Genomic DNA, 105,498 nt, shown 5'->3' on the forward strand with positions numbered 1-105,498 from the left:
TCTAGGGAGTCTGAGTCTGAGCTGCTCTAGGCTGTCTAGGGAGTCTGAGCTGCTCTAGGCTGTCTAGGGAGTCTGAGCTGCTCTAGACTGTCTAGGGAGTCTGAGTCTGAGCTGCTCTAGGCTGTCTAGGGAGTCTGAGATGCTCTAGACTGTCAAGGGAGTCTGAGTCTGAGCTGCTCTAGGCTGTCTAGGGAGTCTGAGCTGCTCTAGACTGTCTAGGCTGTCTGAGTCTGAGCTGCTCTAGGCTGTCTAGGGAGTCTGAGTCTGAGCTGCTCTAGGCTGTCTAGGGAGTCTGAGTCTGAGCTGCTCTAGGCTGTCTAGGGAGTCTGAGTCTGAGCTGTTCTAGACTGTCTAGGGAGTCTGAGCTGCTCTAGACTGTCTAGGGAGTCTGAGTCTGAGCAGCTCTAGACTGTCTAGGGAGTCTGAGTCTGAGCTGCTCTAGACTGTCTAGGTTGTCTGAGTCTGAGCTGTTCTAGGCTGTCTAGGCTGTCTGAGTCTGCTACAGAGGGTAAATAAACCATTTGAGAAGGAATCCATTTTCCTCCTGTTGTTGACCCTGCAGCGTTTGGTTTTCAGGTGTAGTAGGCCTATACAGAGACAGACAACACAAGGCAGAGAGAAAACTATCATTGTTCTAGTTTGTCAAATATGCGCCACAAACTAGCTGCATCGAGAGCGGTACCCACTACCCGCTGAAGAAAAATAACCAATGTGAAAATCCCAATACTAACTGTTTTGGAAATTACAATTGTAATTTGTCCCGGCTCTGATGTGGTTCCATTTCCTCCCCTTGAATTACTGTAACTTAATTAAAAATGGAGTAAGGGCAAAGGGAGGTTGCTAACTGGAAAAGACATTATGGAGGGGAGCAGCTTTGATCTGTTCAGCCACTCGTGTTGGTTTTTGGCTGTACTGCGGTGCCCAAGGACTGTGTCAAGATGGAGAAGTGGAACAAAACATGTGGTCAGCGAGGATAACACCCTGACTGACGGAAACTGGCCTGTCTCTTTCCTTTAAAGCAATATAAAGCAACAACAAACATGGATTATTGGAAACATTCTTCTGGAAGTTCTACCTGAAATATGACAGGCAGCACAGAAGGCTGCTCTATGCAGGAGTGGACAGACACAGTGAGGAGCTACCCTTGGGAAAACAGACTAGTTCAAGGCCTGGGATACGTTTTCTTTAACATGCTCTTACTGTAAGTCTGAGAGAGACAGTTTCAGCAGATTACAGGACAGATTCAGCACTGACAGGATATACAGTGTTTTGTACAGGCCAAAGTTAGGCCTACTATATTTAGGTCAATGAAGAGCAGGCATGCCTTGAAGACCTATAGGATGGAATGGAATGGGTGTGACATGAAACTAAGCAGGACATGGAAAGGACTAAAACTACTAATATCATCTATCCAGGGGTCTATCATCTATAAAGAGACACTAGACAAATCCTCTTGGACTGACAGGATTACATAACAGAACAACATACAGTACAAGGGGATTGTTTCAGTCTAGTGTAGGACGTTGTGAGTCCACTTCTGTTCATACAACTGATACAGAAATATAGAAATACAGAAAATGAACAGACTACAGAAAAGACATTGAGTTCCTCTTCTCTTAATAAGACACTCTGACACAGTATACTCAGTACCAAGAGCTGAAATGGATAAAAACATGGGGCAGAAGTCAAAGCAGTAACCAGCAATTAGTGAGAATCCAAGAAATGCATTTCTCTACACAGAGGTTGTGACACAAAACCTCGGCAAGTCAGGCCAGAGCAGACAGGCCACACTAGTGAAACAAACAAACAAACACACACACCCGATGGATTACAGATCACAGCCTTAGTATCCAGGCCAGAAATGCCTTAGTGATCCACAGTGTCACGCCCTGGCCTTAGTATTCTTTGTTTTCTTTATTATTTTAGTTAGGTCAGGGTGTGACATGGGGAATGTTTGTGTTTTGTTGGTTTTGGGTGTTTTTATGGTAAAGGGGTTGTTGGGTATAGGATATGGGTTTGTGTGGAGTACATGTGTCTAGTGTTGTCTATGTATGGTTAGTTGTCTAGGAGAGTCTATGGTTACCTGAATGAGTTCCCAATTAGAGACAGCTGATTTCGGTTGTCTCTGATTGGGAGCCTTATTTAGGGTAGCCATAGGCTCTCATTGGTTGTGAGTAATTGTCTATGTCAGAACGTTTGTAGCCTGTGTGTGTGTAAGTGCACAACGTTATTTAGCTTCACGGTCGTTTGTTGTTTTTGTTCGTTTTGTTAAAGTGTTTCGTGTCGTGTTTATTTTTCGTCATCTTTAAAAATAAAAGAAGATGGCTTACTTTCCAAAAGCTGCGTTTTGGTCCATCAATCCGCCACACGACCGTGACAGAATTACTCACCATTATAGGACCAAGCGGCATGGAAAGCGGCAACAGGACCTACCTACACAGGATTCATGGACATGGGAGGAGATACTGGATGGTAAGGGGCCGTGGGCTCAACCGGGAGAATATCGCCTTCCTCGTGAAGAGCTGGAGGCAGCTAAAGCCGAGAGGAGGCGATATGAGGAGGCAGCACGGAGACAAGGCTGGAAACCCGTGAGTACAACCCAAAAATTTCTTGGGGGGGGCCTTAAAGGGAGTGTGGCGAAGTCAGGTAGGAAACCTGCGCCTACTCCCTGTACTTACCGTGGAGAGCGAGAGTACGGGCAGACACCGTGTTACGCAGTAGAGCGCACGGTGTCTCCTGTACGCGTGCATAGCCCGGTTCGGTACATTTCAGCTCCACGTATCGGCCGGGCTAGACTGAGCGTTGAGCCGTATGTCATGAAGCCGGCCCAACGCATCTGGTCACCAGTGCGTCTCCTCGGGCCGGCGTACAGGGCACCAGCCTTACGCATGGTGTCCCCGGTTCGCCTACATAGGCCGGTGCGGGTTATTCCACCTCCCCGCACTGGTCAGGCGACGGGGAGCATACAACCAGGTAAGGTTGGGCAGGCTCGGCGTTCAAGGGAGCCAGTACGCCTGCACGGTCCGGTATTTCCGGCGCCACCTCCCCGCCCCAACCCAGTACCACCAGTGCCTCCTCCACGCACTAGCCATATGGTGCGTGTCTCCAGCCCTTTACCACCAGTGCCTAAACCACGCACCAAGCCTCCTGTGTGTCCCCAGAGTCCTGTGCGTCCTGTTGCTGCTCCCCGCACTAGCCCTGAGATGCGTGTCCCCAGCCCGGTGCCACCAGTCCCGGCACCACGCACCAGGCCTACAGTGCGCCTCAGCCGGCAGGAGTCTGCCGTCTGCACAGCGATGACTGAACTGCCCGTCTGCCAAGCGCCATCTGAGCCATCCGTCTCCCCAGCGCCATCTGAGCCATCCGTCTCCCCAGCGCCATCTGAGCCATCCGTCTCCCCAGCGCCATCTGAGCCATCCGTCTCCCCAGCGCCATCTGAGCCATCCGTCTGCAATGAGCCTACAGAGCCGTCAGCCAGACAGGAGCCGCTAGAGCCTTTAGCCTGCCATGAGCGTAGAGAGCCGTCAGAGAGCCATGAGCAGCCAGAGCCGTCAGAGAGCCATGAGCAGCCAGAGCCGCCAGCGAGCCATGAGCAGCCAGAGCCGTCAGAGAGCCATGAGCAGCCAGAGCCGTCAGAGAGCCATGAGCAGCCAGAGCCGTCAGTGAGCCATGAGCAGCCAGAGCCGTCAGTGAGCCATGAGCAGCCAGAGCCGTCAGAGAGCCATGAGCAGCCAGATCCGTCAGCCAGCCATGAGCAGCCAGATCCGTCAGCTAGCCATGAGCAGCCAGATCCGTCAGCTAGCCATGAGCAGCCAGATCCGTCAGCTAGCCATGAGCAGCCAGATCCGTCAGCTAGCCATGAGCAGCCAGATCCGTCAGCTAGCCATGAGCAGCCAGATCCGTCAGCTAGCCATGAGCAGCCAGATCCGTCAGCCAGCCATGAGCAGCCAGATCCGTCAGCCAGCCATGAGCAGCCAGATCCGTTAGCCAGCCATGAGCAGCCAGATCTGTCAGCCAGCCATGGGCCGTCCCTCAGTCCGGAGCTGCAGTCCCTCAGTCCGGAGCTGCCATTCCTCAGTCCGGAGCTGCCATTCCTCAGTCCGGAGCTGCCATTCCTCAGTCCGGAGCTGCCATTCCTCAGTCCGGAGCTGCCCCTTATCCTGGTGCTGCCCCTTATCCTGGTGCTGCCCCTTATCCTGGTGCTGCCCCTTATCCTGGTGCTGCCCCTTACCCTGGTGCTGCCCCTTACCCTGGTGCTGCCCCTGACCCTGGTACTGCCCCTGACCCTGGTACTGCCCCTGACCCTGGTACTGCCCCTTAGTCCGGAACTGCCCCTTCATGCAATGGGGTTAATGTGGAGGGGGGTCGTTTGGAGGAAGCCTAGGAGGTGGTTAGGTACTGTGGTGACGTGGGGACCACAACCAGAGCCGGAGCCGCCACCGTGGATGGAAGCCCACCCAGACCCTCCCCTAGACTGTGTAATGGTGCGCCCGGAGTTCGCGCCTCAAGGGGGGGGTTATGTCACGCCCTGGCCTTAGTATTCTTTGTTTTCTTTATTATTTTAGTTAGGTCAGGGTGTGACATGGGGAATGTTTGTGTTTTGTTGGTTTTGGGTGTTTTTATGGTAAAGGGGTTGTTGGGTATAGGATATGGGTTTGTGTGGAGTACATGTGTCTAGTGTTGTCTATGTATGGTTAGTTGTCTAGGAGAGTCTATGGTTACCTGAATGAGTTCCCAATTAGAGACAGCTGATTTCGGTTGTCTCTGATTGGGAGCCTTATTTAGGGTAGCCATAGGCTCTCATTGGTTGTGAGTAATTGTCTATGTCAGAACGTTTGTAGCCTGTGTGTGTGTAAGTGCACAACGTTATTTAGCTTCACGGTCGTTTGTTGTTTTTGTTCGTTTTGTTAAAGTGTTTTGTGTCGTGTTTATTTTTCGTCATCTTTAAAAATAAAAGAAGATGGCTTACTTTCCAAAAGCTGCGTTTTGGTCCATCAATCCGCCACACGACCGTGACACACAGAAATGGCCCTTAATCCATGAACAGTGCTCATAGATTAACGGCAGTGGCAGGAGATGTGTTGTCCCCTGCCCAGCCCAGGATTTGAACCCGAGCAACAAGGCCCTGTGGTCCCAGAGTCCAGAGAAGTAACCACCAATCCTGCTCACAGTCTCACACTGAGGCCTGTCCTCTCCCTACCACCGCACTGTGGTCCATCGGCCAGAGAGGCAGGCAGTTAGGCAGTGACAGCTAAAAATAAAGAACATACAATTCTCCAATTCAAAATGCAATCTCACCCTCAATTTCTTCCTGCAGCTGCGTTGTTGCGGGCGTAGAGGCTGACAAGGGGAAAAAATACCCCAAGTTTTGGGATTTATAAATAACTCACTTATCAGCGCTGCATGTAAAAAATGTTTAACACTATTTATTTGTGGGGGGAACGAACAATTGGAAACTGTTGTGTGCCCTTTACTTGAGGGTTTCAGTTGGAACCAGTGAACATTTTGATGGCACTGCCTCTACAGTACATCAAGTCTGGGCAGCGTTCCAACCTAATTTCTGTCTACGGTGGATATGTTGTCTGTGGTCTCTTTCCCAAGACAGTGGAATTAACACGCTCTTTAAAATACACTATACACATGAGAGAGACCACAACAGTAATCTTCTGTCGAGCATGCAAGGATGAGCCTGAAGAAGGAGCTACAGGAGCTCTGTGTGAATATAGAACTCTATGCTCCGAAACATAGAGAAACCTGGAGACTGACAGGCCAAACCTCAACTGTACATAACAATGAGTAATACAGTCCACCCACAGAACAAACCTAGATTTTACAGCATTTAGCAGAACTTGTTATTATGAGCCTCTGGAATTTCTCTGGAATAATTAGCAGGAAGACAATCTTCCCAAAAAAGTGAATTTGTTAAAGAGTGTAGATCTTTCAACGACTGACTGTCCTGTATTCCTCTCTGCCCTCGCATAACGTTGAAGTGTGTCAGAGCGGATGCTTTCTGGCATTCCAAATAAATTGACCCTGACCCCTCAGAGTATTTTAGAGGGGCAGGAAAATATCGGAAGATGTGACAAAGAAAAAAGTGACTTAACTATGTTTCTTTGAACTACTGCGTTTGCACAGTATGTACACTGTTGTGAACATTTTCATTGGGCAGTACATCTGTGATGAACTGTGGCATAGGGTGCATCCCAAATGGCACCCTGTTCCCTTTATAGTGCACTTCCTTTGAAGAGAGCTCTGGTACAAAGTAGTGCACTATAGGGAACATGGTGCCATATCAAATCAAATCACATTTGATTGGTCACATACACATATTTAGCAGATGCTATTGCAGGTGTAGTGAAATGTTTGTGTTCCTAGCTCCAACAGTGCAGTAATATCTAATGATACACAACAATACACACAAATCCCAAAAATTAAGAAATTAAGAAATACAGAAATATTAGAAAGAGCAATGTCAGAATCCAGAATATAAAATAAATATGTATATGATGGTGTGTATATGAATAGAAAATGTATGTACAGCAGTAGTTATATAGGATGAGCCTTGACTAGAATACAGTATATACATATGAAATGTGTAAAACAGTATGTTAACATTATTAAAGTGACCAGTGTTCAATGACTATGTACACAGGGCAATAGTGTCTAATGTGCAGGGTTGAGTATCAGGTGGTGGCCAGCTAGTAACAGTGACTAAGTTCAGGGCAGGGTACTGGGCGGAGGCCTGCTGGTGGTGACTATTTAACAGTCTGGTGGCCTGGAGATAGAAGCTGTTTTTCAGTCTCTCGGCCCCAGCTTTGATGCACCTGTACTGCCTCCGGCATTCTAGATGGTAGCGGGGTGAACAGGCCGAAAGCTCGGGTGGCTGAGGTCCTTCATGATCCTCTTGGCCTGACTGTGACACCAGGTGCTGTAGATGTTCTGGAGGGCAGGCAGTGTGCCCCCGGTGATGTGTTGGGCTGATTGTGGGACACAGCCCTAGCATACTGAATGCACTCTGTCTATTCACAGTCTGCCTAGTCGTCCAAAAGCAAAATACATTATGCGATGAAATCCTGAGTCAGGCCATGCCTCGTACGTTCTGTTCTATCTAACTCTGATCAAGTATGTTCAGTGGTATCTACACAAAGAGGATGCTGAGTGCTATTTGAAGGTTAGACTTTGAGTGTAAGTAAAATAACGCAATTAATGCTCGTGCACAAAGAGATTGTAAATCCAACACAAACTGAATATGATACTGATTGTGTGTGAATGCTCACAGGGCGTTGCCTATTTGAGTTGATTGTCAATGTCAGCAATGAGAAAGACCAGGCAGGCAGGTCCCCGTGGCATCATCATCTCTAAGCAGCCGTCTGCACTGCTCCTCCCCAGAGAGACTCCAGTCAGCCAGGTTGGAACTGACAGGAGCACGTCTGGGACAACAGCAGCATCTGCTAGTGTGCTGTCCTGTCTGGCTCCCCTGGTACCATGTGTTAGCACTGGGCTATTAATACCAGTCTGTACACCCACTCTCAGTCATCCCCAGATGTAGCGGGTGGGGAGGCAACCCTGTGAGACACAGGCGGTCAATGGTATGACTGTGCAACTGGGAACTTGCATTTCTGTCTTAATGTGTTTGTATGTGTGTTCACTGGTGTCTATGGTAGTAAATACCAACCAATAACTCACTGAACACAGGTGGATGTGAAAATGTTAAACATAAAGCTGAGAAAACTTTCACGTTTCAACATAGACATAAAGGATAAGGTCTCCCCCTTGATACAGTCCTCTGGTATCTGCCTGGGCTCTAATTGACAACTACAGCTGCTGCTGTCTGGTTAGCCAGTTGAAGCTAACTGCTAGTGCATCAGTTAGTTCACAGGCAGGGCATCACAGAGCCTTTTCGTTGGCACCCTGCGGTCCCATAGGCCTTCTGCTAAACTGCCTTCAGCTTAAACTAAGGCTGGTGCAGCAGGAGATGGAGGACAACCGAGTGTGGAAACCAAACAAGTACAGCCAGCCTTTTTGTCAGCCTCCCTCTCTCCCCTTTGCCTCAGAGCAGGCAGCAGGGAGAGAGTTCCCTTCCCCTCCTGTTGGTCAGAGCAGAGTGGGGTGGAATGGGTTCTGGAATGAAAACCAGGCTCTTGTGGTGTTCCACAGTATCCTGTGGGTTCCGTGACGTATTATCTACCGAGCTCTTTTCAAACCCAGTGAAAAAGACAATTGATCTGACAGAATGAAGAAAGATCCCAAATGAACTTTGTATCAGGGACCTGCGTGACTTTTCAACTGGGGCTGAGATGAACGCTCAACATAAGAGTCAACTCCTCTGTCTCCAAACCCAATGGGCCTCTCCTCCTCTTCACTCTGTTTAAATGTCATGGTTAGAGGAAGAGGCCCTCTGACAATGTGTTTAGATGCAGATAAATCCACCAGGACTGGGAAGTAGGTTTATAGCTCAACTGGAGAGGGAGGGATCCTCTGAATGATCATCAGAGACAAAGAATAGCTAAGCATCTGGTTGACATCATTTGTCACTGTTAGGGATTTTCTAAAAGAACGCTGAACTCCTGTAACCACAAGGTACTGAGAAGGAGAGCCCATTTTCTTTCATCTGGTCCAAACTGGCAATACTATGGTATGGGTTTAGGCCAACTGTTGGCCGAAGCAGACATAACAGTGAATATCTAGGAACATATCGCCTCCTGAAATAAGTGGAGATAAAGGAAGACAGGCATGAGGCATGATTGGCCAAAAAACAATGATAAATCCAGTGAAGATGAGAAATGACATTGGAATGGAAAAGTAGGTTAGCTTTGAGGGCTATGTTGAGGACGATAGGTCAAAATGTCTACTAATCAAAAGAGCCAGCCAATGATTCAGCATAGTTGACACAGAGATGATTAAACAAGGCAAGGATGCTATACCTATGATGTCAGAGTCACAAGAGAGAATTGGTACGGGAAAACATTCTGTGTATAGACTTTCAAAGACTGGTTAATCAAAATTACAAGCAGTGTCTAAATACCATTCTGTATGAACAATAGATCACTGGATGTGGTCTAAAACGACCAAATAGAAGCGGGGAAATCAGAGTTGTAAGTCAAAGTTGTGCAAAGAACCACAAGATGACAAGATGTCAAACATAGTGTAGTGTTAACTGTTACATTTCTTTCTTTCTTTCTTTGTTTGTTTGTCTTTTCACTAAAACCGCACAATAATATTGTCTTTCTCAGCGACCCCGTTAGACACCAAAGGGCACATTAGCCATTGTGTGGTTGTTGCATCAGTCCTCTACGACAGTGGTTCCCAACCTTTTTTTGGTTACTGTACCACCGACTGAATTTAGCTCTGCCCGGAAAACCCCTGAAGTACACCCTCATGTGTATTTTACCAGTAGGCCTATGGTCCCGGTACCCCTGGTTGGGAATCCCTGTTCTACGGTAATAGAGTCATTGTTAGGTTGCAAAGGGAGTGTATATTACGGTAAATGTTCTAGGTTTACCAGAAAACTACAAGAATTTTGCTATCTTTCAAAGATTTGATGTAATCTGTCACAAGGCATCTAGTGGCCCTTTTGGGCACTTCAGGTTATCTCAGGTGTCTAATTATCTCTGGTCCTCTCTCCGACCTTATTACAAGTAAAATATATGAAATGATTGAATAAGATGATTTTAAAACAGAAAATAGAATGACAAAGCTGTAAAACATTCTCCTAAATATAAACCCTCAACTTAGTGAATAGCATTGGTGTTTAACAACTTAGTGAATAGCATTGGTGTTTAACAACTTAGTGAATAGCATTGGTGTTTAACAACTTAGTGAATAGCATTGGTGTTTAACAACTTAGTGAATAGCATTGGTGTTTAACAACTTAGTGAATAGCATTGGTGTTTAACAACTTAGTGAATAGCATTGGTGTTTAACAACTTAGTGAATAGCATTGGTGTTTAACAACTTAGTGAATAGCATTGGTGTTTAACAACTTAGTGAATAGCATTGGTGTTTAACAACTTAGTGAATAGCATTGGTGTTTAACAACTTAGTGAATAGCATTGGTGTTTAACAACTTAGTGAATAGCATTGGTGTTTAACAACTTAGTGAATAGCATTGGTGTTTAACAACTTAGTGAATAGCATTGGTGTTTAACAACTTAGTGAATAGCATTGGTGTTTAACAACTTAGTGAATAGCATTGGTGTTTAACAACTTAGTGAATAGCATTGGTGTTTAACAACTTAGTGAATAGCATTGGTGTTTAACAACTTAGTGAATAGCATTGGTGTTTAACAACTTAGTGAATAGCATTGGTGTTTAACAACTTAGTGAATAGCATTGGTGTTTAACAACTTAGTGAATAGCATTGGTGTTTAACAACTTAGTGAATAGCATTGGTGTTTAACAACTTAGTGAATAGCATTGGTGTTTAACAACTTAGTGAATAGCATTGGTGTTTAACAACTTAGTGAATAGCATTGGTGTTTAATACGAGGGTTTCAGCAGGACATATCCGCTTTAGTTTTTACACACTTGTATTTATTTTACTATGTCCTCAACATGTATTTGTTGTTAATGTTTTGGCGTCAAACTGGTGGCAGATGTGAAAAAAGTCAATAGTTGGAAGAGTTGCAGAGTTAATTGAAAATAATGCCATTGTTGATTAGATGCTTTTTTAAATTAATTAGACCATTTTTATTTAAACCATATGGTATATTTACTAGAAACTCAGGGACAATATGGCCACAGATATAAAAATGAATACTATATATATATATTCATATATATTTAGTTAAGTTATTCAAGTATAAATTACAAAGGTTACATAAGATTGCCATAGATTTTCTGTTAATTACCACATTTACAGAAGATTCCGATAACTTTTGTCAATTACTGGTAGCTTTGCAACCCTAGTTGTGGTGAGGAGATCAGGTCAACTAAACAGAGGTTTACTGTTGTGGTCACCATTTATCTAGTCTCAGAAATGACAGACCTAGGGCAACAGGAACATGGTTAATGTGGGCTAAGCAAGGCAACCCATCTGCCTAGGGAGAATACCATTTAACGGTCACAGCTGCTTGTCCCCCTGACCAAGGCCATGGCATGGCAGTCTAGTTCACACCCGTCCAATCTATAGGTTGTGTCCCAAATGGAAGCCAATCCCCTAGGTATGTAGTACACTTCTTTTGACCTAGTTCCTCTGAGTTATGGAATGCTGAATACCCTATGGGCCGTTGTCAAAAGCAGTGCACTATATAGGGAAGAGGGTGCTCTTTGGAACACAGCCTAGGTCTGTCCATCCATTCCAGCATGGTCCTCATCAGCTGTCCATGCATGCAGCGCTCCACTAGACTCCAGTGAATACCACACTAACACCGCTCCTAAAACTATCCCTCTGGCACAGTATTCATAGGTTGTTTACATTTTGGAAATGGTCTGAATTGACTGTCAAACCAATGATGTCTCGTTCTCCCAGGCCGGTAGCATCAATCAAGAGGATGTTTACTTTACACCCATTAATGGTTTCTCCATCCTGATTAGAGGAAAGTATTAATGCTACTGAGCTGTGGATTACATGCAGTCATTGCTATTGTGGGGAGTCATAGCCATGGATATCCTGTGTAGGCTGACCCAAATCACTGATGGACAGTACAGTACCCATCCTGAAACCTGTTAACACTTGACTGGACTCTTGATTGGTTATGATTGGTTACATTTGGTCCTGAAATAGATCAATATGTCCTCCATTTCAGGAAAAAAATATTATAATCATTAACTTTTGTCATACTGGTGACTCAGTGGTGCCAAAGCCTAAAACTAATTCACATGTGAAAGTGAACACAGTAAAATAACCATGTTGACTAACAATTTTGAGTTAGGGATATGAATTTGCAACAGTTACAATTGCATTATTATGTCATTACCATTGACATCACTGTTCTAGGACGTCAATACTGATGACAAAACAACCCAAATTGGCTCCATTCTCCAATTTCTATGGAGAGAAAAATTGCAAAGCATACCAAAAAATTCTGTTGCCAGAACTAATAAAGACATACAACACTTGACATACCTTGTGTGGGGCTTTGAGAAGCCTGTGGACTCCAGCAATCTGATTAATAAGGGGGATATCTTCCCTGAAAGTGTACTGAGGCGGTCTGGTCGGCTCAGGAAAATTGGTGCTGTTGAATGGATCAGTATCATCTAAGAACTGTACCCTGCATACAAACGTAGCCATGATGTTGTATCCATGCAAGACGGTTTTTTAGAACTCAGGTTTCAAAAAGTAGAAGCGCTCCGTCTGGAGAAATCCTTTGATATGACGCGCAACCCCGCGCCCGACTGCTGGTCCCAGCAACAAATCCAAATCCACCGAGCCGTCAGGTTTTCTGCAGCAGGCAGCAAGTCCTGCTCTGCTCCCTCAATTATCGATGCACCCTCTTCTCCATTCGCCCCATACAGGCTCACAGAAATAAAGATACTGAACGCCGTCACACGGTAATATAAATCCAGTATCCCTCGTCCTGTCCTGAAGTATTTTCCAGCTATTATTCTCTCGTTCAGAATAATGTAAATAGTGTAGCGATGAGAGGGACGGTAGTATCCAAGGGCATTGCAGGCAGCCAGGCAGGCAAGGTGCTGAAGCAGACTGCGCTGAGGACGGTACTGCTAGACTTGTGGCGTCTGACGGTAACGTTAGTGGGATTGGGACTCCCTCCTCTAGCGCAAACTCGGCCAGTAGCAGCAGACAGCGCTGTCAGGGGGATGCAGGACGGGCCCTTCACATTATATGCGTGTTGGTGACCTCCTGTGGCCGTGTGAAGAGAGGCTTGAAATACAATGCATTGTTGCCTGTAGCCTGTGGGGACAGTACAGTAGCTTACTGACAGATACTGAAACTTTGGAAGATTGTTGTTGTATGAATTGATTAAAGGAAAATGATAATATGTTACCTATAGCTATAATTATATTAATAAGGATAGAGGATAATAAGGATAATAAGGATAAAGGAACATGATAATATGTTACCTATAGCTATAATTATATTAATAACGATGATGATTTGTTCTGCTTTTGTGTTGCCATGTTCAAATCAAATCAAAATCACATTGTATTTGTCACATGCCCGAATACAACAGTTTGTATTCTGTTGTATTCTGTTTACAACAGTTTGTTGTATTAATTACAAATGATTCCACTCAGTGGTAGTCAGGTGAGTGAACAGTAGGAGCATTGGGCCAGTAACCGAAAGATCGCTGGATCGAATCCCAGAGCTGACAAGGTAAAAAAAAGATGTCCTTCTGCCCCTGAGCAAGGCAGTTAACCCACTGTTCCCCGGGTGCCGATGATGTGGATGTTGATTAAGGCAGCCCTCCACACCTCTCTGATTCAGAGGGGTTGGGTTAAATGCAGAAGACACATTTCAGTTGAAGGCATTCAGTTTACAACTGACTAGGTTTCCCCCTTTCCCATTCTGCTGAGCAATCAAACCACTGCTTTTCTGTAGATGAGAGATGCAAGGAACATGATTAAGGCCAGGCTTTTTCCTGACCATCAGACATGATCAAATAAACACTCTGGGCCTAAACATGATTACTGATCTAGAATCATAAACCATTTACCTGGCCATACATTTTACTGAGCTTATTTTTTACACCTGAAGTTGATAACCTCTCTGACATTGCATGTTGAGCCATATAGCCTAGAGGTTAAACATCACTATTTGAACCTCGGGTGTCAGTAACATCATTAACAGAAAGAGTGGGTATACAGTAGGATATACAAAGAGATACAGGATGGCTCTGTGCATCCCTGACACCTCCCTCTCAGATAATATAGCAATTATTGTTGAACGTGTTGTTTTGGTTGAGTCACACTTGACAAGATAACTTCACGTGTCACTCTTCAGCTTGGTAAAGCAATCATCTACTAAAACAAGTTCAGTTGAAAGGCTGTTTTGCAAAGTTGGCAACCAGTTTTTCCACACCTCAGCTAGTGTACCAGCTAGCGGTAACCTACAGACCAGCTCTCCCCTGTCACACTGCTGAACCTGGCCATCTACACTGGAGGAACCATGAGACTACAGCTGCCAAACCCAGGCCTGGAAGACAGGATCCTGTCCCACGAGGACCTGGACAAGCTGGAGACGGAAGAGGCTGGGAGTGGAGACAGGCCCAAATGGGACAACAAGACCCAATACATGCTCACCTGCGTGGGGTTCTGTGTGGGGCTGGGGAACGTATGGAGATTCCCTTACCTTTGCCAGAGTCATGGGGGAGGTAGGTGTTGTTGTGCTGTGGTGGGGTTGGATGGGGTGTGGTTGAATGGGGTTGGCTGGGGTGTGCTGTGGTGTGGTGTGGTTGGATGGGGTAGGGTGTGGTTGATGGGCTGTGGTGTGGTTGGATGGAATTGGATGGTATGTGGTGTGGTGTGGTGTGGTTGGATGGGGTATGGTGTGGTTGGATGGGCTGTGGTGTGGTTGGATGGGGTTGGATGGTATGTGGTGTGGTTGGATGGGGTTGGATGGTATGTGGTGTGGTGTGGTTGGATGGGGTATGGTGTGGTTGGATGGGCTGTGGTGTGGTTGGATGGGGTTGGATGGTATGTGGTGTGGTTGGATGGGGTTAGATGTGGTGTGCTGTAGTGTAGAATGGTCTTGTTAGTTGTGGTGTGGTGTGGTGTGGTGTGGTTGGATGGGGTTGAATGGGGTTTGGTGTGGTGTGGTTGGATCGGGTTGGATGGGTTGGATGGGGTGTGAAACATGTTTTTAGAAATGTTTGCAAATATGTTGAAATATACAATTTACGTAAGTATTCACACCCCTGAGTCAATACATGTTAGAATCACCTTTGGCAGCAATTACAGCTGTGAGTCTTTCTGGGTAAGTCTTTTAAAGCTTTGCACAACTGAATTGTGTGCTGTGGTGTGGTTGGATGTGGTGGGATGGGCTGTGGTATTGTGTGGTTGGATGGGGTTGGATTGGATGGGGTGTGGTTTGGTTTGTTTGGATGGGGTTGGAAGGGTTGGATGGGTTGAATGGGTTGTGCTGTGGTGTGGTGTGGTTGGATGGGGTTGGATGGGCTGTAGTGTGGTGTGGTTGGATGGGGTTGGATTGGATGGGGTGTGGTGTGGTTTGGTTTGTTTGGATGGGGTTGGAAGGGTTGGAAGGGTTGGATGGGTTGAATGGGTTGTGCTGTGGTGTGGTTGGATGGGCTGTAGTGTGGTGTGGTTGGATGGGGTTAGATTGGATGGGGTTGGATGGGCTGTAGTGTGGTGTGGTTGGATGGGGTTGGATGGGCTGTAGTGTGGTGTGGTTGGATGGGGTTAGATTGGATGGGGTTGGATGGGCTGTAGTGTGGTGTGGTTGGATGAGGTTGGATGGGTTGAATGGGTTGTGCTGTGGTGTGGTTGGATGGAGTTGGATTGGATGGGGTGTGGTTTGGTGTGGTTGGATGGATCACTTGTATAGGGAAAGCTCATGTTGTTCTCTGATTTGCTTGATGTACAATCTGTATTTGGTGTCCGTGGGAAAATACTGATTTTCTTTACTTTACAGTGTTCTTATTATTGTAGGTGCAGTTTAACACATATTCTAATTACACATTGCACACATTGTTCCACTGTTATCAGGTACATTAAGTGTACTTACAATACAATAAAAACTCAGAACTAATGAGAACAGTGAAAAACATGTCTGGTGTTGATGTCGCTAGTTTATGTGTAGTCTAACCATGGTGATGTGTCTCTATGGAGGCTCCGTGGTGATCTGTCTCTATGGAGGCTCCGTGGTGATCTGTCTCTATGGAGGCTCCGTGGTGATCTGTCTCTATGGAGGCTCCGTGGTGATCTGTCTCTATGGAGGCTCCATTGTGATCTGTCTCTATGGGGGCTCCATGGTGATCTGTCTCTATGGAGGCTCCGTGGTGATCTGTCTCTATGGAGGCTCCGTGGTGATCTGTCTCTATGGAGGCTCCATTGTGATCTGTCTCTATGGGGGCTCCATGGTGATCTGTCTCTATGGAGGCTCCGTGGTGATCTGTCTCTATGGAGGCTCCGTGGTGATCTGTCTCTATGGAGGCTCCATTGTGATCTGTCTCTATGGGGGCTCCATGGTGATCTGTCTCTATGGAGGCTCCATTGTGATCTGTCTCTATGGGAGCTCCGTGGGGATCTTTCTCTATGGAGGCGTCATGGTGATCTGTCTCTATGGAGGCTCCATGTGATCTGTCTCTATGGAGGCTCCATGTTGATCTGTCTCTATGGAGGCTCCTTGGTGATCTGTCTCTATGGAGGCTCCATGGTGATCTGTCTCTATGGAGGCTCCGTGGTGATGTGTCTCTATGGAGGCTCCATGGTGATCTGTCTCTATGGAGGCTCCTTGGTGATCTGTCTCTATGGAGGCTCCATGGTGATCTGTCTCTATGGAGGCTCCATGGTGATCTGTCTCTATGGAGGCTCCTTGGTGATCTGTCTCTATGGAGGCTCCATGGTGATCTGTCTCTATGGAGGCTCCATGGTGATCTGTCTCTATGGAGGCTCCATGGTGATCTGTCTCTATGGGGGCTCCGTGGGGATCTTTCTCTATGGAGGCTCCATGGTGATCTGTCTCTATGGAGGCTCCATGTTGATCTGTCTCTATGGAGGCTCCATGTTGATCTGTCTCTATGGAGGCTCCATGGTGATCTGTCTCTATGGAGGCTCCATGGTGATCTGTCTCTATGGAGGCTCCATGTTGATCTGTCTCTATGGAGGCTCCATGTTGATCTATCTCTATGGAGGCTCCATGGTGATCTGTCTCTATGGAGGCTCCATGGTGATCTGTCTCTATGGAGGCTCCAGCACCACAAACACTGCATTTCATTAGCTAATGTAGTAACCTATTACTGCTACTTATGCTGACAGGCCTTGTATATGTGTTAAAGCTTGATTTACATTACACCTCCAGTCATAATGACTTGTCAATGACTGATGGAGAGGACATGCCTGGGGTCTATAGATAGATCCCAGGAAAAATATCTAACTGATTGTCAGTTAGTATAGCAGAGTTATTAATTTGCACTTTGCCCATGTCGCCAAACACATGATGCTACAGTCCACATTTTGTTGTGTTACAGCCTGAATTCAACTTTTTTTTAAATTCACTATTCACAATCTACACACAATACCCCATAATGACAAAGTGAAAACATGTTTTTAGAAATGTTTGCAAATGTGTTGAAATATACAATTTACATAAGTATTCACACCCCTGAGTCAATGCATGTTAGAATCGCCTTTGGCAGCAATTACAGCTGTGAGTCTTTCTGGGTAAGTTTTTAAAGCTTTGCACACCTGGATTGTACAATATTTGCACATTATTATTTTTAACATTCTTCAAACTCAAGTTGGTTGTTGATCATTGCTAGACAGCCATTTTCAAGTCTTGAAATAGATCTTCAAGCTGATTTAAGTAAAATCTGTAACTAGCCAACTCAGGAACATTGAATGTCGTCTTGGTAAGCAACTCCAGTGTATATTTGGCCTTGTGTTTAAGGTTATTGTCCTGCTGAAAGGTGAACGTCTCCCAGTGTCTGTTGGAAAGCAAACTGAACCAGGTTTTCCTCTAGGATTTGCCTGTGCTTAGTTCTATTAGGTTTCGTTTTATCCTATAAATCTCCCCAGTTGATGACAAGCATACCCATACCATGATGCAGCCACCACCATGCTTGAAAAAATGAAGAGTGGTATTCAGGGATGTGTTGTGTTGGATTTGTATAATAACACTTTGTATACATAAAGTTAATTCACATTTTTTGCATTATTACTTTAGTGCCTTATTTCATACAGGATGCATGTTTTGGAATATTTTTGTTCTATACAGGCTTCCTTTTCACTCTGTAAATTAGTTTAATATTGTGTAATGACTACAATGTTGTTGATCCATTCTCAATTTTCTCCTTTCACAGCCATTAAACTCGGTAACTGTTTTAGTAACCTGTTGAGTTTCATGTTAATTAATTCTGGTTCCTGGTTCAAAATGACCGCCCCATTATAGCTGATTATAAATCCATAATAATACATATATTATCACCTAATGTTGTGTTAGATCTTTTTATCAACTTAAGTTCTTGTGAACATTACAAGTTTTAACTTCTATTTGTTATTGAATGGCCTGTAGGCCTCATTGACCTGAGCTCATACAACTCGTTTTTGAGTAGAAAAAGCATAACGTATGGATTATTTTGACTATAACAAATACTCAGATGAAACGTATTGTGCTATTTATCACAGACTACTTTGTGTCAAAGTTTAACAAGGACTCTCTCCCCCTCACCAGTGTCATGATCAAAGAAATTATCAAGAGCCTCACATACAGTATATCGTTTGGTCATTGTGCTGCCACAGAATGAATTGTGAGCAGCACAAAGCACAAAGCACAGAGCTGCGAGAAAAGTTATATATATTATTAAAACAGTGTTGCGATTGTTTGTGAGAATCCCAACAGGTGTGGTTCCCAACAGGTGTGGGGGAAAGATTCTATTGGGGAAAGGTTCCTGTGGGGTTGCCATGGAAGCCAAGAAGGGGAGTGAGGTGTGTGTGTGTGTGTGTGTGTGTGTGTGTGTGTGTGTGTGTGTGTTTGTGTGTGCGTGTGTGTGTGTGTGTTTGTGTGTGTGTGTGTGTGTGTGTGTGTGTGTGTGTGTGTGTGTGTGTGTGTGTGTGTGTGTGTGTGTGTGTGTGTGTGTGTGTGCTCAAACATACATGCATGTGGGGGTCTGGGAGAGGAAGTGTGTCCATCTGATGAATGGGCATGTGCCTGAATTCAATTTTATACACTAATCGTAGTCTCACCCATTCATTTCTAATGACCGGTCATTTTTGACCGGGACACCACAGGTGTACAAAAGTTAAATAAAACACCCAAAATGTAATGAAAATCATCAAAATGTATTTTGTGTGTTCAAATGCCCTGTGTGGACAAAGTCATGGAGCCTCATGACAATCAGATTAAATGAACTACATTTTCAGAGAGAAACCTTGTAAATCGGTCAAATTCGATCGGAACACGGCAGGAGGGTTAAAGTACATTGGCCTCATGATAAAATCCCTGAGCGGTTTCCTTCCTCTCCGGCAACTGAGTTAGGAAGGACACTTACATCTTTGTAGTGACTGGGTGTACTGATACACCATCCAAAGTGTAATTAATAACTTCACCATGCTCAAAGAGATATTCAATGTCTGCTTTTTTTGCATCCTTCTACCAATAGGTGCCCTTCTTTGTAAGATATTGGAAAAAGTCACTGGTCTATGTAGTTGAATCTGTTTTTGAAATTCACTGCCCGACTGAGGAACCTTACTGTCACGCCCTGGCCTTAGTTATCTTTGTTTTCTTTATTATTTTAGTTAGGTCAGGGTGTGACATGGGGGATGTTTGTGTGTTTTTGTCTCGTCTAGGGTGTTTGTATTGTCTAGGGGGTGTTTGTAGAGTTCATGGGGTTGTGTTCATTGTAGATGTTTATTTAAGTCTATGGTTGCCTAGATTGGTTCTCAATTAGAGACAGCTGTCTATCGTTGTCTCTGATTGGGAGCCATATTTAGGCAGCCATAGTCATTAGGTAGGTTGTGGGTGATTGTCTATGTGTAAGTTGCCAGTGTCTGCACTTATTGTTTGTATAGCTTCAAGTTCGTCTGTTTGTTGTTTTGATTAGTTTGTATAGTGTTCGTTTCGTCTTCATTAAACAAGAAGATGTATTGTTATCACGCTGCGCCTTGGTCCTCCTCTCTTTCACGTAACGACGATCGTGACACTTACAGATAATTGTATGTGTGGGGTACAGAGATGAGATAGTCATTCAAAAATCCTGTTAAACACTATTATTGTAGAGTCCATGCAACTTATTGTGACTTATTAAGCAGATTTTTACTCCTGAACGTATTTAGTCTTGCCATAACAAAGGGGTTGAATACTTACTGACTCAAGATATTTCAGCTTTTCATTTTTTATTCATTTGTAAGAATTTGACAAAACATAATTCCACTTTGACATTATGAGTTATTGTGTGTAGGCCAGGGACACAACATCTCAACTGAATCCATTTTAAATTCAGGCTGGAACACAACAACATGTGGAAAAAGTCAAGGGGTGTGAATACTTTCTGAAGACACTGTATAGCCATCTACTGTATTGTTGGTAAACATTGAGAAGACTATTTCTAATGGTTATACACTGGGATAATGAGGGACGTAACTACAACGTGTTCTCTTGTGCCGACCCAGAGTAGATAGGTGCTTAAGCCCAGTAAAATCCACCCAGTGTGATAAATGGAATGAAACACTTCTGCTCTTATCTTATCAAAATACAGAGACTGCCTAAATGGACTTACGGTAACATCCCATCACGTTCTATGGAAACCGTTTGACTACAAGCGCCTGAATTACACATAAGGACTGTTAAGGCAGATAAAGACTGTTATCTACTGAAGATTGCCAATGGGCAGGAAAGCCTTGAGAAGTGTTTGTTGTGAACTGAGGGATAATCACCTGCACATTGAACCACCAACACCTTCACTATCCCGTGCCAAAGGAAATCCTTTACTTCAGCCATTCCTGCCTGCAACAGGTGTATTGACTTGTCTCCGTAAAAGGACATCAGTGTTATGTGATTCCCAAGTGGTTTTATTGTTCCTCTCCATCTGTTTCTCTCCTTTTTTTGGCAGTATGTTTAGATAGACAGGTATGTGTATCTCTGAGCCCTGTGTGTTTATCCATACCCCAGTACAGCTGTTTCATATTTACATTTCAACCTTTATTTAACTAGTTAAGAACAAATTCTTATTTAGAATGACAGCCTATCGGGGAACAGTGGGTTAACTGCCTTATTCAGGGGCAGATCGACAGATTCTTACCTTATCAGCTTGGGGATTCGATCCAGCAACCTTTCGGTTAATGGCCCAAAGCTCGACCCACTAGGCTACCTGCCACCCCTATATATGATACAGAAGACTTGTAATATACACTCCATTACATCTGCAGGTGTCTGTATGTCATGAGATGTCATTAACAGTCATGGATATTTACCAATGATTTAAGAGCTTTGATTGTGGCCTCTTTGTTCTCAGGTGCATTCATGATTCCTTTCCTGATCCTGCTGGTTCTAGAAGGTGTTCCTCTGCTCCATCTGGAGTTTGCTATTGGTCAACGTCTAAGGAAAGGCAGTTTAGGCGTGTGGTCAACAATTCATCCTTACTTAGCTGGAGTTGGTAAGTAACACTCCCCTAGCTCTGGTCCAGGGCAAATACATAACGTGCAGTTTGTTGCATGTAAGCAGCAGGTAAACGCCCCGGGACCAGAGCTACCCGTGATGCTTCAACAAACCTTAAGTCATCATGGACTCACTGCTCTGTGTTCTTACCAGGCATAGCGTCCATGTTTGTTTCTTTGATGATCAGCCTGTACTACAACACCATCATGGCCTGGGTGATGTGGTACTTGTTTAACTCCTTCCAAGAGACGCTGCCTTGGAGCCAGTGTCCCCTCAACTACAATCTAACAGGTAAGAGTTCAGTACCGACACACGCCATGCAAGACTGGTAAAAATGAGATATTAAATCAAATCAAATTGTATTAGTCACATGTGCTGAATACAACAGGTGTAGACCTTACTGTGAAATGCTTACTTACAAGCCCCTAACCAACAATGCAGTTGAAAAAAATACGTATAAGAATAGGAGATAAAAGTGACAAGTAATTAAAGAGCAGCAGTAAAATAACAATAGCAAGACTATATACAGGGTGGTGCCGCTCCAGAGTCAATGTGCGGGGGCACCGGTTAGTTGCGGTAGTATGTACATGTAGGTAGACTTATTAAAGAGACTATGCATAGATTACAACAGAGAGCAGCAGATGTACTGTATAGTATTTGAGACATTATGGGGGTCAGGGGTCAATTCCATTTATTATTCTGCAAATTCAGAAAGCCAACAGATATTTCATAGAAGAGAACTGAGAAAAATGTTAATTTACTTTCTGAATGAATGAACTGAATTGAAATGGAATTGACCTCAACCCTGATAAACATGCTTCACACTCAGGATGACAGCTATATTACACTGAAGAAGTACATGTATTATGGAATCTGAAGATACTGTACATGTACTAAGGCTGAACATTGGCTGCATCCTAAATGCCACCCTATTCCCTATAGTGCAATACTTTTGACCAGAGCTCTATTGGCCCGGGTCAAACGTTTTGCACTAGGAAATAGAGTACTGTTTGGGATGCAACCTATGCATGAATCATCCAGTCATGTATGTCTAATTATAATAATGTATTATTTGTCAATTCTTTACCTAAATGTCCCAGGCCTGGTGTCAGAGTGTGAGCAGAGCTCCCCAGTGGATTACTTCTGGTACAGAGAGACCCTGAACACCACCCCAGACATTGGTGAGAACGGGGGTCTGCAGTGGTGGATGGTGCTGTGTCTGATCAGTGCCTGGGCCGTGCTCTATATCTGCATTATCCGAGGCATCGAGACCACTGGGAAGGTAGAGCAGCTCAATCTATCTGAGACGAGGACTACATGTTAACGTTCACATTTATATCCAATTATAACCAATAACAATGGATGAAAATTGGAAAATGGAGAAATAAAATAATATAAAGGTAGTTTTATGTTTTCATGTCTCAGTGATTGCGAATATAAATAAAGGTATAGTGAAATCACTGTCTCTCCTCTCCTCATAGGCTGTGTATGTCACCTCAACACTACCCTACGTAGTGTTGAGCATTTTCCTGATCAGAGGTCTGACTTTGAAAGGCTCTTTGAGTGGAGTCGTGTTTCTCTTCACCCCGGACGTAAGTCAAGTGTTTTGGTCCAAATGGCAACCTATTCCCTATATAGTGTACTACTTTTGACTACAGCCATATGGGCCCTGGTTAAAAGTAGTGCACTATATAGGGAATAGGGTGCCATTTGGGACACTGTCACACTTCACAAAAAAACACACACTAAAAGAAATGCAAACCCATCCCTGAAATGATATCAGATAAATAGGTCATATATAAATCAGGTAAATCTGATTCATGTAACAAAACGTTGTGTTGTTGTCCCAGTTGACAGAGCTGACCAACCCAACTACCTGGCTGGATGCAGGTGCCCAGGTGTTTTATTCCTTCTCCATAGCATTTGGTGGACTCATCTCTTTCTCCAGCTACAACTCTGTGCAGTAAGTCACAATCAACCATCTAAACTACTATTGTTCAAATCTATGTAATATATATTTTAGAAAAAAAAGTGGTTTACTATGTTGTATTGGGACACTTTTGAATTGTGTTATAAAGCACGACAACTGTGCTAAAATAGAGCGTTATGGTCCATATTAGGACAGGCTCAGTCTCAGCACCTGGGTCTCGATCTCGCACTGTGAAACTGGGTCCTGGACTTTCTGACGGGAAGCCCCCAGGTGGTGAGGGTAGGAAACAACATCTCCATTCCGCTGATCCTCAACACTGAGGCCCCACAAGGGTGTGTTCTCGGCCCTCTCCTGTACTCCCTGTTCACCCATGACTGCGTGGGCATGCACGCCTCCAACTCAATCATTAAGTTTGCAGACGACACTACAGTGGTAGGCTTGATTACCAACAACGACGAGACAGCCTACAGGGAGGAGGTGAGGGCGGTGTCAGGAAAATAACCTCACACTCAAAATCAAAAAAACAAAGAAGATGATCGTCGACTTCAGGAAACAGCAGAGGGAGCACCCCCTATCCACATCAACGGGACAGTAGTGGAGAAGGTGGAAAGTTTTAAGTTCCTCGGCGTACAAATCACGAACAAACTGAAATGGTCCACCCACACAGACAGCGTTTCTTCAGGAGGCTGAAGAAATTTGGCTTGTCACCGAAAACACTCACAAACTTTTACAGATGCACAATCGAGAGCATCGGGTCGGACTGTATCACCGCCTGGTACGGCAACCGCTGCGCCCACAACCCTAAGGCTCTCCAGAGGGTAGTGAGGTCTGCACAACGCATCACCGGGGGCAAACTACCTGCCCTCCAGTACACCTACACCACCCGATGTCACAGGAAGGACAAAAAGATCATCAAGGACAACAACCACCTGAGCCACTGCCTGTTCACACCGCTATCATCCAGAAGGCGAGGTCAGTACAGGTGCATCAAAGCAGGGACCGAGAGACTGAAAAACAGCTTCTATCTCAAGGCCATCAGACTGTTAAACGGCCATCACAAACATTGAGTTAACATAATGACTCAAATCTCTAGCCACTTTAATAATAAAAAATTGGCTGTAAAAAATGTATCACTAGTCACTTTAAACAATGCCACTTTATATAATGTTTACATACTGTACATTACTCATCTCATATGTATATACTGTACTCTTTAGAATCTACTGCATCTTGCCTATTCCGCACGGCCATCGCTCATCCATATATTTATTTGTACTGTCGTGTCTTTGCTATGCCGGATTAAGTGATATGACATGCTATTTTATAAAATCATTTCTCTGTAATTAATATTACCTGATTAACTAATCATGTAAATGTAATTAACTAGAAAGTTGGGTCACCATGAAAGCATGTTAATAGAGCTGTTGTCTTCCGAATAAACTCTTAAAGACCTGGTAATCTTTTACCTCAATAGCAGTCAATCATTAATCGTCACCTTATTCAGTCTCATCTGAACGTCGGAAATTCTTCGAAGTTGAATCAGCAATACAAAATTTGGTTTAATTACTTATTTACTAAATACCTAAATAATCACACAGAATTACAGATACACAGGATGGATAATACATTGATTACTAATTATGTCATGCAAGAAAACGTCCCTGGTTGACGGAACTGATATGATGGCTGGTTACACAAAGAAAGGAGCTGTCACGATCGTCGTAATGATGAGACCAAGGTGCAGCGTGGTGAGGGTACATTTCACTTTATTTTAAATGTCGCCAACAAAAACAAGAAACAACAAAAACGAACGTGAAGCTTACTAGGGCTATACATGCCACTAACAAAGTCAACTACCCACAACTAAGGTGGTAAAACAGGCTTCCTAAGTATGATTCCCAATCAGGGACAACGATAGACAGCTGTCCCTGATTGAGAACCATACCCGGCCAAAACATAGAAACAGAAAACATAGAAATAAAGAAACTAGAATGCCCCCCCTAGTCACACCCTGGCCTAACCAAAATAGAGAATAAAAGCCTTTCTATGACCAGGGCGTGACAGGAGGTTGGGTTTGAATGAAAGCGCGGGAAGACTGAGGAACAAAAGGTTTGGGTCGCTATCAGACCTTGTGAAGCTATGCTATCGTAAATACAGAATCTTATGCATTCTAAATAACCGCCCATTTAGAAAAGGAAAATGCTAAAAAAAAAAATACTCTGAGCTGCGCTTCGATAGATTGGTCATAGATGGAAGGCTGGGTTGCCCAGCAGAGATCTCTTGTCCTCTGAAGAATGTCTGGTGGTAAAGTGGATACGTTGTAGTACAGTCGTCGTGTGGTAGAACAGGTACTTTGTCCGTCCTTTCCTAGCCCACGTTTACAGCTGATGCTGCTAACTCAACGGCTAGGAGGTATCACTTCTTTAGTGAATAAGAGTTCAAAGTTCATACCAGGTTGCCATACTATATGCGTATGCTATATTCTGGCTGGTATATTCGAAATTCCTCCTTCCGGCATGTCGATCGTCACCTCCACGTTGAAATTCGCTCTTTTTAAGGTATGGACAGCAGTCCTCACGTCACCGGGAACACAATGCTAATTTCGTTAGTTTATTGTCGTTCAACCGTTCGCAACCAGAGCTCACGCTGAGGTTGGCTTAGTTTTGTAGTTGATATTAGCCCTTTTAATGTATGGACAGCAGTCCTCATGTCCTCGGGAACAACAAAGTTACATTTTCGTAAAGGGGCTTATGTAGTGGTGGGAGAGACGGGCGTGTTTCATAGTTTACAACCAATGTCTGTTCACTTGGGCACTGAGTGAGCAGAGTTTTTACTTTATGAAAACCATTTTCTCATTTAGAAGCTAAAATTACATTTAATCTTTTCACAAATAGTTTCATATTTAAACATTTAAATTGCACAACAATTACATGTGAATCTGATAACTATAATGTGTTGACTTTCCAAGATACAGTTTATGTCATCCTATCATCAGTAACAATGTCTCAGACGACAACTGATCTGACATCATATTCTTTAAGTACCAACGCATATTTTCAGCTGGTTGGATAACCGAAATATGGTTCTGTTCCCCACCCTTTTGATGTTACCAGACTCTCTCTATGTTAACAAAGGGCTTTCCAACAGTCACATCTGTAGAGTAGAGAGAGGAAAGGGGGGAAGGTATTTATGGGGATCATAAACCTCAACAACAGTGCAACGTCATGACAGTACACATTCTTATTCATTCCTTTACACTTGGGTACAGTATATAAGGTAGTTGTTGTGAAATTGTTAGATTACTTGTTAGATATTACTGCACGGTCGGAACTAGAAGCACAAGCATTTCGCTACACTCGCATTAACATCTGCTAACCATGTGTATGTGACCGATAGCATTTTATTTTATTTGATTTGAGCAGGACGTTGTTGTTTTTGATCCCCAGTAACAACTGTGAACAGGATGCAGTGATCATCTCTGCCGTCAATGGCTTCACCTCCGTCTACGCTGCAACAGTCATCTACACCATCATTGGCTTCAGAGCCACAGAGAGATTTGACAACTGTCTTGGCGGGTAGGAATCTACCCGTCTCTGTAGATGGCATGTTCCTACTACAGTACTCACTGCATCCGATATGATACGAGTACAGTTGCCAAAATTCGTCACCTTTCCCAAAATTCCCAGGTTTTTCAGAAATCCCAGTTGGAAGAGTCGTGGAATCAGGATGGGATAAGCAGGACATCTGAGAATTCTCCAACCACGATTTCTGTCAAATCGGGGAATTTTGCAACCCTACATGTACCTAACAGTGCCCCCTACCTCCGATATGACAGTATGATAGCCGATGTGACATAGTTAGATGTAATGTTACCACGAAAGAGGCCATGACATCAACTCATTTTCCACAATGATTCTGTAGAAATATCCTGACACTGCTGAATACATTTGATCTCCCCGAGGGCAACGTCACTGAGAACAACTATGATCAGGTTCTCCAGAGTCTCAATGGAACACATCCAGACATCATTCAGGGACTCAACTTGAAGACCTGTGACTTGAACACTTTCCTCAGCGAGGTATGATTTTTAGGGCTGGTTTCCCAGACACAGATTAACCGTAGTCCCGGACTAAATCTGTGAATGGGAAAGCAGAGTTTTAAAGCTAAGCGAAGGTCTCTTACATACATGCTCCACATGCTTTTCATTTCATCGTGTAAATACTGACAATATAAGAATATCATTTTAGCTTGACTATATGGCAATGGCAATCCCAAAGGGAACTATACACTGAACATTCTAGTCCTATACAGTGTAGGAACACAATGTTATTTAAAACAAGCTCTAATTCCACTCCTTCTCTATGTGTCCTGATGCAGGGGGTTGAAGGAACTGGTCTGGCCTTTATCGTGTTCACAGAGGCCATCACTAAGATGCCTGTATCTCCTGTTTGGTCAGTCTTGTTCTTCATTATGCTCTTCTGTCTCGGCCTGTCCTCCATGTTTGGAAATATCGAAGGAGTTCTGGTACCACTTCAGGACCTGGGGGTTTTCCCCAAGAGTTGGCCTAAGGAGGCTACCACAGGTGAGACAAGAGTTGGAACAGACTGAGACCGGACATCAGCTCAGGCAACACACCGGCCCATTAATTTCCTTCGGACCAAAACCCCCCACTGGTCTAAAGATGGACCAGCCTGTCTGTCATTTGCCCGAACTGCCCTATGGCCAGTCTGTTTCTGGACAAGAGCAATCCAGACCTATTTTCTCCAATGTTGAGAGATTGAAACCTCTTTGTTAAATATCTTTAACTCATGTTCTTTATTCTGTTACAGGGACAACATGTGTCCTCTGCTGCATTGCTGGACTGATATTTGTTCAAGGCTCAGGGAACTACTGGCTGTCCCTCTTTGACAGCTTTGCTGGGTCCATACCTCTGCTGATCATTGCATTCTGTGAGATGGTCGGGGTTGTGTACCTCTATGGTATTGATAGGTGAGAAATAAATTAATTCTGTGAGATGGTCGGTGTTCTGTACATCTATGGTATTGATCGGGGTGAGAAATAAATTCATTCTGTGAGATGGTCGGGGTTGTGTACCTCTATGGTATTGATCGGTGAGAAATAAATTCATTCTGTGAGATGGGCGGGGGTGAGTTCGAAACATTAAATCAAATCAAAGTCTATTTGTCACGTGCGCCGAATACAACAGGTGTAGACCTTACAGTGAAATGCTTACTTACAGGCTCTAACCAACAGTGCAAAAAAGGTATTAGGTGAACAATACGTAAGTAAAGAAATAAAAACAACAGTAAAAAGTTGCGAAAAATAACAGCAGCGAGGCTATATACAGTAGCGAGAGGCTATAACAGTAGCGAGGCTATATACAGGCACCGGTTAGTCGGGCTGATTGAGGTATTATGTATATGTAGGTATGGTTAAAGTGACTATGCATATATGATAAACAGAGAGTAGCAGTAGCGTAAAAGAGGGGTTGGCAGATGGTGGGTGGCGGGACACAATGCAGATAGCCTGGTTAGCCAATGTGCAGGGGCATTGCTTGTTCGGGTCAATTGAGGTAGTGTGTACATGAATGTATAGTTAAAGTGACTATGCGTATATGATAAACAGAGAGTAGCAGCAGCGTAAAAGAGGGGTTGGGGGGGCATACAATGCAAATTATCTGGGTAGCCATGTGATTACCTGTTCAGGAGTCTTATGGCTTGGGGGTAAAAACTGTTGAAACTGCCTTTTTGTCCTAGACTTGGCACTCCGGTACCGCTTGCCATGCGGTAGCAGAGAGAACAGTCTACGACTGGAGTGGCTGGGGTCTTTGACAATTTTTATGGCCTTCCTCTGACACCCCCTGGTGTAGAGGTCCTGGATGGCAGGCAGCTCAGCCCCAGTGATGTACTGGGCTGTACGTACTACCCTCTGTAGTGCTGCATCAGATGACCTGGCCTCCACAATCACCTGATCTCAACCCAATTGAGATGGTTTGGGATGAGTTAGACCGCAGAGTGAAGGAAAAGCAGCCAACAAGTGCTCAACATATGTGGGAACTCCTTCAAGACTGTTGGAAAAACATTCCTCTTGAAGCTGGTTGAGAGAATGCCAAGAGTGTACAAAGTTGTCATCAAGGCAAATGGTGGCTACTTTGAAGAATGTAAAATATAAAATACTATATTTAGATTTTTTTAACACTTTTTTGGTTACTACATGATTCCATATGTATTATTTAATGGTTTTGACGTCTTCACTATTATTCTACAATGTAGAAAATAGTAAAAATAAAGAAAAACCCTTGAATGAGTAAGTGTGTCCAGACTTTTGACTGGTACTGTATAATAACAATAGTTTTGTGTCTCTCTCTCTCTGTGCCAGGTTCAACGAGGATATAAAGTTCATGGTCGGCCACAAGCCCAACCTCTTCTGGCAGATCACATGGAGATTTGTCAGCCCCGCCATCATGTTTGTCATCTTTGTGTTCTACTTTATCACAAAAGTCACCGAAACGCTCCTATATAAAACCTGGAATGCTGAATCGGTACGATTTTTGCTCTGTCAAGTCTATAAATCTGTTGAAATCAAAACATCCAAATTGCAACACATAAATGTTGCTGTCATTTGTTTTTAGGCCTCTTAACATACTAGATTTCCCATATGCCTATATTTACATGTATAGCTCCACCATTCACATCATCTCCAAATGGTACAGTACTGTACATAACAGTGACAACACGGACATACTAAAAGCCTCATACCATACATCTTCCATTACAGGAAAACTTCCCTACATTGGAGGAGAAGCCCTATCCAGCCTGGATCTATGTGATAATCTTCATCCTGGCAGGGATACCCAGTCTAGCTGTGCCTGGCACTGCTCTCTACAAATGTTTACGGAGGAAGAGAGATACAAAGGCTGAACAGCAAGAGCTCAAAACAGTCTCTAACCACATTGACGTGAACGACAAGGCTCAGGATGGTAAATCCCATACCTGATTACCCGTAATAACTCCCCACCAATAAAAACAAAATAAATACAAGCCTTTAACGTATGTACTGTTTTTATTTATTAATGATTATTTATTTCATTTCTTTCATTGTGTAAAGTGTGTTGTGACTTTACATTGTGATTTGATGTGAATCTTACTGAGACATGTTTAGCATAGTATTGCTGTATATCTTGTACACTGAAATGTCTATGAATGAAAACTGTAGTATCTGAGGATGCTTTTTAGATCGAGGACTCCGGACACGTAAGTACATTTTAGTATTTCATTGCATCTTAGAATAACATTACAGGAATGTAGCTGGCATAAGCTACCTGAGGCCTCTTGAGGTTATTGCAGACATTAAAGGGCTACGGATAGTGGGAAGCAAACTATATATTGAGTCAATACTGCCATCTATTGGTGAACATAACACCTAACATACACTGAGTGTACAAAACATTAAGAACACCTGCTCTTTCCTTGACATAGACTGACCAGGTGAAAGATATGATCCCTTTTTCATGTCACTTGTTAAATCCACTCCAACTCAGTGTAGATGAAGGCGAGGAGACAGGTTAAAGAAGGATTTTTATGCATTGAGACATGGATTGTGTATGTGTGCCATTCAGAGGGTGAATGGGAAAGACAAAATATTTAAGTGCCTTTGAACAGGGTATGGTAGTAGGTGTCAGGCACACCGGTTTGTGTCAAGAACTGCAACGCTGCTGGGTTTTTCACACTCAACAGTTTCCCCTGTGTATCAAGAATAGTCCACCACCCAAAGGAAATCCAGCCAACTTGACACAACTGTGGGAAGCATTTAAGTTAACATGGGCAAGCATCCCTGTGGAATGCTTTGGACACCTTGTAGGATTCCATGCCCCAGCGAATTGAGGCTGTTCTGAGAGCATACTTTCATTCTGCAGCACTAGAGGGCAGAGTTAGCTATTCAACAGAAGTCATAAATTACTCCTCTTCAAATGTAGTTCTCATTATTTCTTGCTGTAGTTTTTTATGAATCTCCACTGTTTCTGCTACTCTGTATTAGCTTGCTCTTACGAGGGTTTAGGTTCAGGTTGTTACGAGGGTTTAGGTTCAGGTTGTTACGAGGGTTTAGGTTCAGGTTGTTACGAGGGTTTAGGTTCAGGTTGTTACGAGGGTTTAGGTTCAGGTTGTTACAAGGGTTTAGGTTCAGGTTGTTACGAGGGTTTAGGTTCAGGTTGTTACGAGGGTTTAGGTTCAGGTTGTTACGAGGGTTTAGGTTCAGGTTGTTACGAGGGTTTCGGTTCAGGTTGTTACGAGGGTTTCGGTTCAGGTTGTTACGAGGGTTTAGGTTCAGGTTGTTACGAGGGTTTAGGTTCAGGTTGTTACGAGGGTTTAGGTTCAGGTTGTTACGAGGGTTTAGGTTCAGGTTGTTACGAGGGTTTAGGTTCAGGTTGTTACGAGGGTTTAGGTTCAGGTTGTTACGAGGGTTTCGGTTCAGGTTGTTACGAGGGTTTAGGTTCAGGTTGTTACGAGGGTTTAGGTTCAGGTTGTTACGAGGGTTTCGGTTCAGGTTGTTACGAGGGTTTAGGTTCAGGTTGTTACGAGGGTTTAGGTTCAGGTTGTTACGAGGGTTTAGGTTCAGGTTGTTACGAGGGTTTCGGTTCAGGTTGTTGTTTCTAAAAGGGTAGCACGCCCAAACTCTAACTAAATATTTCCTAATACATTTCAACTTATTTGATGGAGTTGATTGCACGATTGAGTCTAATATGAATCAATATGAATGGATACTGTTGTCAGGCCTGAGAGCCAATAGATGGTAGTGACTGGTCTGACCATGGATGTGCTGTACAGAGTCCACATGGGTGAGTTGGGAGGCTGCCCTCTTGAGATAAGTGTGTAGATGGTATATTTAAGCAATAAGGCCCGAGGGGGTGTGGTATTTGGCCAATATTCCCGGGCTAAGGGTTGTTCTTAGGAACCATGCAACGCGATAAAAAGCAATGTTCTGATATACCACGGCTTTGAGCCAATCAGCATTCAGGGCTCGAACCACCCAGTTTATAATAATTCTTATGCCATGATCAAATCAGAACTTAGTGGATACAGAGAATCCCTATGAATAACACAGATAAAAGAGCTAAAATACTGGGTACATTAACCAACAATAACATCATGATCCTCACCATCACAACCACAATCTAATTGGACTTAGTTCTACTCTATAGAGAAGAACCCGACAGTATATTGGATATAAATAACAACGTTGAATGTTGAACCTTCATTGGAATTGATATCACTCATAAAAGAGTCATAGAGATCGTTATCAGAGGCCAATGACTATAGATTACCATGGTGTACTAGCAAGAGGCATACGGAATGGGGTTGTAGGCGTGTGCAATGCGCCTCACATCCATTCCAAGACATTGATTATAATCGGGAACAGTTTGCCCTTATAAATAGCCTCCTTTGAACAGTGGACAGATTACACATACATTGGACTCCATAGAAAGTAGTAATATTTTCCATTTGCATTGAGCCTGTCCATCTGCGTGGAAGGAACCATGAGGTGTTTACAGGTCTCCAACCAAGGCCTGGAAGAAAGGATCCCTTCCTATGAGGAACTGGAAAAGCTGGAGAATGAGGAGGCTGGGGACAGACCCAAATGGGACAACAAGGCCCAGTACATGCTGACTATCGTAGGTTTCTGTGTGGGACTGGGGAACGTCTGGCGCTTCCCGTACCTTTGCCAGAGCCATGGGGGAGGTAGGTGTTGTTGAATGTGTTGTTGAAGAGTAGGGTTGCAGAATACCGGTAACTTTCCTCAAATTCATGGGTTTTCCAGAAATCCCAGTTTGATAATTCCCTTAATACAGAGGTTAATACAGAGGTTAATACAGAGGTTAATACAGAGGTTAATACAGAGATTAATAGAGGTTAATACAGAGGTTAATACAGAGATTAATACAGAGATTAATACAGAGGTTAATACAGAGATTAATACAGAGGTTAATACAGAGATTAATACAGATATTAATACAGAGGTTAATACAGAGATTAATACAGAGGTTAATACAGAGGTTAATACAGAGATTAATACAGAGGTTAATACAGAGGGGAATAAGCAGGAAATACGGACGTTTTGGGAAAGTTACTGTAATTTTGCAACTGTGTTTCTTTATGTACATACAACAGCAACAGATAACCCCTCCTTCACCCTGCTTCTTGGTCTGTTCTCAGGTGCATTCATGATTCCTTTCCTGATCCTGCTGGTTCTAGAAGGTGTTCCTCTGCTCCATCTGGAGTTTGCTATTGGTCAACGTCTAAGGAAAGGCAGTGTAGGTGTCTGGTCTGCCATCCATCCATACTTGACTGGCATTGGTAAGCAAAACACTCCATAGGAATTTAGACATGGGTAAAAATAGACCAAATCTCATTGGGCCACGGTGTTGTGTTATGTTCCATAGGCATTGGATCCATGTGTGTGTCCTTTCTGGTCAGCCTGTACTACAACACCATCATGGCCTGGGTGATGTGGTACTTCTTTAACTCCTTCCAAGATCCGCTGCCTTGGAGCCAATGTCCAGTCAATGCCAACATGACAGGTAAGTCATCCATAGATAGCTGAGCTATAATGATGGAAAATGATTAACTTTATACACACCCCTTATTTCGTTACCTGTAACTCTGTCTTCAATTGCTTCATTCTATTGTATTTTACCATGTGAATGAATTAAATGAACTTTACCCAGGCCTGGTGTCAGAGTGTGAAAGAAGCTCTCCAGTGGATTACTATTGGTACAGAGAGACCCTGAACACCACCCCAGACATAGGTAACACAGGTGGGCTACAGTGGTGGATGGTCCTATGCCATGTGTCTGCCTGGGCGTTGCTGTTTATCTGCATAAGTCGAGGCATTGAGACTACTGGGAAGGTACGGCATAACTTCTGGACAGCAAATCACTTTATAACAGCAGCAGCTGTCAATGTCAAACTGATCACGGTTATGTTTATAGGCACTTGGTTATTGAAGCGCTGAATCAAGGTTTCCTTTTTAGGATATTATAGCCATATACAAAACATGACAGAATGATTTGTTTTACTAAACTGAACAAAAATATAAATGCAGCAAGCAACAATTGCAACAATTTTACTGAGTTATAGTTCATATAAGGAAATCAATTCATTGCAATAAATTCATTAGGCCCTAATCTATGGATTTCACATGACTGGGCAGGGGCGCAGCCATGGCCCGCCCACTTGGGAGCCAGGCACAGGCCCAGCCAATTACACGTATGTTAAGTCGATTGGGCATACTGCCATATTCTCTAAAATGACATAGTGGTTTAATTGAAGATAAATTAACATTAAACTCTCTGGCAACTGCTTTGGTGGCCATTCCTACAGTCAGCATGCCAATTGTACACTCCCTCAAAACTTGAGACATCTGTGGCATTGTGTTGTGTGACAAAACTGCACATTAGCACAAGGTGCACCTGTGTAATGATCATGCTGTTTAATTAGCTTCTTGATATACCACACCTGTCAGGTGGATGGATTATCTTGGGAAAGGAGAAATGCTCACGAACAGGGATGTAAACAAATGTGTGCACAACATTTGAGAGAAATGTTACCAGAGCGCTCAAATGACCCAGATGTTTTTAATAACAGCTTTGTTGACCTTTCTGACACCACTTTGACAGTGTAAACAGTTGTAGACAGTGTTCACGTTCTAATTTGAAAGTATTTTAGATATTTGTATTGCATATTGTATTATATACTGTATATACAGTGTATGTCACCATGGTGCAAACCTGGACAGAAAATTGTTGTAGTTTGTAGTTTATTTGAAAATACCAACTTTTCAAACACTCGAGGTAGACAAATATAGTTTATATAGAGTTTCAGCTCAAAGACAAACAAATGTAGTATTTTGAAAACCTCTCAAAAAACCAAATAATATTTGAAGGTATTTGAATATATGGCTGTCAAATATTTGATGAAGAATCCAAAAAATAAAACAGTTAGTTGAATTAGTCAAATATTTTATTATAAGCAAGTGGTTTGTAGGGCTCTTAGATATGAGTCTTAATTTAGCCTATAACCTAGAATGAAATACACGAGGGACAAGAAATCACCTCAACATTAGAGTAGAGCACTTTTGCAGCTTTAAACGAACAAATATATATTTTCATAATGAGTGAGACATAAGGTAGTACTGTAACACATGATATTAAGTTGTTATACTTGTGTAGTAACTTTGCCATTATTACAACAAGAACATTGACTTTGGCAGTTGTTTTGTAATTGCATAATACTGGAGTTATTACATAAGTGGAATAAGGAACAGACACAATTCCTCTTGTGTACAGTAGTTACAAAAACACTCAGGTCATTGATATGCGATTAAAATGCAATTGACAAAGTATTGTGTAACAACATGCTAATAAAATGTTGTTCCAAAAGTAAATTAAAGTTTATTACACAGGTGCAAGAACAGTTTAATGGTAAGTGTTACTGAGAAAGCTAACAGTAACAAAGTACGGCCATTAAGTGTCGAAAGGAAACTAAATGTCCCAACTACAGACAAAGGAGATGGAAAATCATGAGCGTTTGTATTCTGAGTAAACTATCCCTTTAAAGATGGTATAGTGTGCGTTTGACAACAAGAACACATGCCCTCAGATGTTCAAAGAGGTTCGAAGTTGTTTTTGCTAAGCATTCAACTTGCTGTTAGCAGTGTTTGCAAATGGCTTTGAATTACTCTGCAGTATTTTCAGGTATCAGAAAATGAATGGCAGCTTTCAACCTTTTCAGTAGCATGTTGAAGGAGTCATACAGTAGTTGAATATCACAACTTATTTATACTTATCTGTACAAAATATCATTGGTATAATTGGTTTAACTTGATTATGTGCACCTGGGGCAATGGACATACAGGAGAATGTACATTTACAAAATGTTCAGATAGAAATGTATCATGCAGATCAAATATATGACTGTCAGATAAATTGGAATAGTATAGGGCATTGTGTGTTGTCAATTCATTCTATTTCTATCTTCAACATGCAGTTCTAGATACAGCCCTGCCAGTGGAAGGCAGCCAATCCAATAGTTTCAGATAAATAGTCACTTCCTGAGATCTGTATTCAAATAGTATTTTTTTATCTGTATTCAGATAGTTGTAGTCATCTCCAAAGTAACTGTTTGTTACCCCAGAATTAGTTTTACTTTCCACAAAGCATAGTTAAAATTATAGTTATCCCAGGTCTGACATGGTGACATATCAGCAGTATATCACCCTAATGACATATCAGTAGTATATCACTCTAATGACATATCAGTACTATATCACCCTTGTGACATATCAGTAGTATATCACCCTACTGACATATCAGTACTATATCACCCTTGTGACATATCAGTAGTATATCACTCTAATGACATATACTGTAACTCATATATCTCAGCTTCTGTGACATTAAACTGCAATGGTAAAATGTGATTGTTTTATGTATCCATAGTGACATATATTTAACTAATGTCAGCTTGCGGAACATATTTATAATAGTTATACACTACCGGTCAAAAGTTTTAGAAAACCTACTCATTCAAAGGTTTTTCTTTATTTTTACTCATTTCTACATTGTAGAATAGTGAAGAATAGTGTAGACATCAACACTATGAAATAACACATATGGAATCATGCAGTAACCAAAAAGTGTTAAACAAATCAAAATATATTTTATATTTGAGATTCTTCAAAGTAGCCACCCTTTGCCTTGATGACAGCTTTGCACACTCTTTGCATTCTCTCAACCAGCTTCATGAGATAAGTCACCTGGAATGCATTACAATTAATAGGTGTGCCTTGTCTTTCCCTCTTAAAACCTATTAAGGATCTGACCCTTTAAAAAAAAAAATTGGCCTAAAATGACATACCCAAATCTAACTGCCTGTAGCTAAGGACCTGAAGCAAGGATATAAATATTCTTGATAGAATTTAAAAGAAAACACTTTGAAGTTTGTGGAAATGTGAATTAATGTAGGAGAAAACAACATATTAGATCTGGTAAAAGATACCATCATCTTTGAAATGCAAGAGAAAAGCCATAATGTATTATTCCAGCCCAGCCGCAATTTAGATGTTGGCCACTAGATGTCAGCAGTGTATGTGCAAAGTTTTAGACTGATCCAAGGAAGCATTGTATATCTGCTCAAAATGTTGTATCAAGACTACCCAAATGTTCATCATTGTGGACTCTCCTCAAACAATAGCACGGTATTCTTTCACTATATTAGCTACTGTAAATTGGACAGATTAACAAGAATTTATGCTTTCTGCCCACATCAGATATGGCTATGTCGTGGGATTTTTTTGTTACTTACAACCTAATGCTAATCACATTATCCTACGTTAGCTCAACCATCCCGTGGTGGGGACACCAATCCCGTAGAGGTTTTAATACATTTGAGCCAATCCGAAGAGAGCCCTATTTGTTAAAAGACCAAGTCCATATTATGGCAAGAACAGCCCAAAAAGCAAAGAGAAACGACAGTCCATCATTACTTTAAGACATGAAGGTCAGTCAATCAAGAAAATGTCAAGAACTTTGAATGTTTCTTCAAGTGCAGTTGCAAAAACCATCAAGCGCTATGAAGAAACTGGCTCTCATGTACCTCTGCTGCAGAGGATACGTTCATTAGAGTTACCAGCCTCAGAAATTGCAGCCCAAATAAATGCTTCACAGAGTTCAAGTAACAGACACATCTCAACATCAACTGTTCAGAGGAGACTGTGTGAATCAGGCCTTCATGTTGAATTGCTGCAAAGAAACCACTACTAAAGGACACCAATAATAATAAGAAACTTGCTTGGGCCAAGAAACACAAGCAATGGACAATAGAAAATTGGAAAAAGTGGAAATGTGTCATTTGGTCTGGAGTCCAAATTCGGATGTGTATTTCCCACCGCAAAGCATGGTGGAGGAGGTATTATGGTGTGGGGGTGCTTTGCTGGTGGCGCTGTCTGTGACTTATTTACAATTCAAGACACATTTAACCAGTATGGCTACCACAGCATTCTGCAGTGATACATCATCAAAGCTGTCATCAAGGCAAAGAGTGGCTATTTGAAGAATCTCAAAAATAAAATATATTTTGATTTGTTTAACACTTTTTTGGTTACTACATGATTCCACATGTGTTATTTAGTTCTGATGTCTTCACTATTATTCTACAATGTAGAAAATAGTAAAATTAAAGAAAAACCCTTTAATGTGTAAGTGTTGACATAAACTAATAAGTCCATGTTAGTATATTTGCAATAATAGTACACAAAACAGTAACTGTTCAAATTCATAACAGCATCCCTCTCTCCTCCCATTAGGCTGTGTATATCACCTCAACATTACCCTGTGGTCTCCTCCCATTAGGCTGTGTATATCACCTCAACATTACCCTGTGGTCTCCTCCCATTAGGCTGTGTATATCACCTCAACATTACCCTGTGGTCTCCTCCCATTAGGCTGTGTATATCACCTCAACATTACCCTGTGGTCTCCTCCCATTAGGCTGTGTATATCACCTCAACATTACCTGTGGTCTCCTCCCATTAGGCTGTGTATATCACCTCAACATTACCTGTGGTCTCCTCCCATTAGGCTGTGTATATCACCTCAACATTACCTGTGGTCTCCTCCCATTAGGCTGTGTATATCACCTCAACATTACCTGTTGTCTCCTCCCATTAGGCTGTGTATATCACCTCAACATTACCCTGTGGTCTCCTCACATTAGGCTGTGTATATCACCTCAACATTACCCTGTGGTCTCCTCCCATTAGGCTGTGTATATAACCTCAACATTACCTGTGGTCTCCTCCCATTAGGCTGTGTATATCACCTCAACATTACCTGTGGTCTCCTCCCATTAGGCTGTGTATATCACCTCAACATTACCCTGTGGTCTCCTCCCATTAGGCTGTGTATATAACCTCAACATTACCTGTGGTCTCCTCCCATTAGGCTGTGTATATCACCTCAACATTACCCTGTGGTCTCCTCCCATTAGGCTGTGTATATCACCTCAACATTACCCTGTGGTCTCCTCCCATTAGGCTGTGTATATCACCTCAACATTACCCTGTGGTCTCCTCACATTAGGCTGTGTATATCACCTCAACATTACCTGTGGTCTCCTCCCATTAGGCTGTGTATATCACCTCAACATTACCCTGTGGTCTCCTCCCATTAGGCTGTGTATATCACCTCAACATTACCCTGTGGTCTCCTCCCATTAGGCTGTGTACATCACCTCAACATTACCTGTGGTCTCCTCCCATTAGGCTGTGTATATCACCTCAACATTACCCAGTGGTCTCCTCCCATTAGGCTGTGTATATCACCTCAACATTACCCTGTGGTCTCCTCCCATTAGGCTGTGTATATCACCTCAACATTACCCAGTGGTCTCCTCCCATTAGGCTGTGTATATCAACATTACCATGTGGTCTCCTCCCATTAGGCTGTGTATATCACCTCAACATTACCCTGTGGTCTCCTCCCATTAGGCTGTGTATATCAACATTACCCTGTGGTCTCCTCCCATTAGGCTGTGTATATCAACATTACCCTGTGGTCTCCTCCCATTAGGCTGTGTATATCAACATTACCCTGTGGTCTCCTCCCATTAGGCTGTGTATATCAACATTACCCTGTGGTCTCCTCCCATTAGGCTGTGTATATCAACATTACCCTGTGATCTCCTCCCATTAGGCTGTGTATATCAACATTACCATGTGGTCTCCTCCCATTAGGCTGTGTATATCACCTCAACATTACCCTGTGGTCTCCTCCCATTAGGCTGTGTATATCAACATTACCCTGTGGTCTACTCCCATTAGGCTGTGTATATCAACATTACCCTGTGGTCTCCTCCCATTAGGCTGTGTATATCAACATTACCCTGTGGTCTCCTCCCATTAGGCTGTGTATATCAACATTACCCTGTGGTCTCCTCCCATTAGGCTGTGTATATCAACATTACCCTGTGGTCTCCTCCCATTAGGCTGTGTATATCAACATTACCATGTGGTCTCCTCCCATTAGGCTGTGTATATCAACATTACCCTGTGGTCTCCTCCCATTAGGCTGTGTATATCACCTCAACATTACCCTGTGGTCTCCTCCCATTAGGCTGTGTATATCAACATTACCATGTGGTCTCCTCCCATTAGGCTGTGTATATCACCTCAACATTACCCTGTGGTCTCCTCCCATTAGGCTGTGTATATCACCTCAACATTACCCTGTGGTATCCTCCCATTAGGCTGTGTATATCACCTCAACATTACCCTGTGGTCTCCTCCCATTAGGCTGTGTATATCAACATTACCCTGTGGTCTTCTCCCATTAGGCTGTGTATATCACCTCAACATTACCCTGTGGTCTCCTCCCATTAGGCTGTGTATATCACCTCAACATTACCCTGTGGTCTCCTCCCATTAGGCTGTGTATATCACCTCAACATTACCCTGTGGTCTCCTCCCATTAGGCTGTGTATATCAACATTACCATGTGGTCTCCTCCCATTAGGCTGTGTATATCAACATTACCCTGTGGTCTCCTCCCATTAGGCTGTGTATATCACCTCAACATTACCCTGTGGTCTCCTCCCATTAGGCTGTGTATATCAACATTACCCTGTGGTCTCCTCCCATTAGGCTGTGTATATCACCTCAACATTACCCTGTGGTCTCCTCCCATTAGGCTGTGTATATCACCTCAACATTACCCTGTGGTCTCCTCCCATTTGGCTGTGTATATCACCTCAACATTACCATGTGGTCTCCTCCCATTAGGCTGTGTATATCAACATTACCTTGTGGTCTCCTCCCATTAGGCTGTGTATATCAACATTACCATGTGGTCTCCTCCCATTAGGCTGTGTATATCAACATTACCCTGTGGTCTCCTCCCATTAGGCTGTGTATATCAACATTACCCTGTGGTCTCCTCCCATTAGGCTGTGTATATCACCTCAACATTACCCTGTGGTCTCCTCCCATTAGGCTGTGTATATCACCTCAACATTACCTTATGTGGTGCTGACCATCTTTCTGATCAGAGGCTTGACCTTGAAAGGCTCTTTGAATGGAGTGAAGTTCCTCTTCACCCCAGACGTGAGTAGTTAACATTACTATCCCGTCATCGAACAAAAGTATTTATTCAAAGTATATGATATTCCAAGTTCGGCCACAGATCCAGATCCACAAAGAGTGCATCTAAGGCCTTTTAGCTAGCGTTAATATATGAGGTAGTATGATAGAATCAAAACGACACACCTAACAACATTTCTCTGGGTGTGTGTTTCTCCAGATGAATGAACTAATGAACCCAACTACCTGGCTTGATGCGGGTGCCCAGGTTTTCTATTCATTCTCTTTGGCCTTTGGAGGTCTTCTGTCTTTCTCCAGCTACAACTCAGTGCAGTAAGTCCATACTTCTGGCTAATAACTACTAAATGACTTGTTGTTCACAACCCAGTTGAGACACTAAATCAATTCAAGACATATCATAACTTGTACATAACCACTGCAAGCTTAGGACCCAGTCCTACCTACCTCAAAGTGAGCACGCTTAACTTTCATCGTAAAATATTTCATTGACATTAATGCAGCCAAGGATTATGAAAAAGTTAAAGTGATGCTGCAATATATCTGGTTCAGATTAAACCATTATGGCTGGATTCTGATGGGGTACGACAGTTGAACTAGATTCAAACCTTATGGCTGGTTTCTGATGGGGTACGACAGTTGAACTAGATTAAACCTTATGGCTGGTTTCTGATGGGGTACGACAGTTGAACTAGATTCAAACCTTATGGCTGGTTTCTGATGGGGTACGACAGTTGAACTAGATTCAAACCTTATGGCTGGGTTCTGATGGGGTACGACAGTTGAACTAGATTAAACCCTTATGGCTGGTTTCTGATGGGGTACGACAGTTGATCTAGATTCAAACCTTATGGCTGGTTTCTGATGGGGTACGACAGTTGAACTAGATTAAACCCTTATGGCTGGTTTCTGATGGGGTACGACAGTTGAACTAGATTCAAACCTTATGGCTGGATACTGATGGGGTACGACAGTTGAACTAGATTAAACCCTTATGGCTGGTTTCTGATGGGGTACGACAGTTGAACTATATTCAAACCTTATGGCTGGATACTGATGGGGTACGACAGTTGAACTAGATTCAAACCTTATGGCTGGATTCTGATGGGGTACGACAGTTGAACTAGATTCAAACCTTATGGCTGGTTTCTGATGGGTTACGACAGTTGAACTAGATTCAAACCTTATGGCTGGTTTCTGATGGGGTATGACAGTTGAACTAGATTCAAACCTTATGGCTGGATTCTGATGGGGTACGACAGTTGAACTAGATTCAAACCTTATGGCTGGATTCTGATGGGGTACGACAGTTGAACTAGATTCAAACCTTATGGCTGGATACTGATGGGGCACGACAGTTGAACTAGATTCCAACCTTATGGCTGGATACTGATGGGGTACGACAGTTGAAATAGATTCAAAACTTATGGCTGGATACTGATGGGGTACAACAGTTGAACTAGATTCAAACCTTATGGCTGGATACTGATGGGGAATGACAGTTGAACTATATTCAAACCTTATGGCTGGATACTGATGGGGTACGACAGTTGAACTAGATTCAAACCTTATGGCTGGATTCTGATGGGGTATGACAGTTGAACTAGATTCAAATCTTATGGCTGGATTCTGATGGGGTACGACAGTTGAACTATATTCAAACCTTATGGCTGGATTCTGATGGGGTACGACAGTTGAACTAGATTCAAACCTTATGGCTGGATTCTGATGGGGTTCGACAGTTGAACTAGATTCAAAACTTATGGCTGGATACTGATGGGGTACAACAGTTGAACTAGATTCAAACCGTATGGCTGGATACTGATGGGGTTCAACAGTTGAACTAGATTCAAAACTTATGGCTGGATACTGATGGGGTACAACAGTTGAACTAGATTCAAACCGTATGGCTGGATACTGATGGGGAATGACAGTTGAACTATATTCAAACCTTATGGCTGGATACTGATGGGGTACGACAGTTGAACTAGATTCAAACCTTATGGCTGGATTCTGATGGCTGGGTTCTTAATGTGTTCTGTCTCTCCAGTAATAACTGTGAACAAGATGCAGTGATCATCTCTATCGTGAACGGAGCCACTGCCGTCTACGCTGCAACAGTCATTTACACCATCATTGGCTTCAGAGCCACAGAGAAGTTTGATGACTGTATTACTGGGTATGTACCTATAATAGAATTAAACTAGAGTTGTTGCATGAAGATATGAACTAACCTCGAAAGAAATGTTTTTGCAGAAATATCCTGACACTGCTGAATACATTTGATCTCCCCGAGGGCAACGTCACTGAGAACAACTATGATCACGTTCTCCAGAGTCTCAATGGAACACATCCAGAAGTCATTCAGGGGCTCAACTTGAAGATCTGTGACTTGAATTCTTTCCTTAGTGAGGTGATTCATTCATTTTTATAAAAGGGTAACTGAATGTAAAGTGTTACCAATATTTGTATAAGGTTTGGTGAGATGGATACAACACAAGTGGAGTATATGAGCCTTACTGTAAATATATCTTAGTTGCTAGGCATATGATTCATTCTCTCCTTGTCTTGCTACAGGGGGTTGAAGGAACTGGTCTGGCCTTTATCGTGTTCACAGAGGCCATCACTAAGATGCCTGTATCTCCTGTTTGGTCAGTCTTGTTCTTCATCATGCTCTTCTGTCTCGGCCTTTCCTCCATGTTTGGAAATATCGAAGGAGTTCTGGTACCACTTCAGGACCTGGGGGTTTTCCCCAAGAGTTGGCCCAAAGAAGCCATCGCTGGTGAGATGGCTTCTTTACACCATTACACCTTCCTTACACCATTTTGAAGGATGGAGATCCCTTTGTTAAATATCTTTATCTTCTTCTTCTGTTACAGGGACAACATGTGTCCTCTGCTGCTTTGTTGGATTAATATTTGTTCAAGGCTCAGGGAACTACTGGCTGGCACTCTTTGACAGCTATGGCGGGTCCATTCCTCTGCTGATCATTGCATTCTGTGAGATGGTTGGGGTTGTGTACCTCTATGGTATTGATAGGTGAGAAATAATATTAATTATTTGAGATGGTCAGTGTTCTGTACATCTATGGTATTGAAAGGTGATTAATACATTAATTCAGTGAGATGTTGGGGGTTACGTTACTCTATGGCATTGACAGGTTATCATAGAAACAAAATTCTGTTGGTCCTTACATTCACCATAGATTCATTAGAGTCTGGGCATTAATGAATGTTGACTATGTACGTTGTTCTAACAGGTTCAACGATGATATTGAGTTCATGATCGGCCACAAGCCCAACCTCTTCTGGCAGATCACATGGAGATTTGTCAGCCCCACCATCATGTTTGTCATCTTTGTGTTCTACTTTGTCACGAAAGTCCAAGAAACACCCATGTACAAAGCCTGGAATCCTGAATCGGTAACGTTTCACTTTGTTGTCAGTGGCCAAACTAGTTATGAAATGAGGAGATTTCTACTTGCTAATAGTAAATATGTAGAGCTGCACATGTTCTCTATTGGGTGTTTGAAAGGATCTCACTAGATAGTGGCATCAGTAGCCTACAAACACACTTAACTAGGTTATTACCGTTTCTTCGCAGGACAACTTCCCTACATTGGAGGAGAAGGAATATCCAACCTGGATCTTTGCCATAATCTTCATCCTGGCAGGAATCCCAGGTCTTTCTGTACCTCTTACGGCTGTTTACAAATGTTTGAGGAACCGCTGCTGCAAGAAGGATAGTGAGTTTAAACAAGATGACTTAAACACTATTGCCAAACAAGTTCACCTAACGGATGAGGCTACCAAGAACAAACCAGACATCCCAGAGACAGCAGATGGAAGATAGTGAGCAAGTCACTAGTCCCATTGTTGTTTTCATGACAGGCCTCCATTTGTTTACTTCATGCCACTGATAGCTGAAAGGAGTAGATACGTTTGAATGTTTTACACTGCAAGTTTTACACTACAAGTTTGTATGGAATGAGGTATGGCAGAAAAGCCATTAAAGCTTACATTGATTGACACATTGTTGTAATTTTTGTGCTGAAAAGTCAACATTAAACTAAATTATATCCTTTGTTCTTGTTATGTTCTTGTTATAGTATAGTCCTCGGGGATTACCATTCAGTGTGTAGTTCTGGTCTTGCTATAGTATAGTCCTCAGGGATTACCATTTAATGTGTAGAGCTGGTCTTGCTATAGTATAATCCTCGGGCATTACCATTTAATGTGTAGTGCTGGTCTTGCTATATCATTGTCCTTGGGGGTGACCATTTAATGTGTAGTGCTGGTCTTGCGACTTTGGGCTAATAAATATTCCAGATAATGTATTCATTAATTACTGGAATAATGAATTGATCAGATTTATTTGATTCATCTGTAACACACGGTAACACAAAACAATTACGGACAAAACAGAAAGGTAGACGAGAGGGTAAATAAGGAACATAATAAGGGAATAGAAATCAGGTGTGCGTAATCAAGACAAAAAAAAAGGAAAAAGGAAACATGGAACGGTGATGACTAGAAAGCCGGTGACGTCGACCGCCGAACGCCGCCCGAACAAGGAGAGGAGCCGACCTCAGCCGAAGTCGTGACAATCCGGTTATCCTGTTCAAATGAAAGAGGCACCATTAAAGGTTGCCTATAGAGAGACTCCTGAATTAACTCTATGAGTAGTTATCATTAATCGTTACAGTGTTAATTCTATCAACAATATAATCATTTTTACCATGTTCTCATTCTGAATAGTCGTCGAGGTCTGGAACCTCAAGAACCCAATAGCTCGCAAATTAACACAATGCCTCAAATAATTCATTTAAGTTTTTATTTACTAGACTAAATCAGTTGGAAATTTAGGTAGTTAAAGATACAATTTAAAAGCAGGGAATAACGGGATACAACACAGTTATTGAGGTGAGAATCTCCACAGGTCAATATGAATGAACTTCCATACTCGAGTCAGGCAGTACAATAGAATCTCCACAGGTCAATATGAATGAACTTCCATACTCGAGTCAGGCAGTACAACAGAATCTCCACAGGTCAATATGAATGAACTTCCATACTCGAGTCAGGCAGTACAACAGAATCTCCACAGGTCAATATGAATGAACTTCCATACTCGAGTCAGGCAGTACAACAGAATCTCCACAGGTCAATATGAATGAACTTCCATACTCGAGTCAGGCAGTACAACAGAATCTCCACAGGTCAATATGAATGAACTTCCATACTCGAGTCAGGCAGTACAACAGAATCTCCACAGGTCAGTATGAATGAACTTCCATATTCGAGTCAGGCAGTACAACAGAACATTCACAGGTCAATATGAATGAACTTCCATACTCGAGTCAGCCAGTACAACAGAATCTCCACAGGTCAGTATGAATGAACTTCCATACTCGAGTCAGCCAGTACAACAGAATCTCCACAGGTCAATATGAATGAACTTCCATACTCGAGTCAGCCAGTACAACAGAATCTCCACAGGTCAATATGAATGAACTTCCATACTCGAGTCAGGCAGTACAACAGAATCTCCACAGGTCAATATGAATGAACTTCCATACTCGAGTCAGCCAGTACAACAGAATCTCCACAGGTCAATATGAATGAACTTCCATACTCGAGTCAGCCAGTACAACAGAATCTCCACAGGTCAATATGAATGAACTTCCATACTCGAGTCAGGCAGTACAACAGAATCTCCACAGGTCAATATGAATGAACTTCCATACTCGAGTCAGGCAGTACAACAGAACATTCACAGGTCAATATGAATGAACTTCCATACTCGAGTCAGGCAGTACAACAGAATCTCCACAGGTCAATATGAATGAACTTCCATACTCGAGTCAGGCAGTACAACAGAATCTCCACAGGTCAATATGAATGAACTTCCATACTCGAGTCAGGCAGTACAACAGAATCTCCACAGGTCAATATGAATGAACTTCCATACTCGAGTCAGGCAGTACAACAGAATCTCCACAGGTCAATATGAATGAACTTCCATACTCGAGTCAGGCAGTACAACAGAACATTCACAGGTCAATATGAATGAACTTCCATACTCAAGTCAGGCAGTACAACAGAATCTCCACAGGTCAATATGAATGAACTTCCATACTCGAGTCAGCCAGTACAACAGAATCTCCACAGGTCAATATGAATGAACTTCCATACTCGAGTCAGGCAGTACAACAGAACATTCACAGGGTTGATTTTGTTTTTTGGAATTGAAAGAGACAATGTGAAAGGGGTTCACCAACACAGGCTTTCACAACCGTGACCCTATAGAGAGCTTCACCAACCAGGAATAGACAATGAACTAGGCAATCAGTTGGCATCCGAATGTGGACAATGCCGGGACAGTATTGACCATGGGCTCGTAAATTAGACCAGCCGTCTTACAATTACTCAATGACTTCCACCACGTCACACACAACGCCACTTTCAGAGGAATTTAAGAATGCAATAGGTCATGTACTTGAATGCCGATGTTTCTTGACCAAGTGGATTCCTCTAGGATGGGATGGAGAAAAAAAGGTCCATTGTCCTCTTCTCTTGACAGTAGTGATATGAGTCCAGCAGGCCAAAAATAGCTCACAGCCAAAGGAGTGAGACCCACCTCTCTCTCTCTCGCGCAGTCCTCAGTCCTCAGTCCTCAGTCCTCAGTCCCGGAAGGTAAAGTGTATTAGAGTTGTTTTCATTCTTTCTCTGATCCAGGTCGGGATGTATTGTGAAGTCAGTCCGTTGGTCTTGAATGAGCAACAGTGCGTTTCGCAGGATCCCCTCGGGGATGATTGCTTCCATCTGAGTAGGATACTTTTTCATCGATCGGTGTTTGGTTTCCAAGAAGATGGAATCATTCGTCCATTGGGCGTGGCCGCACCTCGCAGATACTTGATCTTGTCGTCTGTTAGTAAGTCCTATAATTTATAGGGATACTCACAGAGTGCGGGCTTATGATAGGCACCACGGGACCGCCCTGTGTATTCTAAGGATTCAGTACATCCCTGTTCTCTGTGACAAACCTGAGATATCCTCATAAGTGCCCACAGCATGTTCCTACTGCACAAAACACAGTTCAAGAATCTCGAGGATAACGGCATTATTCAAGATGGTGGGGGTATTGATAGGGGAGTATCTAGATGGAAAATGCCATTGATTACTATGATAAAATGATAACCATTGTCATGTATTTATTATACCACAGAGCCTGGCCCAGTTGCAATTTCTACTGGCAGATAAAAATAACATGTTTTATTGTCACATAGACCAGATAGGTGCAATGAATGTCTTGTTTTACAGGGTCAACCATAGTAGTAAGGCACCCCTGGACTAACTTAAGTTTAAGTGCCAAGGGCACATCGACAGAGTTTTCACCTTGGGTATTCGAACCAGAGGCCTTTCGGTTACTGATGCAACACTCTAACCGCTAGGCTACCTGCCGCCTTCATGGAGGCTGATCAGTCCCTTCACGTTCGTCATTTTTGTCTTCTACTTCGACGGCACAGTCCCTAAGAAGCTCTTTTAGAAAGCTTGGTACCCTGAATTGGTAATATTCCCTCTAAACACAATAAGCAACTAAACTACAGAGTTTTGAGACGTAGAAACTGATAAAAAACACAATAAGATATTGATGTCACAATCGACAGTAACAGATTACATTCACAGGTTATGTTAGATACACAAGTCAGTGCATTGCTTCAGTTCATGTTGATAGACTAGCTCATACTGAGACTTTCTTTGCAGGAAAACTGTACCATATTAATGAATTTTATTGTGTGTCCCTTTCGGGAAAGTTGTCTTGCTAATTTGGAGTTGAAGCCATATCCAGACTGGATATACGGTGCATTAGGTGTCACTGGTGTAGAGAGGAGTAGGCAGGAGGCAGTCACAGGTTTAGAACTACTGAATTTATTTAAGGACCATAGATCAAAGCGGGATGAAACCCAAACGCTGTTGTGCTTAAATTATATCTTTATAAACAAAAAGGCACAGGGCAAACCCAAAGTGCAAAACATAAAGTGCTCAGGAAATAGTAGAAGAAATTCCTCTCGGGAAAACAAGTAACATTTACAATGACCGACAAAGACAAATGGCAGAGGGAGTATATATACAGTGATAGAGTGGGGATTGGAACCAGGTGTGTGTAATGATGACGAGACAAGTCCAGGGTTGATGAGAGAAGGGTGTTTGCCAGCAGCACGTTCGGCAGAAGCTAGAAGGCCTGCTACGCTGAATGCCTGAGCTGAACAGAAGGGGGAGCCAAAGCAAAGGCTGGTGTGACAGTACCCTCCCCCCGAGGCGCTGCTCCAGCAGCGTGGCACCGCTGACCTTGGGAACAACCCCGGAGATGCTGTGCGGGTCGGTCAGGATGACGCCTGTGGAAGTCTCGAATGAGAGAATGATCCAGGACGTAATGTGCCGGAACCCAGCACCGATCTTCGGGACCGTACCCCTCCCAGTCGATCAGGTACTGGAGAAGCCCTCCATGACACTGTGAGTCCAACAGGCTGCGGACGGAGTATGCTGGGGCCCCCTCAACGTCCAAGGGAGGGGGAGGTGCGTCGTGCGGTCCAGCACTAGCCAAGGGGCCAGCTGCTACCGGCCTGAGGAGAGATACATGAAATGAGGGTGAGTTACGGTAATTGATGGGGAGCAGTAATCTGGGAGCAGTAATCACCTCATTGACTCTCCTCAGGACTTTGAACGGGCCCACAAACTGAGGGCTCAGCTTCCGACAGGGCAGGTGGAGGAGCAGGTCCTTCGTAGAAAGCCAGACCCTGTCACCGGGCTGAAAGACCGGGGCCACACTGCGGTGCCGATTGGCCTGCGCCCTCTGCCGGAGGACGATGCGCTGGAGACGGGTGTGCGCGGTATTCCATGCCTCCTCGGCACGCCGGAACCAATTGTCCACCACAGGAGCCTCGATCTGACTCCAGTGCCAGTGTGCCAGGGCCGGCTGATAGCCTACAACACACTGAAAGGGTGTGAGGTTAGAGGAAGAGTTGATGGAGGGAAGGTGCCCACCCAGTTCCTGATATACCCTTTCCACCTACCCACTTGATTGGGGACGGTACCCGGAAGTGAGGCTGACCGTGACCACCAGTCGTTCCATGAAGGCCTTCCAGACACGGGAGGTGAACCGAGGACCACGGCCAGACATGTTGTTCTCCGGCGTCCCGTAGTGCCGGAAGAAGTGAGAGAAGAGAGCCTCTTCAAACGACAGGCTTTGGAAAACTGCCCCTCCGAGGGGGGAAGGTCTGTGACAAAGTCCACAGAGAAATGGGACCAGGGTTGTTGTGGAACCGGCAGCGGGTGGAGTTTGCCATAGGGGAGGTGTCTAGGTGTCTTGCTTTGTGCACCGGTGGAGTAGGAAGAGACGTAACCCAGATATCCCGGGCCAAGGTGGGCCACCAGTACTTGGCGGAGAGACAGTTGATAGTACGGGCTATACCCGGGTGCCCCGACACAGTGTGTGCCCAGGTGAGGAGATGGTCCCGCACATCAGAGGGCACGTAGATACGCCCCCTTCTGGACAGTGTGCAGGTGAGGACTCATATCGCAGGCTTGATGGAAGTCCACGTCCACATTCCACACGACAGGAGCAACAATGCTGGACAGGGGAATAATGGGTGTCACTTTCCTTGCACAAACACAGTGCCCTTGATTAAACAAAACAACGAGGTGAGGCTGAACCTTCAGATCGCACGGCTGCCTTCATGTTTCTGTTGATTTGGCAGGTACTCAGGGAGCATGGTTGCCTTCGTGTTTCTGTTGATATGGAGGGTACTCAGGCAGCACGGTTGCATTCGTGTTTCTGTTGATATTGCAGGTAATCACGCAGCACGGTTGTCTTCGTGTTTCTGCTGATATGGCAGGTACTCAGGCAGCACAGTTGCCTTCGTGTTTCTGTTGAAATGGTAGGTGCTCAGGCAGCACGGCTGCCTTCGTGTTTCTGTTGATATAGCAGGTACTCAGGCAGCACAGTTGCCTTCGTGTTTCTGTTGATATGGCAGATACTCAGGCAGCACGGCTCCTCCTTTTCTCTTCAGACTAGGTGGAGACTGATGTAGAGTTAGAAAGAAAGGAAGTTCCTCATGTAATATATGCAGGCTGAGAGGACATTGTCAGGCCAGTAGTTGCATACCATAGTTCACACAGACCAGAAGATGGATAGTAATGAGATGAATGCAGTTGATGAGGCTATAGGTTTGGCTGTGGGTCTGGGTAATGTCTGGAGATTCCCTTACTCGTGTCAGATCTATGGAGGAGGTAAGAGTCCTTCATCTACACTATGGCGTCGAGAAGAACACTACATTTACCAGTGTATTTATGTTTCTACTGGTGGTGAGCAGAACAGTTGTAGCTGAGACCACCTTATTCAAGTCAGATTCAAGACTGAGACCAAAGATATTCAAGTCCAAGTCAAGACCAAGACCAGAGCAAGTTGAGTCAAATTCAAGACCATCAAATATTTGGGATAAACAAAACAGAGACCATTCAAAAAACAGTCTTAACTTGAGATGTCCTACAACACTGGAGCAGAAATCAGTCTGAGGTTTTAGGGCCAACAGAAGTTGGTATTTAGATCTCAAACAGGCCAGCGAGATGGGAAATGTCCTACTGTTAGAGCACATTGTTTAGCTTGTTCTGTTTGGCGCTTAACCTAAGCACATAATCTCTGATGTTAGTCTTACCTGTCTTTCTCCCGCTTTAGAAGTACTATCAGGATGGTTCAAGATCATGCCATTTTGCTAACCTGTCTGTGATGTTATACTGTTTCCATGGTAACGTACTGTTGATGCAGTGGACAAGTACAGTATCCAGCGCTCAGCTCCTAAAAGTGAGAATCTATTGTGAGAAATTAGTGTTGCAAAAATCTGGTAACTTTCCAAAAATTGCCAGGTTTTCTATACATCCTGGATGGAAGGCTTCTGGAATCAGGAGGGACTAAGCAGGAGATCCGTGAATCCTCCAACCAGGATTTCTGGAAAACCTGGTAATTTGGGGAAAATTACTGACATTTTGCGACCCTATGAGAAATATACAGTATAGGACCACTATGGTATTGGAACTGAACCTCTATATGAACAAATGACGCCGACAGATATGGTACCCATGCTTCTAGCTGCTAGGCAACTTTGCAGTATTTTGTATTATTTCCTAGATTATTAGACCAGAATTTGTTTTGTGTTATTACATACAGTCGGAAAGAACATTATGATGTCGGAGCTGCGGTAACTCACCAGCATTACCAGTATTATGACCAGTAATACGACTTTCCCGAATCGGATCCTTGTTCATACCCACAGGGCAATTGAACTGATTCCAGAGGCTGATCCAAAACACTGCCGGCGGAGAAGAGGTATTCGGAGTGGACTTCTAGTCCGACTCAGGAGGCGTGCACACCACCCACTGCTTCCGAGTATATTACTCGCTAATGTTCAGTCTCTGGATAATAAAGTCAATGAGCTCAGGGCGAGGATTTCCTTCCAGAGAGACATCAGGGATTGTAATATACTCTGTTTCACGGAAACATGGCTCTGTCGGGATATACTGCCTGAGTCCATACAGCCAGTTGGGTTCTCAGTTCATCCCGCAGACAGGAATAGATATCGCTCCGGGAAGAAGAAGGGCGTGGGTGTATGTTTCGTGATTAACTACCCTCGGTGTGATTGTGATAACATACAGGAACTCAAGTCCTTTTGTTCACCCGACCTCCCAAGAGAATTCTCTTCGATCATAGTCACAGCCGTGTATATTCCCCCTCAAGCCAATACCACGATGGCCCTAAAAAAACTTCACTGGACTTTATGCAAACTGGAAACCACATATCCTGAGGCAGTATTTATTGTAGCTGGGGATTTTTCACAAAGCAAATTTGAGGAAAAAGCTACCGAAGTTCTATCAACACATTGACTGTAGTACTCGTGCTGCTAAAACACTCGACCACTGTTACTCCGACTTCCGGGATGCCTACAAGGCCCTCCCCTGTCCTCCCTTCAGAAAATCAGATCACAAGTCCATTTTGCTCCTCTCTTCCTGTAGGCAGAAACTAAAACAGGAAATACCTGTTCAACGCTGGTCTGACCAATCGGAATCAACGATTCAAGATTGTTTTGATCATGCAGACTGGGATATGCTCCGTGTAGCCTCTGAGAATAACATTGATGAATACACTGATACGGTGACTGAGTTTATCAGGAAGTGTATAGGAGATGTGACTACTAAAACCTACCCTAACCAGAAACTGTGGATAGATGCCAGCATTCGCGCAAAACTGAAAGAGCGAGCCACCGCATTTAACCATGGCAAGGTAACTGGGAATATGGCTGAATACAAACAGTGTAGTTATTCCCTCCGTAAGGCAATCAAACAGGCAAAAGCTTCAAGTTCCTCGGCGTACACGTCACTGACAAACTGAAATGGTCCACCCACAGTGTGAGGAGGCTGAAGAAGTTGGGCTTGGCACATAAACCCTCACACACTTTTACAGATGAACAATTGAGAGCATCCTGTCGGGCTGTATCACCGCCTGGTACGGCAACTGCACTGCCCGCAACCGCAGGGCTCTCCAGAGGGTGACGCGGTTTGCCCAACGCATCACCAGGGGAAACTACCTGCCCTCCAGGACACCTACAGCACCCAATGTCACAGAGAGGCCAAAAAGATCATCAAGGACAACAACCACCCAAGCCACTGCCTGTTCACCCCGCTATCATCCAGAAGGCGAGGTCAGTACAGGTGCATCAAAGCTGGGACGGAGAGACTGACAAACAGCTTCTATCTCAAGGCCATCAGATTGTTAAATAGCCATCAGTAGCACGTTAGAGGCTGCTGCCCTGTATACATAGACCTGGAATCACTGCCACTTTAATAATGGAACAATGGTCACTTTAATAATGTTTACATATTTTACATTACTCATATCATATGTACACTACCGTTCAAAAGTTTTGGGTCACTTAGAAATGTAACATCAAATTGATCAGAAATACAGTGTAGACATTGTTATTGTTGTAAATGACTATTGTAGCTGGAAATGGCAGATTTTTTATGGAATATCTTCATGGGCGTACAGAGGCCCATTATCAGCAACCATCACTCCTGTTTTCCAATGGCACGTTGTGTTAGCTAATCCAAGTTTGTCATTTTAAAAGGCTAATTGATCATTAGAAAACCCTTTTGCAATTATGTTAGCACAGCTGAAAAATGTGGTCCTGATTAAAGAAGCAGACTATTTTAGACTATTTGAGCATCTGGAGCATCAACATTTGTGGGTTCGATTACAGGCTCAAAATGGCCAGAAACAAAGAACTTTCTTCTGGAAGAAGAAATTCATCTTTTTGAAGAAATTAATTTGTTGAAAACTGTTCAAGTATCGTCTTTCTCTCTCTTTGAGTCAACTAATCACCACATTTTATGCACTGCAGTGCTAGCTAGCTGTAGCTTATGCTTGCAGTACTAGATTCATTCTCTGATCCTTTGATTGGGTGGACAACATGTCAGTTCATGCTTCAAGAGCAGTTTGGAGGATGTCCTCTGGAAGTTGTCATAATTACAGTGTAAGTCTATGGAAGGCGAGAGAACCAAGAGCCTCCTAGGTTTTGTATTGATGTCACGTTCCTGACCTGGTTTCTGTTAGTTTTGTATGTGTTAGTTGGTCAGGACGTGAGTGTGGGTGGGCAGTCTATGTTTTCTGTTTCTATGTTGGTATTGGGTGACCTGATATGGCTCTCAATTAGAGGCAGGTGTTTTTCATTTTCCTCTGATTGAGAGTCATATTAAGGTAGGTGTGTTCACACTGTTTGTTTGTGGGTGATTGTCTTCCGTGTCTGTGTCTGCGCACCACACGGGACTGTTTTCGGTTTGTTTTGTACATCGTTCTTTGTGTAGTCTATTTTCCCTGTTCGTGCGTTCTTCGTGTTATTTGTAAGTTCGTATTGTTCAGGTCTGTCTACACATTCGTTTTGTTATTTTGTAGTTTATTCAAGTATAGTTCGTGTCATTGTTTCGTCGTGTCTAATAAATCATTATGTATTCAACACCCGCTGCGTTTTGGTTCAATCCATGCTCCTCCTCATCCGAGAAGGAGGAATCTGACAACGATCGTTACAATTTAAGTAAATGTACCCAGAGGAGGACGGAAGCTAGCTGTCCTCCGACTACACAATGGTGCTACCCTACAGAGTGCTGTTGAGGCTACTGTAGACCATTGCAAAACAGTGTGTTTAAATCAATTATTTGGTGACGTGAATATGGTCCTCCCCTTAATCCTCTGAAGAGCCTCCACTGGGTATACTAAACTTGTGCTATTGATCCTACTTAAACTGTGTCAAGGGGTCATCTCTTGCACAACTCAATATGGGGGAATGTGAGTTTAGATTAAAGCCACAATCTGGAGTTTTACTAAGGAGGATGGTCCTCCCTTTCCTCCTCTGAGGAGCTTTCACTGCTATAGACATACCATTCAAGCTCCTTCAGACTCCAAAACAATCTACCCAATGTTCTCAGCTATTCTAATATCTGGTGGTCTAACTGGTCGTGGCCTAGGTGGTCTAGCGGTAATGCCGGTGTCAGAATAGGTTTCAAATCTGGCCTTTACTGCCCTTTGACTCAAACTCTCTCTAGCTTTCCCCACTGTCGTCCCCTCTCGCTCTCTCTGGTTAATAAAGTCAGAAAATACATACAGATATACATTTAATAAAATAATAATAACATAGAATCAGTCATGGATAATCATGTATTTGTCTGTTTGTTTTATTAGGATTTGTCACAACTTCCGCCGAAGTCGGCTCCTCTCCTTGTTTGGGCGAAGTTCGGCAGTCGACGTCACCGGCTTTTTTATTTCAGCTAATGAAACATGGAATCAAGACTTTTACATATTGTGTTTATATTTTTGTTCCGTATAACTTACATACGGTGAAGAACTTTGTGTAATTTGTTATGGTTTCATGTTATCACTGGTCCAGTTTTATCAGAGCTCAATTGGTCTCGTGTGTGTGTGTGTGCACGCATGCGCGTGTGCGTCTGTGTGTGGGTTTTTGTCTGTGTGTGCATGTGTCATACGAGTGACACGGTTATCCTTTCTGTGGTGCAGGGGGGACAGAGATATTGTCCCCTCATTGTCACGTGCTTTGGAATACTCTGGCTGCTTTTGTTGTCCCTCGTTCTGCTTTTCTGGCACTTTCATACAATGGTGCATTTTTACACACTGATTCTATCAAGCCTTTCAGACTACTATAGCTTGAATTCCAGGTCTCCGGGAAGAGGAGCATCTCCATGTAGGATACATGGCAAAAGACACCTCATTAAGGAGCACCAGCAAGGATTCACCCTAACATCAGAGCCAAGGTGATGTTGGGATTGTTTCAGAAATGTCTTGAGAAGTGTTCATATCTGTCTTTTTACATGGAGGACTGGAAATGTTGGCTTGGTTTTGCTCTGCAGTTTAATGCACATTGAAGCAGCACATCGACGCATAGGGCTAGAAAGGCTCAAATGTATTTGTTTTCAGGGATTTAAGTTTAAAATGTGTTTATGTGTGTTCTTGGCTTGATGCATTGTGAAATGTCTTCCTGAGGTACAGTATATTGTTGCCAGATTTGAGGTAAACAGAATGTGTACCCTGCTGCAGATCATTTGACCTCATGACCTATGGGAGCCATCTTATATGTAGGCCTCAGAATCTGAACTGCAAGTCATGTTCAATAACACTGAAATACTATTTGAAATAATTTCAGACAGTCAAAGCACAAACAACTTGAGATCAACATTTGCGGTGTGATGTACTTTCTGGTTGACAATATTTTGTCTGAGATACGTTTATCTAAGATGGTTTCTGAGATATGAAAGGATAAGGTACAAGATGTGTAGACTGGTGGCACTAAGATAATTAACATGATGGTTTATGAATCAGAATCCATCCTGTCACTGAACATGATCTGATCTTGTCAAAAGCAACCAGATACTGGCTTCAACAGATGAACATGTTAGACATGGTTGAGGCTTAATAAGGTGCCCTTTTACTTCATGTCAACAAACTTTTCTTAAACCTGTCATTTAAATGTTGATGTGCTGTTAGAATGAATTGAACTTCTAAAGCAGGGGTGTCAAACTTATTCCATGGAGAGCCTAGAGTCTGCTGATTTTTGGTTTTCCTTTCAATTAAGACCTAGACAACCAGGTGAGGGGAGTTCCTTACTAATTAGTGACCTTAATTCCTCAATCAAGTACAAAGGAGGAGTGAAAACCTGCAGACACTCGGCCCTCCATGGAATTAGTTTGACACGTGTTCTAAAGAATATTTTCAATGAGTTTCGGTTTTTCTGTTACTAGTGTATGCCCTTAGGACTCTGCAATGCACGTATATACCTTTATTAAACAGACTTTTGCCTTGAGTAGACCCATTCTTAATTCTACTAGTTATATTGTATTTCTATTGCCTTGAACAGACCAATTCTTAATTCTACTACTTATATTGTAGTTCTTTTGAGTTGAACAGACCCATTCTTAATTCTACTAGTTATATTGTAGTTCTTTTGAGTTGAACAGACCCATTCTTAATTCTACTAGTTATATTGTAGTTCTTTTGAGTTGAACAGACCCATTCTTAATTCTACTAGTTACAGTTGAAGTCAGAAGTTTACATACACTTAGGTTGGAGTCATTAAAAGTTGTTTTTCAACCACTCCACACATTTCTTGTTAACAAACTATAGTTTTGCATGACACAAGTAATTTTTCCAACAATTGTTTACAGACAGATGATTTCACTTATAATTCACTGTATCACAATTCCAGTGGGTCAGAAGTTTACATACACTAAGTTGACTGTGTACCTGAGGCTGCATTTCAAAGCATACCTTCAAACTCAGTGCCTCTTTGCTTGACATCTTGGGAAAATCAAAAGAAATCAGCCAAGACCTCAGGAAAACAAATTGTAGACCTCCACAAGTCTGGTTCATCCTTGGGAGCAATTTCCAAATGCCTGAAGGTACCACGTTCATCTGTACAAACAATAGTACGCAAGTATAAACACCATGGGACCACGCAGCTGTCATACCGCTCAGGAAGGAGATGCGTTCTGTCTCCTAGAGATGAATGTACTTTGGTGCAAAAAGTGTAAATCAACAGCAAAGGACCTTGTGAAGATGCTGGAGGAAACAAGTACAAAAGTATCTATATCCACAGTAAAACAAGTTCTATATCGACATAACCTGAAAGGCAGCTCAGCAAGGAAGAAGCCACTGCTCCAAAACCGCCATAAAAAAGCCAGACAACGGTTTGCAACTGCACATGGGGACAAAGATCGTACTTTTTGGAGAAATGTCCTCTGGTCTGATGAAACAAAAATAGAACTGTTTGGCCATAATGGTCATCGTTATGTTTGGGGGAAAAATGGGGAGGCTTGCAAGCCGAAGACACCATCCCAACTGTGAAGCACAGGGGTGGCAGCATCATGTTGTGGCGGTGCTTTGCTGCAGGAGGGACTGGTGCACTTCACAAAATACATGGCATCATGAGGGAGGAAAATGATGTGGATATATCTAAGCAACATCTCAAGACATCAGTCAGGAAGTTAAAGCTTGGTTGCAAATGGGTCTCCCAAATGGACAATGACCCCAAGGATACTTCCAAAGTTGTGGCAAAATGGCTTAAGGACAACAAAGTCAAGGTATTGGAGGGCCATCACAAAGCCCTAACCTCAATCCTATAGAAAATGTGTGGTCAGAACTGAAAAAGCGTGTGCGAGCAAAGAGGCCTACAAACCTGACTCAGTTACACCAGCTCTGTCAGGAGGATTGGCCCAAAATTCACCCAACTTATTGTGGGAAGCTTGTGGAAGGCTACCCGAAACGTTTGACCAAAGTTAAACAATTTAAAGGCAATGCTACCAAATACAAATTGAGTGTACGTAAACTTCTGACCCACTGGGAATGTGATGAAAGAAATAAAAGCTGAAATAAATAATTCTCTCTACTATTTTTCTGACATTTCACATTCTTAAAATAAAGTGGTGATCCTAACTGACCTAAGACAGGGAATTTTTACTAGGATTACATGTCAGGAATTTTGAAAGAGTGAGTTTAAATGTATTTGGCTAAGGTGTATGTTAACTTCCGACTTCAACTGTATATTCTAGTTCAATTGAGTTGAGCAGGCCCATTCTTAATTCTACAAGTTCCATTGTTGACAAGCCCCTTCTGGATTCTTGTACAGTAGTTGTGTGACCTCTGATCCCTTACCGGTGACCTGGTTTGGACTCTGTACAGGCGATGTCCCTGCGAGCAGACGCAGCCCAGTGTGGAGGGGTGGTGGTGGAGTTTGAGTCTGATGACATCAAGGAGGCTCGGGCCAGGAAGGCCAGGAGTAGATCAGGTCAGCTCGTCTATTGCGGGAGTGGAGAGAGAGAGATGACCAGGAGTTTACCCTGACCTCATGACCTGACAATACAACTACACAGCCATTACTTAATGATGATGTAACAACACGTTGTGATTGTCGTAATCACAGCGTTACATTTATATAGGTATTAGAGCAACCCAATATAAAGTGTTAGGTATAAGAGAAACTTAATGTAAGGTGTTAAGTGTACGAGCTACTTAATGTAAAGGGTTATGTATAAGCAAAACTTAATGTAAAGTGTTAGGTATAAGAGCTGCTTAATGTAAAGTGTTAGGTATAAGCGAAACTTAATGTTAAGTGTTAGGTATAAGCAAAACTTAATGTAAAGTGTTAGGTATAAGAGCTGCTTAATGTAAAGGGTTAGGTATAAGCAAAACTTAATGTAAAGTGTTAGGTATAAGCGAAACTTAATGTTAAGTGTTAGGTATAAGCAAAACTTAATGTAAAGTGTTAGGTATAAGAGCTGCTTAATGTAAAGTGTTAGGTATAAGCAAAACTTAATGTAACGTGTTAGGTATAAGCAAAACTTAATGTAAAGTGTTAGGTATAAGAGCTGCTTAATGTAAAGTGTTAGGTATAAGCAAAACTGAATGTAAAGTGTTAGGTATAAGAGCTGCTTAATGTAAAGTGTTAGGTATAAGCAAAACTTAATGTAACGTGTTAGGTATAAGCAAAACTTAATGTAAAGTGTTAGGTATAAGAGCTGCTTAATGTAAAGTGTTAGGTATAAGCAAAACTTAATGTAAAGTGTTAGGTATAAGCAAAACTTAATGTAAAGTGTTAGGTATAAGAGCTGCTTAATGTAAAGTGTTAGGTATAAGAGCTGCTTAATGTAAAGTGTTAGGTATAAGCAAAACTTAATGTAACGTGTTAGGTATAAGCAAAACTTAATGTAAAGTGTTAGGTATAAGAGCTGCTTAATGTAAAGTGTTAGGTATAAGAGCTGCTTAATGTAAAGTGTTAGGTATAAGCGAAACTTAATGTTAAGTGTTAGGTATAAGCAAAACTTAATGTAAAGTGTTAGGTATAAGCGAAACTTAATGTTAAGTGTTAGGTATAAGCAAAACTTAATGTAAAGTGTTAGGTATAAGAGCTGCTTAATGTAAAGTGTTAGGTATAAGCAAAACTTAATGTAAAGTGTTAGGTATAAGCAAAACTTAATGTAAAGTGTTAGGTATAAGAGCTGCTTAATGTAAAGTGTTAGGTATAAGCAAAACTTAATGTAAAGTGTTAGGTATAAGAGCTGCTTAATGTAAAGTGTTAGGTATAAGCAAAACTTAATGTAACGTGTTAGGTATAAGCAAAACTTAATGTAAAGTGTTAGGTATAAGAGCTGCTTAATGTAAAGTGTTAGGTATAAGCAAAACTTAATGTAAAGTGTTAGGTATAAGCAAAACTTAATGTAAAGTGTTAGGTATAAGAGCTGCTTAATGTAAAGTGTTAGGTATAAGAGCTGCTTAACGTAAAGTTTTAGGTATAAGCAAAACTTAATGTAACGTGTTAGGTATAAGCAAAACTTAATGTAAAGTGTTAGGTATAAGAGCTGCTTAATGTAAAGTGTTAGGTATAAGAGCTGCTTAATGTAAAGTGTTAGGTATAAGCAAAACTTAATGTAACGTGTTAGGTATAAGCAAAACTTAATGTAAAGTGTTAGGTATAAGAGCTGCTTAATGTAAAGTGTTAGGTATAAGCAAAACTTAATGTAACGTGTTAGGTATAAGCAAAACTTAATGTAAAGTGTTAGGTATAAGATCTACTTAATGTAAAGTGTTAGGTATAAGATCTACTTAATGTAAAGTGTTTAGTTGTAAGAGCTGCTTAATATTAGGTGGTTTTCCAGCTATAGATGTAGAGTGTTCCTGTAGACTCATAATGATGTTATCTCTGGTTATTGTTCATGTTACTGTGTGTCTCTGTTGAACTTACTCACCAGGGTCAGCCCTCATCTACCTCAGGGGCCCTAAATTCCTGATCTACGTCAGTGGGGCACTGTCCATGTGGGTAAGAAGCCTTTTCATGTAACAACAATGGGTAAGGGAGCTACAAAGCCATACCGGCTGGACACTATAAGGTTTATGTCATCAACCTGGTCGTGTCTTGCAAATCAATGAAAGATGGACATACTTTACATGTGCCTTTATGCCCTCTACCACTAGAAAGAGTAAAAAGCTAAAAGCCAAAAGCTAAAAACGTTCTTCTCCGTCATGATGACTATTTGTCTTTCTAATAGGGTGACCGTATGTGGCACTTTGCCATTTCGGTGTTCCTGATCGAGCTGTATGGACGTAACCTGCTGCTGACCGCAATATTTGGCTTGGTGGTGGCGGGGTCAGTGCTGCTGCTAGGGGCTTTGATTGGGGACTGGGTTGACCGCAACCCCAGGAACAAAGGTTAGACCAACAATATCTTCTATTTACAGCTATAGGACCTGACATCTAGTCCCAAATGGCACCCTAAAGGTACTGCAATCTAATAGGGAATATGAGGCTATTTGGGATGCAGTCCTAATTTGCTGCCTCTCTGCCTCACATGGGCACTCTGCAGTTCAAACAGTAACAAGTTGCACCCCACCACTATTTTGGTAAATTGCTGAGGGATTTGGCTGGATAAATGTAACCACTCACAAATTCATAGACAGAGCTATGGATGCAAGTACTGACCATCCATGAGACGAACATTATAGTTTTAATCATGTTTTGAAGCTATACAGAGTTAGTTTACAATTACAAAGTAAAACAAGCGTATATTTGGGGATCTACTGGGGTACAACAGATGAACTAAGCTCATGAGTCATTTATAAGTTATATTATTTTAGAATCAATAGCTATATATGATTACTTTAAAAGTCCAAAAATGAATGTGCTATAGCAACTGCAGAATGCCCTTTTAAGACCAATGATACATTTATGGTTCTGTAGAAGTCTTTATGGTTCTCTGAAATGCATTGTCCCAGAATATTTTAGAGTCTTAGTTTCTTCTCCCTCCTTGGTTTTAGTGGCACATGCATCGTTGTTGGTTCAGAACATTTCAGTGACGGTGTGTAGCATTGTGCTGATGTTGGTCTTCTTATATAAACAGTGGATTGAGAGCATTTGGGATGGCTGGTTAACTGTGAGTATATTTTTCATTTTCTCTCCCATACTGTCTAAACTCTCATCATGTGAACCAACAGTATGGTTTGGAATCAGATATGGATTCAAATAGCATTTGTATCCTTTCAAAGACTTTATCTGCACTTGATTGAGTTTGCCTGGTGCAATGGAACACATGGAATAGTCCTAAAATGACAAACTCCACCCATCCAGTGCTCCAGGCGTGCTCAATCAAACGCTCAATATATTTGAAAGAAAATGAATGCTATTTAAACCCAGGTCTGTTGAGAATCAGGCTCGATATATTATTGCAAACTGCTGTGACGGTTGCTGTTTCTCCTGCACTGTTCTGTGTCCATGTTGTTGCTGCTGCTGTTCTGAGCCTCCTGCTGCTCTGTGCTGTCATGCGTAGTAACGTGTTGCATCACAAAACTTACACAAGGTGGTTTGTTATACGGTGGTGATCGTCCTGGCAGATGTGGCTAACCTAGCAAGCACAGCGCTGACCATCGCCATCCAGAGGGACTGGATTGTGGTTATCACTGGATACAACCGGGGTCACCTCGCCGGTGAGACTGGCAGACCTTCCACACGCTATTACATCACGAGGGATTGTTGTTTCTGTTTCAGCTGCTGAACTGGCTGCTGGTTAAAGCACAAGGTTATCATACACTCTATGTATTTAGTTTTTCTAGGATGTATCACATGCATTACAATAGAGTCAGAATAGTTTGATAATGTAGGCATTAGTAAAGCTGGTAACACAGATACCATATCACCACAACCAAACTAAACCCTGTACCTATTGGTTTGATTCTGATCTGAAGGGATGAATGCTACCATGCGGCGCATCGATCAGGTGACCAACATCCTGGCACCGCTGGCGGTGGGACAAGTCATGACCCTGGCCTCCAACGTGATCGGCTGCGGCTTCATCCTGGGCTGGAACCTGGTGTCCCTCATAGTGGAGTTTATCTTCCTGTCCCGGGTCTACCGCATTGTCCCGGCGCTGTCCGTCAAACCACCCGCGCCCGAGGACGGCCAGGCCTCCCTGGAGAGACCAACAGAGGGGACGGAGGGACTGGTGGAGAGGAGGGGGTCACAAGGTCAGTGTCCTGGTGTCCTGGTCACTCTGTGACTGCTTCAGTAGTTGAGTTGGTAAAGTAAAGTAAAGTGGATCTTCCAACCTATTTCATCAAACTTTACAGTGAAGCATAACTTTACTTTACAGTAAAATTGGATGAAATCGGTTGAAAGATACGTGAGGGCAAGAAACCTTACTCTAATTCCAACATGCACAGCATATACACTACCGTTCAAAAGATTGGGGTCACTTAAAAAATGTCCTTGTTTTTGAAAGAAAAGCAATTTTTTTTCTCCATTAAAATAACATCAAATTGATCAGAAATACAGTGTAGACATTGTTATTGTTGTAAATGACTATTGTAGCTGGAAACGGCTGATTTTTAATGGAATATCATCATGGGCGTACACAGGCCCATTATCAACAACCATCACTCCTGTGTTCCAATGGCACGTTGTGTTAGCTAATTCAAGTTTATAATTTTAAAAGGCTTATTGATCATTAGAAAACCCTTTTGCAATTATTTTAGCACAGCTGAAAACTGTTGTCCTGATTAAAGAAACAATAAAACTGGCCTTCTTAGACTATTTGAGTATCTGGAGCATCAGCATTTGTGGGTTCAATTACAGGTTCAAAATGGCCAGAAACAAAGACCTTTTTAAAAATAAAAAAAGCCAGTTTTATTGCTTCTTTAATCAGAACAACAGATTTCAGCTGTGCTAACATAATTGCAAAAGGGTTTTCAACATGTTCTTAAATGTACTTCACCTTTATTTAACCAGGTAGGCTAGTTGAGACCTGGCCAAGATAAAGCAAAGCAGTGCGACAAAAACAACAACACAGAGTTACACATGGAATAAACATACATACAGTCAATAATAAAATAGAAAAAAGTCTATATACAGTGTGTGCAAATGAGATAGGATAAGGGAGGTAAGGCACTGGAGTGATAGTTGTGCAGAAGATGAGTGTGCAAGTAGAGATACTGGGGTGCAAAGGAGCAAGATAAACCAAATAAATAACAGTATGGGGATGAAGTAGTTGGATTGGCTATGTACAGGCGCAGTGATCTGTGAGCTGCTATGACAGCTGGTGCTTAAAGTTAGTGAGGATGATATGGGTCTCAAGCTTCAGTGATATTTGCAGTTCGTTCCAGTCATTGGCAGCAGAGAACTGGAGGGAAAGGCGGCCAAACGAGGAATTGGCTTTGGGGGTGACCAGTGAAATATACCTGCTGGAGCGCGTGCTACGGGTGGGTGCTGCTATCGTGACCTGTGAGCTGAGATAAGGCAGGGCTTTACCTAGCAAAGACTTATAGATGACCTGGAGCCAGTGGGTTTGGCGATGAATATAAAGCGAGGGCCAGCCAACGAGAGCATACAGGACGCAGTGGTGGGTAGTATATGGGGCTTTGGTGACAAAAAGGATGGCACTGTGATTCACGGCTATTTTGTAAATGACATCGCCGAAGTCAAGGATCGGTAGGATAGTCAGTTTTATGAGGGTATGCATGAGTGAAGGATGCTTTGTTGCGAAATATGAAGCAGATTCTAGATTTTATTATGGATTAGAGATGCTTAATGTGAGTCTGGAAGGAGAGTTTACAATCTAAACAGATACCTAGGTATTTGTGGTTGTCCACATATTCTAAGTCACAAAGGTCCAGAGTAGTGATGCTGGACGGGCGGGCAGGTGTGGGCAGCGATCGGTTGAAGAGCATGCATTTAGTTTTACTTGCATTTAGAAGCAGTTGGAGGCCACGGAAGCAGAGTTGTATGGCATTGAAGCTCGTCTGGAGGTTAGTTAATAACACAGTGCCCAAAGAAGGGCCAGAAGTATACAGAATGGTGTCATCTGCGTAGAGGTGAATCAGAGAATCACCAGAAGCAAGAGCGATGTATACAGAGAAAAGAGTCAGCCCGGGGAGTGAACCCTATGGGACCCCCAAAGAGACTGCCAGAGGTCCGAACAACAGGCCCTCCAATTTGACACACTGAACTCTGTCTGAGAAGTAGTTGTTGAACCAGGCGAGGCTGTCATTTGAGAAACCAAGGCTGTTGAGTCTGCCGATAAGAATGTGGTGATTGACAGAGTCGAAAGCCTTGGCCAGGTCGATGAATACAGCTGCACAGTATTGTCTCTTATCAATGGCAGTTATGAAATCGTTTAGGACATTGAGCGTGGCTGAGGTGCACCCATGACCAGCTCGGAAGCCAGATTGCATAGCGGAGAAGGTACGGTGGGATTCAAAATGGTCGGTGATCTGTTTGTTAACTTGCCTTTCCATGACCTTAGAAAGGCAGGGTAGGATAGATATAAGTATGTAGCAGTTTGGGTCTAGAGTGTCTCCCCCTTTGAACAGCTTTCCAATCTTTGGGGATCTCAGACGATATGAAAGAAAGGTTGAGCAGGCTAGTAATAGGGGTTGCAACAATTTTGGCAGATAATTTTTGAAAGAGAGGGTCCAGATTCTCTAGCCCGGCTGATTTGTAGGGATCCAGATTTTGCAGCTCTTTCAGAACATCAGCTATCTGGATTTGGGTGAATGGGAAATGAGGGAGGTTTGGGCAAGTTGCTGTGGGGGGTGCAGGGCTGTTGACCGGGGTAAGGGTAGCCAGGTGGAAAGCATGGCCAGCCGTAGAAAAATTCGTATTGAAATTCTCAATTATTGTGGATTTATCGGTAGTGACAGTGTTTCCTAGCCTCAGTGCAGTGGGCAGCTAGGAGGAGGTGCTCATGTTCTCCATGGACTTTACAGTGTCCCAGAACCTTTTGGAGTTTGTGCTACAGGATGCAAATTTCTGTTTGAAAAAGCTAACCTTTGCTTTCCTAACTGCCTGTGTATATTGGTTCCTAACTTCCCTGAGAAGTTGTATATCGCGGGGGCTATTCAATGCTAATGCAGTACGCCACAGGATATTTTTCTGCTGGTCAAGGGCATTCAGGTCTGGAGTGAACCAAGGGCTAAATCTGTTCCTGGTTCAACATTTTTTGAACGGGGCATGCTTATTTAAAATGGTGAGGACGGCACTTTTAAAGAATAACCAGGCATCCTCTACTGACGGAATGAGGTCAATATCCTTCCAGGATATCCGGGCCAGGTCGATTAGAAAGGCCTGCTCGCTGACGTGTTTTAGGGAGCGTTTGACAGTGATGAGGGGTGGTCGTTTGACAGCAGACCCATTACGGACGCAGGCAATGAGGCAGTGATCGCTGAGATCCTGGTTGAAGACAGCAGAGGTGTATTTGGAGGGCAGGTTGGTTAGGATGTTATCTATGAGGGTGGCCATGTTTGCGGATTTGGGGTTGTACCTGGTAGGTTCATTGATAATTTGAGATTGAGGGCATCAAACTTAGATTGTAGGATAGCCGGGTTGTTAAGCATGTCCCAGTTTAGGTCACCTAACAGGTCACCTAACAGCAACAGCTCTGAAGATAGATGTGGGGCAATCAATTCACATATGGTGTCCAGTGCACAGCTGGGGGCAGAAGGTGGTTTATAGCAAGCGGCAACGGTGAGTGACTTGTTTCTGGAAGGCTGGATTTTTAAAAGTAGAAGCTCTAATTGTTTGGGCACAGACCTGGATAGTAAGACAGAACTCTGCAGGCTATCTCTGTAGTAGATTACAACTCCGACCCCTTTGGCAGTTCTATCGTGTCGGAAAATGTTATAGTTAGGGATGGAAATATCTGGGTTTTTGGTGGTCTTTCTAAGCTAGGATTCAGACACGGCTAGGACATCCGGGTTGGCAGAGTGTGCTAAAACAGTGAATAAAACAAACTTAGGGATGAGGCTTCTAATGTTAACATGCATTTACGGTTACAAAAGTCAACAAATGAGAGCGCCTGGGGAATGGGAGTGGAGCTAGGCACTGCAGGGCCTGGATTAACCTCTACATCACCAGAGGAACAGAGGAGGAGTAGGATAAGGGTATGGCTAAAGGTTATAAGAACTGGTCGTCTAGTACGTTCGGAACAGAGAGTTAAAGGAGCAGGATTCTTGGCATGGTAGAATTTATTCAAGGCATAATTAACAGACAACGGTATGGTAGGATGTGAAATCAGTGGAGGTAAACCTATGCATTGAGTGAAGAGGAGAGATATTATCTCTAGAAACATAATTTAAATGAGGTGAGGTCACCGCATGTGTGGGAGGTGTGGGAGGGTTAGCTAAGGCGTATTGAGCAGGGCTAGAGGCTCTACAGTGAAATAAGGCAATGATCACTAACCAAAACAGCAATGGACAAGGCATATTGATATCAGGGAGAGGCATGCGTAGCCGAGTGATCATAGGGGTCCAGTGAGTAGCTCGGCGGGCTGGAGACACAGCGATTCAGACAGCTTGCGGGCCGTGGCTAGCAAGCTAGCAGAATGGCCTTAGAGGGACGTTGCGACGGAAGAAGTCTGTTGTAGCCCCCTCGTGCTGTTATGTCGGCAGACTAGTCGTGATGGATCAGCAGGGCTCTGTGTGGTAAAAGGGTCCAGGCAAAATAGGTATAGTGGCCAAAGAATTTGTCCGATGGGCCTCTTCAGCTAACAGTCCGATATGCTCTAGACAGCTAGCGGGCCGCGGCTAGCAGGCTAGCAGATGGGCATTCAGGGGACGTCGCGATGGAGGAGCCAGTTGAAAAAAAACCTCAGGTAAATTACGTCAGTAGTCCAGTCGTGATGGAATCGGCGGGGCTCCGTGTCGGCAGTCAAGGGGTTCCAGGCCAATTGGCAAAGGAGTGGCTGATGGACCTCTTCCGCTAGCCAGGAGATGGGCCTTGCAAAGGCTAGCTCCAGGCTAATTGGTTCTTGCTTTAGGACAGAGACGTTAGCCAGGAGTGGTCACTCGGAATAGCAGCTAGCTAGCTGTGATGATCCAGGTGAAAAGGTTCAGAGCTTGCGGTAGGAATCCGGAGATATGGAGAAAAATATGTCCGATTTGCTCGGGTTTGAGTCGCGCTGTGCAGACTGGCAAGAGTTGTCTGGGCTAAAGGTTAGCTGATGACTGCTAGCAGTGGCTAGCTGACTACTAGCTAGTAGCTAGTTAGCTGGCTAGCTTCTGTTTGGGGTTCCGGTTCAAAAGTAAAGAAAATAGCAGATTCACACCACATTGGGTGAGGCGGATTGCAGGAGAGTATGTTGAAGTTGAGGTTAAGAAAAATATTTTTAAAAATATATGCAAAGAAAAAAGATATAAAAAGATATATACACGGGACACAACAAGACGAGGACAAAGACGTCTTACTGCTACGCCATCTTGGAAACACTTTAGATCATGATCTAATGATCATTTAGCCTTTTAAAATGATAAACTTGGATTAGCTAATGCAACGTGCCATTGGAACACAGGAGTGATGGTTGCTGATAATGGGCCTCTGTACTCCTATGTAGATATTCCATGGAAAATCAGCTGTTTCCAGCTACAATAGTCATTTACAACATTAACAATGTCTACACTCTATTTCTAATATATGTAATGTTATTTTAATGGAAAAAAATATGTGCTTTTCTTTCAAAAACAAGGTGACAGCGAACTTTTGAACGGTAGTGTACATGCTTGTTCATCTCTATGGAAACGTAGTATAACTTGAATACACTGTTGCCTTAAGTTAGTTAATGGATGATGTTAGTATCATGACTGATGCTTGTCCTCTCCCTCTCAGTAGATCATTGGTAGTAGCATGACTGATGCTTGTAATCTCCCTCTCAGCAGATCATTGTTAGTATCATGACTGATGCTTGTCCTCTCAGTAGATCATTGTTAGTAGCATGACTGATGCTTGTCCTCTCAGTAGATCATTGTCAGTATCATGACTGATGCGTGTCCTCTATCTCTCAGTAGATCATTGTTAGTATCATGTCTGATGCTTGTCCTCTCAGTAGATCATTGTTAGTAGCATGACTGATGCTTGTCCTCTCAGTAGATCATTGTTAGTATCATGACTGATGCTTGTCTCCTCAGTAGATCATTGTTAGTAGCATGACTGATGCTTGTCCTCTCAGTAGATCATTGTTAGTAGCATGACTGATGCTTGTCCCCTCAGTAGATCATTGTTAGTAGGTTGACTGATGCTTGTCCTCTCAGTAGATCATTGATAGTAGCATGACTGATGCTTGTCCTCTCAGTAGATCATTGTTAGTAGCTTGACTGATGCTTGTCCTCTCCCTCTCAGTAGATCATTGTTAGTAGCTTGACTGATGCTTGTCCTCTCAGTAGATAATTGTTAGTAGCTTGACTGATGCTTGTCCTCTCAGTAGATCATTGTTAGTAGCTTGACTGATGCTTGTCCTCTTCCTCTCAGTAGATCATTTTTAGTAGCTTGACTGATGCTTGTCCTCTACCTCTCAGTAGATCATTGTTAGTATCATGACTGATGCTTTTCCTCTCAGTAGATCATTGTTAGTATCATGACTGATGCTTGTCCTCTCAGTAGATCATTGTTAGTATCATGACTGATGCTTGTCCTCTCAGTAGATCATTGTTAGTATCATGACTGATGCTTGTCCTCTCAGTAGATAACTGTTTGTATCATGACTGAGGCTTGTCCTCTCAGTAGATCATTGTTAGTATCATGACTGATGCTTGTCCTCTCAGTAGATCATTGTTAGTAGCACGACTGATGTTTGTCCTCTCAGTAGATCATTGTTAGTAGCACGACTGATGTTTGTCCTCTCAGTAGAGCATTGTTAGTAGCATGACTGATTCTTGTCCTCTACCTCTCAGTAGATCATTGTTAGTAGCATGTCTGATGCTTGTCCTCTCAGTAGAGCATTGTTAGTAGCACGACTGATGTTTGTCCTCTCAGTAGAGCATTGTTAGTAGCATGACTGATTCTTGTCCTCTACCTCTCAGTAGAGCAAAGTGAGGTGGTGACATCAGCCCCGGGCCTCAGTGATGACGACATGAGCCTGAACCTCAAGGAGATCACCAACCTGCCTCTGTGTTTCGGACGCTTCCGCTGGCTGCTGAGCACCTGTAAGGATGGCTGGAGGGCCTACTACCGCCAGGATGTCTTCCTGGCTGGGATGGGCCTGGCCTTCCTCTACACAACTGTCCTGGGCTTCGACTGCATCACCACGGGCTACGCCTACACCCAGGGCATCAGTGGCTCCCTGCTCAGTCTGCTGATGGGGGTCTCGGCTATAACAGGCCTCATGGGCACCGTCATGTTCACCAAGCTGAGGAAGGCCTACGGTTTAGTCAACACAGGCATCATCTCCAGCTGCCTCCATCTTTGCTGTCTGCTGCTGTGTGTGTGTTCTGTGTTCGCCCCCGGCAGCCCCATGGACCTCCGCCTGCTCATGCCCTTCCTGGACGCCAATGCCAACTCGACGTTGGCGGCGGCCGGGGGGATGGTGGAGGGCCAGAGGCAGAAGCACACCTACCCGATGCGGGGTGGCATTAATCAGCCGCTGCTGCCCGACCGCTCGTCCATCCACTGGACCAACAACACGGTGCTGTTTGAGAATATGCCATCAGGCATGGAGCCAGACTCCTACATCTCTATAATCCTGCTGTTCTTGGGGGTCATCACAGCACGCATCGGTGAGTAAGAGGGACGACCAGGTCCAGGCCCTTCACAATTGGATTGAGTTGCTGATCCACAGCTTAACAATAGCAACTGTGTTATGCATGTTTATAACATAGGCTGTGGGTATTCAGTTCTTTTGAGACTCAACAGTAAATTAGTTCAAATAGTGTTGGAAGATAATCATTTTTGTATTATAACGGAATTCTTTGACCAGTGTTGATGACAGAGTGCCTGACTGAATAGAGACTAGTGAAATGGCTCCATAGTCTAGTGGTCTATCTATATAGACTATAGTCTAGTGGTCTATCTATATAGACTATAGTCTAGTTGTCTATCTATATAGACTATAGTCTAGTTGTCTATCTATATAGATTATAGTCTAGTTGTCTATCTATATAGACTATAGTCTAGTTGTCTATCTATATAGATTATAGTCTAGTTGTCTATCTATATAGACTATAGTCTAGTGGTCTATCTATATAGACTATAGTCTAGTGGTCTATCTAAATAGACTATAGTCTAGTGGTCTATCTATATAGATTATAGTCTAGTTGTCTATCTATATAGACTATAGTCTAGTGGTCTATCTATATAGACTATAGTCTAGTTGTCTATCTATATAGACTATAGTCTAGTTGTCTATCTATATAGACTATAGTCTAGTGGTCTATCTATATAGACTATAGTCTAGGGGTCTATCTATATATACTATAGTCTAGTGGTCTATCTATATAGACTATAGTCTAGTGGTCTATCTATATAGATTATAGTCTAGTTGTCTATCTATATAGACTATAGTCTAGTTGTCTATCTATATAGACTATAGTCTAGTTGTCTATCTATATAGACTATAGTCTAGTTGTCTATCTATATAGACTATAGTCTAGTTGTCTATCTATATAGACTATAGTCTAGTGGTCTATCTATATAGACTATAGTCTAGTGGTCTATCTATATAGACTATAGTCTAGTTGTCTATCTATAAAGACTATAGTCTAGTTGTCTATCTATATAGACTATAGTCTAGTTGTCTATCTATATAGACTATAGTCTAGTGGTCTATCTATATAGACTATAGTCTAGTTGTCTATCTATATAGACTATAGTCTAGTGGTCTATCTATATAGACTATAGTCTAGTGGTCTATCTATATAGACTATAGTCTAGTTGTCTATCTATATAGACTATAGTCTAGTGGTCTATCTATATAAACTATAGTCTAGTGGTCTATCTATATAGACTATAGTCTAGTTGTCTATCTATATAGACTATAGTCTAGTTGTCTATCTATATAGACTATAGTCTAGTTGTCTATCTATATAGACCACAGGTGTCAAACTCATTCCACGGAGGGCCGAGTGTCTGCGGGTTTTCGCTCCACCCTTGTACTTGATTGATGAATTAACATCACTAATTAGTTAGGAACTCCCCACACCTGGTTGTCTAGGGCTTTATTGAAAGGAAAGACCAAAAACCTGCAGACACAAGGCCCTCCGTGGAATGAGTTTGACACCCCTGATATAGACTATAGTCTAGTGGTCTATCTATATAAACTATAGTCTAGTTGTCTATCTATATAGACTATAGTCTAGTTGTCTATCTATATAGACTATAGTCTAGTGGTCTATCTATATAAACTATAGTCTAGTGGTCTATCTATATAGACTATAGTCTAGTTGTCTATCTATATAGACTATAGTCTAGTTGTCTATCTATATAAACTATAGTCTAGTTGTCTATCTATATAGACTATAGTCTAGTGGTCTATCTATATAAACTATAGTTGTAACGGCTCTCTTTCGGACAGTGAGTTGACCAAGGCGCAGCGGGTGATGAATACATAATGTTTTATTGACAAGACGGAAAAACACGAAACGAAATACACATGAAATGATTAACAAAATAACAAAACGAACTAGACAGACCTAAACTATGAACTTACATGAAACGAGGAACACATAAACAGGAACGACCGAGACGAGACAGTACCGTGTGGTGCAAAATACACAGACACAGCGACAATCACCCACAAACAAACAGTGAGAACAACCTACCTTAATATGACTCTCAATTAGAGGAAAACGCAAAACACCTGCCTCTAATTAAGAGCCATACCAGGCAACCCAAAACCAACATAGAAACAGAAAACATAGACTGCCCACCCAAAACTCACGCCCTGACCATCACACACATACAAAACAACAGAAAACAGGTCAGGAACGTGACAATAGTCTAGTGTTCTATTTATATGGACTATATTATAGTGATCTATCTGTATACACCATAGTCTAGTGGTCTATCTGTATAGATCACAGTGTAGTAGTCTATCTGCATAGACCATAGTGCAGTAGTCTATCTGCATAGACCATAGTGCAGTAGTCTATCTGCATAGACCATAGTGCAGTAGTCTATCTGCATAGACCATAGTGCAGTAGTCTATCTGCATAGACCATAGTGTAGTAGTCTATCTGTATAGACCATAGTGTAGTAGTCTGTCTGCATAGACCATAGTGTAGTAGTCTGTCTGCATAGACCATAGTGTAGTAGTCTATCTGTGTAGACCATAGTGTAGTAGTCTATCTGTGTAGACCATAGTGTAGTAGTCTATCTGTATAGACCATAGTGTAGTAGTCTATCTGTATAGACCATAGTGTAGTAGTCTATCTGTATAGACCATAGTGTAGTAGTCTATCTGTGTAGACCATAGTGTAGTAGTCTATCTGTATAGACCATAGTGTAGTAGTCTATCTGTATAGACCATAGTGTAGTAGTCTATCTGTATAGACCATAGTGTAGTAGTCTATCTGTGTAGACCATAGTGTAGTAGTCTATCTGTGTAGACCATAGTGTAGTAGTCTATCTGTATAGACCATAGTGTAGTAGTCTATCTGTATAGACCATAGTGTAGTAGTCTATCTGTGTAGACCATAGTGTAGTAGTCTATCTGTGTAGACCATAGTGTAGTAGTCTATCTGTATAGACCATAGTGTAGTAGTCTATCTGTATAGACCATAGTGTAGTAGTCTATCTGTGTAGACCATAGTGTAGTAGTCTATCTGTGTAGACCATAGTGTAGTAGTCTATCTGTATAGACCATAGTGTAGTAGTCTATCTGTATAGACCATAGTGTAGTAGTCTATCTGTATAGACCAAAGCAGCCACTGACCATTGTCTGTGTATCCTGTGTGTTCCAGGTCTGTGGTCCTTTGACCTGACCGTGACCCAGCTGCTTCAGGAGAACATCTGTGAGTCAGAACGTGGTGTGGTCAACGGGGTCCAGAGCTCCATGAACTACCTGATGGACCTTCTCCACTTCATCATGGTCATCTCTGCTCCGCAGCCCCAGCACTTTGGCATCCTGGTCATCATCTCTGTACTGTTCATCACCACGGGACACACCATGTACTTCCTATACGCACGCAAAGCCAAGAGAAAACCTGCTGGACGCCTGGACACGTAGGGAGGCCGTGCGGCTTTCTGCGACAAAGCATGAGCCCAAAGACTCCACTCTGCCTGTGCCTGCCCGTGAAATGAATGTCTCTTCTCTCTTGTTCCCTCTGCGCTCTCATTGCTAGGCAACAATACAATACCGTAACACTCCTTCCCCCCCATCCAGCCATTCATTCATTTCAGCACAGCACAGCAAGTGTCTGTCGTGTCCTCCCCAACCTGGTTGCTATCTCCCTGCATGGTCAGGTGTAGTATGGCCAAGTGCTAAGGTACAGTAACAAACTAGAACTCAGGTTAACTAGAGTAGGATCCATCTTTTCCCTTCTGTACATAGGTTGAGGTGGTCGCAACAGATGCGGTGTTGGTCCCCTGCCGTGGTAGGTTCTCACCCCAGTGTTGGTCTCCCACCGTGGTAGGTTCTCTCCCCAGTGTTGGTCCCCCACCGTGGTAGGTTCTCACCCCAGTGTTGGTCCCCCACCGTGGTAGGTTCTCACCCCAGTGTTGGTCCCCCACCGTGGTAGGTTCTCACCCCAGTGTTGGTCCCCCACCGTGGTAGGTTCTCCCACCTCAGGAAAAGGGCACAGAGGGCAGGCTGAGGCAGCAGCAGCAGCAGCAGAACACGCTTTTCCAGCAATTTTAGATTACTGCAAGAGCTCTGTTATGGCAGTCTGTTAACCTACTCAGAGTTTGGATGGGAGTTGGATGGATGGATTGATGTATTTTTCTAACCTTCACACAGTAAAGAACTGGGCATGGTGAAGCAGGTGACAGTAACAAAAAGAAGAAGAAATGAGATTTAACAACTTTAACAAGTGGCAAACATGTTACTGCTCCGTCCACTTGGAAATAATCCAGGAAGTCCAAAAGGAAAAGTAAAGGGAAGTTGGTGTCAGATTGTGAGATACTGAAGATTATAAAGGAGCCCCCCTTGATGGACCGAAGAGGAAGGCTGTAGTGTCATCTTCTCCTGGTCTGTTTCTCTGTGGATGAATCAGGCAGACGTGTGCCTAGCTTTCAAATCAATCACTAAGACACATTTCAGTGCCTATTGATTAACACATTATATCAGTAAAAAAATATATCATTTAAACCGGATCGCAGGAACGTATCATAAGAACATAAAGATAGTAAGAAAAGAAAAACATGCATTGAAATGAGAGGAAACCAAAATGACCATGATCGCTTGTGTACTTAGATAACTGAAAATAGCTTCCAAATTGTAAATGCTTTTCCATCACATAGAAACAGAGTGATATTAATGCAGTTTGACAAATTTATAGCAAACAGATTTTGACCTCCTCTTTCATTTTGTGACCTGTTTTGAGATCAGTGTTTAGTAGATTGATAGGTCTATATGATTCTGGATTAAGGCAGTGTTGTATTACACCAGAACACCTACGTATCCTGTTTCATTGTTGTTCTCATGAACTAAAACCTTACCTCAGTACAGTACAAGAAAACCCTGTTTGAAAAACTGACTTGGACATGTCTCAGCTATGTACGGCCATCTCCTTTCTGTAGTGGCAATACCATCAAAGTTGAACTCGTTGTCATGCAAACAGCACCACATTACAATTTATTTGTTTTTATATCATCTTTTCCTGTGACGTGTTGTTCACTTACATCTATAATTTGTTGTTCTTTTCTGTTTCAGACTGTTATTGACAATAAACACAGATTAAGATGTCTTTGTATTTTGACCTGAAATGTTTTGTTACCAACATTTCCCTCTATTCACCAAAGCTCATTACGAACTGATTTGGATGTCTAAAAGTCATAGTTATGATGAGTCCAGGGGGTTTCTGGGAGTTTTTCAGTCACGTGTTCCGTAAATTTCCAATCATTCTGAGAGCACGTGAACGCAGCATCATAAATGACAGTCAGTATACAGTTCATGTACTGCACTACGTTTCGTCCAGGAGAAGGCTCCAAAACGCCCCTCACTGCATGCCAAGCACCGAACAGGTCTGCCTCTCACCCTACCCAGTCCCAGTTAATCCCCTCCATAAATAAAGGCACCATTTCAACCTTCCTGAGTTAATGTTCTAGTTGGATCCTTTCCCAGAGAATAGGCTACCTCATGACTCTAACAATATTAATAAAGGCACCATTTCAACCTTCCTGAGTTAATGTTCTAGTTGGATCCTTTCCCAGAGAATAGGCTACCTCCTGACTCTAACAATATTAATACTGCCTGTCCCTTGTGGATCTTGTGCATATTTAATGGCGACATTTCCCAGATCTTGGCTCCCATACTGGCATAAGGCATTAGAAATTCTGCTGACGGGCTCGCGAAGCCGATCTTACTGAGCTTGCATTTTGACCGCTGGAGAGAAGACAGGATGTTCAGAAATAGAACCACAGGTGAAGCCCCGTCCCCAATTAATCAGGAAGTAGGAAGTAGGCCTAGTGCTGCCACCACTCTATATCACAGTTCGAGAGAGAGAGATAGATAGAGAGAGAGAGAGAGAGAGAGAGAGAGAGATGAGAGATGAAGAGAAAGAAAGAGAGATGAAGAGGGAGAGACAGAGAGAGAGAGGGAGAGAGATGAAGAGGAAGGAGGAAGACCAGGAGGAGATCAGGCTGTGGCAATTATCTCAACAGGCAAATTCACCTGCAATGACTCTCATGGCCAGCAGAGGTCAATGTCACTCTGGGATGTCAAGTACAACAAATCTCCAAGTAAAGCTGTCAATTGGGATTGCTTCAGGCAGTGTGCAATATTACCCAACAATATACCCAATTTAATGCTGTAGTGGATCCTCAAAGGTGATAAACTCTCAGGGGCTGTCACGAGCTGCCAGAGGAGATAATTCTGGTCAGGGATGGATTTATCTTCTGGAACAACACAGACTAACGAGGCAGTCCAACTCACTGTCAATCTGGATTCAATCCAACAAATGGCAAAATGGACTGATACCTCAACTTTATTCTGTCCCTATTAATAAAGTGTCAACTCTTATGATCACAATAACATACCATCGTCTTGATATTACTGTTACAGTGTCTTCATTGTATTATGACATTATACTAATCGTATGAATCCATGTATGATATTGTACAATATCAAATATCATCAGTTCAGTTATTGAAGGGAATTTAAAATGACATGAGACAGAGGTGGTCTAGCTTGACAGAGAGATGGGGGAGTTGGAGTGAGTCTGATCACTCTCTCTTCTTAGGGATGGATCCACATGTCAAATGCACCTATTGGCTATTTAGTGTGGTCTCAATCACATGACCCATGGACTATAGACTATAGGCTATGAAGTACATGCTGGGAGAAGCACAGAGCAAAGTTCTATCTCTAAGATAGCTGCTGGGATGGTGTCAATAAAACTAGGCTGCATTACACACTGACATGGATATTCCAACCCTGAGCCCCGGCCTGCTGTTGCTGATCAACAAAATGTTCTTTGTGCTGCCTAACCAATGTCTGTGCTGTGTAGGCCTACGGTGGCAGTTCAGGAGGAGAATCAAAGGCTTCTTCTGAAAATCATTTTGGATTAGGCTTTGCATGTGGACTAGCCAATAGCCTATGTTCTGTTCAGTTTGAGAAGGAGAGTGTGAAGATCACGAGGAGCAACGGAGGTCAACTTTGATAGCTTGCCACTACTATAAATGATTTGATTATAAACAATATGTTTCTTACCCATGATGTATTTATCAGAGTTATTGACCTCACAATAAGACAGATTCAAGTAATTGACATTGTGGTGCTGAAACTTGAAGCAGCAGCGGCGGCACAATCAATCAGAAATGGACAGCTCATGGTGCTGAAAGAAGGCAAATTCCAGTAGGCATAATTCATTTAAACCGTCTTCATTTGAATTTGACTAACTAACAACAAGAGGGCTTTGTGTTGGAGCCTATTTCTTCCTATTTAAGACATAGGAGGTAGGCCTACCTGTTTGACAAACAAAATTAGGCTTTTGACTGCTATATCCATAGATTTGTAGGTCAATTCCTCCACCCACCATGCACTCTTTAAATAGCCTACCTGTCAGTGAAGGGCTGTTAAGATAAAACCAAGACTCCAAATAAGAGGGTATGAGAGGGTATGCCATAGGCCGACTTAAAAAAAAAGAAAATGGCAAAAAAGCACAGTGTTAGGAGTGTGTATTGGAGGCGAAGTCAGGTGCAGGAGAGCAGAGTGTAGTGAACAGGCACACTTTTTATTCCGGTTCAAATGACAGCACAAAATAACACAAAATGTTCCCAAAACACGGAACATAGACAAAAAGTAATGCGCATAACAATATCCACAATATCAAAATACACGTAACACAAACAATCCTACACACAGACATGATGGGGAACAGAGGAATAAATACATATGGATTGATTGGGGAATGAAAACCAGGTGTGCAGGGAACAAGACAAAACAAATGGATACATGAAAAAAGGAGCGGTGATGGCTAGAAGTCGTGACACACAGGCCTACCCTTTTTTATCTTACGGATACGATTATATAAAGTGATCTATAAGAGCACTTTGATCCGTATCGCTTTATTTCTAGAAATATGCTAAAATACCCGGGTAAGACGTGACTCCGATGCATATTGGGATATCATTGTTTACTTTGTTTGATATTCAGAGGCCGAGCTACAACCTTCTATAACCGAGGAGATAAAAAAATGGACTTTGCTTTGGAAGTAATCTAATTCTGTCACGATCAATTTATTAAGTTATTCACTTTCTGTATGTAAAATAGAAGATGTTTAAACCCAGACAGCTTTTAGAGAAACACTTGGGACCTTCTCTCGTTGTGTTAAACCACAGAAGAAGAGTAGCCAGCAGTTAACGCTTACATTATTCTGCGTCGGTAGGCCTACTCTGTCCGGGGTGGAAAGGTAAGCCTAACTTTTGAAAGTACCATGTTCAGATTCCAAATGACTTCTCAAATGTAATTATTTGCAAACAGGAACCGTTTCATTGCAAACAAGACACACTGATTTGGCATTGGAGAAATATGACAAGATGAACACACTCTGTCCATTCTTAGCCTGTAATTTCGGAAATGTGTGTGGGCAATCTTCTGGCCCACAGCCTGGGCACTATCAAAATTCCTGGGCTGCCATGTAATGCTTCCAGGACGAAGAGCAGTTTGTAAAACTGCATATCTAAGACTCTGGCCTGTCCAAGAAGTTAGGGTAAAAGGTAAACATGTTCTCTGCTATCCACTTTATGTTTTGTTTATTATTTTGGACATAGGCAAGGGTCTTTTTTTTCAAGCGTTCAGGGAGGGTTTAGGTCAAATATATTTTTGCTGAAGGGAGGGCCAATCCACTTTCATTTCAGAGAGATGTGATGTTCTCCATGTAAGCCTAACTTCCTTAGAGGAGCGTGTGGCTGTTTCAAACCCAGAAGAGACACAACTTTATAACAAGTGAACACAGAAGAGTTAGATTACGTTCTTAGACCAATGATGTACTGTAACCAGTGAACACAGCAGGGTTAGATTACGTTCTTAGACCAATGATGTACTGAACCAGTGAACACAGCAGGGTTAGATTACGTTCTTACACCAATGATGTACTGAACCAGTGAACACAGCAGGGTTAGATTACGTTCTTACACCAATGATGTACTGTAACCAGTGAACACAGCACGGTTAGATTACGTTCTTAGACCAATGATGTACTGTAACCAGTGAACACAGCAGGGTTAGATTACGTTCTTAGACCAATGATGTACTGTAACCAGTGAACACAGCAGGGTTAGATTACGTTCTTAGACCAATGATGTACTGTAACCAGTGAACACAGCAGGGTTAGATTACGTTCTTACACCAATGATGTACTGTAACCAGTGAACACAGCAGGGTTAGATTACGTTCTTAGACCAATGATGTACTGTAACCAGTGAACACAGCAGGGTTAGATTACGTTCTTACACCAATGATGTACTGTAACCAGTGAACACAGCAGGGTTAGATCATGTTCTTACACCAATGATGTACTGAACCAGTGAACACAGCACGGTTAGATTACGTTCTTACACCAATGATGTACTGTAACCAGTGAACACAGCAGGGTTAGATCATGTTCTTAGACCAATGATGTACTGTAACCAGTGAACACAGCAGGGTTAGATTACGTTCTTAGACCAATGATGAACTGTAACCAGTGAACACAGCAGGGTTAGATTACGTTCTTAGACCAATGATGTACTGTAACCAGTGAACACAGCAGGGTTAGATTACGTTCTTAGACCAATGATGTACTGTAACCAGTGAACACAGCAGGGTTAGATTACGTTCTTAGACCAATGATGTACTGTAACCAGTGAACACAGCAGGGTTAGATTACATTCTTAGACCAATGATGTACTGTAACCAGTGAACACAGCAGGGTTAGATTACATTCTTAGACCAATGATGTACTGTAACCAGTGAACACAGCAGGGTTAGATTACGTTCTTAGACCAATGATGTACTGTAACCAGTGAACACAGCAGGGGTAGATTACGTTCTTAGACCAATGATGTACTGTAACCAGTGAACACAGCAGGGTTAGATTACGTTCTTACACCAATGATGTACTGTAACCAGTGAACACAGCACGGTTAGATTACGTTCTTAGACCAATGATGTACTGTAACCAGTGAACACAGCAGGGTTAGATTACGTTCTTAGACCAATGATGTACTGTAACCAGTGAACACAGCAGGGTTAGATTACATTCTTAGACCAATGATGTACTGTAACCAGTGAACACAGCAGGGTTAGATTACGTTCTTAGACCAATGATGTACTGTAACCAGTGAACGCAGCACGGTTAGATTACGTTCTTACACCAATGATGTACTGTAACCAGTGAACTTGAAACTGCACTTGCACACTAGCACTTTTGTACATTGTGTAGTTCATTTAATGATCTCGAGGATTATGTGCTCCTGATGGTTTCGGTTTTTCTCTCCCCTGCCTTAGAAACTGTGTCAGTATCAGTATATGAAGTCAGTGGGGACGTTCCAAATGACACCCTATTCCGTATATAGTAGTGCACTTTAATAGGGAATAGGGTGTCGTTTGGGATGCACAGGTTGCTGTCCTTGGTGCTTTGTCTCAGGGAGGAAGCCTTCACCAGGAGGGAAAAGGAAGAGAAGGTGAAGAGAAGGGGTAGGGAAGTCAGTTTGGTTTTAGATTCCTTTCCCTCTGAGTGACTTCACCAGCCCTGACTAGCCTGCACCCACGTCACATGATCACCCTGACATGTCTCCACCTGTTCTATGCTTTGCTTTCTCTTTTTAAATCAAATTATAAACGATAATTTTAAATCATAAATTAGTACTTTCTGGAATCTGGTGTTGCCTCAATATTCATGTCAGAGTACAGCAAGTACATAGTACAGACAGACTGTAATGTCTTTTGTTCTCAACCGTCAATTCGTTGTCGACCCCCAATTTGTAGATGTGAAGTCTTCAAGAAGCGATGTGCTGCAGAGTGTGAGGACATTCTCTCTCTGTGTTTCAAAATGGCACCCCAGTATAAACGCAATACAAAGATTAAAGACATAGAACTATGGTCAAAAGAAGTGCACTACATAGGGAATAGGGTGCCATTAGAGACGTAGTGTCTGTCTCTTTAGATTGTGTTTGTCTCCAGACAGGCCTAAGGAGAATCTCCACAGGGAGGGAGCGTGTGTACAGGGAGATACTTCAGATGAAGGTCCTGGAGAGCCTCCCATCCACAGTGAAAACAGACGTGCCTGGATTTATGTACTGTAGCTTGTCACTTTCTGGGCCTGTTTCTACTGTTGAACTCTTTAAAGATATTCTCCGCTACTTTTTTATACTTTTTAGCCAGTAGTTCTGAAAGTAGTGCCCACGAGACAGAAGTAATCTCTGAAAATGGTGTGTAGATACGTGCAGCTTGTCATTGTTTTCTCTCTCACTCTACTGCGTGTGCATCTTGCTAGCTGTCACTTAAATGCAGAGGGGCTGGAGCTCATTGGCTGAAACTCAAATTGCTAGGAGGCTGTGGGTAAATGTAGTGAAAATGACGGCGCACAGCTTCCACAAAATGTCACTTTCAAACTATGGATTTGTGGCTAATTGACCTTAAAACATTCATTTTGCTCATAGATTATGCATGTATGAGCTACAAATGGACACCTCCAGCCCAAAGCGGGAGGTTAAAAAAGACTTATTAGTCGCAACAGTACCGCAGCATGTCTTTAACTGAAGTGTAATTATTCACTAGAGGAAAGATACAGTCTCACGTTCACTCCAATACTAAGTGTTGAGGAATGTCTTGGCTTATCTAGACTCATGCCATTGCAGGGATGAACACTTCATATAAGAATGCTAGGTATGTCATTTTAGGAACACCCCAAAATGTTCACAGAGAAATCTATTTTAACTCCCTAATCTGTTATTTGATTCAATCATCCTCACTGCCATTTTAACACACAGTTATGGTATAGACTAAATATACAAAACATGATGAACACCTGCTCTTTCCATGACATAGACTGACCAGGTGAATCTAAACGAAAGCTATGATCCTTGGATTGGATTGTGTGTGTGTGCCATTCAGGGGGTGAATAGGCAAGACAAAATATATAAGTTTCTTTGAACAGGGTATGGTGGCACAGTAGGTGCCAGGTGCACTGGTTTGTGTCAAGAACTGCAACGCTGCTGGGTTTTTCCACACTCAACAGTTTCCCGTGTGTATCAAGAATCGTCCACCACCCAAAGGACGTTCAGCCAACTTGACCCAACTGTGGGAAGCATTGGAGTCAACATGGACCAGCATCCCTGTGGAACGCTTTCGACACCTTGTAGAGTCCATGCCCCGATGAATTGAGGCTGTTCTGAGGGCACAACTCAATATTAGGAAGGTGTTCTTAATGTTTTGTACAGTAGGTGTACTTTTGGTAATTGATTAAGTCAGCACATGGTCTACCACATCTAAGACATACAAGTTAGACTGTGTTAAGTAAGCGGTTAGTGATGATATCCTTGTGGCTCTATAGTTAGACTGTTAGTTAAGAGGGTAGTAATGATATCATTGTGGCTCTATAGTTAGACTGTGTTAATTAAGAGAGTAGTAATGATATCATTGTGGCTCTATAGTTAGACTGTGTTAATTAAGAGAGTAGTAATGATATCCTTGTGGCTCTATAGTTAGACTGTTAATTAAGAGAGTAGTAATGATATCCTTGTGGCTCTATAGTTAGACTGTGTTAATTAAGAGGGTAGTAATGATATCATTGTGGCTCTATAGTTAGACAGTGTTAATTAAGAGAGTAGTAATGATATCATTGTGGCTCTATAGTTAGACTGTTAATTAAGAGGGTAGTAATGATATCCTTGTGGCTCTATAGTTAGACTGTTAATTAAGAGAGTAGTAATGATATCCTTGTGGCTCTATAGTTAGACTGTTAATTAAGAGAGTAGTAATGATATCATTGTGGCTCTATAGTTAGACTGTGTTAATTAAGAGGGTAGTAATGATATCATTGTGGCTCTATAGTTAGACTGTGTTAATTAAGAGAGTAGTAATGATATCCTTGCGAATCTATAGTTAGACTGTGTTAATTAAGAGGGTAGTAATGATATCCTTGTGGCTCTATAGTTAGACTGTTAATTAAGAGAGTAGTAATGATATCATTGTGGCTCTATAGTTAGACTGTGTTAATTAAGAGGGTAGTAATGATATCATTGTGGCTCTATAGTTAGACTGTGTTAATTAAGAGGGTAGTAATAATATAATTGTGGCTCTATAGTTAGACTGTGTTAATTAAGAGAGTAGTAATGATATCCTTGTGGCTCTATAGTTAGACTGTGTTATTTAAGAGGGTAGTAATGATATCATTGTGGCTCTATAGTTAGACTGTGTTAATTAAGAGAGTAGTAATGATATCATTGTGGCTCTATAGTTAGACTGTGTTAATTAAGAGGGTAGTAATGATATCATTGTGGCTCTATAGTTAGACTGTGTTAATTAAGAGAGTAGTAATGATATCATTGTGGCTCTATAGTTAGACTGTGTTAATTAAGAGAGTAGTAATGATATCCTTGTGGCTCTATAGTTAGACTGTGTTAATTAAGAGGTTAGGGATGATATCATTGTGGCTCTATAGTTAGACTGTTAATTAAGAGAGTAGTAATGATATCATTGTGGCTCTATAGTTAGACTGTGTTAATTAAGAGAGTAGTAATGATATCATTGTGGCTCTATAGTTAGACTGTGTTAATTAAGAGGGTAGTAATGATATCATTGTGGCTCTATAGTTAGACTGTGTTAATTAAGAGGGTAGTAATGATATCATTGTGGCTCTATAGTTAGACTGTGTTAATTAAGAGGGTAGTAATGATATCATTGTGGCTCTATAGTTAGACTGTGTTAATTAAGAGGGTAGTAATGATATCATTGTGGCTCTATAGTTAGACTGTGTTAATTAAGAGGGTAGTAATGATATCATTGTGGCTCTATAGTTAGACTGTGTTAATTAAGAGAGTAGTAATGATATCATTGTGGCTCTATAGTTAGACTGTGTTAATTAAGAGGGTAGTAATGATATCATTGTGGCTCTATAGTTAGACTGTGTTAATTAAGAGAGTAGTAATGATATCATTGTGGCTCTATAGTTAGACTGTGTTAATTAAGAGGGTAGTAATGATATCCTTGTGGCTCTATAGTTAGACTGTGTTAATTAAGAGAGTAGTAATGATATCCTTGTGGCTCTATAGTTAGACTGTGTTAATTAAGAGAGTAGTAATGATATCATTTTGGCTCTATAGTTAGACTGTGTTAATTAAGAGGGTAGTAATGATATCATTGTGGCTCTATAGTTAGACTGTGTTAATTAAGAGGGTAGTAATGATATCCTTGTGGCTCTATAGTTAGACTGTGTTAATTAAGAGGGTAGTAATGATAACCTTGTGGCTCTATAGTTAGACTGTGTTAATTAAGAGAGTAGTAATGATATCATTGTGGCTCTATAGTTAGACTGTGTTAATTAAGAGAGTAGTAATGATATCATTGTGGCTCTATAGTTAGACTGTGTTAATTAAGAGAGTAGTAATGATATCCTTGTGGCTCTTTAGTTAGACTGTGTTAATTAAGAGGGTAGTAATGATATCCTTGTGGCTCTATAGTTAGACTGTTAATTAAGAGGGTAGTAATGATATCATTGTGGCTCTATAGTTAGACTGTGTTAATTAAGAGAGTAGTAATGATATCATTGTGGCTCTATAGTTAGACTGTGTTAATTAAGAGGGTAGTAATGATATCATTGTGGCTCTATAGTTAGACTGCTAATTAAGAGGGTAGTAATGATATCATTGTGGCTCTATAGTTAGACTGTTAATTAATAGGGTAGTAATGATATCATTGTGGCTCTATAGTTAGACTGTGTTAATTAAGAGGGTAGTAATGATATCCTTGTGGCTCTATAGTTAGACTGTTAATTAAGAGAGTAGTAATGATATCCTTGTGGCTCCATAGTTAGACTGTGTTAATTAAGAGGTTAGGGATGATATCATTGTGGCTCTATAGTTAGACTGTTAATTAAGAGAGTAGTAATGATATCATTGTGGCTCTATAGTTAGACTGTGTTAATTAAGAGAGTAGTAATGATATCATTGTGGCTCTATAGTTAGACTGTGTTAATTAAGAGGGTAGTAATGATATCATTGTGGCTCTATAGTTAGACTGTGTTAATTAAGAGGGTAGTAATGATATCATTGTGGCTCTATAGTTAGACTGTGTTAATTAAGAGGGTAGTAATGATATCATTGTGGCTCTATAGTTAGACTGTGTTAATTAAGAGGGTAGTAATGATATCATTGTGGCTCTATAGTTAGACTGTGTTAATTAAGAGAGTAGTAATGATATCATTGTGGCTCTATAGTTAGACTGTGTTAATTAAGAGGGTAGTAATGATATCCTTGTGGCTCTATAGTTAGACTGTGTTAATTAAGAGAGTAGTAATGATATCATTTTGGCTCTATAGTTAGACTGTGTTAATTAAGAGGGTAGTAATGATATCCTTGTGGCTCTATAGTTAGACTGTGTTAATTAAGAGGGTAGTAATGATATCCTTGTGGCTCTATAGTTAGACTGTGTTAATTAAGAGGGTAGTAATGATTTCCTTGTGGCTCTATAGTTAGACTGTGTTAATTAAGAGAGTAGTAATGATATCATTGTGGCTCTATAGTTAGACTGTGTTAATTAAGAGAGTAGTAATGATATCATTGTGGCTCTATAGTTAGACTGTGTTAATTAAGAGAGTAGTAATGATATCCTTGTGGCTCTATAGTTAGACTGTGTTAATTAAGAGGGTAGTAATGATATCCTTGTGGCTCTATAGTTAGACTGTTAATTAAGAGGGTAGTAATGATATCATTGTGGCTCTATAGTTAGACTGTGTTAATTAAGAGAGTAGTAATGATAACATTGTGGCTCTATAGTTAGACTGTGTTAATTAAGAGGGTAGTAATGATATCATTGTGGCTCTATAGTTAGACTGTTAATTAAGAGGGTAGTAATGATATCCTTGTGGCTCTATAGTTAGACTGTGTTAATTAAGAGGGTAGTAATGATATCATTGTGGCTCTATAGTTAGACTGTGTTAATTAAGAGGGTAGTAATGATATCTTTGTGGCTCTATAGTTAGACTGTGTTAATTAAGAGGGTAGTAATGATATCCTTGTGGCTCTATAGTTAGACTGTGTTAATTAAGAGAGTAGTAATGATATCATTGTGTTTCTATAGTTAGACTGTGTTAATTAAGAGGGTAGTAATGATATCATTGTGGCTCTATAGTTAGACTGTTAATTAAGAGGGTAGTAATGATATCCTTGTGGCTCTATGGTTAGACTGTTAATTAAGAGGGTAGTAATGATATCATTGTGGCTCTATAGTTAGACTGTGTTAATTAAGAGGGTAGTAATGATATCCTTGCGGCTCTATAGTTAGACTGTGTTAATTAAGAGAGTAGTAATGATATCATTGTGGCTCTATAGTTAGACTGTGTTAATTAAGAGGGTAGTAATGATATCCTTGTGGCTCTATAGTTAGACTGTGTTAATTAAGAGAGTAGTAATGATATCATTGTGGCTCTATAGTTAGACTGTGTTAATTAAGAGGGTAGTAATGATATCATTGTGGCTCTATAGTTAGACTGTGTTAATTAAGAGAGTAGTAATGATATCCTTGTGGCTCTATAGTTAGACTATTAATTAAGAGAGTAGTAATGATATCCTTGCGGCTCTATAGTTAGACTGTGTTAATTAAGAAGGTAGTAATGATATCATTGTGGCTCTATAGTTAGACAGTGTTAATTAAGAGAGTAGTAATGATATCATTGTGGCTCTATAGTTAGACTGTTAATTAAGAGAGTAGTAATGATATCATTGTGGCTCTATAGTTAGACTGTGTTACTTAAGAGAGTAGTAATGATATCATTGTGGCTCTATAGTTAGACTGTGTTAATTAAGAGGGTAGTAATGATATCATTGTGGCTCTATAGTTAGACTGTGTTAATTAAGAGGGTAGTAATGATATCATTGTGGCTCTATAGTTAGACAGTGTTAATTAAGAGAGTAGTAATGATATCATTGTGGCTCTATAGTTAGACTGTGTTAATTAAGAGGGTAGTAATGATATCATTGTGGCTCTATAGTTAGACTGTGTTAATTAAGAGGGTAGTAATGATATCCTTGTGGCTCTATAGTTAGACTGTGTTAATTAAGAGGGTAGTAATGATATCATTGTGGCTCTATAGTTAGACTGTGTTAATTAAGAGGGTAGTAATGATATCCTTGTGGCTCTATAGTTAGACTGTTAATTAAGAGGGTAGTAATGATATCATTGTGGCTCTATAGTTAGACTGTGTTAATTAAGAGGGTAGTAATGATATCATTGTGGCTCTATAGTTAGACAGTGTTAATTAATAGGGTAGTAATGATATCCTTGTGGCTCTATAGTTAGACTGTGTTAATTAAGAGAGTAGTAATGATATCATTGTGGCTCTATAGTTAGACTGTGTTAATTAAGAGGGTAGTAAAGATATCATTGTGGCTCTATAGTTAGACTGTGTTAATTAAGAGAGTAGTAATGATATCATTGTGGCTCTATAGTTAGACTGTGTTAATTAAGAGAGTAGTAATGATATCATTGTGGCTCTATAGTTAGACTGTGTTAATTAAGAGGATAGTAATGATATCCTTGTGGCTCTATAGATAGACTGTTAATTAAGAGGGTAGTAATGATATCATTGTGGCTCTATAGTTAGACTGTGTTAATTAAGAGAGTAGTAATGATATCATTGTGGCTCTATAGTTAGACTGTGTTAATTAGGAGGGTAGTAATGATATCATTGTGGCTCTATAGTTAGACTGTTAATTAAGAGAGTAGTAATGATATCCTTGTGGCTCTATAGTTAGACTGTGTTAATTAAGAGGTTAGGGATGATATCATTGTGGCTCTATAGTTAGACTGTTAATTAAGAGAGTAGTAATGATATCATTGTGGCTCTATAGTTAGACTGTGTTAATTAAGAGGGTAGTAATGATATCATTGTGGCTCTATAGTTAGACTGTGTTAATTAAGAGGGTAGTAATGATATCATTGTGGCTCTATAGTTAGACTGTGTTAATTAAGAGGGTAGTAATGATATCATTGTGGCTCTATAGTTAGACTGTGTTAATTAAGAGGGTAGTAATGATATCATTGTGGCTCTATAGTTAGACTGTGTTAATTAAGAGGGTAGTAATGATATCATTGTGGCTCTATAGTTAGACTGTGTTAATTAAGAGAGTAGTAATGATATCATTGTGGCTCTATAGTTAGACTGTTAATTAAGAGGGTAGTAATGATATCATTGTGGCTCTATAGTTAGACTGTGTTAATTAAGAGAGTAGTAATGATATCATTTTGGCTCTATAGTTAGACTGTGTTAATTAAGAGGGTAGTAATGATATCCTTATGGCTCTTTAGTTAGACTGTGTTAATTAAGAGGGTAGTAATGATATCATTGTGGCTCTATAGTTAGACTGTGTTAATTAAGAGGGTAGTAATGATATCCTTGTGGCTCTATAGTTAGACTGTTAATTAAGAGAGTAGTAATGATATCCTTGTGGCTCTATAGTTAGACTGTGTTAATTAAGAGGTTAGGGATGATATCATTGTGGCTCTATAGTTAGACTGTTAATTAAGAGAGTAGTAATGATATCATTGTGGCTCTATAGTTAGACTGTGTTAATTAAGAGAGTAGTAATGATATCATTGTGGCTCTATAGTTAGACTGTGTTAATTAAGAGGGTAGTAATGATATCATTGTGGCTCTATAGTTAGACTGTGTTAATTAAGAGGGTAGTAATGATATCATTGTGGCTCTATAGTTAGACTGTGTTAATTAAGAGGGTAGTAATGATATCATTGTGGCTCTATAGTTAGACTGTGTTAATTAAGAGAGTAGTAATGATATCATTGTGGCTCTATAGTTAGACTGTGTTAATTAAGAGGGTAGTAATGATATCATTGTGGCTCTATAGTTAGACTGTGTTAATTAAGAGAGTAGTAATGATATCATTGTGGCTCTATAGTTAGACTGTGTTAATTAAGAGAGTAGTAATGATATCCTTGTGGCTCTATAGTTAAACTGTGTTAATTAAGAGGTTAGGGATGATATCATTGTGGCTCTATAGTTAGACTGTTAATTAAGAGAGTAGTAATGATATCATTGTGGCTCTATAGTTAGACTGTGTTAATTAAGAGAGTAGTAATGATATCATTGTGGCTCTATAGTTAGACTGTGTTAATTAAGAGGGTAGTAATGATATCATTGTGGCTCTATAGTTAGACTGTGTTAATTAAGAGGGTAGTAATGATATCATTGTGGCTCTATAGTTAGACTGTGTTAATTAAGAGGGTAGTAATGATATCATTGTGGCTCTATAGTTAGACTGTGTTAATTAAGAGGGTAGTAATGATATCATTGTGGCTCTATAGTTAGACTGTGTTAATTAAGAGGGCAGTAATGATATCATTGTGGCTCTATAGTTAGACTGTGTTAATTAAGAGAGTAGTAATGATATCATTGTGGCTCTATAGTTAGACTGTGTTAATTAAGAGGGTAGTAATGATATCATTGTGGCTCTATAGTTAGACTGTGTTAATTAAGAGAGTAGTAATGATATCATTGTGGCTCTATAGTTAGACTGTGTTAATTAAGAGGGTAGTAATGATATCCTTGTGGCTCTATAGTTAGACTGTGTTAATTAAGAGAGTAGTAATGATATCCTTGTGGCTCTATAGTTAGACTGTGTTAATTAAGAGAGTAGTAATGATATCATTTTGGCTCTATAGTTAGACTGTGTTAATTAAGAGGGTAGTAATGATATCATTGTGGCTCTATAGTTAGACTGTGTTAATTAAGAGGGTAGTAATGATATCCTTGTGGCTCTATAGTTAGACTGTGTTAATTAAGAGGGTAGTAATGATAACCTTGTGGCTCTATAGTTAGACTGTGTTAATTAAGAGAGTAGTAATGATATCATTGTGGCTCTATAGTTAGACTGTGTTAATTAAGAGAGTAGTAATGATATCATTGTTGCTCTATAGTTAGACTGTGTTAATTAAGAGAGTAGTAATGATATCCTTGTGGCTCTTTAGTTAGACTGTGTTAATTAAGAGGGTAGTAATGATATCCTTGTGGCTCTATAGTTAGACTGTTAATTAAGAGGGTAGTAATGATATCATTGTGGCTCTATAGTTAGACAGTGTTAATTAATAGGGTAGTAATGATATCCTTGTGGCTCTATAGTTAGACTGTGTTAATTAAGAGAGTAGTAATGATATCATTGTGGCTCTATAGTTAGACTGTGTTAATTAAGAGGGTAGTAATGATATCATTGTGGCTCTATAGTTAGACTGTGTTAATTAAGAGAGTAGTAATGATATCATTGTGGCTCTATAGTTAGACTGTGTTAATTAAGAGAGTAGTAATGATATCATTGTGGCTCTATAGTTAGACTGTGTTAATTAAGAGGATAGTAATGATATCCTTGTGGCTCTATAGATAGACTGTTAATTAAGAGGGTAGTAATGATATCATTGTGGCTCTATAGTTAGACTGTGTTAATTAAGAGAGTAGTAATGATATCATTGTGGCTCTATAGTTAGACTGTGTTAATTAGGAGGGTAGTAATGATATCATTGTGGCTCTATAGTTAGACTGTTAATTAAGAGAGTAGTAATGATATCCTTGTGGCTCTATAGTTAGACTGTGTTAATTAAGAGGTTAGGGATGATATCATTGTGGCTCTATAGTTAGACTGTTAATTAAGAGAGTAGTAATGATATCATTGTGGCTCTATAGTTAGACTGTGTTAATTAAGAGGGTAGTAATGATATCATTGTGGCTCTATAGTTAGACTGTGTTAATTAAGAGGGTAGTAATGATATCATTGTGGCTCTATAGTTAGACTGTGTTAATTAAGAGGGTAGTAATGATATCATTGTGGCTCTATAGTTAGACTGTGTTAATTAAGAGGGTAGTAATGATATCATTGTGGCTCTATAGTTAGACTGTGTTAATTAAGAGGGTAGTAATGATATCATTGTGGCTCTATAGTTAGACTGTGTTAATTAAGAGAGTAGTAATGATATCATTGTGGCTCTATAGTTAGACTGTTAATTAAGAGGGTAGTAATGATATCATTGTGGCTCTATAGTTAGACTGTGTTAATTAAGAGAGTAGTAATGATATCATTGTGGCTCTATAGTTAGACTGTGTTAATTAAGAGGGTAGTAATGATATCATTGTGGCTCTATAGTTAGACTGTGTTAATTAAGAGGGTAGTAATGATATCATTGTGGCTCTATAGTTAGACTGTGTTAATTAAGAGAGTAGTAATGATATCATTGTGGCTCTATAGTTAGACTGTGTTAATTAAGAGGGTAGTAATGATATCATTGTGGCTCTATAGTTAGACTGTGTTAATTAAGAGAGTAGTAATGATATCATTGTGGCTCTATAGTTAGACTGTGTTAATTAAGAGGGTAGTAATGATATCCTTGTGGCTCTATAGTTAGACTGTGTTAATTAAGAGAGTAGTAATGATATCCTTGTGGCTCTATAGTTAGACTGTGTTAATTAAGAGAGTAGTAATGATATCATTTTGGCTCTATAGTTAGACTGTGTTAATTAAGAGGGTAGTAATGATATCATTGTGGCTCTATAGTTAGACTGTGTTAATTAAGAGGGTAGTAATGATATCCTTGTGGCTCTATAGTTAGACTGTGTTAATTAAGAGGGTAGTAATGATAACCTTGTGGCTCTATAGTTAGACTGTGTTAATTAAGAGAGTAGTAATGATATCATTGTGGCTCTATAGTTAGACTGTGTTAATTAAGAGAGTAGTAATGATATCATTGTTGCTCTATAGTTAGACTGTGTTAATTAAGAGAGTAGTAATGATATCCTTGTGGCTCTTTAGTTAGACTGTGTTAATTAAGAGGGTAGTAATGATATCCTTGTGGCTCTATAGTTAGACTGTTAATTAAGAGGGTAGTAATGATATCATTGTGGCTCTATAGTTAGACAGTGTTAATTAATAGGGTAGTAATGATATCCTTGTGGCTCTATAGTTAGACTGTGTTAATTAAGAGAGTAGTAATGATATCATTGTGGCTCTATAGTTAGACTGTGTTAATTAAGAGGGTAGTAATGATATCATTGTGGCTCTATAGTTAGACTGTGTTAATTAAGAGAGTAGTAATGATATCATTGTGGCTCTATAGTTAGACTGTGTTAATTAAGAGAGTAGTAATGATATCATTGTGGCTCTATAGTTAGACTGTGTTAATTAAGAGGATAGTAATGATATCCTTGTGGCTCTATAGATAGACTGTTAATTAAGAGGGTAGTAATGATATCATTGTGGCTCTATAGTTAGACTGTGTTAATTAAGAGAGTAGTAATGATATCATTGTGGCTCTATAGTTAGACTGTGTTAATTAGGAGGGTAGTAATGATATCATTGTGGCTCTATAGTTAGACTGTTAATTAAGAGAGTAGTAATGATATCCTTGTGGCTCTATAGTTAGACTGTGTTAATTAAGAGGTTAGGGATGATATCATTGTGGCTCTATAGTTAGACTGTTAATTAAGAGAGTAGTAATGATATCATTGTGGCTCTATAGTTAGACTGTGTTAATTAAGAGGGTAGTAATGATATCATTGTGGCTCTATAGTTAGACTGTGTTAATTAAGAGGGTAGTAATGATATCATTGTGGCTCTATAGTTAGACTGTGTTAATTAAGAGGGTAGTAATGATATCATTGTGGCTCTATAGTTAGACTGTGTTAATTAAGAGGGTAGTAATGATATCATTGTGGCTCTATAGTTAGACTGTGTTAATTAAGAGAGTAGTAATGATATCCTTGTGGCTCTTTAGTTAGACTGTGTTAATTAAGAGGGTAGTAATGATATCCTTGTGGCTCTATAGTTAGACTGTTAATTAAGAGGGTAGTAATGATATCATTGTGGCTCTATAGTTAGACAGTGTTAATTAATAGGGTAGTAATGATATCCTTGTGGCTCTATAGTTAGACTGTGTTAATTAAGAGAGTAGTAATGATATCATTGTGGCTCTATAGTTAGACTGTGTTAATTAAGAGGGTAGTAATGATATCATTGTGGCTCTATAGTTAGACTGTGTTAATTAAGAGAGTAGTAATGATATCATTGTGGCTCTATAGTTAGACTGTGTTAATTAAGAGAGTAGTAATGATATCATTGTGGCTCTATAGTTAGACTGTGTTAATTAAGAGGATAGTAATGATATCCTTGTGGCTCTATAGATAGACTGTTAATTAAGAGGGTAGTAATGATATCATTGTGGCTCTATAGTTAGACTGTGTTAATTAAGAGAGTAGTAATGATATCATTGTGGCTCTATAGTTAGACTGTGTTAATTAGGAGGGTAGTAATGATATCATTGTGGCTCTATAGTTAGACTGTTAATTAAGAGAGTAGTAATGATATCCTTGTGGCTCTATAGTTAGACTGTGTTAATTAAGAGGTTAGGGATGATATCATTGTGGCTCTATAGTTAGACTGTTAATTAAGAGAGTAGTAATGATATCATTGTGGCTCTATAGTTAGACTGTGTTAATTAAGAGGGTAGTAATGATATCATTGTGGCTCTATAGTTAGACTGTGTTAATTAAGAGGGTAGTAATGATATCATTGTGGCTCTATAGTTAGACTGTGTTAATTAAGAGGGTAGTAATGATATCATTGTGGCTCTATAGTTAGACTGTGTTAATTAAGAGGGTAGTAATGATATCATTGTGGCTCTATAGTTAGACTGTGTTAATTAAGAGGGTAGTAATGATATCATTGTGGCTCTATAGTTAGACTGTGTTAATTAAGAGAGTAGTAATGATATCATTGTGGCTCTATAGTTAGACTGTTAATTAAGAGGGTAGTAATGATATCATTGTGGCTCTATAGTTAGACTGTGTTAATTAAGAGAGTAGTAATGATATCATTGTGGCTCTATAGTTAGACTGTGTTAATTAAGAGGGTAGTAATGATATCATTGTGGCTCTATAGTTAGACTGTGTTAATTAAGAGGGTAGTAATGATATCATTGTGGCTCTATAGTTAGACTGTGTTAATTAAGAGAGTAGTAATGATATCATTGTGGCTCTATAGTTAGACTGTGTTAATTAAGAGGGTAGTAATGATATCATTGTGGCTCTATAGTTAGACTGTGTTAATTAAGAGAGTAGTAATGATATCATTGTGGCTCTATAGTTAGACTGTGTTAATTAAGAGGGTAGTAATGATATCCTTGTGGCTCTATAGTTAGACTGTGTTAATTAAGAGAGTAGTAATGATATCCTTGTGGCTCTATAGTTAGACTGTGTTAATTAAGAGAGTAGTAATGATATCATTTTGGCTCTATAGTTAGACTGTGTTAATTAAGAGGGTAGTAATGATATCATTGTGGCTCTATAGTTAGACTGTGTTAATTAAGAGGGTAGTAATGATATCCTTGTGGCTCTATAGTTAGACTGTGTTAATTAAGAGGGTAGTAATGATAACCTTGTGGCTCTATAGTTAGACTGTGTTAATTAAGAGAGTAGTAATGATATCATTGTGGCTCTATAGTTAGACTGTGTTAATTAAGAGAGTAGTAATGATATCATTGTTGCTCTATAGTTAGACTGTGTTAATTAAGAGAGTAGTAATGATATCCTTGTGGCTCTTTAGTTAGACTGTGTTAATTAAGAGGGTAGTAATGATATCCTTGTGGCTCTATAGTTAGACTGTTAATTAAGAGGGTAGTAATGATATCATTGTGGCTCTATAGTTAGACAGTGTTAATTAATAGGGTAGTAATGATATCCTTGTGGCTCTATAGTTAGACTGTGTTAATTAAGAGAGTAGTAATGATATCATTGTGGCTCTATAGTTAGACTGTGTTAATTAAGAGGGTAGTAATGATATCATTGTGGCTCTATAGTTAGACTGTGTTAATTAAGAGAGTAGTAATGATATCATTGTGGCTCTATAGTTAGACTGTGTTAATTAAGAGAGTAGTAATGATATCATTGTGGCTCTATAGTTAGACTGTGTTAATTAAGAGGATAGTAATGATATCCTTGTGGCTCTATAGATAGACTGTTAATTAAGAGGGTAGTAATGATATCATTGTGGCTCTATAGTTAGACTGTGTTAATTAAGAGAGTAGTAATGATATCATTGTGGCTCTATAGTTAGACTGTGTTAATTAGGAGGGTAGTAATGATATCATTGTGGCTCTATAGTTAGACTGTTAATTAAGAGAGTAGTAATGATATCCTTGTGGCTCTATAGTTAGACTGTGTTAATTAAGAGGTTAGGGATGATATCATTGTGGCTCTATAGTTAGACTGTTAATTAAGAGAGTAGTAATGATATCATTGTGGCTCTATAGTTAGACTGTGTTAATTAAGAGGGTAGTAATGATATCATTGTGGCTCTATAGTTAGACTGTGTTAATTAAGAGGGTAGTAATGATATCATTGTGGCTCTATAGTTAGACTGTGTTAATTAAGAGGGTAGTAATGATATCATTGTGGCTCTATAGTTAGACTGTGTTAATTAAGAGGGTAGTAATGATATCATTGTGGCTCTATAGTTAGACTGTGTTAATTAAGAGGGTAGTAATGATATCATTGTGGCTCTATAGTTAGACTGTGTTAATTAAGAGAGTAGTAATGATATCATTGTGGCTCTATAGTTAGACTGTTAATTAAGAGGGTAGTAATGATATCATTGTGGCTCTATAGTTAGACTGTGTTAATTAAGAGAGTAGTAATGATATCATTTTGGCTCTATAGTTAGACTGTGTTAATTAAGAGGGTAGTAATGATATCCTTATGGCTCTTTATTTAGACTGTGTTAATTAAGAGGGTAGTAATGATATCATTGTGGCTCTATAGTTAGACTGTGTTAATTAAGAGGGTAGTAATGATATCCTTGTGGCTCTATAGTTAGACTGTTAATTAAGAGAGTAGTAATGATATCCTTGTGGCTCTATAGTTAGACTGTGTTAATTAAGAGGTTAGGGATGATATCATTGTGGCTCTATAGTTAGACTGTTAATTAAGAGAGTAGTAATGATATCATTGTGGCTCTATAGTTAGACTGTGTTAATTAAGAGAGTAGTAATGATATCATTGTGGCTCTATAGTTAGACTGTGTTAATTAAGAGGGTAGTAATGATATCATTGTGGCTCTATAGTTAGACTGTGTTAATTAAGAGGGTAGTAATGATATCATTGTGGCTCTATAGTTAGACTGTGTTAATTAAGAGGGTAGTAATGATATCATTGTGGCTCTATAGTTAGACTGTGTTAATTAAGAGAGTAGTAATGATATCATTGTGGCTCTATAGTTAGACTGTGTTAATTAAGAGGGTAGTAATGATATCATTGTGGCTCTATAGTTAGACTGTGTTAATTAAGAGAGTAGTAATGATATCATTGTGGCTCTATAGTTAGACTGTGTTAATTAAGAGAGTAGTAATGATATCCTTGTGGCTCTATAGTTAAACTGTGTTAATTAAGAGGTTAGGGATGATATCATTGTGGCTCTATAGTTAGACTGTTAATTAAGAGAGTAGTAATGATATCATTGTGGCTCTATAGTTAGACTGTGTTAATTAAGAGAGTAGTAATGATATCATTGTGGCTCTATAGTTAGACTGTGTTAATTAAGAGGGTAGTAATGATATCATTGTGGCTCTATAGTTAGACTGTGTTAATTAAGAGGGTAGTAATGATATCATTGTGGCTCTATAGTTAGACTGTGTTAATTAAGAGGTTAGTAATGATATCATTGTGGCTCTATAGTTAGACTGTGTTAATTAAGAGGGTAGTAATGATATCATTGTGGCTCTATAGTTAGACTGTGTTAATTAAGAGGGTAGTAATGATATCATTGTGGCTCTATAGTTAGACTGTGTTAATTAAGAGAGTAGTAATGATATCATTGTGGCTCTATAGTTAGACTGTGTTAATTAAGAGGGTAGTAATGATATCATTGTGGCTCTATAGTTAGACTGTGTTAATTAAGAGAGTAGTAATGATATCATTGTGGCTCTATAGTTAGACTGTGTTAATTAAGAGGGTAGTAATGATATCCTTGTGGCTCTATAGTTAGACTGTGTTAATTAAGAGAGTAGTAATGATATCCTTGTGGCTCTATAGTTAGACTGTGTTAATTAAGAGAGTAGTAATGATATCATTTTGGCTCTATAGTTAGACTGTGTTAATTAAGAGGGTAGTAATGATATCATTGTGGCTCTATAGTTAGACTGTGTTAATTAAGAGGGTAGTAATGATATCCTTGTGGCTCTATAGTTAGACTGTGTTAATTAAGAGGGTAGTAATGATAACCTTGTGGCTCTATAGTTAGACTGTGTTAATTAAGAGAGTAGTAATGATATCATTGTGGCTCTATAGTTAGACTGTGTTAATTAAGAGAGTAGTAATGATATCATTGTTGCTCTATAGTTAGACTGTGTTAATTAAGAGAGTAGTAATGATATCCTTGTGGCTCTTTAGTTAGACTGTGTTAATTAAGAGGGTAGTAATGATATCCTTGTGGCTCTATAGTTAGACTGTTAATTAAGAGGGTAGTAATGATATCATTGTGGCTCTATAGTTAGACTGTGTTAATTAAGAGAGTAGTAATGATATCATTGTGGCTCTATAGTTAGACTGTGTTAATTAAGAGGGTAGTAATGATATCATTGTGGCTATATAGTTAGACTGTTAATTAAGAGGGTAGTAATGATATCCTTGTGGCTCTATAGTTAGACTGTTAATTAATAGGGTAGTAATGATATCATTGTGGCTCTATAGTTAGACTGTGTTAATTAAGAGGGTAGTAATGATATCCTTGTGGCTCTATAGTTAGACTGTTAATTAAGAGAGTAGTAATGATATCCTTGTGGCTCTATAGTTAGACTGTGTTAATTAAGAGGTTAGGGATGATATCATTGTGGCTCTATAGTTAGACTGTTAATTAAGAGAGTAGTAATGATATCATTGTGGCTCTATAGTTAGACTGTGTTAATTAAGAGAGTAGTAATGATATCATTGTGGCTCTATAGTTAGACTGTGTTAATTAAGAGGGTAGTAATGATATCATTGTGGCTCTATAGTTAGACTGTGTTAATTAAGAGGGTAGTAATGATATCATTGTGGCTCTATAGTTAGACTGTGTTAATTAAGAGGGTAGTAATGATATCATTGTGGCTCTATAGTTAGACTGTGTTAATTAAGAGGGTAGTAATGATATCATTGTGGCTCTATAGTTAGACTGTGTTAATTAAGAGAGTAGTAATGATATCATTGTGGCTCTATAGTTAGACTGTGTTAATTAAGAGGGTAGTAATGATATCCTTGTGGCTCTATAGTTAGACTGTGTTAATTAAGAGAGTAGTAATGATATCATTTTGGCTCTATAGTTAGACTGTGTTAATTAAGAGGGTAGTAATGATATCCTTGTGGCTCTATAGTTAGACTGTGTTAATTAAGAGGGTAGTAATGATATCCTTGTGGCTCTATAGTTAGACTGTGTTAATTAAGAGGGTAGTAATGATATCCTTGTGGCTCTATAGTTAGACTGTGTTAATTAAGAGAGTAGTAATGATATCATTGTGGCTCTATAGTTAGACTGTGTTAATTAAGAGAGTCGTAATGATATCATTGTGGCTCTATAGTTAGACTGTGTTAATTAAGAGAGTAGTAATGATATCCTTGTGGCTCTATAGTTAGACTGTGTTAATTAAGAGGGTAGTAATGATATCCTTGTGGCTCTATAGTTAGACTGTTAATTAAGAGGGTAGTAATGACATCATTGTGGCTCTATAGTTAGACTGTGTTAATTAAGAGGGTAGTAATGATATCATTGTGGCTCTATAGTTAGACTGTGTTAATTAAGAGGGTAGTAATGATATCATTGTGGCTCTATAGTTAGACTGTGTTAATTAAGAGAGTAGTAATGATATCATTGTGGCTCTATAGTTAGACTGTGTTAATTAAGAGGGTAGTAATGATATCATTGTGGCTCTATAGTTAGACTGTGTTAATTAAGAGAGTAGTAATGATATCATTGTGGCTCTATAGTTAGACTGTGTTAATTAAGAGAGTAGTAATGATATCCTTGTGGCTCTATAGTTAAACTGTGTTAATTAAGAGGTTAGGGATGATATCATTGTGGCTCTATAGTTAAACTGTGTTAATTAAGAGGTTAGGGATGATATCATTGTGGCTCTATAGTTAGACTGTGTTAATTAAGAGAGTAGTAATGATATCATTGTGGCTCTATAGTTAGACTGTGTTAATTAAGAGGGTAGTAATGATATCATTGTGGCTCTATAGTTAGACTGTGTTAATTAAGAGGGTAGTAATGATATCATTGTGGCTCTATAGTTAGACTGTGTTAATTAAGAGGGTAGTAATGATATCATTGTGGCTCTATAGTTAGACTGTGTTAATTAAGAGGGTAGTAATGATATCCTTGTGGCTCTATAGTTAGACTGTGTTAATTAAGAGGGTAGTAATGATATCCTTGTGGCTCTATAGTTAGACTGTGTTAATTAAGAGAGTAGTAATGATATCATTGTGGCTCTATAGTTAGACTGTGTTAATTAAGAGAGTAGTAATGATATCATTGTTGCTCTATAGTTAGACTGTGTTAATTAAGAGAGTAGTAATGATATCCTTGTGGCTCTTTAGTTAGACTGTGTTAATTAAGAGGGTAGTAATGATATCCTTGTGGCTCTATAGTTAGACTGTTAATTAAGAGGGTAGTAATGATATCATTGTGGCTCTATAGTTAGACTGTGTTAATTAAGAGAGTAGTAATGATATCATTGTGGCTCTATAGTTAGACTGTGTTAATTAAGAGGGTAGTAATGATATCATTGTGGCTATATAGTTAGACTGTTAATTAAGAGGGTAGTAATGATATCCTTGTGGCTCTATAGTTAGACTGTTAATTAATAGGGTAGTAATGATATCATTGTGGCTCTATAGTTAGACTGTGTTAATTAAGAGGGTAGTAATGATATCCTTGTGGCTCTATAGTTAGACTGTTAATTAAGAGAGTAGTAATGATATCCTTGTGGCTCTATAGTTAGACTGTGTTAATTAAGAGGTTAGGTATGATATCATTGTGGCTCTATAGTTAGACTGTTAATTAAGAGAGTAGTAATGATATCATTGTGGCTCTATAGTTAGACTGTGTTAATTAAGAGAGTAGTAATGATATCATTGTGGCTCTATAGTTAGACTGTGTTAATTAAGAGGGTAGTAATGATATCATTGTGGCTCTATAGTTAGACTGTGTTAATTAAGAGGGTAGTAATGATATCATTGTGGCTCTATAGTTAGACTGTGTTAATTAAGAGGGTAGTAATGATATCATTGTGGCTCTATAGTTAGACTGTGTTAATTAAGAGGGTAGTAATGATATCATTGTGGCTCTATAGTTAGACTGTGTTAATTAAGAGAGTAGTAATGATATCATTGTGGCTCTATAGTTAGACTGTGTTAATTAAGAGGGTAGTAATGATATCCTTGTGGCTCTATAGTTAGACTGTGTTAATTAAGAGAGTAGTAATGATATCATTTTGGCTCTATAGTTAGACTGTGTTAATTAAGAGGGTAGTAATGATATCCTTGTGGCTCTATAGTTAGACTGTGTTAATTAAGAGGGTAGTAATGATATCCTTGTGGCTCTATAGTTAGACTGTGTTAATTAAGAGGGTAGTAATGATATCCTTGTGGCTCTATAGTTAGACTGTGTTAATTAAGAGAGTAGTAATGATATCATTGTGGCTCTATAGTTAGACTGTGTTAATTAAGAGAGTCGTAATGATATCATTGTGGCTCTATAGTTAGACTGTGTTAATTAAGAGAGTAGTAATGATATCCGTGTGGCTCTATAGTTAGACTGTGTTAATTAAGAGGGTAGTAATGATATCCTTGTGGCTCTATAGTTAGACTGTTAATTAAGAGGGTAGTAATGATATCATTGTGGCTCTATAGTTAGACTGTGTTAATTAAGAGGGTAGTAATGATATCATTGTGGCTCTATAGTTAGACTGTGTTAATTAAGAGGGTAGTAATGATATCATTGTGGCTCTATAGTTAGACTGTGTTAATTAAGAGAGTAGTAATGATATCATTGTGGCTCTATAGTTAGACTGTGTTAATTAAGAGGGTAGTAATGATATCATTGTGGCTCTATAGTTAGACTGTGTTAATTAAGAGAGTAGTAATGATATCATTGTGGCTCTATAGTTAGACTGTGTTAATTAAGAGAGTAGTAATGATATCCTTGTGGCTCTATAGTTAGACTGTGTTAATTAAGAGGTTAGGGATGATATCATTGTGGCTCTATAGTTAGACTGTTAATTAAGAGAGTAGTAATGATATCATTGTGGCTCTATAGTTAGACTGTGTTAATTAAGAGAGTAGTAATGATATCATTGTGGCTCTATAGTTAGACTGTGTTAATTAAGAGGGTAGTAATGATATCATTGTGGCTCTATAGTTAGACTGTGTTAATTAAGAGGGTAGTAATGATATCATTGTGGCTCTATAGTTAGACTGTGTTAATTAAGAGGGTAGTAATGATATCATTGTGGCTCTATAGTTAGACTGTGTTAATTAAGAGGGTAGTAATGATATCATTGTGGCTCTATAGTTAGACTGTGTTAATTAAGAGGGTAGTAATGATATCATTGTGGCTCTATAGTTAGACTGTGTTAATTAAGAGAGTAGTAATGATATCATTGTGGCTCTATAGTTAGACTGTGTTAATTAAGAGGGTAGTAATGATATCATTGTGGCTCTATAGTTAGACTGTGTTAATTAAGAGAGTAGTAATGATATCATTGTGGCTCTATAGTTAGACTGTGTTAATTAAGAGGGTAGTAATGATATCCTTGTGGCTCTATAGTTAGACTGTGTTAATTAAGAGAGTAGTAATGATATCCTTGTGGCTCTATAGTTAGACTGTGTTAATTAAGAGAGTAGTAATGATATCATTGTGGCTCTATAGTTAGACTGTGTTAATTAAGAGGGTAGTAATGATATCATTGTGGCTCTATAGTTAGACTGTGTTAATTAAGAGGGTAGTAATGATATCCTTGTGGCTCTATAGTTAGACTGTGTTAATTAAGAGGGTAGTAATGATATCCTTGTGGCTCTATAGTTAGACTGTGTTAATTAAGAGAGTAGTAATGATATCATTGTGGCTCTATAGTTAGACTGTGTTAATTAAGAGAGTAGTAATGATATCATTGTGGCTCTATAGTTAGACTGTGTTAATTAAGAGAGTAGTAATGATATCCTTGTGGCTCTATAGTTAGACTGTGTTAATTAAGAGGGTAGTAATGATATCCTTGTGGCTCTATAGTTAGACTGTGTTAATTAAGAGAGTAGTAATGATATCATTGTGGCTCTATAGTTAGACTGTGTTAATTAAGAGAGTAGTAATGATATCCTTGTGGCTCTATAGTTAAACTGTGTTAATTAAGAGGTTAGGGATGATATCATTGTGGCTCTATAGTTAGACTGTTAATTAAGAGAGTAGTAATGATATCATTGTGGCTCTATAGTTAGACTGTGTTAATTAAGAGAGTAGTAATGATATCATTGTGGCTCTATAGTTAGACTGTGTTAATTAAGAGGGTAGTAATGATATCATTGTGGCTCTATAGTTAGACTGTGTTAATTAAGAGGGTAGTAATGATATCATTGTGGCTCTATAGTTAGACTGTGTTAATTAAGAGGGTAGTAATGATATCATTGTGGCTCTATAGTTAGACTGTGTTAATTAAGAGGGTAGTAATGATATCATTGTGGCTCTATAGTTAGACTGTGTTAATTAAGAGGGTAGTAATGATATCATTGTGGCTCTATAGTTAGACTGTGTTAATTAAGAGAGTAGTAATGATATCATTGTGGCTCTATAGTTAGACTGTGTTAATTAAGAGGGTAGTAATGATATCATTGTGGCTCTATAGTTAGACTGTGTTAATTAAGAGAGTAGTAATGATATCATTGTGGCTCTATAGTTAGACTGTGTTAATTAAGAGGGTAGTAATGATATCCTTGTGGCTCTATAGTTAGACTGTGTTAATTAAGAGAGTAGTAATGATATCCTTGTGGCTCTATAGTTAGACTGTGTTAATTAAGAGAGTAGTAATGATATCATTTTGGCTCTATAGTTAGACTGTGTTAATTAAGAGGGTAGTAATGATATCATTGTGGCTCTATAGTTAGACTGTGTTAATTAAGAGGGTAGTAATGATATCCTTGTGGCTCTATAGTTAGACTGTGTTAATTAAGAGGGTAGTAATGATATCCTTGTGGCTCTATAGTTAGACTGTGTTAATTAAGAGAGTAGTAATGATATCATTGTGGCTCTATAGTTAGACTGTGTTAATTAAGAGAGTAGTAATGATATCATTGTGGCTCTATAGTGAGACTGTGTTAATTAAGAGGTTAGGGATGATATCATTGTGGCTCTATAGTTAGACTGTTAATTAAGAGAGTAGTAATGATATCATTGTGGCTCTATAGTTAGACTGTGTTAATTAAGAGAGTAGTAATGATATCATTGTGGCTCTATAGTTAGACTGTGTTAATTAAGAGGGTAGTAATGATATCATTGTGGCTCTATAGTTAGACTGTGTTAATTAAGAGGGTAGTAATGATATCATTGTGGCTCTATAGTTAGACTGTGTTAATTAAGAGGGTAGTAATGATATCATTGTGGCTCTATAGTTAGACTGTGTTAATTAAGAGGGTAGTAATGATATCATTGTGGCTCTATAGTTAGACTGTGTTAATTAAGAGAGTAGTAATGATATCATTGTGGCTCTATAGTTAGACTGTGTTAATTAAGAGGGTAGTAATGATATCCTTGTGGCTCTATAGTTAGACTTTGTTAATTAAGAGAGTAGTAATGATATCATTTTGGCTCTATAGTTAGACTGTGTTAATTAAGAGGGTAGTAATGATATCCTTGTGGCTCTATAGTTAGACTGTGTTAATTAAGAGGGTAGTAATGATATCCT

At 40.8% G+C, this 105,498-nt stretch overlaps 4 protein-coding genes across 4 annotated transcripts in view; 3 read left to right on the forward strand and 1 right to left on the reverse strand.

Moving 5' to 3' along the window:
- Positions 1 to 12,724, reverse strand: part of LOC129856907 (FH1/FH2 domain-containing protein 3-like) — a 44,331-nt gene extending 31,607 nt beyond the window's left edge. Inside the window, exon 1 of the mRNA XM_055924668.1 lies at positions 12,068 to 12,724. Coding sequence (XP_055780643.1) covers positions 12,068 to 12,232 — 165 coding nt within the window. The 5' untranslated portion in view covers positions 12,233 to 12,724. The remainder of the gene's footprint in view (positions 1 to 12,067) is intronic.
- A 1,344-nt stretch (positions 12,725 to 14,068) lies between these two features.
- Positions 14,069 to 30,158, forward strand: LOC129856902 (sodium-dependent neutral amino acid transporter B(0)AT1-like). The gene is made up of 12 exons (XM_055924660.1): positions 14,069 to 14,273; positions 21,090 to 21,230; positions 21,386 to 21,523; positions 22,333 to 22,514; positions 22,714 to 22,824; positions 23,083 to 23,195; positions 26,609 to 26,737; positions 27,084 to 27,240; positions 27,540 to 27,744; positions 27,992 to 28,151; positions 29,541 to 29,703; positions 29,940 to 30,158. Exons 1-12 carry the CDS (start codon positions 14,069 to 14,071, stop codon positions 30,156 to 30,158), a joined length of 1,923 nt encoding a protein of 640 aa, XP_055780635.1.
- A 2,416-nt stretch (positions 30,159 to 32,574) lies between these two features.
- Positions 32,575 to 45,332, forward strand: LOC129856897 (sodium-dependent neutral amino acid transporter B(0)AT1-like). Its single transcript, XM_055924655.1, has 12 exons — positions 32,575 to 32,899; positions 33,374 to 33,514; positions 33,601 to 33,738; positions 33,886 to 34,067; positions 41,205 to 41,315; positions 41,512 to 41,624; positions 43,360 to 43,488; positions 43,566 to 43,722; positions 43,887 to 44,091; positions 44,189 to 44,348; positions 44,569 to 44,731; positions 44,913 to 45,332. The coding sequence occupies exons 1-12, from the start codon at positions 32,698 to 32,700 to the stop codon at positions 45,159 to 45,161; spliced, it is 1,950 nt and encodes a 649-aa protein (XP_055780630.1). The 5' UTR covers positions 32,575 to 32,697; the 3' UTR covers positions 45,162 to 45,332.
- Positions 45,333 to 59,606: 14,274 nt separating this feature from the next.
- Positions 59,607 to 76,472, forward strand: LOC129856903 (solute carrier family 40 member 1-like). The gene is made up of 8 exons (XM_055924661.1): positions 59,607 to 59,709; positions 61,670 to 61,737; positions 61,967 to 62,126; positions 62,732 to 62,847; positions 63,271 to 63,397; positions 63,656 to 63,934; positions 70,754 to 71,446; positions 74,627 to 76,472. The coding sequence occupies exons 1-8, from the start codon at positions 59,607 to 59,609 to the stop codon at positions 74,890 to 74,892; spliced, it is 1,812 nt and encodes a 603-aa protein (XP_055780636.1). The 3' UTR covers positions 74,893 to 76,472.
- The last annotated feature ends 29,026 nt before the right edge of the window (positions 76,473 to 105,498 follow it).

Source organism: Salvelinus fontinalis, chromosome 6 (genome assembly GCF_029448725.1).
Source record: "Salvelinus fontinalis isolate EN_2023a chromosome 6, ASM2944872v1, whole genome shotgun sequence".
In the NCBI taxonomy this organism is placed as follows: domain Eukaryota; kingdom Metazoa; phylum Chordata; class Actinopteri; order Salmoniformes; family Salmonidae; genus Salvelinus; species Salvelinus fontinalis.

What these genes read in the sequence shown, in the direction of transcription:
- LOC129856897 (XM_055924655.1), top strand. Translation starts at nt 32,698, where the DNA reads ATGAGGTGTTTACAGGTCTCCAACCAAGGCCTGGAAGAAAGGATCCCT. An exon ending in TGAATTCTTTCCTTAGTGAG is followed by an intron (nt 43,723 to 43,886) that starts GTGATTCATTCA and finishes GTCTTGCTACAG; the next exon opens with GGGGTTGAAGGAACTGGTCT. An exon ending in GCCCAAAGAAGCCATCGCTG is followed by an intron (nt 44,092 to 44,188) that starts GTGAGATGGCTT and finishes CTTCTGTTACAG; the next exon opens with GGACAACATGTGTCCTCTGC.
- LOC129856902 (XM_055924660.1), top strand. Translation starts at nt 14,069, where the DNA reads ATGAGACTACAGCTGCCAAACCCAGGCCTGGAAGACAGGATCCTGTCC. An exon ending in CCTCAACTACAATCTAACAG is followed by an intron (nt 21,524 to 22,332) that starts GTAAGAGTTCAG and finishes TAAATGTCCCAG; the next exon opens with GCCTGGTGTCAGAGTGTGAG. An exon ending in TGTTTCTCTTCACCCCGGAC is followed by an intron (nt 22,825 to 23,082) that starts GTAAGTCAAGTG and finishes TTGTTGTCCCAG; the next exon opens with TTGACAGAGCTGACCAACCC.
- LOC129856903 (XM_055924661.1), top strand. Translation starts at nt 59,607, where the DNA reads ATGTCCCTGCGAGCAGACGCAGCCCAGTGTGGAGGGGTGGTGGTGGAG. An exon ending in GTGGGGCACTGTCCATGTGG is followed by an intron (nt 61,738 to 61,966) that starts GTAAGAAGCCTT and finishes TCTTTCTAATAG; the next exon opens with GGTGACCGTATGTGGCACTT. An exon ending in CAACCGGGGTCACCTCGCCG is followed by an intron (nt 63,398 to 63,655) that starts GTGAGACTGGCA and finishes TCTGATCTGAAG; the next exon opens with GGATGAATGCTACCATGCGG.